Source organism: Aotus nancymaae, unplaced genomic scaffold, assembly GCF_030222135.1.
Source record: "Aotus nancymaae isolate 86718 unplaced genomic scaffold, 86718_ANA_hifiasm-v0.15.2.pri h1tg000030l, whole genome shotgun sequence".
Taxonomy (NCBI): Eukaryota; Metazoa; Chordata; class Mammalia; order Primates; family Aotidae; genus Aotus; species Aotus nancymaae.
In genome coordinates this window covers 35,292,813-35,436,991 of record NW_026988443.1, presented here as the reverse complement: position 1 = coordinate 35,436,991, position 144,179 = coordinate 35,292,813, and the positions used below count along the sequence as shown (strand labels likewise).

General features: G+C 41.7%; 2 long non-coding RNA genes across 7 annotated transcripts; both read left to right on the top strand.

Annotated features, from left to right (window-relative positions):
• Positions 1-31,591: 31,591 nt before the first annotated feature.
• Positions 31,592-135,599, top strand: LOC105726631 (uncharacterized). Of its 6 annotated transcripts, none has more exons than XR_010344909.1 (6): positions 43,780-43,926; positions 84,184-84,295; positions 129,716-129,813; positions 130,041-132,025; positions 133,591-133,622; positions 134,669-135,599. It is a non-coding gene; the product is annotated as an uncharacterized LOC105726631 (long non-coding RNA). The 6 variants fall into 6 exon arrangements; XR_010344908.1 differs by having other exon boundaries at positions 134,665-135,599; XR_010344907.1 differs by lacking the exons at positions 133,591-133,622; positions 134,669-135,599 and having other exon boundaries at positions 43,768-43,926; positions 130,041-132,526.
• Positions 135,600-136,101: 502 nt separating this feature from the next.
• On the top strand, positions 136,102-142,731 carry LOC105726632 (uncharacterized). The gene is made up of 2 exons (XR_001109597.3): positions 136,102-140,860; positions 140,982-142,731. It is a non-coding gene; the product is annotated as an uncharacterized LOC105726632 (long non-coding RNA).
• The last annotated feature ends 1,448 nt before the right edge of the window (positions 142,732-144,179 follow it).

Here is a 144,179-nt window from a genome sequence, read left to right as displayed (position 1 = left end):
GGAGTCATGTCAGTATGACTCAAGCTACCTTGAAGAACTGTCCAGTGGCCACAGATGAAGCTGCACACATCAAAAACAATAGTGAATGCAGTAGATGTATACATATTGAATATGTAAATATCCATGAGTTCGTAAAAATGCTTTGAATGACATTAATGTCATTGAAGGTTGTTTGTTAGGGCATCTAATTCATTACTCTGAAAGGAAAGTGAAATATTTATCCAGACTTTCCCATATAAATTGTATTCAAAATAACCAAATGGATGACTAAGAGGAAGTTTGTTTATTTATTTATTTTTTAAGACAGAGTCTCTCCCTCTTTTGCCCAGACTCGAATGCAGTGGTGCGATCTCAGCTCACTGGGCAACTTCTGCTTCCCAAGCTTAAGTGATTCTCCTGCATCAGCCTCCCGAGTAGCTCGGATTACAGGTGCATGCCACTATTGGCTGGCTATTTTTTTTTTTATATTTAGTAGAGACAGGGTTTCATCATGTTGGCCAGGCTGGTCTTGAACGCCTGACCTCAAATGATCCACCTGCCTCAGCCTCCCAAAGTGCTGGGATTACAGGCGTGAGCCACTACACCTGGCCAGGAAAGTTCTTTTAAACATATTTCTTGAGATAGAATTCATATACCACAAAACCCAACCATTTAATAAATGTTTTTTTTATTATATTCACAAAATTGTCCAAACCTTACCACAACCCAAGTTTAAAATATTTTCATTAACTCCGAAAGAAGCCCTGCACTCCTTAGTCACACCGCATTCTCTTTCACCTTCATAGCCCTAGGCAAGTACTAATATTTTTTCTATCTCTATGAATTTGCCTATCTTCTGGATATTTATATAAATGGAAACTTTAGTTAAATATGTACTCTTTTATGATTGGCTTCTTTCACCAAGCATGATATTTGCAAGGTTCATCCACATTATAGAATCATCAGCACTTTATACCTTTTTATTGCTGAAAAATAAGAGTTCTCAGCCTGGCCAACATGGTGAAACCCCGTCTCTACTAAAAATACAAAAATTAGCTGAGCGTGGTGGTGAGCACCTGTAATCCTAGCTACTGGGCACACTGAGGTGTGCAAATCACTTGAACCTGGGAGGCGGAGGTTACAGTGAGCTGAGATCACTGCGCTGCACTCCAGCCTGGGTGACAGAGAGACCCTGTTTAAAAAAAAAGAGTTACAAAGCACCATTTTGCAGCTCCTAATGCAATAATGGGTCAGTGATGTTTGAAATTATCAGTAGGTGTTTGAAACCATTAGGTGAAAGAGAAAGGTGGATGGGAAGGTATAAAATTGGATGAATCACACCAGTGAACCCTGAACTCAGTGATAAATCTTAAAATTATTAAACCATTCAGAGTGAGACTACCACATATTGCATGCCTCTTATTTTAAAAAATGAAATGACTACCATATTATTTTTGAAACTAATCGAACTTCTAGAGTTAACTTTCAGTTTATCGGAATCTGAAGCCTAGAGAAACGTGTTACCACAGAAACCCGAAATGTGTGTGACATTCTATAGGACAAATGACTCGTTTGTCTTAGCAAAGAAATAGCATAAAAAACAAGAGGGAGAGGGAATCAATTTATGTTTTAGATTAAGAGATTTAAGAAGTCTAACCAAACGTAATGTTTGAATCTTGTTTGGATTTTGATGGAAACAAACCGAGAAAAGACATCTTTGAGACAGTTGCAGAAACTTGAGTAAGATTAGGTTTCAGATGATGTTAATAAATTACTGTCATTTTTTTAAGCGTAATAATGGCATTGTAATTATGTTTTTAAAAATGTTCTTAACAGTTAAAGATGCCTTGAAGTATTTACAAGGAAAATGATAGATGTGTGGGATTTACTTTAAATTACCAGCAAACAGAGTGGGTATAGGGGGATTAGATATAACAGGATTGGCTGTGTGTCATTAACTGTTGAAACTGGGTGATAAGATTTGTCAAGTTTATTTTACGTTTCTCTCGTCTTTAATGAATGTTTGAAAATTTTTAAGAATTTTTTTTAAAATGAGTCATAGATGCTTAGAGTCAAGAAGTAATTTTATCTAGAATATAACTTGTCAAAATATGTGCTTTTCTGAGAAAAAGACTCAGAACTTCTGTTTTTTCTTAAATGCCTAACATTTATTTTGGTCTTTTTGATTCTGAAGAGTTCTAGGTTTTTCTGTTTAAACAAAGGGCAGCTTTTCAAAAGAAAGACAAATGTTGGCAATGGAGATGCCAAGAGTAGAATAGGAATATGGTCAAACCAAGAAATATATAGGCCCACATGGAAACTTACTCATGACTGTTTTGAAGTCTTCTCCCCAGGGCCGCATTTTCTATGGCAAATTTCTATGAATCTCAACTGTCTATTTTAATCTTTCTTGGGAGGCATAATATTGCCGTGGTTAGAAGTTTGAAATCAGACAGACCTATATTCAAATTCCAACTCTTGCCACCTAGGAGTTGTGATGGAGGACAAATTTACCTAAACTCCTCAAACCTCAGTTTCTTCAACTGTAAAATGGGAATAATGATAGTATTTACTTCATAGAGTTGAAATGAGGATTAAATTATCCCTTTTGACATATGGTGTGTTTTAAGTTATCATGTGTTTGGAATACTGTGAGTGTTCGTGGAATCCTAGCTGGTGTGTGTGTGAGAAAAATAGAAACTAAAGCACATGGCCACATGGACACAAACGCCTTTTGTCTGCCTTTAAAGCCCTTTCTCAGCTGAGATACACAGCCTTGTGTTTCAGCATAAGGAATCACTCAATGAAGTAAATTAACACAAAATTCCTATATTTCTGGAGTTAAGTACTCAGAAGTGCAATTCCAAATGTTTATCTCGTTTCTCTTTGGACTCTGTTAATCTTCTCAGTCTCTCCCAAGGAAAGAGAGGGAGATTTGAAAACCTGTCTAAGGACTGGTTGACACAGACACTGATAGATGCCACCTGACTACAAAGATGAGCCTGCAAGAAGGGTTGGGACCTGTCTGTATACGTTTAAGGGGAGACGGAAGAACAAGTGGTGGTATAAAAGGCAAATTTTACTTTTTGATTTAAGTTTTATTTTTAATTGACAATTATCTATATTTATGAGGTGTATAATATTTTGACACATATATACATTATGGAATGATCACATCAAGGTAATTAGCATGTGTAACCTCAAATATTTACCATATTGTAGTGACATTTACTTATTTTTATTTTATTTATTTTAATTGTACTTTAAGCTCTGGGGTACATTTGCAGATCTTGCAGGATTGTTGCATAGATACACCCATGCCATGGTGGTTTGCTGTCTCTATCCTCCTGTCACCTACATCAGGCATTTCTCCCAGTGTTATCCCTCCCCAACCTTTCCATCCCCTGCTGTCCCTCCCCTAACCCCCCAGCCCCCAACAGACCCCAGTGTGTGATGCTCCCTTCCCTGTGCCCATGTGTTCTCATTGTTCAACACCCACCTATGAGTGAGAACATGCGGTGTTTGGTTTTCTGTTCTTTTGTCAGTTTGCTGAGAATGATGGTTTCCAGATCCATTCATGTTCCTACAAAGGACACGACCTAATTCTTTTTTATGGCTGTATAGTATTCCATGGTGTATATGTGCCACATATTCTTTGTTCAGTGTATCATTGATGGACATTTGGGTTGGTTCCAGGTGTTTGCTATTGTGAAAAGGCTCTCTGTCTGTTATTGGTGTATAGGAATGCTTGTGATTTCTGCACATTGATTTTGTATACTGAGACTTTGCTGAAGTTGCTTATTTGAGGTCTTATGTTTAAATCTATAAAGACATATCTGTGCATGTGTCTTTATAATAGAATGCTTTATAATCCTTTGGGTATATACCCAGTAATGGGATTGCTGGGTCAAATGGAATTTCTATTTCTAGATCCTTGAGGAATTGCCACACTGTATTCTACAATGGTTGAACTAATTTACACTCCCAGCAACAGTGTAAAAGTGTTCCTGTTCCTCCACATCCTCTCCAGCATCTGTTGTCTCCAGATTTTTCAATGATCACCATTCTAACTAACATGAGATGGTATCTCAATGTGGTTTTGATTTGCATTTCTCTAATGACCTGTGATGATGAGCGTTTTTTATGTTTTTGGCCTCATATCTGTCTTCTTTTGAAAAGTGTTCATATCCTTTGCCCACTTTTCAATGGGTTTGTTTGTTTTTTTCTTCTAAATCTGCTTTAGTTCTTTGTAGATTCTGGATATTAGCCGTTTGTCAGATGGGTAGATTGCAAAAAATTTTCCCCATTCTGTTGGTTGCTGATTCACTCTAATTATTGTTTCTTTTGCTGTGCAGAAACTCTTAAGTTTAATTAGGTCCCATTTGTCTATTTTGGCTTTTGTTGCCATTGCTTTTGGTGTTTTAGTCATGAAGTCCTTGCCTATGCCTATGTCCTGAATGATACTGCCTAAGTTTTTTTCTAGGGTTTTTGTGGCGTTAGGTCTTATGTTTAAATCTTTAATCCATCTGGATTTAATTTTAGTGTAAAGTGTAAGGAAGGGGTCCAGTTTCAGCTTTCTGCACATGGCTAGCCAGTTTTCCCAGCGCCATTTATTAAACAGGGAATCCTTTCCTCATTGCTTGTTTTTGTCAGTTATGTCAAAGATCAGATGGTTGTAGATATGTGGCGTTGCCTCTGAGGCCTCTCTTCTGTTCCACTGGTTTATGTCTCTCTTTTGGTACCAGTATCATGTTGTTTTGATTACGGTAGCCTTGTAGTATAGTTTGAAGTCAGATAGTGTGATACCTCCAGCTTTGTTCTTTTTGCTTAGGATTGTCTTGGGTATTTGGGCTCTTTTTTGGTTCCATATGAATTTTAAAATTGACTTTTCTAGTTCTGTAATGAATGTCACTGGTAGTTTAATAAGAATAGCATTGAATCTATAAATTACTTTGAGCAGTATGGCCATTTTAATGATATTGATTCTTCCTAGTCATCAGCATGGAGTGTTTTCCTGTTTGTTTGTGTCATCTCTGATTTCTTTGAGCAATGTTTTGTAGCTCTCCTTGTAGAGATCTTTCACTTTCCTGGTTAGCTGTATTTCTAGGTATTTTATTCTTTTTGTGGCAGTTGTGAATGGGATTGTATTCCTGATTTAGCTCTTGGCCTGTTGTTGGTTTATAGGAATGCTCTACACTAACAACTTCCCTTTTGTACATTGATTTTGTATCCCGAGACTTTGCTGCACTTGTTTATTGGCTTATGGAGCTTTTGTGCTGAGACCGTTGGGGTTTTCTGGATATAGGATCTTGTCATCTGCAAACAGGGATAATTTGACTTCCTTTCTTCCTATATGGATGCCCTTTCTTTCTTTTTTTTTTTTTTTTTTTGCCTGATTGCTCTGGCCAGGACTTCCAATACTATGTTGAATAGGAGTGGTAAGAGAGGGCATCCTTGTCTCATGCTGGTTTTTAAGGGGAATGCTTCCAGCTTTTGCCCATTTAGTTTGATGTTGGCAGTGAGTTTGTCATAGATGGCTCTTATTATTTTGAGGTATGTTCCTTCATTAAGTATTTATTCAGAGTTTTTAACATGAATGGATGTTGAATTTTATTGAAAGCGTTTTTTTACATCTATTGAGATAATCATGTGGTTTTTGTCTTTATTGCTGTTTATGCAATAAATCACATTTATTGATTTGTTTGTGTTGAACCAACCTTGCATTCCAGAGGTAAAGCATACTCGGTTGTGGTAGATAAGCTTTTTGATATACTGCTGAGTTTGGTTTGCCACTATTTTGTTGAAGATTTTTGCATCAATCTTCATCAAGGATATTGGCTTGAAGTTTTCTTTTTTTTGTTATGTCTTTGCCAGGTTTTGATATCAGGTTGATGGTGGCCTCATAGAATAAGTTAAGGAGGAGTCCTCTTCCTCAATTTTTAAGAATCATTTCAGTAGGATTGGTACTAGCTCTGCTTTGTACATCTGGTAGAATTCAGCTGTGAATCCATCTGGTCCTGAGTTTTTTTTGGTTGGTAGGCTATTTATTACTGGTTCAGTTTCAGAGGTTGTTATTGGTGTGTTCAGGGATTCAGTTTTTTTTTCTGGCTCAGTCTTGGGAGGATGTATGTGTTCAGGAGTTTATCCATTTCTTCTAGATTTTTCTAGTTTGTATGCATGGAGGTATTCATAATATTCTCTAATGGTTTTTCATATTTCTGTGGAGTCAGTGGTAATTTTACTCTGTTGTTTCTAATTGTTGTTACTTGAGTCTTCTCTCTTTCCTTCTTTATTAGTCTAATAGTGGTCTTTTTGTTTTTTTCAAAAAAAAAAAAAGCAAAACAAAAAACTCCTGGTCTTGTTGATCTTTTGAACTTTTTTTTATGTCTCAGTGTCATTCACTTCAGCTCTGATTTTGGTTATTTCTTGTCTAGCAGCTTTGGGGTTGGTTTTCTCTATGTTCTCTAGTTCTTTTAGTTGTGATATTAGGTGGTTAAATTGAGGTCTTTCTAACTTTTTGATGTGGGCGTTTAGTGCCCTGCATTTCCCTCTTAACACTGCCTTAACTGTGTTCCAAAGATTCTAGTATGTTGTATCTTTGTTCTCATTAGTTTCAAAGAACTTCTTGATTTCTGGCTTGATTTTATTATTTATGCCTAAGTGATTCATGAGCAGGTAATTAAATTTTCATATAATTTTATGTTTTTGGGTGAATTTTTAAATCTTGATTTCTAATTCGATTAAAAATTAGAAATCTATGGTCCAAGAGATTGGTTGTTATGATTTCAGTTCTCTTGTATTTGCTGAGGAGTGTTTTATGGGCAGTTATGTAATTGATTTTAAAGTATGTGCCACATGGCAAGGAGAAGAATATATATTCTGTTGTTTTTGGATGGAGAGTTGTATAGATGTCTATTAGGTCCATTTGATCCAGTACCAAGTTCAGGTCCTGAATATTTTTGTTAATTTTTTGCCTCAATGATCTATTACTGTCCGTGGGGTGTTAAAGTCTCCCAGTATGATTGTATGGGAGCCTATGTCTCTTTGAAGGTCTCTAAGAACTTGCTTTATGAATATGGGTGCTCCTGTGCTGAGTGCATATATATCTAGGATAGTTAGGTCCTCTTGTTGAATTGAATCCCTTTTCATTGTGCAATAGCCTTGTCTTTTTAAATTTTTGTTAGTGTCTGTTTTGTCTGAAATTCAGATTGCAACCTCTGCTTTTTTCTGTTTTCCATTTCTTTAGGACATTTTTCTTCATCCCTTTATTTTGAGCCTATGGGTGTCATTGCCCATAAGTCTCTTGAAGACAGCATACGAGTGGGTCTTTGTTCTTTATCCACTCTGTGCCTTTTAAATGGGACATTTAGCCCATTTAAATTCAAGGTTAATGTTGATATGTATGGATTTGATCCTGTCATCACGTTGTTAGCTGTTTTTATGCAGACTTGTTTATGTGGTTGCTTTATAGTGTCACTGGTGTGTGTACTTAAGTGTGTTTTTGTACTGGTTGTTGATGTTCTCTCCTTTTCATATTTAGTGCTTTCTTCAGGAGTTCTTGTAAGGCAGGTCTGGTGGTAATGAATTCCCTGCTTGTCTGAAAAGAATCTTATTTCTTCTTTGCCTATAAAGCTTAGTTTGGCCAGATATGAAATTTGGGGTTAGAATTTTTTTTAAAAAAGTGTTGAATATTGGCCTCCAATTTCTTCTGGCTTGTGGGATTCCTACTGGAAGGTCTGCTATTAGTATGATGGGCTTCCCTTTGTAGGTGACCTGGCCTTTCTATCTGCCTTAACATTTTTTCTTTTATTTTGGCCTTGGAGAATCTGATGATTATATGATGATCTTCTTGTGAAGTATCTCACTGGAGTTTTCTGTATTTCCTTAATTTGAATGTTGGGCTCTCCAGCTAGATTGGAGACGTTCTCATGGATGACATCCCAAAATATGTTTTCCAAGTTGCTTACACTCTCCCCATCTCTTTCAGGGACACCAATGAGTCATATATTTTGTCTCTTTACATAATCCCACATTTTTTGGAGGTTTTGTTTTTTCTTTTTCATTCTTTTTTCTCTATTCTTATCTGACTGCCTTGTTTCAGAAATCCAGTCTTCAAGCTCTGAGATTCTTTCTTCCACTTGGTTTATTCTGCTATTATACTTGTGATTGTATTATTAAATAATTGTAGTGTGTTTTTCAGTTCTGTTGCGTCAGTTACCTTCTTTTCGCTACTGACTATTTTGTCTGTCAGCTCCTTCATTGTTTTATTGTGATTCTTAGCTTCCTTGGATTGAGTTTCAGTGTACTCCAGTATCTCAGTGATCTTTGTTTCTATATTCTGAATTATGTTTTTTTCATTTCAGCTATCTCAGCCTGGTTCAGAACCCTTGCTGGAGAGGTGGTGTGGTTGTTTGGAGGAAGGAAGGCACTCTGGCTTTTTGTCAGGGTCCTTGTGCTGGTTCTTTCTTACCATTTTGTAATCCTTCAATATTTGAAGTTGTTGACCTTTGGTTGTTTTTTTTTTTTTTTTTCTCTTTTATCCTATTTGATGACCTTGATGGTTTGATTGTGGTATAAGGTGGGTTCAGTAGACTTTGTTTTTAGAAGATTTTAGGTAGTCAGTGCTCAGCTCCCAGCTTCTAGACTGTATGTTCTAATTCTGGGGAACTTGTATTGGCCTTGACTTTGTTTTCTGTCTCTTCAAGGTTAGAAATCCACTGTGCTGGGGGTTGGGGGGTAGGGGGGGCTGAGGTGCTCCTGGACCACTGGTCACTGTACTTTGATGTTTGGTGTCAGCCAAAGCATTTTATAGTGCAGTGACAGGGGGATCCATCCTTGTGTGTATGTGCCAGCAGCAGCAGCAGTAGCAACTTAGTTGAGTGCTCACTAGTTGGCTTGGCAGGATGCTAGAGGGTACCAGCATACCTGCCTCTGTGCAGATATTCTCCTCAGTGGCAGAGGCAACATGACTGGTGGTGTTGAGGGGTTCTTGCTGGCGACTATGCTTGTGGTCATGCTGGTGGTGATGTTTGCTCAGGGGCAGGGTGCTAGCAGGCTCAGGCCTTTGTGGGTTCTTCATAGGAAGGAGTGGTTGCTCAGAGTGTGGGAGGATTTGCTGTTCTTCATGCCTAGTTTTTCTTCTATGACAGTGTTGGATCAAGTCGCGGGGGGGCACTGGTGAGGACAGGGCTGGCTGGGCTTCCACTGCAATGGCAGTTCACAGTGGGGAGGGGTGGACATACCACACTGTCAGTGTAGCAGTGGCAGGGCGAGTTACATACACACATGTACATTGGTTGAGCAAGAAAAGAAAAACCACTCACACACATGCACAGGTAAAGCAATGTCAAGGGTTGCCATGGGGGGAAGCTGCCATGTAGGGAGGGAGTGGCAGGCTGGTGTGTGGCTGTGGGGACTACTGCACTGGAGCTCTCTACAGGTCAGGCAGGGTTCATCAGCACTAAAGCTATGATGCAGGACCCCAGGGCACCTGAGGCTGCCCTGCAAGCAGGGACTGTGAGGCTAGAGCCCTGGGAGAGACCAGCAGACCAAGGGGTGCTCAGGTCAGACTGGTCCCATCTGATGGTCAAGACTACCTTGTAGCATTCAGGTCTGACAGTACCCCTGGGGCTAAAGGCTCCTATGGGAGCAAGTCGGCCAGGGATGGCCATCCCTGGCTGTACTCTCCTACAGATGCTCCTGTACCACACCCTCTGGGCTCCATGTCAGCTGGCTTGCTGCCCCTGCCACTTCTCCAGGCAGCTCTCCCTTTCCGCCAACTCCAGTGTCAGTGGTGGACCACGGGTCACCTCCTGCTGGGATTCCAGAGGCCCATAGTGAGAGTGGTTTGTTCCTGGCCAGGTCAACTCACCTGTTCCCCCAGAGTCACTCGGGGCCAGGAAAGAGTCCCGGTGCACAGTAGTCCTGTGCAACGTTCCCAGTTTCCTTCCCCTTCAGCCCAGCTTTCCTCTGTCCTTTCAAAGGACTCCTGGCACCTTCCCTTTGAAAGTCTGTTAGGAGTGCACCAGTCCTCTTGGTCCCTTGGTGACAGCTGTTCCTCCTGACTGTGTCTAGTTGGCCATCTTCTCTCTCTCTTTTTTAGTCCAGCTAAGGTTTGTCTTTCAAAAAACTAATTCAGTTTTGTTGATCTTTTCTATTGTTTTTCTAGTCTCTATTTCATTTATTTCTGCTCCGATTTTTATTATTTTCTCTCTCTCTCTTTTTTTTTTTTTTTTGCTAACTTTGAGCTTATTTCTTGTTTTGGTGCCTTGAGGTATAACATTAGCTTGTTTATTTGAGATCTTTCCCTTTTTTTTTGATGTAGGAATTTATTGGTGTAAAATCTCTCTTAGCACTGCTTTTGCTGCATCCCAAGACAAAGTAAATGTGTTTTCATTTTTCTTTGTCTGAATATATTTTTATATTTCCTTCTTTAATTTTTTCTTGGATCCAATAATCATTCAGGAACATATTATTTAGCTTTCTTCATATATTTGTTCATTGTCTGTGATTTTTCCTGTTACTGATTTTTAGTTTCATCTCATTGTGATCAGAAAGAATACTAGATATGATTTCGGTCTTCCCTGATTAAGACTTGTTTTGTGGCCTAACATGTTATCTATCCTGGGTAATGTTCCATATGCACTTGAGAAAAATGTATATAAAGGTAAATTTCAGATTCAGAATTTTTCATTGGATCTTGGCTTCCCCATATACCTTTGGTAACTCACCTTACCTCTTCATACCTCCATTTTCTCATCTGTAAAATGGAGATCTCTGCTTCACCAGTTTTTGTATGCATCAGAGGAGACCATAGCATTGCTTTTGAAGTATAAAAGGCCATACAAATATTAACTGATATTTTCTAGAGGGAGTGTAGCTAGAGTGTAGCAGACTTCTCTTGGGATCCCATGAGGACATCCCATCAGAACAGGCCTCTGATGGGTGCTCTGAATGCTAGGTGGCTTTGGGAGCTCCTTGAACTCTCCTGAGGCATGATCTGGGTCTAGGGAGGGTCTAAAAAGGGTGTTAGTCTCCTTTATCTTGTTCTCAGCCTCCCAGTGGTGCTCCTGGGCTCAGCCAAGGAAGCTGCACTGGCTGTGGTCCTTGGCCCGTACTGCAGTGACCTTCAGAGCATGCAGGAAAGCTGTGCACAGTCCCTGGTGCCTTCATGTATGTCTTTACTGGATTCCCAAGGCATCCTGGCCAGTGTACTAGGTGTTGGTATATATTATAAAGAAAGTAGACATGGAGTTTATAAGTCTAGGGAGAAGTCTTCTGGGTTTTCCATGTGTCTTGTCCAGCATTGTCCAGTAGCACTTCCTACAATGATGATAATGTTTATATATCTGTGCTGTGCAATGTTGTGGTCATATGCCATGCATGGGAGTTGGGCTATTAAAATGTAGTTTGTGCAAATGAGGGACTAAATTTCTAATTTAACTCAATTTTAATTAATTTAAAGGTCACATGTGGCTAGTGGCCATTATATTGGACAGTATTGGACCATGCCAGAAACATCCTGAGAAGGCTAGAAGGGCACCCAAGCTGGCCAAAGGCTTGACTTCTCTTCCTGAGAAAGGGCTGTGAGACCCAGAAGTGTCCTGAGTCCAGACCTTTGCTCTGTCTCCCTCTGTGTGTATGGATTTTTCATGCCACTTAGCTGCTTCTCTGTTTAGTTTTTTGATCTGTAAAACAGGAACAAAGGGCAAATTGGATTGATTTTTTAATTGCTAAACCCTTGACTCTATTGTGATTTGTCTTTTAATCCATCTGTAAGAGATTACTGCAAATGTGGTTGGCTTGAAATGACAGAATTTTATTCTCTTTCGGTTCTGGAGGCCAGAAGTCTGAAACTGGTTTCATTAGGCTGAAACCAGGGTGTTAACAGAGCCACCTTCCACTGGAGGCTCAAGAGAAGAATCACTTCCTTCTCTTCAGCTGCTGGTGGCTGCTGGCATTCCTTGGCTCGTAGCTACATCACTGTGATCTCTCCCTCAGTGGTCATGTGGTATTCTCCTCTTCTGTGTTTAATCTCCCTCTGCCTCTTTCTTATAAGGACATTTGTGTTGGCATTTAGGACCCCTGCTGGGTAATTCAAGATTATCTCTTCATCTCAAGATCCTAATTTAGACTGGGCATGGTAGCCAATTCCTGTAATCCCAGCTACTTGGGAGGCTGAGGTGGGAAGATTGCTTGAAGTTAGGAGTTTGAGACCAGCCTGGGGAACATAGTGAGACCCCATCTCTTAAAAATGCCAAAATTAGCCAGGTGTGGTGACATGTACCTTTCGTCCCCGCTACTCAGGAGGCTGAGGCAGGAGCATCACTTTAGACCAGGAGTTAAAGGCTGCAGTGAGCTATAATCACCACTGTACTCCAGCTTGGGCAACAAAGCAAGACCTCAACCCCTCAAAAAAAAATCCTTAATTTAATTAGATCTTCTAAGATTCGTTTTTCACATAAGGTAGCATGTATGAATTCCAGGTATTTGGACCTGATATTTTGGGGTGCCATTATTCAGCCAACTATTCCTAGGCTGAATACTTATTAATAGTGGACTTACTTTAGAGGAAATACTGTGGCTATGTCATAGGATGTGTTGAAGTTACTGGCTGTCTGCCAGGATCTCCAGGGGGAATTTTCTCAGTGTTCTGAATGGAGAGCCAAGTTTGATAAAAATTTTGAGATTGCTGCCTTCCCTGCTTCTACCGTGAATTACTTTGACTTGTTTATGTAAGGTCATCTTACTACAAGGTTGGTCAACTCACAAATGTGCCCCGCTGTGCACTCTACCAATATTTGAATTATTCCCCATATCACCTCCAATTCCCAAAATGCGTGGAAGGGACTTTGGGATTTGAGCTAGGAAAACGCAAACGATTGCATCCGAGTGAGAGGAGGCAGCATGTGTTCTATCAGCTGGGTGAGCGATGTTTCTCTAGTAGTGTGCTCACCAACTAGAAAATACAGAGGCTTGGCCCTGACACAGCCCAGGAACAGCTTGTGACTCTGCTTTGGAATGTCATGTTTTACTGTCGTTTAATCAAATCAGAGAGCTGTGGTTGGGAAGTGGGTTTTGTAAATATTGCTCTGAAGCATTCGCATTTCAGCAGAAAACAGATGCCAAGTGTTTTCATTAGTATCAATAGTCAGAGTTATTAGAACAAAACAAAAATCTACTTATTGGTAAAGCAAAGCACCTGCAAAGGCCCAGAGTTGGATGGGGCGGGGAGAAGGTGAGGGGAATATGTATTTGTAAAGTTTGAATGAGGAATAAAGTTCACTGAAAGACCTTCATTTTTGCAAAAGAAGCCTAAAAATGAAATATTTGTAACTAGAGGGCTATAGGAACACAATTATAATTTAAAGTGTGAGTCACAACAGTGTCTTGTTCAACCAGGGAACAAAATGACTTAGAGGCAGAATAAAATTACTTCATTTATGTGTCTTAAGAACACGACATTCTTTCAGTCTGCTCATATCCTTGGGTTAAAGGATTTGTTCCCTGAGGTGGTCAGTGGCCTTATCACTGGTCATTCACCTGGGGTTGCTTTTCCAAGATTAATAATGATAATAATAACAGTTCACAAAGTGCCAAGCACTATGCTTTTTCCAAGATTATGGCAATAATAGTTCAGTAAGTGCCAAGCATTGCGCTTTACTTATGTCATCTCATTTAATCATGTTGCCTTGTTGGGTAAGTATCATTATCCCCGTTTTATAGATAAGGAAACGGAGGCTTGGAGAAACTTGGCCACTTATCCAAACCCACTCAGTTACTAGCTGTCAGAGCTAAGGTTTGAACCAGTGCCCTTGATCTAGAGCCCAGCTCTCAGTTACTTGCCCTGCCCTCCCTAATGAGATGGGCTTGGATACTCCCCTCACTTTCTTTTGAAAGCCCGTATAACTAACTTCCTGGCAAAGTTTGCTCTGCTGTGTTTGGTCACAGTCCCCATCAATAGAGAGGGATTAACTTGCATAGTAAGGTTTTGACTGTTTTGCAGCATCTGGGCATTTATATGTATGTGTGTATATATATATATACACACACACGCACATACACACACATATGGAGTGCAGTGGTATGATCTCGGCTCACTGCACTCCTATATATATATATGTAAAAAACATATATACATATATAAAATATCTATATATACATATATAAACATACATATATAAACATACATATATATGTATATTTTAAATGTGTGTGTATATATATATAAAATATATATATATATATATATATATTTTTTTTTTTTAAGATGGAGTCTTGCTCTGTCACCCAGGCTGGAGTGCAGTGTTGTGAGCTCACTACAACCTCCACCTTCTGGATCAAGCTATTCTCCTGCCTCAGCCTCCTCAGTAGCTGGGATTACAGGCATGCACCACCACACCTGGCTAGCTTTCTTACTTTTAGTAGAGACGGGGTTTCATCATGTTGGCCAGGCTTGTCTCAAACTCCTAATCTCCAGTGATCCACCTGCCTTGGCCTCCCAGAGTGCTGGCTGGTATTACAAGCATGAGCCACCGCACCTGGCAGGTCTTTCTTTCTTTTCTTTCTCTTTCTTTCTTTCTCTTTCTTTCTTTCTCTTTCTTCCTTTCTTTTTTCTTTCTTTTCTTTCTTTCCTCTCTCTCTTTCTTTCTCTCTTTCTCTTTCTCTCTCTCCCTTTCTCTTTCTCTCTCTTTCCTTCCTTCCTTCTTTCTTTCTTTCAACTGTGACTGTATCAAACCCCCTCATATTTCTAAATGAGAGATAAGATGAGATTTGATAACTTCCCAGGAACAGAGAAAATCTCTTCCCCACATCTAAAGAAAATTTCATTTACTTCCTCACAAGGGGATATTTGTCCTTCAGATTCCTACTCTGCTTTTTACTACCGATGAGTTAACACCCTCAGTGTGCTCATGCAGGTCCTTGAGTTCTGTGAGCTTGTGCCATGAAGTGCTGTCTTCACTCACGCACTCTTTCCCTCAAGAAGTTTTCCTTGAGCTCCGTCTGTGCTGGGCCCTGGGCAATGTTGGGGAAACACTTTGTGAACATATCAGGCCTCGCCCCTGGCCTCCCAGAAGCCTCAGCATTTGCAGTGAGGGCACTGCCAGCCTGTTAGCCTAGATAGTTCCTTGTTGTGCGGGTGCATCCTGCCTGTTGCAGGCTGTTCATCGAACCGGGCCCTGACGCAGTAACTTCCCAAGCAAGGGACCATAACGATGTCACCATACCTTTCCAGGTGCCTCTAGGGGGCGCTGCTGCCCCTGCTTGAGAACCACTGCTTTCTGGGAAGACTTACTCGCAACCGGCAAGTTTGGATAGAGTCCCCAACCAATTCTGTCTTGGGTGTGGTGCGCACTTTTCTTCATTTCTAGGAATTTGGACTGTATTAAGTTAGGATGGCAGAAGTAGATATTTGAAAAAGGAGAGGGAAAACCAAATCCATTTATCAGGGTCCTGCACTGAGAAGTGACTGATCTCAGCAGTAGAAAGTTGGTGCGTTTAGCTGCTCCTCACTGAGGCTGCCTTCCACAATCCCTTCCTTCACTCCCCTCCCTGCTCACCCCTACCCCAGCTCCATCGAAAGGTAAACCACATGGACGTTAACCACTGCCAGCCTGAGGCAGAGAGACTGAGGAAGATCTTGATCGGGGGGAGAATGGAAGGGTTGAAATGGCCCAGAGCACTGTGGCTGATGAAGGAGAGGACAGGTCTCTCCACTAGGACTGATAGGGAACTTAAGGGCAAAAGCAAGGACATCTTTTTCCCATCCTCTAGAATCTGTGTGTGTGCTGATTAGCTAATAGCAAGATTGTCCCAGTGAGTAGACTATACCCTCCCTCCATTCTTATGGTTAACAGCATAGCAAAGGAGTGACACAGGCAAGAGCAGAGAGGCCGGGGCCCTGCCCTTGAAAATCTCACTGGTTGACTGTCTCTCCCTCGTGAAACCCGCCAAGTGTTAAGCATTGGCTAGGGTCTGGGAGTGAATGAAATAAACAAAATCCTTGCCCATGTGGAGTTTAGAGACTAGCAAGATTGACAGATGGTTGAAGGAAAATGTACAAGATTAACAAATTTTAAAGTTGGACCCAGTGTGCACTGGCAAGGATATAGACCGGCGGGACTCTCATACGTGGTTCATGGAGCTAGAAACTGTGAGAACAACAAAATCTATGACTCAATCATGCCATTCCTATGTACCTACCCAAAGAAACTCCTACAGATACACAATCAAAAGTGTCTACAACAGTTTTCTTTCTAGTATTAAAGGAAAAAAAAGAGTCAATGAAAATGTTTATGAACAGGAGAGTGAATAAATACATTGTAGTACATTCATACTTGGAATGCATCAGTGACAATGTGTGACATGGAACTCCACATATTCTTGTGGGTATGTTTAACAAATCTGATGAAAATAATGAAGTGTAGAATAGTATATATAGTATTATTTATATTAAGTTTGAAAACATTAAAGAATATAGCATGTTGCTTAGGCATACAAACATACGTGGTAGAAATAAAGTACATGGGAATGATGATATGGTTTGGCTGTGTCCCCACTCGAATCTCCAACTGTAGCTCTCATAATTCCCGCATGTTGTGGGAGAGACTCAGTGGGAGGTAACTGGACCATGGGGGTGGGTCTTTCCTGTGCTGTTCTCATGAAAGTGAATAAGTCTCACACGAGCTGATGGTTTTATAAAGGGGAGTTCCAGCCAGGTGTGGTGGCTTATGCCTGTAATCTCAGCAGTTTGGGAGGCTGAGGCTGGTGGATCACCTGAGGTCAGGAGTTCGAGACCAGCCTGGCCAACACAGTGAAGCCCCATCTCTACTAAAAATACAAAAATTAGGAGTGTTGGCAGATGCCTGTAATCCCAGCTACTCAGGAAGCTGAGGCAAGAAAATTGCTTGAATCTGGGAGGCAGAGGTTGTGGTGAGCTGAGATCATGCCACTGCACTCCAGCCTAGATGGCAGAGCAAGACTCTGTCTAAAAAAAAAAAGGGGGGGGGAGTTTCCCTACACAAGCTCTCTTGCCTGCCACCATGTAAGACATGACTTTGGTCTTCCTTTGTCTTCTGCCGTGATTTTGAGGCCTCTCCAGCAATGTAGAACTATGAGTCCATTAAACCTCTTTCCTTTATAAATTACCTAGTCTTGGATATATCTTTGTTAGCAGTGTGAGAACAGACTAATACAATGATAAATCCTAAATTTCAAATGAGCAGATAATTGATGAGGAAGAAGGGGATATAATTGTCAGGGGAATACAAGGATCTTCAACTATGGCTATATTTTATATTTTAAGGCAGATGGAATGCAGGACACATTGGTAACATTGCATTATCGTTTGTCTACAGTACCTACCATCCATCCATCATTATCTTTGTCCTTACTGACAGCAAATCCATTTTGTTTAGTTAGCTACCCATCCCTTTATGCATCTTACAGGGGTTTCAGGGAAGCTGATTTACCCTCAGGTTCAAGGTGCAAGGCCTTATTAGAAAGAAGGATGACCCTTCCATGGGAATCATTGTGCAGAAGACAAAAAAAAAAAAAAAGGATGACCCGTCATTCTTGCCTGTGATTGTTTCCCACCATACTCCCTCCCTCTCTGTCTTCTTGCTGAATATAAGAGGAAGCATGTTGCCCTGCTTGCCCATGGCTGCCCTCCTCCAATAGAGGAAAAGCCTTAAAAAGTAACTGACACTGTAAATGGCAGAGTAGAGGGATGATTAAATCCGTGTCAACTCTATCACCCTGGTTCTGAAGCCATTGCTCTTTCAGAACGTGAGCCAGGCATTGTTCTTGAGGCTAAAGCTATCTTAGTTTGGGTTTTCCATTGTCTGCAAGACATGCATCACATAGGTTGCTATGGAAGCATACAGCAGTCATTTCCTAATCAGGAAAATTCTTTCTTAATTCACCCAATTTTATATTTTTCTCTATTTTTACTTAAACTTTTCACCTGCTTGGTTGGCTGGTTCTGTCAGTACTAGCAAGAGTTAGCCTTTGAGGAAACCCATGAACACAAAGAAACCAACCTTAATGGAAAAAATCATGAAGAATCCAACGTGGTTAGTGTGTCAGCTTATCTTTTTCTGAGAACACGTGTATTATTTTCCATTGTATTAACTTGTGTCTGCTGTATCAAAGTACCACAAACTTGGTTAAACCAACAGAAATGTACTTTCTCAAAGTTGTAGACGCCAGAAGTCTGAAATCAAGGGATTGGTAGGACATGCTCCCTCCAAAGGTTCTAGGGGGAATTCCATTCGTTCCTTGACTTTTCTGTCTTCTGGAAGCTGCTGTCATCACTTGGATCTCTGCCTCCATCTTTATGCTCTTCTTGTGTCTTTGTGTCTCTCCACTGCTATCTCTTATAAGGACACTTATCATTAGATGTAAGCCCACCTGGGTAATCCAGGATGATCTTACCTCAAAATCCTTAAACTAATTACGTTTGTAAAGGCCAGTTTCCCAAATAAAGTCACATTCACAGGTTCTGGGGATTAGGATACAGACATGTCTGTATAGGGCATCATCATTCAACCAACTATAATGCAGTTGTTTTTTGTTTTGATTTTATTTATTTATTTATTGAGACAAAGTTTTGTTCTTGTTGCCCAGACTGGAGTTCAGTGGCGCGATCTTGGCTCACCGCAACCTCTGCCTACTGGGTTCAAGCGATTCTCCTGCCTCAGCCTCCCAAGTAGCTGGGATTACAAGCATGTGCCACCACGCCTGGCTAATTTTTATATTTATTTACTATACACAGGGTTTCACTATGTTGGCCAAGCTGGTCTCGAACTCCTGACCTCAGGTGATCCACCCATCTCAGCCTCCCAAAGTGCTGGGATTACAGGCATAAGCCACCATGCCCAGCTTTTTGTTTTGATTTTATAGTGCAAAGAGATAGCATGGTCTTATTTTTCAACTTGAAAAATGGTTCCTGATTCATACAAATAGGAAAAAATAGATTGGTATTTACTGGTGCTCCATAGAAAACACTGTCTTCTTTTAGCCGAGTTGGATAACAGCTTAGTTAACACTTGAGAGACAAAAAAAAATTTTTTTAGATAATAATAGAGGAAATATGATAGTGCAGTATAAGTTTTGGACAACATGTTCTTGACAGTGTGAGTTCCTGGCTCCCTGGGAGAGAGGCCATGTTCAGCCTCAGATACGTCCCAGGACAAGGGGTTCCGTAAAAGGAAAATACGAATAAAATTAGCAGAGAGCAGATGGATGTGAGAAGGGAAAAAGTAGTCATGTTTTGAGGCCATTTAACCTCCTCTGAGAGGTGGTAGAGAGATCCCAGAAGGACAGCTGTGGACATTGGAAAAGAAGTTAAAAACAGTGGATTTGGAATCACATAGACCCAATTCAGGCTTTTGACATATTTCCATATGATCTTGGGGGAAGTAATGTGTTCGTCCTGGATCAATTTTATTTCCTCTACATTGTAGAAATTTTATTTTATAAAATGGAGATGACAATGTATACCTCTCAGGGTTGTTATGAGGATAAACTGATTTATCCTCTGTGAGAGTACTTTCCCCATGGTACAGACTTAGGACATTTCTGTCAAGTTAGAATCTGATCTAGAAATGTTGTCAGTGAGTGACAGGTTGGAAACACCTACAGTATGAGTGTGTTATCACAATTCTTCCAGATTCACCAGTTTCTACAAGGTTTTGACTTGAAATGGAAAGGTCAAAATAGACAAACTGGAGTTCGGTTTCTGGCTGTGGTGGAGTCACTGCTATGGATTATCCTTCCCATGAAAACAACTTGGCCTGGCCAAAATAGGTAGGGCAGCTTTTTATTTCCCCACTCCCTGACAGTGGATAATAGATATAGCAAGACTTTGGTCCTTGAGAGAAGAGAAACTCATGATGTGATTCCCATAATCGTCCAGCAACCTGACTGGGGATATTATTCCAACTGTAGAATAAAGAACTGGAATTTGAGCAAAGGACAGTGATTCTACTGTATGAAGGAGGAAGAGATCAGAGTTCAGGGGAACAGAAGAAGTTAGAATCTGTGAGGCAAGAGATTCGAGAGGAGGGAGATATCCAGAGGGAGCTGTGTGTGGAGAATCTCTGAATCTGTGCCTGAGAGATACATGTGCACACAAGACCACCTGAGGCTCATCAGAAAGTGCCTCCTTCACTGGTGAGAGTGGACTATAGGTGCCAGAAGGTGGGCAGTGCTAAGGACGAGCAGTGCTGGGGCACAGTGGATTTTCAGCTCTGCCAGAGTAGAGAGAGATCATAATGGCTGATTAATTCCCCTGGTACCCAGCTGAGGTGCCAGAAAGGTCACATCTAAGGAGCAGGGTTTTCTCTAGAGCAGGGTTTCTCCCAGCTAGTATTGACATTTTGGACAAGAGAGTTCTTTGAGGAGTGGGGGCATCCTTTGCATCTTAGGATATTTAGCAGCATTCCTGGCTCCACTCATTACATGCAGTACACTCCATCACCAACGTGTGACAACTAAAAACTGTCTCTAGACATTGCCACACGTCCTCTAGGTGCAGAATTGCCTCCAGATGAGAACCACTGCCCTAAAGTAAGACCTACTTTGTACTTTACCTAACAAAACCCTGAATAAACTCCTGATAAGATTTGCAGTGAGGGCAGAGTTTAGGAGTTGAATCCTCAACTTAGAGGGGCTTGGAAAACACTTTGGGCTTTCCAGAGATCCATACTAACCACTCGTAAACCTATGTTAAGTTCAAGATGATTAGCCAGTAACTGAACTGCACAATCAATACCTTCCAGGAGAAAATAAGAAAATTCAGACATGTGTACAGTAATACATATAATACATAGTCCACTATGTGTTAATCGCAATGCCTATTTTTCAGTCAAGAAATACTAGACATGCAAAGAAACAAAAAAGTTTCATTTTTAGGGAAGAAAACAGGCAATAAAAATGAAGCCCAAGATGGCCCAGGCATTGCACTCACAGTATAAAGGCTTAAATGCAGCTATTATAAGATGTTCAATGAATTTAAAAAGTAAAAAGAGGTAATCTTAGCAAAAGCATGGAGACTCCAAAAAAAAAAAAAAACACAACAACAAAAAAAAAACAAATATAGATGCTAGAAGTGAAAAGTAAAAAATAGAGGCATTTAACATGAAATTCAAGATGGCAGAGGACAAGGTCGGGGAATGTGAAGGGAGACCAGTGCAAATTATCCCATATAAAACACAGAGATTTTTTTTTTTTTAATTTAGATAGAGTCTCACTTGGTTGCCCAGGCTGGATAGGCTGTAGTGCAGTGGCACAATCTCAGCTCACTGCAACCTCCGCCTGGCAGATTCAAGCAATTCTCCTGCCTCAGCATCCCAACTAACTGGGATTACAAATGTGCACCACCACACCCAGCTAATTTTTGTATTTTTAGTAGAGATAGGATTTCATCCTGTTGGTCAGGCTGGTCTTGAACGCCTGACCTCAGGTGATCTTCCTGCCTCGAACTCCCAAAGTGCTGGGATTACAGGTGTGAGCCTCTGCATGCAGCATAAACCCATTTTTATTAGGCCGTTCTTGCATTGTTATAAAGAAATACCTGAGGCTATGTAATTTATATTTAAAAATGTTTAATTGGCTCACAGTTCTACAGGCTGTACAGGAAGTATAGTGGCATCTACTTCTGGGTACCCCTCAGGAAGCTTCTGATCATGGTGGAAGGCAAAAGGGGAGCAGGCACATCACATGGCGAAAGCAGGAGCAAAGGGAGAGAGGGAGGTGCCACACACTTTTAAACAGCCAGATCTTGCGAGACCTCACTATCATGAAGACAGCACCAAGCCATGAGGGATCCTCCCCCATGATCCAGACACCTCCCACCAAGCCTCACCTCCAGCGTTGGGGATTACAATTCAACATGAGACTTGGGCAGGGACAAATATCCAAAGTATATCACCATTCATATCAGCAGTTAAATGTAAGTAGACTGCACACTCTATAAAAAGAAGAGATTACTGTAAGACTCAACTATATGCTGTCTACAAGAGATTCATTTGAAATATTAAGACACAGGTTGACACTAAAAAGATATAAAGAATGAAAAAAGCGGGCCGGGCACGGTGGCTCACGCCTGTAATCCCAGCACTTTGGGAGGCCGAGGCGGGCAGATCATGAGGTCAAGAGATTGAGACCATCCTGGCCAACACGGTGAAACCCCATCTCTACTAAAAATACAAAAAAATTAGCCGGGCATGGTGGCACGCACCTGTGGTCCCAGCTACTTGGGAGGCTGAGGTGGAAGAATTGCTTGAACCCAGGAGGTGGAGGTTGCAGTCAGCCAAGATTGCGCCATTGCACTCCAGCCTGGAGACAGAGCAAGACTTCCTCTCAAAAAAAAAAAAAAAAGCAAGCATAAATAAACAGGTGTACAATCATTATACAAATGAACTACAATAAATGATGCAATGTGAAAGCACTCAATGAGCCTGCCATTTTTAAAAAAATATTTTATTGTACTTTAGGTTCTGGGGTACATGTGCAGGACGTGCAGGATTGTTGCATAGGTACATACGTGGCAGTGTGGTTTGCTGCCTCCATCCCCGTCACCTATATCTGGCATTTCTCCCCATGTTATACTTCCCCAACTCCCTACCCCCAACTGTCCCTCCCCTTGTACCCCCAACAGACCCAAGTGGGTGATGCTCCCCTCCCTGTGTCCATGTGTTCTCATTGTTCAACACCCACCTATGAGTGAGAACATGTGATGTTTGATTTTCTGTTCTTGTGTCAGTTTGCTGAGAATGATAGTTTCCAGATTCATCCATGTCTGTACAAAGGACATGAACTCATCGTTTTTTATGGCTGCATAGTATTCCATGGTGTATATGTGCCACATTTTCCTTGTCCAGTCTATCATTGATGGACATTTAGGTTGGTTCCAGGTCTTTGCTATTGTAAACATGCCACAATGAAGATACGTGTGCATGTGTCTTTATAATAGAACAGTTTATAATCCTTTGGGTATATACCCAGTAATGGGATTGCTGGGTCAAATGGAATTTCTCTTTCTAGGTCCTTGAGGAATCACCACATTGTCTTCCACAATGGTTGTACTAACTTACACTCTCACCAACAGTGTAAAATTGTTCCTGTTTCTCCACACCCTCTCCAGCATCTGTCTCCAGATTTGTTAATGATCGCCATTCTAACTAACGTGAGATGGTATCTCAATGTGATTTTGATTTGCATTTCTTTAGTGACAATGATAAGCATTTTTTCATGTTTGTTGGCCTCATATATGTCTTCTTTTGAAAAGTGCCTGTTCATATCCTTTGCCCACTTTTGAATGGATTTTTTTTTTCTTGTAAATCTGCTTTAGTTCCTTGTAGATTCTGGATATTAGCCCTTTGTCAGATTGATAGATTGCAAAATTTTTTTCCCATTCTGTTGGTTGCTGGTTCACTCTAATGTTTGTTTCTTTTGCTGTGCAGTAGCTCTGGAGTTTAATTAGGTCTGATTTGTCTATTTTGGCTTTTATTGCCTTTGCTTTTGGTGTTTTAGTCATGAAGTCATGAAGTCCTTGCCTATACCTATGTACTGAATGGTATTGCCTAGGTTTTCTTCTAGGGTTTTTGTGGTGTTAGGTCTTATGTTTAAGTCTTTAATCCATCTGGAGTTAATTTTAGTGTAAGGTGTCAGGAAGGGGTCCAGTTTCTGCTTTCTGCACTTGGGTAGCCAGTTTTCCCAACATCATTTATTAAACAGGTAATCCTTTCCCCATTCCTTGTTTTTGTCAGTTATGTCAAAGATCAGATGGTTGTAGATATGTGGCATTGCCTCTGAGGCCTCTGTTCTGTTCTGTTCTGTTGGTCTATATTTCTGTTTTGGTACAAGTACCATGCTGTTTTGATTATGGTAGCCTTGTAGTATAGTTTGAAGTCAGGTAGTGTGATGCCTCCAGCTTTGTTCTTTTTGCTTAGAATTGACTTGGCTATGTGGCCTCTTTTGGTTCCATATGAAGTTTAAGGTGGTTTTTTCCAGTTCTGTGAAGAGGGTCATAGGTAGCTTGATGGGGATAGCATTGAATCTATAAATTACTTTGTGCAGTATGGCCATTTTCATGATATTGATTCTTCCTAACCATGAGCATGGAATGTTTTTCCATCTGTTTGTGTCCTCTCTTATTTCCTTGAGCAGTGGTTTGTAGTTCTCCTTGAAGAGGTCCTCTACATCCTTTCTTAGTTGTATTCCTAGGTCATAGCTACTGTGAATGGGAGAACACTTAAGATTTGGTTCTCTGTCTGTTATTAGTATGTAGGAATGCTTGTGATTTCTGCATGTTGATTTTGTATCCTGAGACTTTGCTGAAGTTGCTTATCAGCTTAAAGAGATTTTGGACTGAGACGATGGGGTCTTCTGAATATACAATGATGTCGTCTGCAAATAGAGACAATTTGACTTCCTCTTTTTTAAATTGAATATCTTTTATTTCTTTTTCTTGCCTGATTGCTCTGGCTAGAAATTCCATACCGTATTGAGTAGGAATCATGAGAGAGGGCCTCGTTGTCTAGTGCAGATTTTAAAGGGAATGCTTCCAGTTTTTGCCCATTCAGTATGATATTGGCTGTGGGTTTGTCATAAATAGCTTTTATTATTTTGAGATATGTTCTATCAATACCTAGTTTCTTGAGAGTTTTAGTTCATAAAGCACTGTTGAATTTTGTCAAAGGCCTTTTCTGCATCTATTGAGATAATCATGTGGTTTTTGTCTTGGGTTCTGTTTATGTGGTGAATTACGTTTATAGACTTGCGTACTTTGAACTAGCCTTGTATCCCTGGGATGAAGCCTACTTGATCGTGATGGATAAGCTTTTTGATGTGCTGTTGTAATCGGTTTGCCAGTATTTTGTTGAAGATTTTTGCACCTATGTTCATCATGGATATTGGCCTGAAGTTTTCTTTTCTTGTTGAGTCTCTGCTGGGTGTTGGTATCAGGATGTTGTCGGTCTCGTAAAATGATTTGGGAAAGATTTCCTCTTTTTGTATTGTTTGGAATAGTTTCAGAAGGAATGGTACCAGCTCATCTTTGTATGTCTGGTAGAATTCGGCTGTGAACCCATCTGGACCTGGGCTTTTTTTGGTTGGTAGGCTATTAATTGCTGCCTCAACTTCAGCCCTTGTTATTGGTCTATTCAGGGTTTCGACTTCTTTCTGGTTTAGGCTTGGTGGGTTCAAGGATCCAGGAATTTCTCAATTTCTTTCATATTTACTGGTTTATGTACATAGAATTGTTTGTAGTAATCTCTGATGGTAGTTTGTATTTCTGTGGAATCAGTGGTGATATCCCCTTTATCGTTTTTTATTGCATCTATTTGAATCTTCTCTCTTTTCTTTGTTATTAATACAGCTAGTGGTGTATTTTATTGATCTTTTGAAAAAAACAGCTCCTGGATTTATTAATTTTTTGAAGGGTTATTTGTGTCTCTATCTCCTTCCGTTCTGCTCTGATCTTAGTTGTTTCTTGTCTTCTGCTAGCTTTTGAGTTTTTTTGATTTTGCTCCTCTAGCTCTTTCAATTTTGATGATAGGGTGTTGATTTTAGATCTCCCCTGTTTCTCATGTGGGCATTTATTGCTATATATTTTCCTCTAGAGACTGCTTTAAATGTGTCCCAGAGATCCTGGTACGTTGTGTCTTTGTTCTTGCTGGTTTTGAAGAACATCTTTATTTTTGCCTTCATTTCATTGTTTATCCAGTCAACATTTAAGAGCCAGTTGTTCAGTTTCCATGAAGTTGTGCAGTTTTGAGTGAGTTTCTGAATCCTGAGTTGTAATTTTATTGCACTGTGGTCTGAGAGACTGTTTGTTATGATTTCCATTCTTTTGAATTTGCATTTACTCTAAAGCCGACCACGTAATTGGAGTGATTTACTTCCAATTATGTGGTTGGTTTTAGAGTAGGTGTGATGTGGTGCTGAGAAGAATGTATATTCTGTGGATTTTGGGTGGAGAGTTCTGTAAATGTCTATTAGGTTTGCTTGGTCCAGATCTGAGTTCAAGTCCTGGATATCCTTGTTAATTTTCTGTCTCGTTGATCTGTCTAATACTGACAGTGGAGTGTTAAAGTCTCCCACTATTATTGTGTGGGAGTCTAAGTCTCTTTGTAGGTCATTAAGAACTTGCTTTATGTATCTGGGTACTCCTGTATTGGATGTGTATATATTTAGGATCATTAGCTTTTCTTGTTGCATTGATCCTTTTACCATTATGTAATGCCCTTCTTTGTCTCTTTTGATCTTTGTTGGTTTAAAGTCTATTTTATCAGAGACTAGGATTGCAACTCCTGCTTTATTTTGCTCTCCATTTGCTTGGTAAATCTTCCTCTATCCCTTTATTTTGAGCCTATGTGTATCCTTGCACATGAGGTGGGTTTCCTAGATACAGCACACTGATGGGTTTTGAATTTTTATCCAATTTGCCAGTCTGTGTCTTTTGATTGGGGCATTTAGTCCATTTACATTTAAGGTTAATATTGTTATGTTTGAATTTGGTCCTGCCATTTTGATGCTAGCTGGTTGTTTTGCCCATTAGTTTATGCAATTTCTTCATTGTGTCGATGTTCTTTACCATTTGGTATGTTTTGGAGTGGCTGGTACTGGTTGTTCCTTTCTATGTTTAGTGCTTCTTTCAGGAGCTCTTGTAAGGCAGGCCTGGTGGTGATGAAATCTCTGAGCAATTATTTCTTCGTAAAGGATTTTCTCCTTCACTTATGAAGCTTAGTTTGGCTGGATATGAAATTCTAGGTTGAAAGTTCTTTTCTTTAAGGATGTTGAATATTGGCCCCCACTCTCTTCTGGCCTGTAGGGTTTCTGCAGAGAGATCTGCTGTGAGTCTGTTGGGCTTCCCTTTGTGGGTAACCTGACCTTTCTCTCTGGCTGCCCGTAGCATTTTTTCCTTCATTTCAACCCTGGTGAATCTGACAATTATATGCCTTGGGGTTGCTCTTCTTGAGGAATATCTTTGTGGTGTTCTCTGTATTTCCTGGACTTGAATACTGGCCTGCCTTACTAGGTTGGGGAAGTTCTGGATAATATCCTGAAGAATGTTTTCCAGCTTGGCTTCCTCCTTTCCATCACATTCAGGTATACCTGTCAAACACAGATGAGGTCTTTTCACATAATCACACATTTCTTGGAGACATTGTTCATTTCTTTTTACTCTTTTTTCTCTAATCTTGCCTTCTTGTTTTATTTCATTGAGTTGATCTTCAGTCTCTGATATCCTTTCTTCTGCTTGATCGATTCAGCTACTGAAACTTGTGTATGCTCCACGAAGTTTTCGTGTTGTGTTTTTCAGCTCTATCAATTCATTTATATTCTTCTCTAAGCTGTTTATTCTCGTTAGCATTTCGTCAAACCTTTTTTCAAGGTTCTTAGTTTCTTTGCATTGGGTTAGAACATGGGCTTTTAGCTCAGAGAAGTTTGTTATTACTCACTTTCTGAAGTCTGTTTCTGTTGATTTGTTGGACTCATTCTCCATCCGGCCTTGTTGCCTTGCTGTTGAGGAGTTGTGATCCCTTGGAGGAGGAGAGGCATTCTGGTTTTGGGTGTTTTCATCCTTTTTGCACTAGTTTCTTCCCATCTTTGTGTATTTATCTACCTGTGGTCTTTGTAGTTGGTGACTTTGAGATGGGGTCTCTGAGTGGACATCCTTTTTGTTGATGATGAAGTTATTTCTTTCTGTTTTTTAGTTTTCCTTCTAACAGTCAGTCTCCTCTGTTGTAGGGCTGCTGGAGGTCCACTCCAGACCCTGGTTGCCTGGGGATCACCTGTGGCAGCTGCAGAACAGTAAGGGTTGCTGCCAGTTTTTTCTTCTGTTGTCTTTGTCCCAGAAGGATACCCACTAGATGTCAGCCTGAGCTCTCTTTTATGAGGTATCTCTTTGGATATACAAGGGTCAGGAAGCTGCTTGAGGAGACAGTCTGTCCCTTATAGAAGCTCAAGTGCTGAGCTGTGAGCTCTGTTGTTCTGTTCAGAGCTGCTGGGCAGGTACATTTAAGTCTGCTGCAGTGGAATTCATAACCTGCTTTTTTTCCCAGGTACTCTGTTCTGGGAAGGTGGGGCTTTATTTATAAGTTCCTGACATGCTGCTGCCGTTTTTCAGAGATGCCCTGCTCAGCGAGGAGGCAGCGTAGTCACAGTCTGCCAGCAGAGGCGTTGCTGAGCTGTCGTCAGCTCTGCCCAGCTGCTGTGTGAGCTTCCTTGTGGTTTTGTTTATAGAGGTATGGTTAGAACTGCCTCAGTAATGGCGGACTGCTTCTGTAATGACAGACTGCCTCGGTGGCGGACTACCTCAGTAATGGTGGACTGCCTTGGGAATGGCGGACTGCCTCAGTAGTGACGGACTGTCTCAGTAATGGTGGACGCCCTTCCCCTCACAGAGCTGGACCATCCTGGGGCCAGCTGTGCTTGATGTGAAACTCTCAGTCCAGAACATTTCAAATTCTTGGTCTTTGTGGGGGTGGGACGTGCCAAGCCAGATCACCTGGCTCCCTGTTTCAGCCCCCTTTTTCTCAGTTGAATGGGTTGCTCTGTCTCCCAGGCATTCCAGGCGCCAGTTGAAACGGCCACCCAGATTTGTGTGAATTTTTGTGTGGAGACCTGCTGCGCTGGCTGCAACAGCCATGCTGGAGACTTGTGGCACTTTCCCCCCAGGAATGTCCTGTGGGCAGTAAAAACTCATTTGGAAATGTGGTGATCACTCACCCTCTGCATTCTCACTGGGAACTGCACTCCAGAGCTGTTCCTATTCAGCCATCTTGGATTGTCTTAGCCTGTTTTTTTTTTGAAGTGCGTGGTAGTAGGAAGTACTCCCACAATTTTCATTTTACAAACATTTATTCCTTGATTTAACCCACCACCACTGCAATCACTGTCACTCTCTAACTCATCAAAAACTTGCTTGTTTTTATTAATGTTGTTTTAAATGTACATAGAGCTCACACTTATTTTAATATTTAATATTAGAAGTGTTTTGGGTCTTTATTGAGAAATTTGGTGATGTTTTTGTGAGCAGAAATATGCTGTAGGAACTTAAATCTTGTTTATATCAATTAGCCTATGGTGCAACTGGTTTCATTATATGCTGTTTTGCTTAAAGTTGAAGTTATCATGAACCTATTGACAGTATTTATTACATGACAACTTACTGTATGCTAAATGGCAGGCTTTGCTTACAGGATAAAATATTCAATCATTTTCTTCCTTGTTCTATGTTTCCAGTGATCATTAGAGATGATAAATTACCTGAAACTTTTTCCTTCTTTACATCAGTCTACAATAAAACTTATTATTAATGTTACTCAGATGCAACAACAGTAACACAATTGTGTAATCAAAATGAAAAATAATTCCAAGCTTCACATGCAGTCACCCAATAATTCTCCAGGGAATCAAATTAGCAATCCACAGAAACACTCACTATAGTCCCTGTCTTGGTTTCAAATGTCTTAATTCTCTGACACTCCTCCTTTCAAAAGCTGGAAGCTATTTTCCTTCCCTTTGAGTGTAGGATGGGCTTATTGACTCTCTTCTAATGAGCTGAATGTTGTGAAAGTGATGATATGTGATTTCCAAGACTAGGTCATAAAAGGCCTTGCAGCTTCTTCCTTATTCTCTCTTGGATCACTCATTCTGGGGAAGCCATCTGTCATGTCATTGAAGACACTCATGCAGCCCTATGCAGAGCCCTCATGGTGAGAAAGTGAGGCCTCTTGCCAATAAGCTCATGAGTGAGCCAACCTTGAAAGATGGTCTTCCAGTCTTTTGAGCTTTCAGATAACTTCAGGCCTAGTTGACATCTAAACTGCAACCTGATGAGTGACCTTGAGACAGAATAACACAGCTACGCCTCTCCCAAATATCTGACCCATAGCAACAGTGAGATAGCATAATAAATGTCGATTGCTTTTAGCTGCTAAGTTTGGGGTAATGTATCAGACAGCAGTGGATCACTAGTTCAGTCTCCTTCCTGATTTATCTCAGTTACCACCTCTTACAACTATGTGAGGACTCCAAGATCTCTCATCCTGTTTCTTGTTCTTCTCTCTTCAAACCTTCACAAATACTGCTGCTGCTGCTTCCCTTTCGCTCTGTGATTCTCTCTTTCTTGTTCATTATTTGTTTATTCTTGTTTTTCTTCTGTTTAGAGTGTTCTGTTGCAAATCCCCATTCCTGTTCTCTGGTTCTTCTCCTACTCATTCGCCGGATTCCCCAATAAGACCCCAAAGCAGAGGACAGTGTGGGAAAAGGGACTGAAGGAGGATTTGCTGACCAAGTAATACTGGCTTTTAATAGAAGAGAGAGGGGAAAAGCTACGACCACCCATATATTAATTGTTTTAATCCACATTACATTAGTGTTTATAACAAAATTTGTTCTTTGCACACTATATGACAAGTCCTATGTTAGGAGCTTTAGATGTGTTTATTTAATCCTAAAACACATCCCAGTGAGGTAGATACTATCATTATCCCCTTTTTCAAGGAGAAAATTGAGGCACAGAGAAATTAAGTTTCTTGTCCACAGTTGCAGAGCTGTCAAACAGTAGGGCCAAGGTCCAAAGCCAGGGGCCAGCCCACCGTGGTAGCTCATGCCTGTAATCCCAGCACTTTGGGAGGCTGAGGTGGGCAGATCACTTGAGGTAAGGGGTTCAAAACCAGCCTGGCCAACACGGTGAAAACCAGTCTCTACTAAAAATACAAAAACTAGTGTGATGGTGGACACTTGTAATCACAGGTACTCAGGAAGCTGAGACAGGAGAGTCGCTTGAGCCCAGGAAGCGGAGGTTGCTGTGAGCCAAGATCACACCACTGCATTCCAGCCTTGGTGACAGAGCGAGACTCCTTCTCAAAACAAAACAAAAAAACAAAGTCTGGGGCCTAAGTCCCTGTGCATATCACATAGAATTGAGCTTAAATCGGCTCAAACTCATTTTAAACTAGTATTTAACTTAGTATTACCAAAACCATGGGGCTAACTTCTCACAGATTCAATGCCAGGGAAGACATGTTTAAACCTATGTTGCCTAATTTCCCTTCTTGAGTCAGAAATAAATTCAGGACCTTCTGGATACTGAACTCATGGTGGCCTTTCTTTGTCTGCAACCTCAGACAGAATCTGCAAGTGGAAAAATCCAAGGGGCGTTTGGATTTAGTTAAGTCTAATTTGTTCATTGATTACCACTCCCACCCCCCACACACAAAAAAACACCTGAGGAAAAAAAATATTGTGCTCATTATTGCTTTCCCATTTGCCAGTCATTACGGTAGGTGGCAGGACCATTTGCCCCAGGAGATTGAAATTACACACCTTTGGTGCGTCCTCGGACACACAAACCTTTCTCCACAATGTGAGTTTTGGCACGGAAAAGCAGTCGCTTCTGCCGCCCCATGCTGTTTTTGGCTCCAGAGAGGGCACATATAATTTTTTTAAATGCTTCTTTTTCTAATTAAAAAGCACAGTAACTCAATAGAAAACAGAAGAGGATATTACTTATAACCCAGTGCCCGGAGACAAGGATTATTCTTGCTATATAATCCCCCAGGGTCATTGTATTCTGATCTTTTGTTAGGTCTCTGTTTGGGCTGCAGATGTTGGAAGCTCTGACTCTCAGGACATTGTTTTTGCCACTGGAACCCAGCCTGTCTGCAGCTGAGACTCTGTCTTTGTTCAGTTCAAGAGCCTGGGAACTTTATATTTCTCTTCCATCCGCCCCACTGGAGGGCTCCCAGCGGTGAAAGGTAGATTTGTTATGAGTTCCATTGTTCCAGCTCTTGTTTGTTTCTTGGTATGATTGATTATGTTATTGTTTGTGACTGTCTTCTGCCTCTGAGAGTATTACACATCTGACACCCTTTGCCATGTGACTTCCAGGAGCAATCCAGTAAGGGGAATATGTTGGCAGGTTTGGCCTTGTGACTTGCTTCTTCCAATGGAATGTGAGTGGACATGATTTATGGTATGTCTGACCAGAAGCTTTCAATGAGATTGCATAGTTTGACTTGGCCTCGTGCCTTCCTGCTGTCTGCGGTAAGATCCACAGGTCCTGGATGTTGGCGCTTCTTCAGCCTGAGTCCTAGGGTGAGAAGACGTGGAGCAGAGCTGAGCAGAGGCCGCTGAGCTGCAGACCTGATTACAAGAATTAAACCTCTGTTGTAAATCACGGAGAGTTTTGGAGTTTGGGTTACAACAGAATCCTAACACATTGGTTCTTTAGGTAAGCCAGGAGGAGACCCTACATCTCCTGGGGCAAACATGCCTCAGTGGAGGTAACCAAACTGCTTCCAGCTCCCTCTTCAAACTGAGGCATAACCTCACCCTGTTTTCACTGACATGGTCCAGATATTGATGTCCATTCTCTCATGTTGATGGAGATTGAGTTGGAGCCCTGCCTCCCAAATTCTTTGCCACTCACCTCTATGTGACCTTGGACAATTTTCTCTGTTATTTTGTTCCTTACCCTCCTCGTTTTGGCAAAGAATATCTATCTTTTGGCAATGAACACCTACCTCATTTTGTCAAAGCATACCTAAGGTGGTTAGAATAACTCTAAGGTAGTTAGTTATGCAAAACTGCCTTCGAGTTTAGATTTAAAGAATAAATGCAACCAATGGCAGTGATGATGTTACTGTTCGTAACCGCCTCAGCCTCCTGAGTAGCTGGTATTACAGGCTCCCACCACCATGCCCGGCTAATTTTTATATTTTTAGTAGAGACAGGGTTTCACCATGTTGGCCAGGCTGGTCTTGAACTCCTGACCTTAGGTGATCTGCCTGTCTCAGCCCCGCAAAGTGCTAGGATTACAGGGTCAGCCACCACGCATGGCCCTGCCTAAGCCATTTTGAATGTGGACTTTCCATGAGTTATTGTTCTCTCACTCCTACGCATTAATGGACTCTCACTATCCAGGATGTTGTGTGGGAAGTTCACAGAATGGAAGGAGGAACTTCTAGAAAGGAACTGGAGGCCTGGTGCTGCTGGCACTTCTGCTGCCCAGCTCTCACCTCTTCTGGTTTCTCATGGACTTCTCATATTCCCTCCTCATGTAGAGGAGCTTCCTCCAAGGCCACAGAGGCAAAGGGCTTTCTGTGCTGTCTCTGTTCACAGCAACCCAGGGAAGAACTCTGATGGGCCTGACTTGGGTCATATTGCAGCCCTCAGTCAGTCTCCGTTCAGGAGGTATCCTAGCCAGTCGTGACTGGGCTCACACGCCCTGTTGTGAATGGTAGAGGCAGGGTCTATTGCTAGAAACATGTGGAGGGGGTATCAAGACAGCAGCAGAGTGCTCAGGGGTACAGCAAAGACCAGTGCGTGATCACTGTAACTGAGAAGTGGCTTGTGGTAGTTGGTGGCAGCGTGAAAAATGCGTGGGTCTGGAAAGCAGGCAGCTGTGTGACCCTGGGAAAATGTCTTCATCTTAATAAACCTTGATTTCCTCATGTAGAAATGGAGATGATGATTTCTGTCTCTCAGGTTTATGATGATGAGATGAGGTAACATATGAAAACAGCTGGAATGTAGGCTGTTATTCCCCAAGATTAGTTATACTTGTACCTGGGCCTAGCCAGGCAATCACTTTTTTGTTTTTTTTGTTTGTTTGTTTTGAGACAGAGTCTCACTCTGTCACCAGGCTGGAGTGCAGTGGTGGGATCTTGGCTCACTGCAACCTCTGCCTCCAGGGTTCAAGTGACTCTCCTGCCTCAGCCTCCCTGAGTAGCTGGGACTACAGGCGCATGCCACCATGCTCAACTAATTTTTGCATTTTTAGTAGAGACAGGATTTCACCATGTTGACCAGGATGGTCGCAATCTCTTGACTTCATGATCTGCCAGCCTTTGCCTCCCAAAGTGCTGAGAATACAGGCATGAGCCACTGTGCCTGGCTGGCAATCACTTTTTAAGTGTTTGTTATTTTTATTTACACCAGTAATCCACAGCATAGTTCTTTAGTACTAGGCATGGAGTCAGACTATTTGATAGGAAATGCTTCAGAAAGGAGGCAAGTCCCCATGCCTGTCTCACAGCATCTGACTTTGCAGTGAGAGTTACAGCTCTCAGGTGGACCTGAGTGCTCCTGTCAGTAGCTCCCTGGATTCTCTTCCTGGTGGTGAGTTACCTGGGAAGCCAGATTCTCAGAGGTGGCAGTGAGACTGAGACATACGCAAGAATTTGGGTGCTTTTGAGAGACTTTCTTAGATAGTATGCCTGAAACACTTTCACTTGTGACTTTAGCAGTTCTTAACCTACTAGGTGTAATGAACCACTTTGAGAATCTGAATGAAGCTATAGACACTCTCCTCAGAAATATGCTGAGGCAGGGTGCAGTAGCTCACACCTGTAATCCCAGAACTTTGGGAGGCCGAGGCGGGTGGATCACCTGAGGTCAGGAGTTCAAGACCAGCCTGCCCAACAGGGTGAAACCCCATCTCTACTAAAAATACAAAAATTAGCTGCGTGTGGTGGCATGTGACTGTAATCCCAGCTACTCGGGAGGCTCAGGGAGGAGAATCACTTCAATCCAGGAGGCAGAGGTTGCAGTGAGCCAAGATCATGCCAGTGTACTCCAGCCTAGGTAACAGACCAAGACTCCATCTCAAAAAAAAAAAAAAAAAATGCAGAATTAATTGCACATAGAATTTTTAGGAGGTTCATAAAACTCCAGGAAGCCAGCTATGGGACCCCAGATGGAGACTCTAATACCTGTGTCCATTTAACCTGGATGGTGCTTTGATGAGCACTGCCAGCTCTTCCTCCACGACCCTTCTTTGTCCAGGCACTCACATCTGACCAGCCTTCCTTCTGATAGACACATTCTGTGTCAGGTAACTTAGAATCTTGGAATGACATATGCTCTCAATAAGTCTTTGCAATCCAGTGTTAGCTTCCAAAGGGCTATTCTGCCCCTTCAAGTTGACCCCATACTTCTATTTTCATGTAGGACATACAGGTTTTAAAGTTTTTCTCTCAAAAGGATATTATTATTTCAACATTCTTTAGCAGCATGAAGATTCTCTTGCTTGCGATAGATGGAAAGTCCACATTCAAAATGGGTTAGACAGGGCCGGGCGTGGTGGCTCATGCCTATTATCCCAGCACTTTGGGAGGCCAAGGTGGGTAGATCACCTAAGGTCAGGAGTTCGAGACCAGCCTGGCCAACACAGTGAAACCCCGTCTCTACTAAAAATATAAAAATTAGCCAGGCATGGTGGCACGCTCCTGAAATCCCAACTACTTGGGAGGCTGAGGCAGGAGAACTGCTTGAACCTGGGAGGTGGAGGTTGCAGTAAACTGAGATTACACCATTGCCCTCCAGCCTGGGCAACAGAGCAAGACTTTGTCTCAAAAACAAAACAAAACAAAAAACTGAAAAAAAAACCCACACCACAAAACAGAATGGCTTAGGCAGAAAGAGGGAATGGCTTACAACTAAAAAGTTCGAGTCGTGACTGACATGACTGACTTCGGGCACAGCCACTTCCGTGGGCTCAGATGCCGTCGGAACTTGTTCTCATTCAAGCTCCAAACTCCATCTTCCTTTGTTTTGGCAGTGTTTTCCTCGTAGGGGCAGGGAAGCTGCCAGCAGGTCCAGGCTTACACCTTATTCACCCTCAGAAATGTAAAGAAGTTCATTTCAAACCAGTTTCCCATGATCTGCTTGGGCAAAATCAAACCTAAGACAATCTCCCTTCCCCATCTCCAACCAGAATGTACTTAGCCATTCGTCCTTAGCGATCGCTTAATGAGCGCTTACTCTGTTGGAGGTGGTACAGTGGGTGGAGGGGACAGATGGAGATATAAGTCATCGGGTAAAGGCGTTGCAGTGAAGTATGTGCTGCGGCAGAGATGGGGAGCAGGTGCAGTGGGGGACTCAGAAGAAGGTCGGCTACATTCTGCCTGGGGGAGTCAGATAATGCTTCCCTCAACGGGGGACATTTGAGCTTGTTCTTGAAGCATGAGAAGCTTTCTAGGTAGAGATGAGGGTAAGCGTCATTCTAAGCAGAGGAAATAGCACATGTAAAGGCTTAGAGGAGCAAAAAGGCAAGGAGTGTCCAGGAAACAGTGAAAGATTTCACGTAGCTAGAGGAGGGTGGTTGCATAGGAGTGCTGGGAGATGCAAAGAATGGGGGCAGGGTAGGAAGGGATGCAAAACTTTTTGTCATGATGTGGAGTCTGGGCTTTATTCAGGGGCAATTGGCAGGGTACTAAAGAGTTTTAAGCCACTGCCATAACCAGGTAGGCATTTAGAAAGATCACCCTGACTACAAGGAAAATGGGTTTGGAGGAAAAAGTCCTAGAGGCAGGAGGCATCTGAGAAGCTACTGCCATCTTCCAGGAGAAAAGGGATGCGTTGACCTGAGGCAGGCGAAGAAGGAATGGACTTGCGAACTCTTTTGGGGGTAAAATGGACAGACCTGGGGACTAGATGGATGGGGATGACGAAAGAAGGGTCTCGGATGATTCCCAGGTTTCTCCACTGAGAAACTGCATGAACAGTGGTGGTCTGCACTAGCTGGGAGAGGCGCAGGTTTGGAGCTGAGGGGAAGATGATGAGTTCAATCTTAACATATGTTAGTGCCTTTGGAACATTACATTGAAGCTGTCCTGACCTCAGCTGGGTTCCTGAGTCTGGATGATCTGGAGAGCGGTGGGTCTGGAGGGGCCCATGAGGCTTGTAGACTAGGGGTGGTGGTGTGCAAGCAATGATACTCTAGACAGAGTGTCACCACTGGCAAGAAAATGTCCTGTGATTGTTACTATTATCGTTATTGTTTTATTCTGTCCTTGCATGTTCCCCTCAAGATTCCATGTCCTGGAAGGGAAGTGGATCCACTCTTTTTTTTTTTTTTGAGACAGAGTCTCGCTCTGTTGCCCAGGCTGAGTGTAGTGGTGTAATCTTGGCTCACTGCAACCTCCGCCTCCCGGGTTCAAGCGATTCTCCTGCCTCAGACTTCTGGGTAGCTGGGATTACAGGTACATGCCACCATGCCTGGGTAATTTTTGTATTTTTAGTAGAGATGGGGTTTCACAATGTTGGTCAGGCTGGTCTTGAACTCCTGACCTCAGGTGGATCCACCCGTCTCGGCCTTCCAAAGTGCTGGGATTACAGGCGTGAGCCACCTCGCTCGGCCATGGGCCCACTCTTGACTCAAAAGAGAAGAAACTGATTTTCAACTAGCTAAGATGGTATAGTGAGTACAAGGAATTTCTCTAGAAGAAATAAAGATATTCACCCTATGAAGAGGAAGTGCATGCCAAGTGACACCAAAATGACAAATATGCACTTGTTACTTTACTGTTTATTTCAGCCTCAGTTGTCCTAGTGGTGAGCGCACCTGCCCCGGCACTGCCCAGAGGCTGCCTGAGGGACAATTTCACCTAAAGCTCTGGCACTCCCTGTTTGCATCATAGCAGTCGTTTTTGAAGTGTTTATTACTTTTATTTACACCAGTAATCCACTGCATCCTTCTTTAGTGGGTATGGAGCCAGACTATTTCATAGGAAATGTTTCAGAAAAAAAGGCATTTCCCCGAGCCTGTCCCCTGGCGTGAGGCACTACTATGACCAGCGTTCAGTGATGACCGGGACCCGGTCACGATCATAGAGCACGGTTAGCCGCCTCCTGGATCCGTCATGACGCTCCTGCAAAGCAGCTTCCTCCCGACTGGATCAACTAACATTTCTACTGAGCACGCACCATGTGCCGGCTGCTATGCCAGGCACTTTCCAACACGTTGTTTTATTTATAATCCTAACCTTGACCCTGAGATGTGAATGCCATTTTTTCCATCTTAAAAAGGAGGAAAAAATGGGGCTTGGAAGCGTCAAGTGACTTGGCCAAGGACATGAGCGGAAAGTGGCGGAGCCTAAATTATGACAACCTGGGTCTGGCTGTCGCAGGCTCCTTCCACCTCGCCACCAGGAGGGCGCCGGGCGTGTGCCCGCGCACTGCCTCCACGTGCGTCCCCCTCTGGCCTGGAAGGCCCGGGAGCCCGGCTCTGCGCAGGCCGCTGCCACGGTCCAGTCTTCTCCCGGGAGAAGGCAGCCTGTCCTCTGGCCAGAGAGCCCGTGGAGCGACTCGGGTTTAATAGACGAACCAGTCCTCTTCCAAGAAACCTGGAAATCTGCAGAGGGATCCCCCCTTTCCAGGGAAGCCGGGCTGGGTGAAACCGACAGGTCTTGGCGCGCGGAGGAAGGGGTGGCATGGAGCCCGGCCGGCTTCCTCCCAGGCTGCGTCCGCTCGCGGCTTCCCGAGACTTAGGGCTTGGCTCCTCGGTAGCTCTGGCTGCAAACTCATCGGCCCCAGAAAGTAGGTCAGCGTGCGGCGAGCTCTGTCCGAGGCGGCGCTGCCGGCTCCCCCGCGCCCCTAGCCTCCCGTCTCCTGCAGCCTCTCCGGCCTGCGGTCAGCGCCCTCGTCATTCCCCGGGTCTGCAGCGTCCCCGGGTCTGCAGCGTCCTCCTCTCTTCGAGCTCCTCTTTCTCGCCTCCTGCCCTCTCCCTCGCTCTCTCCATCCTTGGAGCCTCCATCTCCTCTCTTGCTCCTCTTCCCTTTCTCGCCTCCTGCCCACCCCCTCCCCCAACTCCGTCCATCTGACACCCTCCCCTCTTTCCTCTCCTCTTAACATCTTGGCACATTCACTTCTGGTAGCAGTAGTTAATAATACAACCAACCAGTCTGTTGTCTTTTTAAAGAGGTCTCCTGCTTGTTTCAAAGACATCAAAAGACATAGAATAGTTAACATGAAAAAAAAGTGAGAGAGAAAAATCCCACTACTGAGAAATAGCTTTAGTTAACACTGAATGCATGCTACTCAGATATATGTTTATGTATATCTGAGAAATTAGAGGATATAAATATTTTATAAAAATGAGACTACAGATAGATGCTTTTTCATTAAAAGTATTCGTTTTAATAATTTAATTTTATTTGAATTCAATACAAAAAAACTACAATATAGTGAAGTGGAAATAATTGTTGAATTTTATTTTATTTTTATTAATTTATTATTATTTCTTTTGGGGATAATATTTCTCTTGCTCTGTCACCCAGGGTGGAGTGCAGTGTTACCATCTCACCTCACTGCAACTTCTAGTGATTCTCCTGCCTCATCCTCCCGAAGAGCTGGAATTACATCGCCCTGCTAATTTTTTTTTGTATTTTTAGTAGAGACGGGGTTTCACCATGTTGTCCAGGCTGGTCTCGAACTCTTGACCTCATCTGCCCACCTTGGCCTCCCAAAGTGCTGGAATTGCAGGAGTGAGCCACTGCACCCGGCCTATACCCCTAGTACTTAGAATGGTGCCTGGCGCACAGTTGACACTTGAATAAATAATTGAACATGACTTGGAATCTTGCCTAAAAAACCCAGTCACTAATTTCAACATGGTGATCCAAGTACCTAACTTTTCCAAATCAGTTAGACAAGGTTTCTAATGAGAAGGACCTGAGCTCTACCACTAGAGGTGTCCTAAGGCAATTAGCAGTTAACAGTGGAGAAGTGTTCCTGCAAACGTGGGGCCGTTTGCAATTCCTGAGATTAGGTGGGATCGCTGGTAGAAAAAGGAGAAGAAGGCAGAATTCAAGTTTTCTTCATCTGAGTTCATTTCCGTGCTGGTTGAATAAAAGACCTCTTTTTGGTTAATATTAGGGATATCAGGCCTCTGCATCTATAAATTGTTAATCTGTGGAAAATCTCAAGAAGGAGCAGGTTCCTCTGGGCTCGCTCTTTATCTTGCACAGAATTTACCTCCGGGGAAAGGAGGTGCCAGCCCACATTACCTGGGTGCTTCTTGGGAGGAAAGAGATGTGTAACTCTGCATCACCTGCCTATGAGGACTGGAGAATCTATTACCTGGCTGCAGCCCTTCAGAGTTGTGGCTTGGCACAGCGGATTCCCTCTGTAGAGGATGATCCCGAATAGGAGATTGGGCTCCAAGGGCGGTCTTAGCTTTCTTCAGTCAGATATTTCTTCAGTAGAACCTTCCCTGATCCCCTGACTTATGTCATGATCTTTTTATTTCCTGCCTCACAGAACAAATTCCACTTCCTGCAAGCACCTATCTCAATTTATAATTATGCATTCATTTGTGTGGGTTTTTTTTTGTTTTGTTTTGTTTTTTGAGATGGAGTTTCACTCTTGTTGCCCAGGCTGGAGTGCAGTGGCACGATCTTGGCTCACTGCAACCTCTGCCTCCCAGGTTCAAGCAGTTCTCCTGTCTCAGCCTGAGTAGGTGAGATTACTGGCATCCACCACCATGCCTGGATAATTCTTTGTATTTTTAGTAGAGATGGGGTTTCACCATATTGGCCAGGCTGGTCTTGAACTCCTGACCTCAAGTGATCCATCTGCCTCGGCCTCCCCAAGTGCTGGGATTATAGGCATGAGCCACTGCGCCCAGCCTTGTGTGGTTTTTAAATTAATGCTTGACATCACTGCTAGACTATAACCTCCATGAGGGCAGGGGCTGTGTCTGTTTTTATTAATACTTTCAGACTGTGTGCTTGATAAATGTTTATTAGATACATGGATGGATAGATGGATGAGTGGATGAATGGATAGATTGACAAACTAAGGAACTGAAAATGTTTTGGTTAATTTTTCTGAACTACAAAGGCATGCATCACATAAATACAATCAGGAAGCAGATCATGCCCCTCTCATAGTGCAGCAGGATTTGAGTTAGGAAAAGAACTTGAGCTGAGGACAATGAGGCCACCCAAAAAGCTTTCGGCTGCAGTATTCAAGATGCCGAAGACCTGAAGGAAAAGTGAACACAAACAACCTCGAGCTGCGGTGGTTCGGAAATTCCAAATACTCGATGTGGAGAGAACCCAGCAAGTGCGGAGCATCTGTGTGTGGTTCACATAGACTGTAAAGGTTTAGAAAAGCTGGGCTCAGCCTGATAGGGGTCCTCTCCTAAGATGGGACTCATGGGAGGGATGGAGAGATTCAGATGAACAGACATAAAACAAGCTCTTGGTACAAGAAGGTGTCCCTAACTGGGCTATTATTTTAATAAAACACTGTCAAATCTCCTGAATGTGTTTTGTGAGCCCTGTGACATGGTTTGGCTGTGCTCCCACCCAAATCTCATCTTGAATTGTGGCTCCCATAATTCCCATGTGTTGTGGGAGGGGCCCAGTGGGAGCTAATTGAATCATGGGGGCTGCTTCCCCCATACTGTTCTCATGGTAGTGAACAAGTCTCCTGAGATCTGATGGTTTTATAAGGGGAAGGCTTATAAGGACAAGGCTTTATAAGGGGAAGGGCAAGGACAATGGCTCTCATTGTCTCTTGCCTGCCGCCATGTAAGACATGCCTTTCACCTTCTGCCATGATTGTGCAGCCTCCCCAGCCACATGGAACTGTGAGTCCATTAAACCTCTTTTTCTTTATATATTACTCAGTCTTGGGTATGTATTTATCAGCTGCATGAAAACGAGCTAATAGACCCTGACAGACTCCTTCCACATCTTCGGCTTTTGTTTCTTCCTTGAAAGATGTCTGGTGGCCTGCATTGGCAGCTCAGTCTTAAGCCAGCTATGGCGTATGAGGTTGTCCTCATGGATTTGGTATTCTCAGCCTAACCTGAGGCCACTAACTGGGCAGTGTGACTTCCTGAGCCCCACTGGAATGCAGAGCTACTGAAGTGGGCCCCTTGATAGATAGTTTGGGTTCCTGGAACAAGGAGTGGAGAGAAGGCCTTTTGTGTTGGCAGATGCTATGGGTGGAGCCAGCCTAAGCCCACACGCCTGTGTGAATCCATGACATAGTTTTAGTTTTGGGTGATTCTTTTCAACTCTTGATACCATGAAGATAAAACAACAAGTTGTTTGTTTAGCTTTTTCTCTTTGTAACCACTTGCTTCAGAATTAGGTAAGGCTCAGAATCCAAATCCCAGTATCCAAGCAGAGAAACAGCTGATTACCGGCATGGAGATGTTGAACAGGGACACACTCTTTGCAGGGAACCTGGAAGCCACTAATGACAGAAGCACAATCTGCATTCACTCCCCACTGATTAGCTCCCGCTGGATGTCCCACAGAAACCTGGACTTCAGCATGTCAAATATTGAACTTATGACATTCCCTGGGGTCCCCTCTCTTAATGGCTAACACCGCCAGTATATCTACTTGTTTGTGTTGGAGAATCGCGCATGGCCTTCGACACTGCCCCTTTCCTCACCTCCACATGCAGTCCATGATTGTGTCCCTCTGGTCCTGCCCCCCGAGTGTCTCTCCGAGGCGTCCCTTCTCTCCTCCTCTCCACCCGACTCTGGCATCTCTAGCCAGGCACAGAGAGTGCAGGGTTCTCCTCATTGGTCTCCCGCCTTCATTGTCACCCCTCCTCAAATCCAATCATTCCACAGCCACTGATGGTCTACATTCTCTTAGGATAAACACTCTTCATGACTTCACCTGGGCAAGTTATCCCAGCTCTATATTTTCCTTCCTGGTGACCCAGGCTCCAGCCAGGATGAACCTCCTTCATTCACCTACTCCAACACATGGGCCACTCTCTGCGCTGCCCCTCCAACCTGTCCCCCACCTTGTTCCCACTGCCTGGCTAATTCTTCCTCATTTTGTTTAAGTCTGGGAAGACAGCACTTCTTGGTCCCCAAAGCTGTCAGGGGGCTGGGCGTGGTGGTTTGTGCCTGTAAACACAGCACTTTGGGAGGTCGAGGCAGGTGGATCACCTGATGTCAGGAGTTCGAGACCAGCCTGGCCAACGTGGCAAAACCCTGTCTCTACTAAAAATACAAAAATTAGCCAGGTGTGTTAGCATGCACCTGTAATCCCAGCTACTTGGGAGCCTGAGGCAGGAGATTCGCTTGAACCCAGGAGGTGGAGGTTGCAGTGAGCCGAGATCACACCATTGTACTCCAGCCTGGGCCATAGAGTGAGACTCCATCGCAAAAAAAAAAAAAAAAAAAAAAATCCGTCAGGGCAGGAGGTTTCCCATGCACCCTCCTGGCAGGTGTCAGTCTGTGTTGGGATTACTTCACTGTTGTAACTTCAGTGCCTAGAGTAGAGTCTAGCACAGAGTAGGTGATGAATAAATGTTTATAAAATGAATGAGTGAACAAAAACGAGAGAGAGAGTTTGGCTTGGCACGAAATGGGCATATGAAGGCTTGATAGGTTACGAGGGTGTATTAATGAGAAATGATGACTTTCTGGCTAATGAGGTAGTGTATAATTCTGATTTTCTCATTTCCTTTCTCTGCCTCATCTTCTCATCCTTCTCCCTTCCTCCTTTTGGCTTATGTATTGTTTCTAAAACTTATACAATCAGGATGTCTTTATTTTATAATAATATAAGAAAAAAATGTATCATTCATTTTATGGCCACAAAGAATGAATTTTGCATTTTGCATCACAAAGATGAGACACTGAACCCTGGGGGCTGTTCCTTGAAGGTCAGAGGCAGCTCTCTCTTCTGGATGTATTTTTCCTTAACTATGTTTCGCGTTTCAAGGATTTTTAGCCAACTGAGATAGATGTATGTGAATGAAATGGCTAAAAAAAAAAGTCTTTCAAAGGCTAAAAGTCGGCAAAATAATAAATGACATTTAAAAGGAAGCAAAAACACTCTGAAGAAACTAAATGCTACATATCATGGAAAAATGAATGCATTTTGACAAATACTTGTTACAAATATGAAATTAAGGTGGACATGCCCTTGGCAGATAAGCCGCAAGTGCTCCAGAGTGGAAGGAGGGAGATGCCTCCCCATGCGGGCTGTGCATGGCCATTCGCATGACTGCTGGCTCCCCTTCATCCCACAGGGTTCATAAACATGAATTTCCACCCAGCCCGCTCCTGCCTGAAGAAGGGAGATGCTCTTTCCTGGCCCAGGCATCTGGCTGTGTGTCGGGTCCTTAGATGGGAACAGCATGCTGGAAGTTTAAGCTCAGGTAGGAAAGAAAGAGCGCCCTGTTTTTTTGTTTGTTTGTTTGTTTTTGTTTTTGTTTTAAATCTCTGGGTCTTGTTCTTTTGGATCTCAACTTCCAGGAAGTGAAATGTCTAGGAAACTGCTTCTGCCTTCAGTCAGTGCATTCTTGACACAGCCGTGTGTTCTAGTTACCCAATGCTGCATGACACATTCCCCAAATTTTCATGGTGTCAAATAAGCATTTTTAAATGATGGCTTCCGGGGGCAGAATTCCCTCTCTCCCTCCCTCCTTTCCCTTTCCTCCTTTCCCTTTTCTCCCTCCCTCCCTTCCTCCCTTCCTTCCTTCCTTCCTTTTTTTGATGGAGTCTTGCTCTGTCACCCGGGCTGGAGTGCAGTGGCATGATCTTGGCTCACTGCAACCTCCTCCTCCTGGGTTCAAGCAATTCTCCTGTCTCAGCCTCCCGAGTAGCTGGTATTACAGGTGCGCACCACCACACCCAGCTAATGTTTGTATTTTTAGTAGAGACGAGGTTTCACCATGTTGACCAAGCTGGTCTCGAACTCCTGACCTCAGGTGATTCAACCACCTTGGCCTCCCAAAGTGCTGGGATTACAGGCATGAGCCACCGCACCCGGCCTGCAGGGCGGAATTCTAACAGGACACAATTAGGATGGCTGTCTCTGTTCCCCAGCGTGTGGGCCCTCAGCTGGGTTGGCCCTACAAGGCTGGGGGCTGGAATCATGGAAGACGCCTTTGCTCATTTGTCCGACAATTGATGTCAGCTGTTGGCTGGGGGATGGGGCCCAGGAGGCTCAGTTCCTCCCCATGTGGTTCTTTCCACGAGTCTCTCTGCCTAGGTTCATTTGAGCTTCCTCACAGAAGGATGGCTGGCTCCCCAGAGCACAGCTCCCAAGAAGAACCTGTATCCTTTTGATGACCTCTCCTTGGGAGTCACACAGCACCACTTCCTTGTGGGGAGTAGTCATGGCCACTATCCTGACCTGAGGGTGTGGGGATATGGACCCCACCTCTCACGTGAGGGAGCGTGCGTGACTGTCAGAGCACGTCAACTGGGAGATCTTGTGGTCGTTTAGGAACTCCCCTGCTCAAAGATCTCTGATGACATTCCATTCTACACTGGGGACAAAACCCAAGCACCATGCCCTACGGCCTGTCCCTCTCTCCCATAACCACTAAGCAGCCCCTCTGGCCGACTTTCTGGGTTTCTGACGCATCAAGGTCTTGGTCTATCCAGGGCCTCCACGCAGGCTCTCCCCACCCCACCCAGTACCATCTTCTTTCCGTCTTTGCAAGGCTGACTCCTCCTCAAGTCTCACCTTACAGGACACCTTTTCAAAGAGGCCCTTCCTGCTCACCTTAATTGGCTCAGATATTCCCTGTTGCCACCTCATGTTCATTTCTTTTATGGGCCTCTTCCACTTTGGGATTATGTATTGATTTCTTTTTTTAAAAAAAGGATTTTTTATTTTTGACACAGAGTCTCGCTCTGTCACCCATGCTGGAGTTCAGTGGCACAATCTTAGCTCCCTGAAGCCTCTGCCTCCTGGGTTCAGGAGGTTCTCCTGCCTCAGCCTCCTGTGTAGCTGGGACCACAGACGTGTGTTACCATGCTTGGCCAATTTTTGTATTTTTAGTAGAAATGGGGTTTCACTATGTTGGCTAGGCTGGTCTTGAACTCCTGACCTCAAGTGATCTGCCCGCCTTGGCCTCCCGAAGTGCTGGGATTACAGGCATGAGCCACTGCACCCAGCCTGATTTCTTTTTTAAGTGTAAGATCTATGCCGATTTTATTCCAAATACATGCCTATTGCAAAGCCCAGTGCCTGGCATGTGATTTTCACCCAGTAGAAATATGTTACATGAACAAAGAAGTGCTCCAAGGTGCCCGCTTCAGAGAGGCCAGCTGAGAGCTGATTCTGAGGCTGGCCTGGAGCCCCAGTTGATCACATCTCCTAAAGGTCCCTGGGCTTCGTTCCCTTCTGCTCTCCCCTAGTATTTGCAACTTTGATCTCATGCTTCAGCCTTGACCCAACTGTGCTAGGGCATTAAAGAGAGGTCGCTGCCGGTCAAGGTTTTAACTGACTTAGGTGGGAAGCAACGCCCCCTTGTGGCCAGAGTGCTGGTGGACACCGCTGGGAACCAGTTTAGAGATCCAGCTGCTCTTTCCCTTGACATTCATTGAGATCATTTCCACCCTCAGGGAATCTGGGTTTTATTGGTATTTGTGAAGGTCTCTTTTTATTACAGCTGGCAACTAGGGAAAGACGCCATCACACAAATATGCTTGCAAAGAGCTGTTGGGTCGAGTAGAAAATGTTGCAGATATTAAGAACGTGACTTTTTGGTGGCTGCCACCAGGTAAATTGACTTAGGGAAACTGTGATTTAGTTTTGGCTTATAACTTCCAACAATAAAACCCGTATAATTATGCTGTGACTCCACTGCTAATTATCTTTCCTTCGCTCACTCTGCTCTGGCCCTGTGGTCTCTGCTGATCTTCAAAGCCATGCAGAAGGCCCCACCCTCAGGGCCTTTACACTTTCTGTCCCCAGGTGCTCTTGCCTTAGGGGTTTTCACTGCTCACTTCCTCCTCTCCTTCAAGTCTTTGCTCAAAGAATATCTTCTCCACAAGGCCTTCTCTGACCAACCTGTTTAATTGCAAGCTCCCTGTCATGGTAGGCTCCAGCCCCCCTCCAAAGAACTTATTCATGCCAGTGATCCTAGCACTTTAGGAGGTCAAGGTGGGTGGATCACTTGAGGTCAGGAGTTCGAGACCAGCCTGGCCAACGTGGTGAAACGTTGTCTCTACTAAAAATACAAAAATTAGCCGGGCGTGGCAGTGCTTGTAATTGCAACTGCTCAGGAAGCCGAGGCCTGGGTGACAGAGTAAGACTCTGTGTCAAAAAATATTTTTTGCTAATTGTCTGACTGTTCCCACCAGATGTCATGCTCTAGGAGGGTAGGAATTTGTGTCTGCTTTCTTTTTCTTTTTTTTTTTTTTTCTTGAGACGGAGTTTCACTCTTGTTACCCAGGCTGGAGTGCAATGGCGTGATCTCGGCTCACTGCAACCTCTGCCTCCTGGGTTCAGGCAATTCTCCTGCCTCAGCCTCCCGAGTAGCTGGGACTACAGGCGCACGCCACCATGCCCAGCTAATTTTTTTTTGGATTTTTGGTAGAGACAGGGTTTCACCATGTTGACCAGGATGGTCTTGATCTCTTGACCTCGTGATCCACCCGCCTCGGCCTCCGAAAGTGCTGGGATTATAGGCGTGAGCCACCGCGCCCGGCTGTGTCTGCTTTCTTTACTGCTGCATCCCCAGCTCCTGAGACAGTTCCTGGGTCATAGTAAGTCCTCAATGAATACTTGTTACATGAATGAATAAACAACTCTGTCAATTATGATTTTTCATTCCAGGCATATAACAGTTTTGATAATCAATACCAACAACCTGTAAGATATTTCTTATTGTCTCTGTTTTATAGAAGAAGAGACAGATACTCAGAGAGGTCAATTAACTTGCCTAGGGGCACACAGCTAGTATGTGGCTCAGTTTGAAATAGAATTAAAATGAAGCTGACAAATCAATGCACTCTTTTTTTTTTTTTTTGAGATGGAGTCTTGCTCTGTCACCCAGGCTGAAGTTCGGTGGCGTGATCTTGGTTCACTGCGACCTCTGCCTCCTGGGTTCAAGCAATTCTCCTGGCTCGGTTGGGAGAATTCCAATTCTCCTCCCTCCTAGTAGCTGGGATTACAGGCATGTGCTACCATGCCAAGCTAATTTTTGTATTTTCAGTAGATATGGGGTTTCTCCATTTTGGCCAGGTTGGTCTCAAACTGCTGACCTCAGGTGATCCACTCAGTTTGGCCTTCCAAAGTGCTGGGATTACAGGGATGAGCCACCATACCAGCCCAACTCACTCTTTAGTTCTGCATTCTTTCCTATTGATGCAAACACCTCAAAGAGACCCAGCCCTCCTCTATGGATGGGCAAGGACAGGCAGGATCAAAGAGGAACATTAATACAATTTCAAGGACGAGACATTTGGAATAGGCAGAAAGTGCAAAGGAATGTGGGCTGTTCAGCTGGAGGGTTCCTTTGTAAGTTTTGGGCGAAGCACTGATTGGTTGTTCCCCATGCCAGGCCACAGAGGCTGCAAACCAGAAGACGTGGGGATGCATTTCAGGAAGTCTTGTCTGTAGCAGCCCAGTCTGTGGGAACTGGGAAGAACAATCTCCCCAGACTCCATGCCGATCACATTTCCCAAAGAAACTGTTTCTGCCGACCACATCTCCTATTTGTAATTATGTTGATAAATAATTAATTATATGTGATATGGTGGCAAATATGGGAGTCACACAAGACATTTTAAACTCAGAGCCTGTTGTCTCCAGTTCACAATTGCAAAAATGTGGAACCAGCCCAAATGCCCATCCATCAATGAGTGGGTAAAGAAACTGGTGAGGCCAGGTGCCATGGCTTACACTGTAATCCCAGCACTTTGGGAGGCCGAGGCGGGCAGATCATGAGGTCAGGAGTTCAAGACCAGCCTGGCTAGCATGGTGAAACCCTGTCTGCCCTAAAAATACAAAAAATTAGCCAGGCATAGCGGCATGTGCTTATAGCCCCAGCAACTTGGGAGGCTGAGGCAGGAGATTTGCTTGAACCTGGCAAGTGGAGGTTGCAGTGAGCTGAGATCAGCCAGTGCATTCCAGCATGGGCAACAGAGCAAGACTCCATCTCAAAAAAAAAAAAGAAAAGAAACTGTGGTACACACACACACACACACACACACACACACGCAATGGAATACTACTCAGCCCTGAAAAGGGATCAATTAATGGCATTCACAACCACCCGGATGGGACTGGAGACCGTTATTCTAAGTGAAGTATCTCAGGAATGGAAAATCAAACATCGTACGTTATCACTCATAAGTGGAAGCTAAACTGTGAGGATGCAAAGGCATGAGAATGATACAATGGACTTTGGAGACTTGTGGGGAAGGGTGGAAAGGTGGTGAGGGATAAAAGACGACAAATTGAGTTCAGTGCATATTGCTCAGGTGATGGGTGCATGAAAAACTCAGAAACTGGCCAGGCACAGTAGTTCACGCCTGTAATCTCAGCACTTTGGGAGGCTGAGGTAGGTGGATCATCTGAGGTCAGGAGTTCGAGACCAGCCTGGTGAAAATCGTGAAACCCCATCTCTACTAAAAATACAAAAAATTAGCTGGACATGGTGGTGCATGCCTGTAATCACGGCTACTTGGGAGGCTGAGGTTAGAGAACTGCTTGAACCTGGTAGGCAGAGGTTACAGTGGGCCAAGATCATGCCCCTGCATTCCAGCCTGGGCAACAAGAGTGAAAACTGCATCTCAAAAAAAAAAAGCTCTCAGAAATCACCATAAAGAACTTTCTCATGTAACCAAATACAACCTGTTCCCCAATAACCTATGGAAATAAAAAATAAATAAACTGTCTGCTGTCTGACTGCCTGGAGTCAGGTCTCAGGAGGGATTCAAAAGAAGAGACCGCAGGATTCTGGTCTGATGCTGCTGGGTTCCCTCTAGTAGCTTGGAAATAAGCTGAACTAGAGAGGTTTGAGTTGTCAGTGGGGTCTTCAGGCACGCTGGGCCTGAGCAAGGGAGAGCAATGTTATAGATGGTCTGTGATTCTCAAAGTGTGGCCCTTGGAACAGCAGCCTCACCTGGACACCTGTGAGAGATGCAGATTCTCTCCCCTCCGGCTCAGTGCTGAATCTGGGGTCCCAGCAACCTGTGTTTTAACAAGCCCTCCGGGTGGTTCTGAAGGTTGAGAACCACTTGTATATATAAATGCAAAAACGGGGCCTCAGTGACCTTCTGATCTCTTCAATATTGGTTGTCCCCAAATAGCTGGGCTGTAGGATCTGGAGTCCGATCTGGGTGTGAACGCAAGTTTGAACACAAAAGGAGTTAATTTCCCTGAGCCGCAGTTTTCTTTTATTTGTAATATGGGGATAAGTAATATCTGCTATCTAGGGTTATGATAGTTAAAATTAAATGAGATAACGTATGTGACGTCCCTGGTACATAGTAGGTACTTCCTTTGCTTCCTGCCTTCCTCCTCTATTAGTCCAGGCTTTTGTTCTTGTTATGAGCAACAGAAAGTCAATGCACAACAACTTAGGAAAAAGTTAAAACTTTATGGGTTCAAGGAACTCCTGGAAGATCAGTCCATCCTTGCTGCCTCAGATTTTTCTCATCTCACTAATTCTTGAATCCACACTCATCAGGTTTTTATACCTCTACTCCACTGAAACTGCACTTCTCCCGATTCCCAGTGACCTCCTCGTGGCTAAATCCAATGGTCCTTTCTTAGTCTCTAACTGGCGTGACCTGTCAGTAGCATTTGGCACAGTTGATCACTTTCTTCTTGACAAGCTTTCTTCTCTTGGCTTCCAGGACACCCTCCTCTCCTGGTCCTTGGATTTTTGAGTCTTCTTGATCTCTGTCATTCTGCAACTCTCTAAAGTTTCGAGTCTCCCAGAGCCCAGGTTGTGGCCCTCTTCTCTTTTATTTTTTTGAGACGGAGTCTCACTCTGTCTCAAGTGCAAGGCACAATCTTGGCTCACTGCAACCTCTGCCTCCCAGGTTCCAGTGATTCTCCTGCCTCAGGCTCCCGAGTAGCTGGGATTATGGGTGCATGCCACCATGCCCAGGTTATTTTTTGTATTTTTAGTACAGATGGGGTTTCACCCTGTTGGCCAGGCTGGTCTCGAACTCCTGACCTCAAGTGATCTGTCCTCCTTGGCCTCCCAAGGTGCTGGGATTACAGGCATGAGCCACCATGCCCGGCCCCTCTTCTCTTTTCTATCCATTCTCTCTTCCTAGATGACCTCATCCAACTTCATGTTTTAATCCCATCCATGTGCTAACAGCTTCCAAATTTACATCCCCAGCTGGGACCTCTGTATTGAATTCTACTCTAGAATATCCAACTGCCTCTGCAGCATCTCCACTTAGATGCCTAATAGCTCTGTCAAATGTAGCGTGTCCCAAACAGAGCTTGCTGTTGCCCTTGTGCATACCAGAACCCGCTCCATCATAATTTTCCCATCTCAGTTAATGGCAGCTCCATCTTCACGTAACTCAGGCCAAAATCCCTGGCTTCCTGCTTGTTGCCTCTTTTTCTCTCATACATCCAATTGGCAGCAACTCTTATTGGTTCTGCTTTCAGGATCTATCTGGAGTCTGATTCATTGGTGGAGGTTAGCATCGTCTCTCACCTAGATTTTTGTAGTGGCCTCCTCAGTGCCTGTGCCCTACAGTAATTTCTATACAGCCTTCAGAGAAATCATGTTAAAATATAAAGCTGGGCCAGGCGCGGTTGCTGATGCCTGTGATCCCAGCACTTTGGGAGGCTGAGGCGGGTGGATCACCTGAGGTTTGGAGTTCGAGACTAGCCTGGCCAACATGGCAAAACCCCGTCTCTACTAAAAATACAAAAAATTAGCCAGGCCTCGTGGCAGGCGCCTGTAATCCCAGCTATTCAGGAGGCTGAGGCAGGAGAATCGCTTGAACTGGGGGGCAGAGGTTGCAGTGAGCCGAGATTGTGCCATTGCACTCCAGCCTGGGCAACAAGAGCAAAACTCCATCTCTCTCTCTCTCTCTCTCTCTCTCTCTCTCTCTCTCTCTGTGTGTGTGTGTGTGTGTGTGTGTGTGTATATATATATATATATATGTTCATAAATCAGGTGATCTGACTCCTGTACCCCAAATCCTTCAGTACATGTTCCCACCACCCACTGCCTCTCTGTGTTAGTTTCTTAGGACCAATGTCACAAATGATGACCAACTCATGGCTTAAAACTGCAGAATTCTACTCTCTTCCAGTTCTGGAGGCCCGATGTCTGGAAACAAGGTGTCATGCTCCCTCTGAAGTCTGAGAGACGATCCCACACCTCTGATGGTGGCCGGCCATCCTTGGCGTTCCTTGGGTTGAGGCATCATCCCTGCAGTCTCTGCCTGCGTTCTCGCATGACCTTCTCCTCTGTGTGTGTCTCCATACAGGGTTCTTATGGGGGTACAGTCATTGGACTTAGTGCCCACCCTACTCCAATGTGAAAGGAAAAAAATCTTGGGGCCCACAAATCGCTAAGCTAAGGGAAAAGTCAAGCCGAGAACTGCTCAGGGCAAAGCTACCTCCCATTCTATTCAAAGTCACCCATCTGCTCACTGAGATAAATGCATATCTGATTGCCTCCTTTGGAGAGGCTCATCAGAGACTCAAAGAAATACAGCCATTTTCCTCTTTTCTACCTATGACCTGGAAGCCGCCTCCCCGCTTTGAGTTGTACCAGCTTTCTGGACTGAGCCAATGTTCATCTTACATATGTTGATTAACGTTTCTTGTCTCCCTGAAATGGTGCCCAGGCTGGTCTCAAACTCCCGGGCTCAAGGGATCCTCCCACCTCAACCTTCCAAACTGCTGGGACAACAGGTGTGAGCCATCGCACCTGGCTGAGCCATCGCACCTGGCTGAGCATTTATTTTTCTAGTTCACAGTTCTGCTGCTTGGCTGAGACAGCTCTGCTCCTGGTAGGGGATTGGCTGGGCTTGGCCCTGGGGCTACAGTTTGGAATCAGGTCTGCTCCATATGTCTCTGTATTCCCCTGGCACAAGGTGGGAACCCGAGTGCCAGTGGAAGCATGGGATGTCTCTCAATGGTTTGACTTGGAATCACATAGTGTCATTTCTGACTACATCCCAATGGCCAAAATAAGTCACTTGGGCAGTGGAAACAAACCTCAGCTACCCTCCTGCACTACAAGGTCACAGGCAGCAGAGTGAAGGATGTAGAACACTCGTCTAATATCCAACAATAAGCTTGGCAGAAAGAAAGAAGTTCTGTCCATTAGTTCCTGAGTAGGTCTTGGGCTGATTCTCATTTGACTGAACTGCTTCACTCAATCACTGGGGTCTGGGGCAGAAAGACAAATGGTTAGACTTGCACCATGCGCTCACTCGCAGAGATGGGCAGTGGGGTGGGTAGGTCGGGAGCTTAGCCTTTCCCAAGCCCCAGGATTGAGAATCAGAAAAAGATATCCTTCCAAAGGAAATCTAGGGTTGGTGTTACCAATTTGGGGTTGTTTGGATGTTGTACTAACAAAATTACATGTTTTTTTTTGTTTTGTTTTGAGACCGAGTCTTGCTCTGTCGCCACGCTGGAGTGCAGTGGCACAATCTCGGCTCACTGCAACCTCCGCCTCCCGGGTTAAAGCAATTTTCCTGCCTCACCCGAGTAGCTGGGACTACAGGTGTGTGTGTGTGACTGTGCCTGGCTACTTTTTTATATTTTTAGTATTTTTCACCGTGTTAGCCAGGATGGTCTCCATGGCCTGACCTTGTGATCTGCCCGCCTCGGCCTCCCAAAGTGCTGGGATTACAGGCGTGAGCCACCGCGCCCAGCTTAAAATCACAAGTTTTTAAATCTGGAGTTACGGCCTCCTGAATATAGATGCCTATCCTAATTCCCTAAACCTGCAAATATGTTATTCTGCATGGCAAAGAGGAATTAAACTTGCAGGTGGAATTAAGGTTGCTACTTAGTAACTTTAAGATAGGGAGAGTAACGTGGATTATCCAGGTGTACCCATTGTAATTACAGATGTTCTAAAAAATGGAAGAGGCGGGCAGTGAGAGTCATGAAGACAGATGCCTGGAGGCATCTGGCGAGGGGCAGGCTTGGGAAGCAGAAAACATTGCATGGCATGGAACAGCCACTGTGGCACTTGGCTTGGGAGTCTGAAAGCAACCTTGCCTAGGAATACCACAAAAGAGAAATCCACAGGCTACCTCAAACTGAAATCTCCCACTCTTTGCATGGGAAGTGGGTTGTCATGGCAGGCTGGAGGCTCTGGGGCTGGAGGCTTGGCTTGCTTTTCCCGGCTTTTGGAGGCTGCCCACATTCCTTGGCTCCTGGCCTCTTTTTACCTTCAATGTCAGCAACAAAGCATCCCTCTAACCCTGCTTCTGTCTTCATGTTTCTCTTTCATTGCCTTCTTCTGTTTTTAAGAACACCTGTGATTACACAGGGTCCACCTACATAACCCAGGATATGCTCCCTCACTTACTGACTAGCAACCTGAATTCCATCTGCAACCTTACCTCCCCCTTACCATGCAAGGTAATATACTTGCAGGTTTTGGGGATTAGGACCTGTGCCTCTTTATGCCTACTGCGGGTACAAAGTGTAATCGGCCCTATGTGGTCCACATAGTACCTTCAGTGGGTACTCTGGACATGGTTCCATGACTGACAAATCCACATAATGGGGTGTGGCTAGAAGAGAGCGCATGTTTCCTTCATGTTCCTTCTGAGAGCTTGGTCGGCTCTAGTTAAGTATTTGCTGATGTTGAATAAGACTCTCATGTCCCATTGAAGCTGCTTTAAATTAACGGACTTCTGATTTCAAACTGGAAGTGGGAAACATGTCTGTCTTTGTTTTCTGTTGCTTACAAGAAAGGACCTGAAACTAGGTAATTGATAAGACAAAAAGAAATTGATTTCTTAGTTGTCTGGAGACTGAGAAGTCTGGGCTGAGGAACTGCATCTGGTGAGGGCTTTCTTGCTGTGGCGATTCTGCAGAGTCCCGAGGTGGGCACAGGGCATCACGTGGTGAGGGGCTGAGCTAGCTCAGGTCTCTCATCTTTTTTTTTTTTTTTTGAGACAGAGTCTTGCTCTGTGGCCCAGGCTGGAGGGCAATGGCATGATCTCAGTTCACTGCAACCTCCACCTCCCAGGTTCAAGTGATTCTCCTGCCTCAGCCTCCAAGTAGCTGGGATTACAGGCACGCACCACTACGCCTGGCTAATTTTTGTATTTTTAGTAGAGATGGGATTTCACCATATTGGCCAGGCTGGTCTTAAACTCCTGACCTCAAATGATCTGCCTGCCTCGGCCTCCCAAAATGCTGGGATTACAGGTGTGAGCCACGGAACCCAGCCTCCTCTTCTTCTTATAAAGCCACCAGTCCCACTGCCATGATAACCCACTAATCCATTAAACAATGAATAGATTAATACATTCCCAATTGCCTCTCTTGAGGGTTCCACCTCTTAATACTGCCACATTGGAAATTAAGTTTCAATGTGAGTTTCGGAAGGGACAAACATTCAAATGATAGCAATATCCTTTCTCCAAGTTAATAAACTTCTGATCCACAGTGGAAGGGGCAGAATGCCCCATTGCGATACCGCATTAAGAGATAAATTTAGGGGCACAAGTGCAGCTTTGTTACATGCCTGGGCTTTTAGTGAACTTGTCAGCTGGATAGTGTACATTGTGCCCGTCACCACCTTCCTACCCTCTCAGCTTTCTAAGTCTCCAGTGTCTGTTATTCCACTTTCTATGGAGCTGTGTATGTAGAAAGTGGAATCTGCCATATTTGGCTTTCTGTTTCTGAGTTACTTCACTTAACGTAATGGCATCCAGTTCCATCTATGTTGATTTAATTCTTTTTTATGGCTGCATAGTATTCCATGGATTGTATATGCGTGGAATATATATATATATATGGATATATATGTGGTATGTGTGTGTGAGTATATATATATATGTATATCTATTAGAAAGAAAATGTGAATTTTAAAATCCAATCATCTGTTGATGGACACTTAGGCTGATTCCATATCTTTGCTATTGTGAATAGTGCTGCGTTAAACACACAAGTGCAGATATCTTTTTGGTGTTAAAATGTCTTTTAAATTTTATGTGAGGAACCTTAAGGCATGGATGGAAAGAGCACTGGACTGAGAGCTGGAGCCCTGGCCCTGCCCCTGCCTCTGCCCCTTACTGGAAATGATTTTCAAGGCTCTGCCTAGTACTAGCATTCCAGAAGTCTCTGGCCTCGCTTGGCTGGTGTTGGAGAGAAATCTTTTAAGAGAGAGGGAAATGTGTGAGAGAAGTGCTTGGTTTTGTTTGTTTGTTTGTTTGTTTTTTTCCGGGGGCAGCTGGTTCTCCAGAGTTGGAGTATATCTTCACCTGTTACAAAGGAGAGAGAGTTCAGAATCCATTAGAGCAGCACCTTTTATATATTATGCAAAAGGCTAACAGAGTGATACGGGAGCCGGCTGGAAGCCCAGCGCCGCTGCCTGAGGCTTTGCAGAGGAGGTGGCTGGTCCCATTTCCCCAGAATCTTTTTCTTGTCTGGTCTGCACTGGGGCAGGGAGGGGCGAGCTCCAGACAGATCTGTGCCCCAAGCTTCCTCTGCCCAGTCTGGTGCCTGAGAGCCTTGGGCTCATGTTCCTGCTTAGATGTGGAGAGGGAGCTGGACAGTGGATTCCAGGCCTTCACAGCTCTGGTAGACAATGCCCCTGATAGTTTTCCAGAGCCCGGTGGCAAGGGAAGGGCTGACCAGCTTAGGACAATATCAGCTCCCATTTCTAAAGTGTGGAGTTGTTGTTGTTGTTGTTGTTTTTGAGACTGTTGCCCAGTCTGGAGTGCAGTGGTGTGATCTCGGCTCACTGCAACCTCCACCTCCTGGGTTCAAGTGATTCTCCTGCCTCAGCCTCCTGAGTAGCTGGGATTACAGGCGCACTCCCACCACACCCCGCTAATTTTTGTATTTTTAGTAGCGACCAGGTTTTACCATGTTGGTCAGGCTGGTCTCGAACTCCTGACCTCGTGATCCGCCCACCTTGGCCTCCCAAAGTGCTGGGATTACAGGCGTGAGCCACGGAGCCCGGCTTGGGCTTCAACTCTTACCCCTATTTCCAGGCCAGGTGTTTGGCTGAGGTCTCGTCTCTCTTCCTCCAATGATGGACATGAGACCTAGACCCACACCAATCAGCATTGCCCTATCCTGGCCAAATGATTGGTTGAAGGACAGCATGTGACCCAAGTTGATCAAATCAGAGTGAAACTCACGACTTGCCCAGGAGCTAAACGGAAGAGAATGTCTTTCTTTTTCTGCAAGACTTGCACCTGGGGAAACATGAGGGGAAAATCTGTCTGAGCTGTAGCCAATACAGCAGAAGACAAAGGCAGAGAAAAGTCAGTGAGACTGTTCAAGTTCCATAATCTGGCCACACCTCTGTCTGCCATTGCTTGTTTTTCTTCTGTTTTATGTCAACGAGTCCCTTTTTTGCTTAACCATTTTGAGTTAAGGCCTTTGTTTGGGACCAACCCAGCCCCTTGCTTGGTCTCTTTTCATCTCTTTGTGCATTGAACATTTGCTCGCCTGTGACTTCAACACCTGTACAATTTATCAAAGAGGACTGTAGACACAGGTGACAGACAGGTCGTTAATGACAGGTTTTCTGAGTGGCAAAAACTGTCTCTAAAATAGGATGCTTTGTGTTCTTCCATTTGAAATGGCTTCACCGTCAAGTCACGCAGGGAGGTTTTGGCCCTTATATTTGTTGGGGCGTAACATCGCAACAAAGACCCAAGAATCAATTTCCCTTTTTTGGAGTGAGTAAATATAGAACTAGCCATTTCCAGAAAGCGATGTGCTAGATAAATGTACTCCCATAATAAGATGATTTTCCTTATAATTATACCAAACTAACTAGCATTTTACAGTCTTTACTCTTTGCAAAGATTTCTACATGATCAAACCAACCGAAGTTAAAACCACCCCAAGAGGTGTGTATCATAATCCCCATTTTATGCATCTGGAAGTGGAAACTCCACTGCATGAGGTTAAAATAGGTCACCCATGTTCTCTAGTTAATGAGGGTAAGAGATAGAATTGGAATTCGGGTCTCTGTGATTCCAAAATTCCATGTAGTTCACATCACAGCACACTGGCAGAATAAGAAAGTTTGTGGCAGTGTTAAGTGGAATTGGCTCAGAGTCTACTTTATATTCTTTGCTGCCAAGCCCATCTCCATGACTTCATTGGACCGTTGGAAAAGGGTCATTGAAACATCAGAGTGTCTCTAATAGAAAGTAGTATCAGAAGTTAAGAGGAAGTTGATCTTCCTCCTCATCTTTCACCACATCATGAGAGGAACATGCCCTGGCTGGACAGATAGTCCTGAGAGGAAGATGAGAGATCTGAAGCAGATGTGCCTCAGTGGAGCCCAGCCTAGATCAGCCACACTCTAGCTGACTTGTAGGCGTATGAAGGATAATGAATGATTGTTATTTTAAGCCACTGAGTTTTGGAGTGTTCAGGTGATTTGTTACACAGCAGTAGCTGACTAATACAATCCTCAATGAAGATGATTCCCACTGGGCATAGCCACTTCTGCTGGTGTGTTGTGGTTTGTGGCCAACTGTGAGTGTGACTGTCCTTTTTCTTGACCATAACTTTTGGTCAGGTGGGACCGCTTATGCTCAAATACTCTTTTTTGAACATGGCTCCTTCAACTTCTGGCCATTACCCATTCTTTCATGGAAGCTAAAAACTGGCTTCTAATGCTAGGCAAGCAGACAGTCACCATGGTAACCCCTCCATCCACCTGCTCTTCCCCCATCTCCAAACTGTAAATCCTACCATTTTCTTTTACTAACAAATCGAACTGAATATAAACAAAAAGATTAAAGCCTGCTTGCATTGATAGGCATGCAAACACCTGACTGTAGGCAGTAGTAGTCTCTCCAGTTTGTCAAACAGCCAGGTTCTGGGTGACAGTTCAGGTCCTGGAGAAGCAGGGAGAAGCAGGAAGAGCCAGGATGAGCCTTCAATACCTATGAAAGGGGAGTAGGAAGGAAGAACCTCAGACCACAGCACAGGTTTGAGAACACTTTTTTCCAGGCTGAGGAGGAGCCAAAGTTACCCTTACAGGAGTTCCACATCCTCAAGGAGGGGTTGTTACTGAGCTGTGCTGTGGTCATTCATTGGGTGGAGTAAGCTTGGCAGAAGCACAGCCTCAGTGTGAACATGAGTCAACTTTATTCCTTTTAGCAGGAGATCTGGGCGATGCATTTCTGTGGCCTCCATACTCTAAATCCCAGATTGGCCCTCAACCGATATGCCTTGAATAGAGAAATGTGTTTAAATAAAGGGTTGAGAGAATGGGTGATCGGGGAGGGGAAGAAACTGACCTCTCCATGGAGAGTTCAGCTTTTTTAAGAACATATTCCTGCGGAGCAGACATGGAGTACCTGTCTTCGAGACAGGGACCCAAGACGAGGTATCTTTCTTTGTCTAAATCAAAAATACTAACTAGGTGGCTTTGGAGTGGGTCACAGGGTTGTTGAACAAAATGATACTGATCGTCGACGGTTACATGGTAGCAGAACAAGAGTATGGGAATCATTTCTGCATGTTCCCCTTTAGAACGAAGGAGGAGGGTGCACAAAGACCTCAAGATCTGCCTCTGTAGCCAGACTCCAGGTGTCGAGAGCAAGTTTAGGATCATTCATTCAACAAATAATAATCGCACACTTGTGCTCAGACTGCACCAGGGGAATGTTCCAGACAGCCCCCATTTGCCTGTTCAGACCCCGCTTTGCTCTCTACCAGTCTCCATCTTGATCTGGCTCCAGAGGCTGACTTGTTTGGAAAGCATCAGGCTCCAGTACCCTCTGGCTTAGGGTTGGTTTTGGCCAATGGTGACCAGTAGTGGGAGGCGAGGTCTCCCAGCAGGAGATGGGAAGGAGGAGGGAGAGTGGGCTCAGGCAGTTTCTTCTTTGGCCCTTTCCCTTTGACTACATAATGGACGGATCAGCTTTTTTCTCAGAGGGCTGATTCTATACAACTCTATCCTTTGTGACTTCCTTAACTGACCCCTCCTAGGGTGGTAAGTACTGGTTATTGCCCCTACACCCACTCCTTTGTGTAAATAAGTTCTCCTCTACTCAACCAATTCAGGTGTGCCATCAGTCTACAGTGAGACCCGGGAGTGATGAAGGAGCAATAATGCAACAGACATGGCCTGTCTGGGGGTGATAGACATTGTCTTAATCTTCTCAGGCTTAAACAACGTACCATAGATTGGGTGGCTTATTTCTTGCAGTTCTGAAGGCTGGGATGTTCAAGCTCAAGGTTCTGGCCAATTTGGTTCCTGGTGAGGGCTCTCTTCCTGGTTGGTAGATGGCCGCCTTCTTGCTGTATCTTTACATAGCAGAGAGAGATTGAGAATGAGCAAATTCTGTGTTGTCTCTTCTTATAAGGGCACTAATTTTATCAGGAGGATACCCTCCACCCCATGACCTCATCCATACCTAATTAACTCCCAAAGGCCTCATCTCCAAATACTGTCACACTGGGGGTTAGAGATTCAGCATATGAATTTTGGTGGTATACAACTTAGCCCATAGCGGACATCAAACACATTGTTTCATAAACATTTTAAATTATGGTACAATAAAGTCTACAATGGAAAAGTATTGGTGCTCCTTGTCTGGGATCAGGTGCGGTCAGAAAAGACTCCCAGAAGGTGCCATGTTTCATGTGCAGTCTGGTGGGCACCAAAGGAAGGCGCCAGGCACAGAAACACCTGAGGTGGGAAGGAGCTTGGGGTGTTCCAGGAACTGATGAAGGCTGTGGGTGGCGGTTGGGGGAGTGGCAGAGAGGAGGCTCAGGAGGCAGATGGTGGCCTTGACGGACCTTATCCCAGGAGATGGTCAAGGTATCTGCATGGGAACAGAATCTCAGCCCTTCAAGTCCCCTCGTCCAGCCCCTTCTGAGATACATCATCTCCATCTGGCCATCCCTTGTCTTCTCTCCTTGAGCCCTGAAATTTGAAGGTCATTGAAGTTATTTTTCAATCCCTATTTGGCCAGTCCATACAAATCCATCTTCTATCTCTCTCTTCTTGAAAGAATAGGTGTCGTGGTGGGAGATGTTGGTTAAAGGGTACAAAGTTCAGTTACGCAGGACAAATCAGTTCTGGAGATCTGATGTACAGCATGGTGAGTATAGTTAATACTGTGCTGTATAACTGAAATTTGCTAAGAAATTAGATCTCACATGTTCTTATCACACACACACAAATGTAATTGTGTGAAGTAATGGATATATAAATTAGCTTGACCATGGTAACCATTTCATAATGCTTATGTATATCAAAATATCATATCATATACCTTTAATACATACAGTTTGTATTTATCATTTATACCTCAAAAAACTGGAAGAAAAGAAAATCAGGGCTGAGCACGATGGCTCATGTCTGTAATCCCAGCACTTTGGGAGGCCAACGTGGGCAGATCACCTGAGGTCAGGAGTTTGAGACCAGCCTGAGCAACACGGTTAAACCCTGTCTCTACTAAAAATACAAAAAATTAGCTGGGTGTGGTGGCACATGCCTGTAATCCCAGCTATTTGGGAGGCTGAGGCATGAAAATCTCTTAAACCAAGGAGGCAGAAGTTTCAGTGAGCCCAGATCGTGCCATTGGAGTACCACAAAAAGGTACTCCAGCCTGGGCAGTAAGAGTGAAACTCTGTCTCAAAAAAAAAAAAAAAAAAAAAAAAAAAAAAAAATCGGGTAAAAAAAGCTAAAAAAGAAAAGAGAGAGAGAAAGAAAGTAAGTTTCAAGGAGGTCTCCAGCCCGCGATCACCTGCTGATCTTAGTAAGGACCTGGTTCAGGGGCCCTCTGGCTTAAAATGCTGAGGAAAGGCTGGGTGACCTTCTGCCCTCCTGTCTTCCTCTGGACTGTAGACAGCTGGGAGGATTAACACTTTGTCAACATGTAGCAAGACCGCCCACATGGCTCACAGGCAGGACCAGCCCAGTACACAGAGGCTTGGTTATGAAAGGCTCCCAGAGGCCGGGGAGCGCAAGACAGACTGCACTTGGCAGGACACTGTGGAATCTCATTTCTTGGCTCCATTATCTGAATTAGGAACAATTTGAAATTATGACCACAGATTGAAATAAAAGATAAGAGCATTTGCAGTCTTCCTTCTCCCTGCTTGTCTGTGTTGTGGGCATTGTGAGGGCCTCGCCTACCTTTCCTCGTCTTTCAGAATCATTTAATTAAATTTAATTTAGTTCTTCTAGATCTCAGAAAAGGAGGAAGGGAGCCAGTATTTGTTATATGCTAGGGTCTGCATTAGTTTTAATCCAGAAGCCACACACAGCAATTCAACGTCTCATTTAATCCTCCCAGTGGCCCTACTCAAAGGTATTCTTATCTGCATCGTGAGTGTTGATATGCTGAAGCTTAGCAAGGCTGGACAACTGACTGTAGTCCCTGAGAGTTCATCTATCCACCTATTTATCTTGCGACCCATCCTTCCTTCCATCTGTCCGTCCATCCATCTCCCACTCATGCAGCAATTATTTATTGTTCATGTTTTTTGTGCTCTGTGCTGGGCCTGGGGTGTCATCAAGGCAGGAAACACTTGGTCTTCAGCCCTCATGGAGTTGTCAGTCTAGTGGGGTGAGTGTTCAGCCCTCCCTGGGCCCCTTAGGTGGGTTGTCCCAAAGAACTTCTTACCTGCCTGGGCGTGGTGGCTAACACCTATAATTCCAGCATTTTGGGAGGTCAGTGTGAGTGAATTGCGTGAGTTCAGGAGTTCGAGACCAGCCAGGGCAACATGATGAAAGCCCATCTCTACTAAAAATACAAAAAAATTAGCCAGGCATGGTGGCAGGTGCCTGTAATCCCAGCTACTTGGGAGGTTGAAGCATGAGAATTGCTTGAACCCGTGAGGCAGAGGTTGCAGTGAGCAGAGATCACACCACTGCACTTCAACCTGGGTGACAGAGTGGTGAGACGCTGCCACAAAAAAAAAAAAAAAAAAAAAAAAAAACAACTTCTTACCCACAGCCCCACATCAAGGTCCCCTGCAGTCTCGATTTGGTACCCACAGGAACCTGGGGCATGTCAGTGGCCCATGAGCCACCCTCAGCCCTCCAAAAGGAATGTGTTTTAGAGTAAGCAACTGTCTGAGATGCCTGAGACTGAGGGGTCCCCCAGGACACAGACATTTAAGCGCTAACACCAGAGAATCTTGGAGAAACTAGGGTGGAGAGTCACCATAGCTCAGTTGTTCTCAGCATGGTGACAATTTTGCTCACCCCCACCCCCAACCCCCTGCCCAGGGATATTTGGCAATGTCTGGAGACATGTTTGATTGACACAACTGGGGTCGAGGGGCTGCTCCTGACCTCTAGTGGGTCGAGGCTGGGAATGCTGCTAAACATCCTCCAGAGCACAGGGCACCTGCCACCCCCACCCCCGCAAAGAATTATCGTCTAAAATGTCACTAGTTCCAGGGATGAGAAACCCTGCCCTAGTTGATAAGGGCAATGGAAGGTGGAAGGAAGAGGGAGTATCTAACTGGTGGGTTTATCTAGATCAAGATGGAAACTCAACAGCTCCGTGAGGCTACCAGGTGATTAGACCCCCAGGTTCCTAGTCCATGGTTCTGCCGAGTCCTTGTTTCTCAATGTTTGGTCTTTTATTTTTGAGACGGGGTCTCGCTCTGTCACCCAGGTTGGAGGGCAATGGCGACTCTGTGCTTGGTCTTAAGAATCGCCTGGAGTGCTTGTTAACAGTCAGGATTCCAAGAATCGCCTGGAGTGCTTGTTAACAGTCAGGATTCCAGGACCCTCTCAGTCCTGCTACATCCGAATCCAGGAGAGGAGACTGGGAATCTGTGGTTTTGTCACATGAGTTTGGGAAATGCTGTGCTGAGTCACCGGTAGAGACATGCAAAGCTGAGGAGGCTGAGGGCTCTGTGGAGACCAAGCCTGGCCACCTGGGTGCTGGTTCCACTGCGGGACAGATAGAAAGCGTGCTTCCGCTGCCGGTCAGGGGCTCGTGGTCTTTCCTGCCCATGAATTACTCAAGCCGTCGGAGGCTAACTGGCCATCTGCTCTGTGAAGTCAACCTGAGCAGATGTGCATGCACCTGGAAGGGCTGTTTGAGGACATATGGGGACCTCCTTACTGTCCGTTTGGGGAAGTGGAGGCCCTGAAGTCAGATCCAGCAACAACTTGTCACAGAGCAAAAGGGCCAGGGCCGGGACTAGGACTTCGAGAATTCCTAGGTCCATGACATTTTTTACTTTGTGACAGAGTCTTTCTCTGTCACCCAGGCTGGAGTGCAGTGGTGCAATCTTGGCTCACTGCAACCTCTGCCTCATGGGTTCAAGTGATTCTCCTGCCACAGCCTCCCGAGTAGCTGGAACTACAGGTATACATCAACGTGACTGGCTAATATTTATTTATTTATTTTTACAGACGGAGTCTTGCTCTGTTGCCCAGGCTGGAGTGCAGTGGCATGATCCTGGCGCACTGCAACCTCCACCTCCTGGGTTTAAGCAATTCTCCTGCCTCAGCCTCTGGAGTAGCTGGGATTACAGGCATGCACCGCCATGCCTGGCTAATTTGTTTTTGTATTTTTGGTAGAGATGGGGTTTCACCATGTTGGCCAGTCTAGTCTCGAACTCCTGGCCTCTAGTGATCTGCCCACTTCGGCCTCCCAAAGTGCTGGGATTATAGGCATGAGCCACTGCGCCTGGCCTGTGACATTTTTTATTACTCTGTGCACCTTCTCTCCAGTGCTGAGAGCTGGGAGCCTGTGGGTGGGGGTAGTAGGCGGCTTCCTCAGGATTGACTATAAAACCCACTTCGGGATTCTGTCTGCCAGCAGAATAGGAAACTGCTCTCTCTTTGTCTTGTTTTGTTTATATTCTGCGGTGGATATATACCAAAGGATTTTGAATCAGCTTACAAAAAAACCCCACATGGAGTAACATGGAAGAATGTACAAAAGAATTATAAAAAATCAAATCCAGCCTGGGCGTGGTGGCTCACGCCTGTAATCTGAGCACTTTAGGAGGCTGGGGCTGGAGAATCTCTTGAGCCCAGAAGTTCAAGTTCGTTCTGGGCAATATAGTGAGACCCTGTCTCCACAAAAACAAAACAAATTAGCCAGGCATGGTGATACATGCCTGTGGTCCCAGCTACTCAGAAGGCTGAGGTGGGAGGGTCATTTAAGCCCAGCAGATCGAGGCTGCAGTGAGTCACGATCATGCTGCTGCACTCCAGCCTAGGTGACAGAACAAGACCCTGTTTCAAAACAAAACAAAATCAAACATGGAGGAATTATCTGTAGTATGGGGAATCATCCTCAGATTTTGCTACAGTGCTATAATCAGTTGCACAAGACCTTTTCTTTTCTTTTCTTTTCTTTTCTTTTGTAATGGAGTCTCACTCTGCCACCCAGGCTGGAGTGCAGTGGTGCGATCTCAGCTCACTGCAACCTCCACTTCCTGGGTTCAAGTGATTCTCCTCCTTCACTTTCCCAAGTAGCTGGGATTATAGGCATCTGCCATCATGCTTGGCTAATTTTTGTATTTTCGTAGAGACAGAGTTTCACCATGTTGACCAGGCTGGTCTTGAACTCCTGACCTCAGGTGATCCATGCATCTCGGTCTCCCAAAGTGCTGGGATTACAGACATGAACCACTGCACCTGGCCACAAGACCATTTCTTTTAACAACCCATTGAAAGTTAAGATCATATACACAGGGGTTAATGATTTTTAGGGATTAAGGAAAGTTTTTATGGCAGCACCAGTTACTTTGGAAGGGTCTAAAGAATATTTCGGTATTGACATAAACAGGATATTGTAATTCTTGGACAGATGACTCAGTAATTTTGCTTCTAGAAATCTATCTTAAAGAAAAAATTGTGGACAAAGATTTATATATCAAGGTATTTACTGAGCAGTAGCCCATTCCTTAAACATGTGTTCCGTATTTCTATAGTGACAGGCGCTATTCTAGGTGTGGGCATGCAGTGGTGATGTGAAAGGTCATAGGGCATATAGTGTAGTGTAGTGGCATTGCTCTAATTAATGGCATTGTCATTGGCATAGATAAACACAGTTGTGTGTGAGAGAAGTAGTAGAAGCCCCAGCATCTGACAATACCTGTATCAGTCTGTTTTGCATTGCTCTAAAAGAATACCTGAGGCTGGGCAATTTGTAAAGAAAAGAGGTTTATTTTGGCTCACGGGTCTGTGGAGGGTACAAGAAGCATAATGTCAGCATTTGCTCCTGGTGAGGGCCTTAGGAAACTTACAGTCATGGCGGAAGGTGAAAAGGAACAGGCCTGTCACATGGCACATGAGAGATGTCAGTCTCTTTTAAACAACCACCTCTTACATAAGCTAGTAGAAGAACTCACTCTTTCATGAGGAATTCACCCTGTGACCAAAATGCTTCCTAATAAGCTCCACCTCCAACACTGGGGATCACACTTTAACATAATATTTGGAGGGGACAATATCCAAACTGTATCAGTATGGAACCAATAGTAGCCTCATTGCAATTACAGTGAAGAACCCCAGTGCAACTTGCTCTTGGCAAGCTGAGATGGAGGTAGAAGTGTGCAGGCATTTCAGGAAGTACCACATTAGATTTAAGGGCCCGGTGGGCATCATCAGGATGATTTACAGAAGGCATAGAGAGTGCTGGTTCATCTGGACCATGATCAGGTGAAGGCGGGTTCAAAGTTCTACAGGGAAGCAAATGCTATTGCTGCCCTGCGCAGATCCTCTGGTCTCTGTTCTAATGTGTGCAAAGAATCTTCTGCAAAGGTTGCATCTGCAGAGGACTCTACAGAGATTGAAATGTGGAGGCAGAGATTGCATCTCTGCAGTATCTGTGCCTCTCCACCAAAGGGCCTGCTGTAGCCCATGCACGGGAGACAAGCTAGAAATGCTGAAGAGTTCCTAGTGCCAGGAGCAGCATTCAGCCAACGACAAGTGGGAGTTGGAGGATACTACCCCCTCAGCCTTGCCTCTTGGGCGGGAAGACTCCAACATATGTTCTGTGTTGTCTCTCGGACTTTCCTGGTAGAACTGAGCCCCAGCTGTCCCGGCAGTTGCCTGCTCAGTAACACAACCCTTTATTGACCACCTTCCATTCCATGATTAGTTTCTCCACTGTCTTTCTGATGCTTCCTTAAAATTACGAGCACTCAAATCCTTGAGATCTGCTTCCCGTGGAACCCAGTGATCTTTATAAACAGAAAAATCAAACATAGTCGATTTCTTTTAATAGATAACAGTGGATTGGCTGCTTGGAAACTCTGTCCCACTGTCACATTTTTGGCACCCAAACTCAGTTCAAGGATCTTACTGGGTACCAAGTGTAGCAGATACGTGAGAGTGGGCCGTCACTGAGCATGGAGAAGGCTCTTCATGCAGAAGCTGCCCCTGCATGGCTGTCTTTGGGAGGCCTCGGGTGTGTATAGACTTGCCAGAGGGACTTAAGAAGGGAGTGATGGTGTTAGGCAGGGCATGGTGGCTCATACCTATAATCCTAGCACTTTGGGAGGCCAAGGTGGACGGATCACAAGGTCAGGAGTTTGAGACCAGCCTGGCCAACATGGTGAAACCCCATCTCTACTAAAAATACAAAAATTAGGCAGGTGTGGTGGCGCACGCCTGTAGTCCCAGCTACTCAGGAGGCTGAGGCAGGAAAATCACTTGAACCCAGGAGACAGAGGCTGCAGTGAGCGGAGATCACACCACTGCGCTCCAGTCTGGGCAACAGAGCAAGACTCTGTCTCAAAAAAAAAAAAAAGGAAGTAATGGTGTTGATGTGAAACATGGGAAGGGAGACTGGAGACAGCCAGGCCAGGCTAGGATTCCTTTGACCATGACTTATTGACAGATGGGAGCCATATCTGTTGGCCTTGTAATTGTACATTGGAGATTTTGGTGGCATCGGTGAGTGTGTGTTTAGCAGTGGAGTGGGTAAGATTCCAGGCCTAGAGTCAGACAGTGGTGGGCCTGACACCTGGAGTTGGCATTTACTGCCTCTTTGTTCTTGGATGCTTTAATGAGTCCCTTGCCTCATGTGATTGTCATGAAAATTAAACAAAATGCGTGTAGAATGGTATGTACCGTACGTGATGTGCCATATGGTGTAAGTGTAAATGTAGCAATTGTAATATTAAAATATAATATATAACTTTGTGAACTGCTTCTTACATTGATCATAATTAAAAGTATCCACATACCACGTGATGTGCAATTCATACAAAAACACTGACTTGCAGATGACTCAAATACAGTTGACATTATATGCACACTTATATGTGCATATGTGTGTGTGTGTGTATAATTCAAAATATAATTTTGCAGTTTGCAGGTTATCAGGCCTAGAAAATGTGTCTGGCTCATGCTCCAAAGTATATATTGGCAGAGAGATAAGACCTATGAGCATGGGGAAAAGACTCATTTTCTTCAAAGAAACTGTTCAGTATTGAAATTTTCAAATATACACAAAGGTAAAAAGAATATCATCATGAACTCCTGAGTATTCATCATCTAGCCTCGGCAGTTATCAGTATCTTACCAATCCTGTTTTGTCAATGTAGCCCTCAGTATTTTTTTTTTTCCTGGAATATTTCGAAGTAACAAGTCACTATCAGTTTGCATGATAATGGATTTAGGCTCATTCTTAATGTGGGACTGAAAACCCTCTCTGCACAGCCTGAGGACTGTAGTCTGCGCCAGGCTGTGGAGTCCTGTTTGCCCCCTCCCACAGCCCTGGTCACCCCCCTGCTTGCCACCCCCGCTTTCTTCCCAGGGCCATTGTTTGTAGTGGAATTCGAGGTCGTATCTCGCTTATATCCAGGTACCTGACACCTGCTTCTTTGGACTTACCTGGCGTAATTCATACTGAGTGCCTGTCGCGTCTCAGGGAAGGCACTGCTGCCTCCACATTTCACAATAAATATCTTTTTAAATGGCCTGGTGTTCAGGCTCGTTTCTCATTTCCAAGGAGGCTTTTGACTGATGACCTTAAGAATTGCTTCCCTGTGACTGACAGGGTAATACAGTATCGCAGCTTTCCCAATTGTTCTCCCTCCAGGAAGCTGGGTAAGAGCTGTGACTTCCAAGTGCCATCGGCTGCTTCCAATAGAGGCTTTTGCCTCCAGCTACTGCCTGCTCTCCTCTGCCCTTGCAGGCTGCTGGTCAGTAAGTCAGCTCCATCCTGGGGTGCTTCAATAGAATGCATTTTCCCAGGCAATAGACGTGAAAAGCCTCCGAGGGGAAGGGGAATTGGGCTTTCTGCCCACTGGAGTCTGTGATTGCTGTCACTGGGGTCTAGAGGCAGCCCTCAAAGGCACAGTTTGGTAAAGAGCTTGGAGTCCACTACAAAACCTGTACAAGAGATTCTGGTTAGAATTCTCTCTGGGCACGGAGGCCTCAAGCTGTCAGGGCTGTTCATAGGCCCTAGGCACTCTTTCTTTGTGAAGCCCCTTCTTACATTGATCATAATTAAAAGCACCCCCATTCCACGTGACATGCAATTCATACAAAAACACTGAGTTGCAGATGACTCAAATGCAATGGTCATTCTGTAGACACTAAAGTCAATGTCTGTTAGGCTTACATTCCAAGTTACATTCTTGATGTACATATGCATCTATTAACTTGCTATTTTAGGGGGTGTTCTTTATTATTATGATGATTTCAGCAGGGTTGTCTTAAGGATGGGCTTATTGCTGAGTTTGGAAGTGAAAACTAAGGCGAGTTCATTATTTTGCAAAATTGAAGGAAGGGAGTTTGAAGTTCTCGAGAGTAATCAAAAAATGAAGGGGAGGAAAGAAAAATAGAAGGAGGCAGGTGGAAGGCAGGAGGTGAGGAGAGCCAGGGGTCTCTCTCCACCTGGGGGACCCTCAGGGAGTCAAGTGACTGGTGAGATCCTGCTGATGCAGAGGCCGGGGAATCTTAAGAACAAGATATCCAACGTTTGACTTCAAGTTCCTCGCTGTGATCCACCCAACCTCAGCTTCTGACGCATCTCCCAAGCGCATGAACTTCTCAGCACAGTTTGTTGGGTTTTGTTTTTAAAAGGAGAGGGTCTGCATGCAGACACTTTCAACACAGCGATAACATCTGGAATGTGACACAACCCACAGTTGCCACATGGTCTTCGCTGGCACGTTCATTGGCTGCTTCAAGCCTGGACTCTATTACGAAGCCTCTTTGTAGACAGCTGCCTGCATGCCAGAGAGGCTCTCAGCAAGCCGTTGTTGACTGACACATTGTCCCAAACAGGCTGTCCCGTCAGAAGTCCTGGAATGACATTCCTTCCAGTTCCATCCAGTGGCCTGGCCTTAAGAATGTTGCTCTGAAGACAGCACAGAGATGTTGCCCGTGGCCACTCTGAGACTATGGCAAAGAATGACTGCACTCAAAGATGAAAGGTCCACTCAGCAGCTTCAAAAACATTTTTTTCTCTCCTAGCCAAGTTTCTGTTCTGCTAGGAGTTCTTGCTTGTGACCTAGAAGCGGCCAATGCCCCAGGGAACGATGCTGTCTAAACTTCCTCCTATTGACGGACCTCTCCAACCCCTCCCACTGCCGCTGGGAGACTTGTGCTTCCCAGGAGCCTTTGAGGCAGCCCTGCCTGCACCCAGCCTCCAGCCACATCACCGCCGAGAACTCCATCCTATCAGATGGAGGCCCAGGGCTGGACGGCAGCCAGTCATAGCCACGAATGTTGGCACTGGTCTTAAATCCACACTGGCCTCCCTCCCGCCCGCAGTGGGTCCAGTCTGGTCTCCCTGCTCTGCTTCTCTCCCTGCTCTGGCATATGTGCAGAGTTTCTTGGTCCAAACCGTACACAAACAGCTGGGATTTGTGTTCCGACATTCATGCTTAGCTTTGTAGATATGTGCTCTGGAAATGTCTGTAAGTTAATTTTTCTTTTGCACATTGATTAGTTTGATCCATTAACATAGGCACCCCCACTTAAGAAATTCCAGAGCCCACTTTTGCTGTGAGTGGAAGTGACTCCTTGTCTGGTTGCCCAGAACTGGCTGGGAGCAGGCCAAGAATCCCCCTTAGATGTACCACTCACTGCCCACAGCCTTCTAAAATTCTCTCAAAGAAAACCTCTGACTCATCCTCTTTCTCACTGTCATTCATTCATTCTAAAAATATTGAAACCTACCGTGTTTCCATGTACACAGTGCTGAAAAAGAGACAATGACCCTGCCAGCCTGGAGCATCCTTGGAGGCTAGTGCAGGGTAGAAATGAGTCAACAGTGTAACTCACTGAAGTGGTAGGAAAAGATATAGGAGCACAGAAGAGGAACACCCAGCCCGGCCTCAGAAATTCAGGGAAAGTTTCAGGAAGAAATGCCATATACATAAGGCATGCAAAATGTTGACATTAGGCAGGGGGGATTGGTTGACGTTGGCTTTAACCATGGCCTTGAGGTGCACCAAGTGCCTATCATGTGGGCAAATGCCGAAATTGCACCAGACATGAGGAAACTCGGAAAGGCATTGACTTGCTGGTTTTTCCATTTCTCGGTACAAAACATCTTCACTGGCAGCCTTTAAAAATGGGGTGGCCGTGTCATGGACACAGGGAGGGAAATGTCACACGCTGGGGCCTGTTGGGGGGTGGAGGGAAGGAGAGGGAGAGCGTTAGGACAAATACCTAATGCATGCGGGGCTTAAAACCTAGATGACAGGTTGATAGGTGCAGCAAATCACCATGGCACATGTATACCTGATGTGACAAACCCGCACGTTCAGCACATGTATCCCAGAACTTAAAGCAAAAAAAAAAAAAAAAAAAAAATGGGGTGGCAGTGAATTGCTTCTCACTCCTTCACATGTAAGAGTCGGCAGTTTGTAGTCAAGACTTTGTTCAGTGTCCTAATGGATGAGTTTATCGCCATGGGGAAGCGCCAACTGAAACCTCCCAAGGTCCACCTCACCCATGCGCCCCACTTAATGGACACCAACCATGACCTTCCTATAGAATGAAGGCCTTAAAAATGTGTGCTAGGCTGAGTGTGGTAGCTGACGCCTGTAATCCCAGCGCTTTGGGAGGCCAGGGAGGGAGGATTGCTTAAGCCCAGGAGTTTGAGACCAGCCTGACAACATGGTGAGACCCCCATCTCTACAAAAAATAAAATTAAAAAGTTAGCTGGGTGAGATGGTGTGCACCTGTGGTCCCAGCTACTCAGGAGGCTGAGGTAGGAGGATTGCTTGAGCCCTGGGAGGCTGAGGCTTCAGTGAGCTGAGATCATGCCACTGCACTGCAGCCTGGGCAATAGAGGGAGATCCTGTCTCAAAAAAGAAAAATATATATATATGTGCTGAGTGAGTGAGGGTGGGCAGACATGGAAGAGGACACGTTTTCTTTTATATACAGGAAAACAAAGCAGCCAGTGAAAAATTTATTTAAATTTGGAGTCATTTCTGGTGAATAACAGTGGATAACATTGAGTCCCTAAGATGTGGCACGTGCTAAGTGCTTGCCGTGTTTGACTGCATTTTGTCTACATTACTGTGAGGTAGGAACTATGCCCTCTTGAGTACAGATGGGTAAGACAAGGACGGGAGCTTGAGTAATTAGCCCAGTGTCCCCAAGATGGCCGGGCGGGGGCTAGAACTCAGGGCGCCGTGCTTTGGAGTCTGGGCTCCTAACCACGCTGCCTCTCCACAGGCCCATTTGATCCTTTTCACACACAGGGAACTGAGGTCGCTGTAAGGCCCCTAGTTTGATTCATGAGGTTGAGAAGGATGTTTGGTCCGGGGAATGAAAACACGAGCAAAGAGCATGGAGAGACAGTTGTGTATGCCCTGGCACTTCACAACCGCACTGGTCGGCAGGGGAAGCTGCCAGCCTGTGCCCTTGCACAGTGGAGCTCAGAAGCCTCAGATATGAGTGGGTGGGTGGGGCTCACATCTAGCACAGCTCCCCTTGTCAACTCCAGAGATGGTGCCCTGTTCTGATTCTGCACAGGCGCCCTCAGGGTGAGCCCCAGCCTGCTCTGCTGTGTCCTGGAGTGGCGGCACCTCCCCTGTCCCTCAGTCTCCCTGCTGGCAGGCCCAGCTCTCCAGAACCCCCTTTGCCTCTGGGCCTGCCCCATTGAGGTTGAGAACTTTGGGGGACCACCATGATTCTCTTTGGCCTACATCCTGCATGCCCACCCCAAGTTCACTCTCAGACGGCAGAATCTAACACCAGGAGTGGTTTCCGGTTTCTGAGCTTCCTGGGAGGGGATTCTAGCAAGAGCAGAACATTAGGGAACAAGGAAAATGGAAAAGAGAAGAGAGAGGAAGAATAGTGTGGGTGCTGGACTGCCCATTTGAGGCCACTCACTGGAGCCTTCTGAGAAAGGGGCCGCATGTCTCAGGCCAGAAGTAATTCCAGCCCTCTCGGCCCTTCTCAGCTCATGTGGGAAATAAGATGGACTAACAAGATAAGCAGGCATCTACAAACAGATACAGAGCATTGGAGACACAGGCACACACCAGCCAACCAGAGCATTGGGTTTTCAATTTCCCCCAAGCTCCTGTAAGAAATATTAAATGACAGATATGAAACTATCTAAATATATCCTTGGAAAGCTAACTTCTCCAGCCAGAATAAGAAATGAGACTTTATTCGCATTTCTAGGAGACTGTATGTTCCTACAAGACAGGAGATCTTGCCTGAGTGTGTGCATGTGTCTTAGGTGTGTCTGCACATATGTGCCTGTGTTAGTGTGTGATTGTGTATGTTTGCATGTGTGTGCCTAGGCATGTTTCTTTGCATGTGTGTGTACGCATGGGACTCTGCCTGCAGTGTTAGCAAGCACGATGTCACAGTTGCTTTGGAAACAGGATTCTTGCCTTGCCACAGCTGGGGACAAGGGGTGTGGCAGGCTGCAACATGACTCTGGATGGCTGTAATTCTCTCAGGGATGCGGAGGCTTTTGTGCACTTGGGTCCTTCTCCTTAGTTGGAGAATATGCACAGGGTCTACGGGATAACAAGGTGTGGAGAGATCTCTTTCAAGGAAGTTATGCAACCCTTGTTTGAAGGCAGATCTGGAAAAGAAAACTAATTGGCTGTGTGACTTGCTCTTGCATCCTTATTTTCTGCCATCCGATTCCTCCCTGTATTGAAATCTTTTCCAGAGGAGGTAGGTGCTAGGGCATGGTGGTGCCTGTTTCTGGCCACTGGGGTATATGACTTAGGGCGTTCTAGGAAGCCTCCTGTATTTGTTTTACATAATGGGATGTTAGCAGCCATACTCTATGCTGGGGTGCAGAGGAGTTTTGTGGTGATTGCTGTTCAAATATAAAAGAGATCAAGGAGGAAACATTTGGTTAGAGGTGACGGCCTTGTGGGAACTCTTACAATGACAAATGTTGATTTATACAGTGTGTGCTGGTGTTTTTTTTTAAAAAGGTGTTTTTATTCTCACATCTGAATAAATAATATCATTAAATCATTTGGGAAATCCAGAAGCTAGACAGTGAAGAGCCAGGGATAAAAGATCCAGTCCATCTTCTGAAGGAATTTACAGGATGGAGAATGCATTGAGTTCAAGAGATAATGGTAATGAAGTCTGAGCAGTTCTAAGAAAGAAGTAGTGGATGTCGTGGGGTACCCATTGGGGGTGGAACCCAGAAGGGGTGGGGGGTATGCTCTCCATCTCGCTTCCAAGCCCTAGGGACTTCTCATTCCTGACCAATAGGTCAGTTGGGAGAATTATCATGAGGAAAGGAAGGTCAATGTCAATGTCATTGTCACTTGGGGGGACCACACCAGAGGGCTATGCTGGGCTGTGATTCAACATATCAAAGCACTCACTGCAATTGGTATGGCTGTTTGTGAATATTAAAGTGACTTTGCAGGTGACCACTGAGTGGGAGTGGACATGGGTACTCATGCCAAGAGTAGCTGTTGTTTCTTTGGTCTGCAGGATGGCGCAAAGAACTCTGCATCCCTCATCCTATGTAGGACCACACGAATCCTTGGCCTCAGAATTTAGTTGAGAAAACCGCCCTTCAACGAGATTACTGGGTGGTGGAACTTCAGGTCTTTTTGTCTCTAAGGCCCATGTCCTTCCCATAGATCTCCCTGCCCACTCCAGACATGCAGTCTATGCACATACATTTGTAATTGAGCCTCATAGAGTGGGATCAAATTAATTTTATTTCATTCTCTCCTCTGCGCACTCTTACCCATGTCGTGGGAGTATTCTTTCGCTTGCCCCTGGCTAGAAGCTTTTCCAGCCACTCTCAGATAATACGAGTACCCAGTTCACTTTATATTCCAAAGAACTCTCATTTCAGTCATTGATGTGTCCCATCCATGTAAGGATCCAAAATCCAGACCTTCCTAAAGCTGCAACTTTTGCCCTGCTCCCCACAATGGGCCTGCTGCTGTATGGTCAATTTGGCCTCTGTTTCTCTGCCTTTGCCTCCCCCAGTTTGGTAAGCAGTTTCTGATCCCTCCAGGGCCCAGGTGGTGGAGGGAGGAAGCAGAAGGATCTTATTCGTCAGGTTCTGTCCCAAACTTCCTGCCGTATCTTGTGGTAGCATAAAGGAAATATAATTTTAGCTTTAAAAAAAAGCACATTTGTTTAGTTTTGGAGGAGAGAGATCACTGGGAAAAATAGTGCGGCCAAAACATATTGCGTTATTTTTCTGTATTTTTAAACACATACACAACCAGAAATGGCTACTATTATTTTTTCCCACTTTATTTTAAGAAAACAGAAGCTCTGAGATGAGTAATTTGTCAAGGTCAAATAGCTTTTTAAGTGGGAGAGCAGGGCTTTGAGCCCAGAGACTTTGACTGCAGAACCTGGCCTCTATACTGCTCTGCTATATGAAGTTGGGAAATACTGCCAGACCAGATTGCATTTCCTTGTAATAGCTGGTATCAAAGCAAATCTAATGAAAATGTGTAACTTGAAAAAAAACTTTCTCTGAAATTTATGATCTTAAAGGGATTTCTTGTGTTTGAAATCAATTGGATGGTATGTAAAGAATTAGGAAAACTAAGGAATTCTCAAGGGAACTGATTTGTATAACTAGGAAGTATCTCAAGAGAAGGACTTCTTGCATTGTCTGATACTTGGGAGCTTATTTCATACAGTCAGATTTGCAACCAGAAATAATTTGTTGTAGGAAATAAGACACCTTCCCTCCAACACTTGGTCTGTAGGGAGAGAAGAACGGATTACTGATAATGGTTTTCACATGTAAGGCTGTTAGTCCAGTAGTTGCAATTTGTTCTTTCTTGGTGCTTCAGTGTAGTTGGTTCACAGGAGCATTAAATATTTTTTACATAATATAATTTTCCAAAGCATTTTTAGCCCAAGAGGTTGGAATATTTTGGGTGGAAGTAGACATTTTGGATTGGGTACGCTGTATCTACCAGTCTTCACCCTGCTGCCAAGTCAGTGTCTCTACTGTTGAACTTCTACTCGTCATTCAAGGCCCACACAGATTGTCACCTCCTCATTGGAAGTCTTCCTAATTGTCAGAACCAAATGGGCTGCCTGCCTCCATTGGACCATAGCCAGTTTTGTAACTCACAACATTTTACCTTCTATTAGATTTTCCCGTCTTTGAGTCATTGCCCCGCTTGAGAGTTTGCATTTACTAGGTAGCATAGTCTTGTTTCAGTGGTTGCCAAACTATGGCCTGAGGGCCAAATCAGCCTGCTGCCTCGTTTGGTGTAGCCCTTGGGATAAAAATGGCTTTTTACATTTTTAAATCATTGGGGGACATAAGCCAAAGAAAAGTAACACTTCGTTGACACGTGAAAATGATATAACATTCAGGTTTCATTGTCCATCATTAAAGCTTTATTGGAACACAGCCATGCTCATTTATTTATGCATTGTTGGTGGCTGCTCTCGTGCAACGGTGACATTGAGTACTTGCAAAACAGACCATCCGGCCTGCAAAGCCTGAAATATTTTCTATCTGGCCCTTTACAGAAAACCTCTGTGGCCCTGTGATACGGCTTGGCTCTGTGTCCCCACCCAGATTTCATCCTGTAGCTCCCATAATTCCCACCTGTTATGGGAGGGACTCAATGGGAGATGATTGAATTATGGGGGCGGGTCTTTCCTGTGCGATAGTGAATGGGTCTCACGAGATCTGACGGTTTTAAAAACGGGAGTTGCTCTGCACAAGCTCTCTTTTTACTTGCTTTCATACACAGAAGTTGTGACTTGCTCCGACTTGCCTTCTGCCATAATTGTGAGGCCTCCCCAGCCATGTGCGAATCTAAGTCCAATAAACGTCTTTCTTTTGTAAATTGTCCAGTCTCCGGCATGTCTTTATCGGCAGCCTGAAAACGAACTAATACAACCTGTGCAGTAGAGCAAGGGGGAAGTTCTCACAGTTTAGTGTTTATCAGAATAACCTGGAGGGCTTGTTAAAACCAACTGTTGGACCCTACCCCTACAGTTTCTGCTTTAGCAGGGCTGGGGTGAGTCCTGAGAATTTGCATTTCTAACAAGTTCCCAGGTGAGGCTGCCTCTGCTGGTTGGGCCCTCCACTTCCGGAGTCACTGGTTCAGAAGAGGTAAAGGATCGTCTCCGAAGACACAGATTCATCTTGAGCTAGTTTGTTGTTAAGCAGTTAACCGCTCTGAATCTCAGTTTTGTCATCTGTTAAACGGGGATAAATGACACCTCTTCGAAGATTCAGTCGATAAAGCCTATGAAAATTCCTGGAAGGTATAGTAAAGATTCAATACCTGTCTTTTTTCCTTTTGGTTCTCTGCCCACACGTTCTATGTGAATAACCTGTAAACACTTCATTTTCTCAGCTACTAAGCAGCCCTCTTCTTCATAAGACTGCTTGGGAACTGTATAGCCGTGGACCAGTCCTGAAGAGTTTCCCTCTAGCTTCATACTTTTCATGTAACCCAAGGTAGCCTGGGAAAACCATTCTGACCTAATTTACTTGTGTACCTACTGTGTACAAGCATCTGTACTAAGGAAGAAAGTTAAGATCCAAGACTAGAAAAGAGATGAGCTCTTTCCCTGTCAGACGATTTCATGATGAAGGCAGAGATCAGGCTTTAAAAAATGAATGATTATGCTTTTGTTAATTATAATCAGCTGATTTTGTCTTTCCTAGGACGAATGATAAAGGGCAAGTGCTTTAGAAACCAAGCCATGCTGAAATGTTTAAGGAACCAGTTATGAGTGCACTCAAAAGAAATACAGGCGATTTGAAAGTAGTGTTTTTCTTGAGCTTGGCTTTAGAACCAGGGTTAAGCACACAAAACCCTAAGTTTTCCCTAAGAATTTTTTCTGCATTTGAAACTTAGCCATTCCTGCTTCATAAAATTGTTGTGAGGATCCAGGGAGATAATATAATTATGTTTGAAAATTATAAAGCACTGTTTACATGCAAGGGAATCAGGTTTACCACATTAAATGGAAATCCAATTGGGGCAAAATAGTGCAATTTATTGGATGAACAGCAGAGAGTTCAGAAAATCTGGGGAATGCTGTAGGAATCCACTTCTTTCTGTGTTAGCCTCTAGGAATGTGTGCACCTTAATCTGCTTGTTAAGTTAATTAGAGAGATGGTCTTTTGACCTTCTTGTTCTCAAATTTCTTACTTTCTCTGCATGTGGCAGAACTTGACACATGAACAATTCACAGCACACAGTTTCCCTCCGCGTAGGGCACAAAACACCAGTTGTTTACTCCCTGTTAGCCCTAGTTGGAAAGAGGTACTGTTCCGCTTTACCTTCATGTTTTTGCATTGTATCTCCGTTTCATTACCTCTTTGATGACTTCAACTTTGGCTAGGTTTGCCGATCACGTTTATTTTGATTTCCTTCTATTGAGAAAAAATTTTTCAGCAGTGGTGTGCCGGTAAATGTTTAACAACCAGTTCCCTGAGAAAATGTATATATGTATATGCATGTTTATTTGATGTTTATTATCAATACTACTGATACAAAGGATGTGTAACACGCAATTTACAAATAACGATAAAATATGCAATACTCTTCATTGTAAATTCCATATAGCCAATTGATATTCACAGGATGCCTTTGTTGATTTGTAACCAATTCTTGTATCTGCAGGCAACCTATGATTGCAGTTGTCCAGCAAGTGTAATTCCAACATAAATGTTGGTTGATATTTACTTTTATGTTAATTAGTAGGATGAAAGCGAAACAACCAAAGGCATATGTATGCCAATAATAGGAGTGACTCCTTTTTCGAATTGGATAATAGTTTTGAATACTAGAAGAATATTTTCTTAATTTTTTTATGCTATCATTACTACAGACACAACACCCACTTAATTTTAATCTGCATGATTAACATTTTTCTTCTTCACTTTTTTAAGCCTAATCAACAAAGCAATAGATTGAGCCCTGATGTGTAGCATTTACCAATTCCCGTGGTATAAATAATCCTACTGCTGATTTCGAGTTACCAATGAGATGTCCCTGAACATAGAGGTGGGAAGAGATGTGCTGGTTCACAGCTTTGTGAACCACATAATTTGTGTTGCAGCTACTCAGTTCTGCCATTGCAACACAGAGGCAACCATAGACAATGTGTAATGAATGAGTGTGAGAGGCTGTGTCCCAATAACAGTTTATTTACAAAAACAGGCTGCAGCCAGGTTTGGCCCACAGGCTATTATTTACCAACCCATGGTCTTTAGTCAACATCCTAATTATAAAACTTTTCAACTCTTTAAAATAGACTTTATTATTTTTAGAGCAGTTTCGGGTGTACTAAGTAGAAGGTACAGGGATTTCTCACATACCCGCTGTCCCCACACATGCATAGCTTCCCTCACTATTAACACCCCCAACCACAGTGATCCATTTGTTACAACTGATAAACCTCCATTGACACATCATCATCACCCAGAGTTCATAGTTTACTTTGGGGTTCACTTTTGGTGGTGTACAAATTACAGGTTTGGACAAACATATAATCATATATATCCACCATTATAGTGTCGCACAGAGTAGTTTCACTGCCCTAAAGATCCTCTGTACTCGACTGGATCAGATCCAAGCAGTAGTTGCCAAGGGTTGCAGGAGGAAGGATGAATGGGTGGAGCTCAACTTTGCTTTTAATCAGGAAAAAAATACCTAAATCTACTGCAAACAGCAGCTATTTATTGAATATCTAATAGCCATATGAGCCAAGCACTGTGCTTAGTTTTAAGAATCTGGGAGCACATCATTCATAGATAGGTTCTTCGTGGATCTTACATTCTAGTCGGGGTGCTCTCTCTCTGTCTCTCACTATATATTTTTTGCTATATGTATAATATATATTTTGCTATAAATATAGGAAAAAATGTGTGTGTGTGTGTGTGGTGTGTGTGTGGTGTGTGTGGTTGTGTGTGTGGTGTGTGTGTGGTGTGTGTGTGTGGTGTGTGTGTGTGGTGTGTGTGTGTGTGGTGTGTGTGTGTGTGGCGTGTGTGTGTGTGGTGTGTGTGTGTATATATATTTGAGGCAGGATCTCGCTCTGTGATAGTGCAGTAGCACAATCACGTCTCACTGCAGCTTCCATCTCCTGGGCTCAAGTGATCTTTCTTCCTCAGTCTCCCAAGTAGCTGGGAACACAGGCAGGTGCCCCTATGGCTGGCTAATTTTTTATTTTATTTTATTTGTTGTCAGTAGAAATAAAGTCTTGGTTTGTTGACCAGGCTGGTCTCAAACTCTCCCACCTCACTCTCCCAAAGTGCTGGGATTACAGGTATGAGCCATCACATGTGGCTTGTACATAAACCCTGATCTCATTATTTTATTACAATAGATTTCTATCAGAAAATTTATGGGGTCAAAAGGGTATGACTATTTTTAAGTCTCTTGTTCTATTTTGTTAAAATGTTTTTCAGTTTATGCTACCGTGAGCACTATTATGTGAGTTGTAGCTCACCTTTGTCAACACCTAGTATTGGCATTTAAAAAGTGTTTGCAAATTTGATAGATGAAAAATATTACCTTGTTTTCATTTGCATTTCTTTGTTTAGTTGAGTGTTGAACATTTCTTCATATTTATCAGTCATTTGCAGTTTTGCCTCTGAATTGATGAGAAAAGGATATTTTAAACATAATTTAAGTAGAGCTTTGAAAAGAGATTAATGAATCAGTTTTTACCCCCAGATACCAGACTTTGAGTTGGAATGAGGTCATGGCCAAGAAAAGCAGAATTCTGTGAATTTTGTAGAACTCTCCAGGGTAGCCAAGTCTGCATTTTATTCTGGACACATTACTTTTCTTAATTTGATAACATTATTTTTTCAAGTATTTAAAAACACTGTCTGAAAACTTACAGGTAAAGATTAACTATGAGGGAGAAACAATGTGATATTCCTCAGCAGAAGAGAAAAAATGAAACTAGATACAATGAAAGTACAAGGTTTGTAGTATGGACTAAATGCTTGTATCCCCCCATATTCTTATGTTGAAACCTAATCCTCAGTGTGTTGGTATTTGGAGGTAGGGCCTTTGGGAGGTAATTAGATCATGAGGATGGAGCCCCTATGAATGGGATTAGTGCTCTTATAAGAAGAGATACAACAGAGATTCTCTCTGCTCTCTGCAAACCAGATCTCTCTTACGAGACAGCCATCTGCACACCAAGTCCCTCTCAACAAACTGGATCTGCCTTGACTTTGGACTTTCCGCCTCTAGAACTGTGAGAAAAAATCTCTGTTGTTGAAGCCAGCTAGTCTGTGGTATTTTGTTACAGCAGCCTGAGCTAAGATGGAAATTTGTGTTAGTGTTCTCTAGATAAACAGAACCAATTATATGAGAAATCCCATCATCTGTCATCTACAAGCTGCAGATCCAGGCAAACTGGAGTATAGTTCAAAGGTCTGAGAGCCAGAGAGAGACAGTGCTAACAGTGTAGATTCCAGTTTAGTCTGGAGGCCTGAGGACCAGGAGTGCTGAGGGCAGGAGAAGACTGACGTCCCAGCTTAGCAGTCAGCAGTGGGAGGGAAAATTCAACCTTCCTCTGCCATTTTGTTCTATTTAGGCCCTCAAAAGATCGAATGATACCCCCTCCACCTTGTGGAATGCCATCTACTTTATTCAGTCTGCCAATTCAGATGCTAATCTTTTCCAGACATACCCTTGTAGACAAACCCAGAAATAATGTTTAACCAGCTCTCTGGGCAGTCCATGTCCTAGTCAAGTATTGACGCGTAAAGCCATCACTGTGTGACACTTGTAGGTGGATGGGAGAGAAAATCTGGGTAGTTTAATTACTTTACTTTTTCATATTCTTCGTCAGCAAAATATGCGCCTGCTGACAGTAATTCCAAAAATATACTTAACCATGTGCCTATTTTGAAACAGGTATGGTTTACTTCCAGTCTTTTTGCATCTAGTGTTTTTCATTTTTATTTTTTTAATTGTAAAGCAACATTTTACTCAAAAGTTGACTTGTCAAAAAAAATTCTTTCCTTTGAATATTTATCAGTTTTTTTTCCTCATCCCAGAGTTTTCTTAGATTTTCTTTTGATTATTATGGGACTTTTCAAAAATACATACAGGTAAATATAATAAGTTGATTATCTAGCTTCAACAATTAGCATGTCTTATCATAAATCTTGCTTTATCTACCCCTTTCTCTCCTCTGCACTTCCATCCCCTGCCACCCTCAGACATGCGCATGCACGTGCACACCCACACCTTTTTTTAAAGTGTTATCGGGATTATTTTAACATAAATATCAAATGTTATTGTATAATATTTTGGCAGTCTTAAACAATTTTGTTTTGAATTACTTATTTGTGATAAAACTTTTATTTCATTAATATGTATTAGAAGAATTTGATTATTTGTTGTGAAAATAAAAGCAGTACCTTTTATTGTAGAAAAGTTTGAAATTACAATAAGCAAAAAGATAAAAAATATGCTACCATTTATATTTTGGTTTATATAATTCTCATTTTTTTTCTAGCATATGTCTTCTATGAAATCGTATTATGGATACTTTATATTCTGCTTTTTTTCTCACTTAGTAAAATATTATGAATATCTTTATATAACATTGACTTTTTTCTATTATTTTGATGGCTGAATAGCATTCCTATTTTAGGGATGAAAAAAGTTTATTTAATCAGTTATTGTTGGAAATTAAAAAAAAATTTTTTTTTACTATTGCCTTGCCAAAATAAATATTGACCAATTTAATTCCTTGTACAAATAATTATTTTCATTAGATAAATTCCCAAAATGAACATGCAATTATTTGTTTTCTTCTTTTGTGGCTTGCCAGTTTATGTCCTTTTCTAGTTTTTTTATTGGTGACTTCAACATTTTTTGTGGATTATTTATATATTATAAAAGATAAATTTACCTATTTGTCTTTTGTTTCAGTTTCTAAATTTTCAAGTTTTTCATTTACCTTATGTGGCAAATTGTATTTTCCAAAGATGGTCTTGACACATCTGCCCTAGAGAGGTGAGTTGCTGTCACCACCCTTTGAATCTGAGCAGGCCTGAGACTCACCTGTAATTTCTAAGCCTAGGTCAGAAAAGGTGAGCAGTGTGGCTTCTCCCTTGTTTGCTGGAGTACTCTCCTTTGGTACCCTAAGCTGCCATACAGGAATTGTGACTGTTCTGAGGTGGCCATGCTGTAAGGAGCCCAAGCTACACGGAGAGGCCATGTGTAGGCTTTCTAATTGACATTCCCAGCTGTGATCCTGGCCACAGGCAGTATCACCAGCAAGACGTGAATAAAGCCACCTTTACATGATTCTAGCCCCTACCTGTCAAGTCATGTGCAGCCTTTGAGTATTCTCACTGGGGATGCAGATGTCATGGAGCAGAAACAAACCAATCCTGTTGTTCCCAATCCAAAATCCTTACCCACAGAATATGTGCTTACAATAAAATTCTTGTAAGCTACTAAGTTTGGGGGATATGTGTTACACAGTAGAACACTAAAGCCAGAACATGCTATGATTCTGTTATGAAGTTATGAAACATAGAAAGTTAACATTTTTATATGGTGAGTGTTTGCCTTTTTTTTTTTTTTTTTTTTTTTTTGAGTCAGGGTTCCACTTTGTTGCCCAGGCTGGACAATCTTGGCTCACTGGCAGCCTCTGCCTCCCAGGTTCAAGTGATTCTCCTGCTTGTCTCCTGAGTAACTGGGACTACAGGCACATGACACCATGCTCAGTTAATTTTTGTATTTTTAGTAAAGACGGGGTTTCACCATGATGGCCAGGCTGGTCTTGAACTCCTGGCCTCAAGTGATCCACCTGCCTCTGCCTCGCAAAGTGCTGAGATTACAGGAGTGAGCCACTGCACTGGGCCTGCTTTGATTTTTACCTTTTATCCACCCCTCATGATTAGAAGGGACTTTTCCATCTGCTATAGACTCAATTGTGTCCCCCTAAAATTCATATATTAAATTCCCAACCTTCAATGTAACTGCATTTGGAGACAGTGCCTATAAGAAGGTAATTAAGGCTAAATCAGATCTTAAGCATGGGGACTTGATCTATAGGATTCGTGCCCTTCCAAGAAGAGCTACCTGAGAACTTGCTCTGTTTCTCTACCCTTGCTAGGGTGAAAGAAAAGGTGGGCACAAAGCAGCCATCTGCAAGTCAGGAAGGGAGCCCTCTCCAGAAACCAAGCCCTGCTGGAGCTTTGATCTTGGACTTCCCAGCCTCCAGAACTGTGAGAAAATAAATTTCTGTTACTTAAGCCATGTAGTATGCAGCATCTTTTATGGCAGCCCTAGCTGACTAATATACCGGCCAAAGATTGAATAATATTCTTCCTTATTTAAAAATGGATCTTTCATTATCTTGGTTTTGTTTTTCGGTCTTCATCTTCCCTGGTCTTTCTGTAGCACTGAGCACAGGTGACCTCCATTGCCTCTTGCCTTGGCTTTCAGACTCCACACCCCGTAGCTATTACTCCTACTCTTTCTGGATTCTCCTTCTTGGTTGTCTTGGCATGATCATCTTTCTCCAACTCAGTCTTTAAATTTTGGAGTTCCTCAAGACTCGGTTCCGGTTTCTTTTATCTTCTCACTCCATTCCGTCTAGGATATCTCATTTACTTGTGTGACTTCAGTGACTAGTTGGAGCTGATGGTGTCCAAATTAAAATTTCCCTTTCCCACCCTTTTTTGAGCTCAGTACCCGACGCTTTCTTTTCAGCTCCCCGTGGCTATCTTACAGACACCTCCAAATAAACCCATGAGTCCAAAACCAAGCTTATGCCCTGTCTCCGTCCTTGCCCTCCCACTGTCAAACCTGGACTTTTCCCACGTTCGTGATGTGGACTCGCACCACCAGATACCTTGAGGTCATCTGTCCTGCTGCCTTCCGCCTCCTCCTCACAGAAGACCCACTCCCAGTTCCTGCTGGTCTACCTTGGAAATATCCTTAACCGTCTGTTCTTCTCTCATTCTTTAATTGCTCTTGCTTTTGTCCCTATACCATCATTTCTTACTTCAGTAGAATATTCACAGGACTCCTTGACTCCAGCCTTTGCCTTCTTCCAATCTACTCTAGAGCCAGTGTGATCTTTTCAAAATGCTAGCATAGTCACATCACCCTCTTACTTTACCTGTCAGCGGGTTCTCATTGCTCTGAGGATAAAGACGAACCTCCTTATCATGACTCATGGGACCCTTCATGGTCACTGCCCCCATCACAGAGCTCTCTCCTCTGACCTCATTCTCCCACCCAGTCTCTGAACTTCAGCCTCGTTGGCCCTTCTTCAATTCCCCAAACCGCATGCCCAGTCGCAAAGTCTTCTCTGCACATGCTAACCCTCTGCCTGAGCCCCTCTGCCTATTTAATTCTTGCCCCACTGCTCAGAGCTCTCAGATGGTCTCAGGAAAGCCTCACCTGATCCCTGCTATGAATTCCTTGACCCTGCGCTTCTCTAGCATTATCACAAAGGTAGTTAAATAACTGGTTGTGCAATTCAACCTTTGATGTCTACTTTACAGTTGCCATGTCAATTAAGGTAAGAACAATTGGAAGGCCGAATTGGAGGCAGTTTTATTGGCCACACACCACACCTGAGAACATACCTGCCCGCTAACAGCCTAGTCCAAGCACAAAGAGGGAGAGAGAGACAGAGAGACTGACTTACGCATTCGTTTATTTTTAGGCTGAATCTCTCCTCTCTCCCCTTACTGATTCTGACCCTGATGGGGGAAATGTTAGCTGGGGTGGCAGGATAAATTACCCGTTACTGCTACCTTTGCCCTTTGTTCTGGAAGATCCCTTTCACCTTGTGAATGTGTGGCTCTCTCTCTTCAGCATCTGCCAATAAATGCTGCAGAAACTGCGTTTTAAACATCCTGGTGCTTGATTACCTCCCCACCCAGTATATTTTAAAGGTGAGCAGGAAACCTAAAGTGTACTATCCCCAAGGGAGAGGGGAAGGGTCAAAGGGTTGTCACCTGCTGGCTCTGTGCACCAGATAAAGCAATCCAAGCTGGAGAGCAAAACCCTACCTAATCCTGGAGGAGCTGTGATGGGAGCCCCGATACTTAACAATAGAACATTTTCCCAATTCTGTGGAAGTCATCAGACCATCCTGTTAGGCCTCAGCTAAGCTGTAACTCTGAGACTGTGGAATAACTGGGGGTTTTCTCCACGGTTATGTCCTCACTGCCCCCACAGTGGTCTTGCTTATATTAATAATATTGTACTTGGTAAATACATATAATAAGATAAATAGAAATAGAATAATTTTGTAGTTGGTAAATATTTGTTAAATGTATGAAGAAATTAAAAGTCTTTTTTTTTTGAGACAAGGTCTTTTTGTGTTGCCTAGTCTGGAGTGCAGTGGTGTGATCATGGCTCACTGCAGCCTCGATCTCCTGGGCTCTGGTGATCCTCCCACCTTAACCTCTTGGGTAGCTGGGACTGCAGATATGCAGCACAATACCCGCTAATTTTTGCATGTTTTGTAGAGATGGGGTATCACCATGTTGCCCAGGCTGAGTCTCAAACTCTTGGGCTCAAGTGATCTGCCCACCTCGGCCTCCCGAAGTGCTGGGATTACAGGCGTGAGCTACCACACCCAGCCAAATTAAACTCTTTAATCCATTTGGAATTCTTTTTTAGTGTATGCTCTGATTTAGAGAATAGTTTTATTTTTCTTCCACAAATGATTAGTCAGTCTCCTCAGTGGCAAATGTTTAATAATTTTTTCTTTTCTAATAATTTAAAACACTACATTTACTATATACTTAAGTCATTTTTACATTAGGTACTAAACTTTCTATTGTTTATTAATCTGTTGGTTTGCTACCATTACCGTCGCCCTTTAAAATATTGTTCTTGATTGATGTGTTTTTCATGTTTATATAAAAATATTTTTTAACACACTCATTCTATGTTTTATTTTGAAAATAGAACGTGACAATTGGAAGTGAAATGAAAAGCTGTGCTTCTCTAAAGTATGAAGTGTGTTAACTCAGTATTTTGATATTCTGTAATTTGGATTCTGAGTTGTTTTTTTTTTAATTGTATTTTAGGTTTTGGGGTACATGTGAAAATCATGCAAGGTTGTTGCATAGGTGCATACGTGGCAGTGTGATTTGCTGCCTTCCTCCCCTTCACCTATATCTGGCATTTCTCCCCATGCTATCCCTCCCCAACTCCCCACCCCCCTCTGTCCCCCCACTCCCCCGCAACAGACCCCAGTGTATAGTGCTCCCCTCCCTGTGTCCATGTGTTCTCATTGTTCAACACCCACCTATGAGTGAGAACATGTGGTGTTTGATTTTGTGTTCTTGTGTCAGTTTGCTGAGAATGATGGTTTCCAGGTTCATCCATGTCCCTACAAAGGACACGAACTCATCGTTTTTGATGGCTGCATAATATTCCATGGTGTATATGTGCCACATTTTTCCTGTCCAGTCTATCATTGAAGGGCATTTGGGTTGGTTCCAGGTCTTTGCTATTGTAAACTGTGCTGCAATGAACATTCGTGTGCATGTGTCCTTATAGTAGAACGATTTATAATCCTTTGGATATATACCCAGTAATGGGATTGCTGGGTCAAATGGAATTTCTATTTCTAGGTCCTTGAGGAATCGCCACACTGTTTTCCACAATGGTTGAACTAATTTACAGTCCCACCAACAGTGTAAAAGTGTTCCTATTTCTCCGCATCCTCTCCAGCATCTGTTGTCTCCAGATTTTTTAATGATCGCCATTCTAACTGGCGTGAGATGGTATCTCAATGTAGTTTTGATTTGCATTTCCTTAATGACCAGTGATGATGAGCATTTTTTCATATGCTTGTTGGCCTCATGTATGTCTTCTTTTGTAAAGTACCTGTTCATATCCTTCGCCCATTTTTGAATGGGCTTGTTTGTTTTTTTCTTGTAAATCTGTTTTAGCTCGTTGTAAATTCTGGATATCAGCCCTTTGTCAGACGGGTAGGCTGCAAAAATTTTTTCCCATTCTGTTGGTTGCTGATTCACACTATTGACTTGGATTCTGAGTTTTAAAGATAGTGATGTATTGTGGCACAATTTGTGAAAGTAAGATATTTCTGGCCAGGTGCAGTGGCTCACGCCTGTAATTCCAGCACTTTGGGAGGCCAAGGTGAGTGGATCACCCGAGGTCTTCAGGAGTTCCAGACCAGCCTGGCCAACATGGTGAAACCCCTCGTCTCTACTAAAAATAAAAAAATTAGCTGGCCGTGGTGGTGCACACCTGTAGTCTCAGCTACTTGTGAGGTTGAGTCAGGAGACTTGCTTGAACCTGGGAGGCAGAGGTTGCAGTGAGCAGAGATCACGCCACTGCACTGCAACCTGGGCGACAAAGCGAAAATGTCTCAAAAACAAAAGTAAGATATTTCTATATAAAAGTAAATTTTCGATTGCCCATTGGAAAACAAATGGGGGCAGCTTTCAGTAATATCCTTTGTTTGCTCTGGACAACTATGTGGGAGGAATCCAAAGCTTCTAGTCTTTTGGAAGGAAGTAAAATAAATTGTATAGCACTTGATGCATTTCTGGTGTGGCTCCTCCTTCCCTGTTACTAATTTTCAAAATCTTCTTGGCAGTTCTCAGTCATTTATTATTCCAGATGAACCTTACAATTATTGCGTCAAATTCTGAAAGCAAAATCCTGCTGATATTTTGACTGGAATTGAATTACATTCACAGATTAATTTGGGGAAATTTTAGTTCTTTGCAATATTGAATGTTTTCATCCAGGAAAATGATATGCCTTAAAAAAAACTCGAGTTGTTTTTGATGTCCCTTAATAAACATTTTCAGCTTCATGTGAGTCGTGCCTCTTTCTCTCATCTCTGTCTTTCCTTCCCTCCCTTCCCCTTTCCTCCCTCTTCTCTTCCTTCCTCCTACTCCCTTTTTTCCCATCCCTTCCTTCCTCCCTCCCTTCCTCCCTTCCTTCTTGCCTTCCTTCCTGCCTTCCTATTATGAATGAATATTTTTTCCTTGTGCACTTTTTAGGATTAGTCATACACTTAAATAATTATTGAACACTTGTATAGCAATGGTCTTATTCCAGGTAATCCAAGTTATTGGTATTCTTTTATTGGTAAAATAATATATTTTAGTGGTAAAATATATTTAACATAAGATTTACCACTTTAACCATTTTGAAATGTACAGTTTAGTGGAATTAGGTACATTCACATTCACATCACCACTATCCATCTGGAAAATGTTTTCATAATCTCAAACCAAAACTCTGTACCCAGCCATTGAATTTTGAGTAACCCATGTGACAAGACATTTTAGAAAACTTTGTTAGTTTCAGTTGTTGGCAGATTTTTGTTTCATAGACGTATACCTGTGTTGTGTGTGTCTGTCTCCTTTCCATTAGGTGCCTCACTTACTTTTCTTGCATTATTGCAAGCGTACACAGAGCTGTCACCATAATCTTAAATAACAGAGTGATTATGGCCATCCTTGTCTTGTGTATTTTAATGTGAATGCCTTTAGTGGCTGGGAGTGGTGGCTCACATCTGTACTACCAGCAGTTTGGGAGGATGAAGTAGGAAGAGTGCTTTAGGCCAAAAGTTCGAGACCAGCCTGGGCAACATAGTGAGATCCTCCGTCTCTCTCTCTATATATTTTTTATTACCAGGGCATGATAGCATGTGCTTGTAGTCCTAGCTAACTGGGAGGCTGAGGCAGGAGAATTGCTTGAGGCTGGGAGTTCAAGGTTATAGTGAACTATAATTGTGCCACTGTACTCCAGCCTGAGTGACAAAGCGAGATCCTGTCTTTAAAGCAAATAAAATGAAGAGAATACCTTTAATATTTAAAAAAATAAGTGTACTATTACTTGCTGGCTTGCTATTTGCTATTAATATTATTTATTAGAGAAGTATACATTTCATTTTTGGGAGATTTTTAATTGGGATAAATGCTGTATTTTGTAAAATGCTTTTCTTTCTCTCTTGCTTTCTCTCTCTCTCTCTCTGTCTCTGTCTCTTTCTTTTCTTTTCTTTTGACAAGGTCTCACTCCATCACCCAGGTTGGAGAGCAGGGACATAATCACCGGTCACTGCAGCCTTGAGCTCCCAGGCTCGGATTTTCCTCCCACCTCAGCCTTCTGCAACTGCCTAGTAAAGGAATTATTTTTGCTGTTTTTGTTTAATAATGAAAGCATGGAAGCATGGATGAATACAGCTTTGACTACATTCTTTGAGATGTAGTATTGTTTTACTAAGTGGTGGAACTTTGAGATCACATGGTCTGTACAAATTCTATTTTTGAAGACTAATAAATGATCCGTATTTATGTCTACATCCTTTACAAAATACAAAGTGTGTTTAATTTTTGGTCAGCTTTTCCTTGAGATTTTTATAGTCATTGCTTTATACGTTTTGATGCTGGTGCATAAGGGATCTTGACTGTTGTTTATTTATTGGTCCACCTTTGCCAGGCAGTTGCATTTTATGTTAGGGAAGTGTTTCTGAAGACTGCAAATCTAAGACTGATTTTCTTTTATATAATTTCTTTTATTTTCATTTTATTTTGTCAAGAGTGACTTTTATATTGGGATAAGTGTGAGTGTATTCTTGGTGTGCATAAATCATCAACCACTATAGTCTAATTTTGCTATAATGATTTTATATTTTTCAGTAGTATTCTGTTACTTTTTTCTAAGGGTCTAATATGCCATGATGGCTTTTGACCCTTCTTATAATGTTGTATCATGTCTAACTTCTGTTTTGAAGTGATCGGTTTAGGGGTACCTTTTCAGCAATAGTCACAGTATTATTATTTAATGAAAATTATTATAATATACAAATAACTTATTTTTTTTTATTTTTAGATGGGGTCTTACTCTGTCACCCAGGTTGGAGTGCAGTGGCACCATCTCGTCTCACTGGAACCTCCACCTCCTGGGTTCAGGCAACTCTCCTGCCTCAGCCTCCCGAGTAGCTGGGATTACAGGAGTGCACCACCACGCCTGCCTAATTTTTTTGTATTTTTAGTAGAGACAGGGTTTCATCATGTTGGTCAGGCTGGTCTCAAACTCGTGACCTGAAATGATTCACTCCCCGTGGTCTCCCAAATCGCTGAGATTACAGTTATGAGCCATTGTACCCGGCCAATACTCAAACAATTTAACAAACTACTTTTTACTATAAGCTACTATTTTTACTATATACTGTAGTAAAAATAACAAATGCTGAACAAAATAATCTGCAGAAGTTCTGGCGTTTAATGGCAATATAAGACTTAGGATAATGACAGAGGATAGTGGGTTGTTTTCGGCTAATGTGATGCCTTCATGTGGCAACATCAACCATCATCATCATCATCTTCATCCTCGCCATAACAAATATTACGTAATATTTGTGTATGCTTGGCTGTGTTCTAAGTACTTAAATATATTAACTCTTTTAATACTTCTGACATCATATGACATGATTATTATTAGTCTCACGTCATAGATTAAGAAACCAAGGCACAGAGAGATAAAGCAGTTTGTCCAAGGTCACACAGCTTATAAATGGTAGAGCTAGAATTTAAACCCAGGCAGCTTAACCCTAGGGTCCAAACTCCTAACTGCCCTGCCATGCTGCTTCTCCTCAGTTAACAACTCACTTGGCTAGAAGGCTCTGTAATTTTGCTATGTTTTAAGTTTTAAAAATACTGGGCTTTCACTCATAGGTGGGTGTTGAACAATGAGAACACATGGACTCAGGGAGAGGAACATCACACACTGGGGGCAGTTGAGGGGGTAGGGGAGAGACAGTAGGGGTGCGGAGGGAGGGGAGGGTAGAGAGGGATAACATGGGGAGAAATGCTAGATATAGTATGCAGCTAAAGTAACATAAATAAATTTTAAAAAATTACTGGGCTTTGCATTATTTCAAATTTTGCATATAAAGGAAAATTTTCTTAATATATTTATCTCACTTTTAAATTTACTTAATTTAAAATCATACAAAATGTAGCTATACTGTTTTGCTAAATTGCATTACAGAGTTTGCATGAATTTTTATCTATATTGCAACTACCATTATTTAAAAGAATTATTTGTCAACAAGGGGAAATGTAAAGTGACCAATTATTTTAATTTGCATCTATTATTAAATTAAAAATGAATTGATTCACCCTTAGTGTCTCTTCTCTGTAGGTTTTCTGCTTATGCCAGTCTTTCTATGGGGTTTTGGTATTTTATTTTCTGATTTCTGAAAAAAAAAATCCTTTTTATTTTATTTTTATTGTTGTTATTTTTTGAGACAAGATCTAGCTCTGTCACCCAAGCGGGAGTGCAGTGGCATAGTCTCAGCTCACTCCAACTTCTGCCAGGCCCACACAATCTATCCACCTCAGCTTCCCAAAGTGCAGGGATTACAGGCGTGTGCCACAGTACACGACCCGCTTTCTGTCTTAAAGATACCAAGTACTGGCCGGGCGCGGTGGCTCAAGCCTGTAATCCCAGCACTTTGGGAGGCCGAGGCGGGTGGATCACGAGGTCAAGAGATCGAGACCATCCTGGTCAACATGGTGAAACCCCGTCTCTACTAATACAAAAAATTAGCTGGGCACGGTGGCGCGTGCCTGTAATCCCAGCTACTCAGGAGGCTGAGGCAGGAGAATTGCCTGAACCCAGGAGGCGGAGATTGCGGTGAGCCGAGATCGCGCCATTGCGCTCCAGTCTGGGTATCAAGAGCGAAACTCCGTCTCAAAAAAAAAAAAAAAAAAAAAAAAGATACCAAGTACTGTTTCAAATGTAAAACAACTTGACAAAATAGGGCACTTGGATTTTATGTTACCTAAAAAGTTACATTTGTTGTGATTTTTTTGTTTGCATTTCTATTTGGCGAATAGAAATTTTACATTTGTATGTTATCAAGTCAGTGGCTGTTTCCCTTTATAATTTATTACACAGTCTTTCCTTCTCAAGAAGTTGAAAAACATTTAATAATATTTGTTCTGTTTTTATGATATAGTTTAATTGTTTAATCCGGCTGGGGTTTCTGTTTGTGGATGGTGAGAAGAAAAATCCATTTCTCTTGCAGTTGTTAGCATGTTCTGCTAATAAAACTTATTAAAGTATCTCTGATTCAGAAACACCTTGAATTGAACAATGGATTCTGTTTCTCAGTGATTGGTTTTGTTCCACCAATGCCCTTGACCTCGTCTCATACAGTATCACACTGTTTTTCGTACCTTGAGATAGAGGTTAGGGCTGGTTTGCTTCCATTAGTGTTATTCTTTGATAGTCTTATTTATTTTTCCAGTTTCATTTTAAAATACAAGTTGCAGAAGAGTTTAGATTATGGACTCTGGAGCTGGACTTACTGAATTCAAATCCTCAGTTGATGCCTTCCAGCCCTGAAACACCTGGGCAGTTGCTTGACCTTCCTCTATGCCTCAGTTTCCTCATCTGCACATAGAAAGTATATTTAGGGAGGTTGTTGTGGGAATTCGTAGAGTTAAAGTACGTACCGCTCACGTATTAATAATTGGCACAGAGTAAGCTTTAAACATGCTAGTTATTCTCACAATTTTATTAAGTTCAAACCTCATCCTATTGGGATATTGATTGCAATTACATTAAACCAAACCTGTGGATAGATTGGGGAAGATTGATCACTCGCTCTTCAGGAGCTTAGTTTGCTTTATTCAAGTTCTATCACACATTTTCTCAATGAACATTTGCAGTTTTACCCAAATGTGGTTGGAGTCTTGATTAACTAGCGCAATTAAGACCTGAGTTGGGAAGAGGGATTCTGATCACCTCAAATCCATCCAGATGGGACCATTGAACTGGATGTTCCCACTAGTGTCTTGAACAGGATGAGACTCTTACTGGGGGTAGTTAATAAACAAGATAGTAGTATCAACCTCTCCTCTCTCTGGTGACCCTATAGCAAGACCCTCCCTGATTTGGATATTCTCATTGGCACGAGAGGTGGCTGGCAGCGGAGGTGATGTAGACTGGGCTTGACCTCTGGGTACCACTACCAGGCTTGTTGCAGAGGAAGGCAAGGTTGAGCACTCCAGCCTTCCCTCCTGGATCAGGCTCCAGACCTTGTTTGAGCTCATCCCTGCACCAGAAAGAAGTAGGAGCCCTCAACTTACCAGCCCTCGCCCTGCTCATTCCATCAGAAACAGGGATTAAATTGCACAGACTCTTTCTTCCTGGCATCTACGTACGAGGAACACTTATTGACTCATATCCTTTCTTTCACTCAGCTAGTCAACATTTCCCACGTTAGGAACTACAGCATTCTTCCAGCTCCCACTTGCAGACCAGCACAACGTGGTTACTTTTGCTTTCTTATCAAGCACATGCTGTCCAGGAATACATCTGGAACTTGTTCTCCTTTCCTTCTCTCTCAAGGCTAAATAACTGCACACAGAACATGTTTAATAAATATAGTTTTCTTCATATGTCACAGTTTTCATTTAAATATTTTACAGATACTGCAATTCCTTTGTATATTTATGAATTGAATTACTTTTTAAAAATGCCTTAAAATTTATTACAAATTTTAAAGAAATGTTACTGATTTTTTGAACTTGTATGTTTCAGCAAGCTCTTACTTTTCTTTCATAACTTCTGTTAAATTAATGAAGTTTTCCTTATTTCCTTTCTCCTCCACTGATTTAAAAACTATGCATTCTTTTTTCTGTTCTTTCAATGTCTTCCTTAAATTTTTAATGCACATATTTGACTGAGGATTGCAAATTAATATTATACTCTTTTCCAAGTGTGTGATATGACCTTAAAATGGTTTAACTCTGATCTCCCCTAACATCATTTATGTTTTTATTATCTAGTGGTTACATCTTGTTATTTGTTCTTTATTCTTTCACGCCAGCAAATTCAGCTTTAATCTCTTATTTTTTTCAATCTTTTATTTAAAAAATAATCACAGACTCACAGGAAACTGCAAAGATAGTACAGAGAGATTCCTGTACCTCCCACCCAGTTTCATCATCCCTAACCCCTGGCAACTTATCTGTTCTCCCTTTTAATCACTGGGTCATCTCAAGACTGTCATACAAATGGGATCATGCAGCATGTGGCCATCTGAGATTGACTCTCTTCCCACATTATAATGCCCTTGACATTCAACCAAGTTGTTGAGTATATCAATAGTTTGTTCCTTTTTATTACTAACTGGTACACCACCATTTCGTTTTTATTCCCTCAACGGCTGTTATTGTCACCTTTATTGATATGTTTACTAGCTTCTCTGCTTACTATTATTTCTGGCATCTACCTCCTTCTGAATTTAATTTCCTACTTGATAAAAGTACTGTAACCTTCAGTAATTCTTTCCATGAGTGTTTGCTAGTGCTAAATTTTTTCAGTCTTTATTTATCCCAAATTATCCTTCCACCCTCTTACTTTGAGTGGTAGTTCAGATGAATAGAAGGTTCTAGATTTAAGGTAGTTTTTTGTTGTTGTTTTGTTTTTTTGATGGAGTCTCACTCTTAGGCTGGAGTGCAGTGGCATGATCTCAGTTCACTGCAACCTTCGCCTTCTGGGTTCAAGTGATTCTTATGCCTCAGTCTCCCAAGTAGCTGGGATTATAGGCACGTGCCACCATGCCTGGCCGATTTAAGATTATTTTTTCACAAAACTTTGAAGATATATACTATTATCTTCGGTCTTCTGTTGTCGTTCATTTACAGGTGACCTTGTTGGCCGTTGCCTTCTGCACCCCTCACTGCTGCTGCCATGGCTTTTAAGATGACCTTGTTGCCTTTTGCCTTCCAGTTTCGCTGCAATGTATTTAATGTGTATTTCTTTTTATTTATCCTATTCTTGTCGCAGAACAAATAATCAAAATGAAGATTCATACTTTCTTTAAAGCATAGAAAATGTTTAGCCAACATGTCTTTAATATTTCTTCTTCCCTTTATTCTTTTTCTAAAGTCAGGATTATTGAAGGCCAGTTTTTATGCAGTAACATTCAGCTCATTTATATATATAGTTCAGTGATTTTTAACATATGTAGTGTTGTAAACACCACTATAACCATAGAACAGAATATTTTCATCACCCCAAAAAGTTCTCCCACCTAGTTGATCCCCTATCTCTGCCCCATCCCCTGACAACTTCATCAGATTGATGTCTCTATAGTTTTGCATTTTGTAGATAATCTTATACATGGAATTAGAGTATGAAATGTTTGTGTCTGGCTTTTTTTTGGTTTCACTCAGCACAGTACACTTGGGGGTTGTTGATATCGTTGCATGTCCTCAGTAATTCCTTCCTTTTCATTTTCATGTAGTATTTCATTGTAAGGCTGTACCATAATTTGTTTATGTGTTCACCAGTTGATGGATATTTGGGCTTTTTCCTGGTTTGAATGATTATGAATAGACTGCTATAAATATTCGTGTTCAGGTCTTTTAGGGGACATGTATTTTATTTCTTTTGGGTAAATAAGGTTGGGATTATTGGTTCATATGGTAAATGCATGGGTAGTTTATTAAGAAACTGTTTTCCAGTCGGGTGCAGTGGCTCACTCCTGTAATTCCAGCACTTTGGGAGGCCAACGCAGTTGATCATAAGGTCGGGAGATCGAGACTATCCTGGCCAACATGGTAAAACCCCATCTCTACTAAAAATACAGAAAAAAAAAATTAGCCGGGCATGGTGGCGCATGCCTGTAGTTCCAGCTGCTTGGAGGCTGAGGGAGCGGAATCTCTTGAACCCAGGAGGTGGAGGTTGCAGTGAACCGAGATCACGCCATTGCACTGCAGCCTGTGTGACAGAGTGAGACTCTGTCTCAAAAAAACAAAAAACAAAACAAAACAAAAAAACCTGTTTTCCAAAGTGGCTGTAGCACTTTGCACTTTGCATTCCCATAAACTCTGCATAGAATTCCATTTGCTCCATGCCCTTACCAGCACTTAGTATTGATAGTTTTTTTTAAATTGTCATTCTAATAGGAGTGTAGTGGCATCTCATAGTGGCCTTATTTTCCTAGCGACCAGTTATGTTGAGCATCTTTCTCATGTGCCTGTTCTGCAATCTACAGACATCCCCAGTTTACACTTGTTTGACTAAAATTTTTCAACTTGATGGTGTGAAAGTCATAGAAATTCAGTAGAAACCATACTTTGAGTACCCATGTGCCCATTCTTTTTTTCATTTTCAACCAATTATTGGATTCTGGTACAGTATTCAATAAATTTCCTGAAATAGTCAACACAGTTTCATAAAATGGGCTTTGTGTTAGATTATTTTGCCCAGCTGTAGGCTAATGTAAGTTTTCTGAGCACATTTAAGGTAGGATAGGCTAAGCTCTGATGTTCCACAGGCTAAGTAAGTGTATTAAATGCATTTTTGGCTTATAATATTTTCAATTTAAGATGGGTTATTTGAGACATGACCCCATCATAAGTTGAGGAGTATATGTATATATCTTTGGTGAAATGTTTGTTCAAATTTTTTGTTGTTTTAAAATTAGTCTTTTAAAAATATTGTATTTTGAGACCTTTAAATATTCTTAATATATGTCTTTTATGAAATATGTGTTTTGCAAATATTTTCTCCTTGTCTGTGGCTTGCCTTTTGCTTTTAATTTCTATTTACTTTTTTTATAGAGATCACAGAGATTTTCTCTTAAGAGTTCTTCTACAAGTTTTATAGTTTAGGTTTTACATTTAGGTCTAGGACCTAATTTGTGTGTGTGTTGTAAGGTAAGAATTGAAGTTCCTCTCCCCAGTTCCCACAAATTTTAATATGCTATCTTTTTATTTTTATTCTGTTAAATAATTTTCCTGATTTCTTCTTTGAGCCATGGATTATTAAAAATGTTTTATTTAGTTTTCACATATGTAGGGGATTTTCCAGACATCTTTCTGTTATTGATGTCTAATGCAATTCATTTGTGGTCAGAGAACGCATTTTATGTAACCTGAATATTTTAAATTTATTGAGCTTTATTTCATGACTCATAATATGATGTGTTTTAGTAAATGTGGTTAAGTGTTCCATGTGCACTTGAAAAGATGTGATCTTTTGTTGACAGAGTGCTCTGTAAATGTCAATTAGATCAAGTTGGTTCGTATTGTTTCTCAAATCTTCTGTGCATTTATTGCTTTTCTTTTTCATCCATAGATTATTAAGATGGACTTTGCAATAAATTCTAATTTTGGATTTGTGTATTTCTTTTTTTGGTTCAACCAGTTTTTGTTTCATGAATTTGAAGACCAGTTATTAGGCTTATAAATGTTTAGGAATTGCCTTGTACTTTTGATTAATTGACCCCTTGTAATTTTTTTTTTTTTTTTTTTTTTGAGATGGAATTTTGCTCTTGTCGCCTAGGCTAAAACGCAGTGGCTCAATCTTGGCTCACTGCAACTTCTGCCTCCTGGGTTCAGGCAATTCTCCTGCCTCAGCCTCCCTAGTAGCTGGGATTATAGGCACGCACCACCATGCCTGGCTAATTTTTGTATTTTAGCATAGACAGCATTTTATCATGTTGGTCAGGCTGGTCTTCAACTTCTGACCTCAGGTGATGTGCCCACCTCAGCCTCCCAAAATGCTGGGATTACAGGCATGAGCCACCACACCCCGCCTTTTGGAAAGCTTTTAATGACTGATTTTATCTCTTTACTTGCTATAGATCTATTCAAGTTTTTATTTCTTCTTGTGTCAATTTTGGTAGTTCTGTGTTTCTAAATATTTTTCCATCTCTTCTAGGTTATCTAACTTGTTGGTGTACAGTTGTTCATAGTATTCTCTTATACGTCTTTAAGTTTTTTTAAGGTTGGTAGTAATGTCCCAATTTTTATTGTGATTTTTTTTTTTAGATAATTGTATCTTCTTTCTTTTTTGTGTAGTCAGCCTAGTTGAAGTTTTGTAAATTGTATTGGCCTTTTTGAATGACTGACTTTGCTTTGTTGATTTTCTCTATTATCTTTCTATCCTCTACTTAATTCATCTCTGCTCCAATCTTCCTTCTGCTAGCTTTTTGTTTAGTTTGCTCTTCTTTTTGTAGTTTCTTACGATGTTGTTAGGTTATACTTTATTTCTTCTTATTTCATATACTTATTTACTGCATGTACAACTTTTTCAAAGTGTCTATTCAGATGTTCCCTCCATTTCAAAAATTGGGTTGCTGTGTTCTTCCTATTAACTTGTATATTTCGGATGCAAATATTTGTTTGGATGAAAACACATGGACATAGGGAGGGGAACAACACACACTGGAGCTGTGAGGGGGATCGGGGAGGAAAAGCATCAGGATAAGTAGCTAATGTATGTGGAGCTTAGAGGGGTGATAGGTACAGCAGACCACCATGGCACATGTTTACCTATGTAACACATCTTCACATTCTGCACATGTATCCCAGAACTTAAAACCAAAAAACAAATATTTGTTTAGATATAGACATTGCAAATATTTTGTTCTAGTCTGTGTCTTTGATTTCAAGTGTTTTTCAAAGAGTAAAAGCTTAAAGTTTTGTTGAAGCCCAATTTATTAACTGTTTTTAATGTTTTATGCCTTCTATATCCTAAGTAACCATTGTCTACTCCACAGTTTGCAAAAACTTCTCCGATCTTTTCTTCAAGAAGTTTAAATCTTTTAGATATAGGTCTAAGATCCATCTTGAGTTAACAACTGTTTGATGTGAGATAAGGGTTAAGGTTAATTTCCAATAGACCTCTAGTTCTTTTAGAAACTTTTGTTCAAAAAACTCTTTCTTTTCATTGAATTAAATTGGAACTTTGGAATCTTAATGGAAAACCAACGATTTTGGCTTGGTAGTGACTTGATACTTGTTAATCTCTTCCTAGAATCTCTGTTCTGTTCCATTTGCTTCTATTCTACTCCGATTACAAAGTTGTTTTTATTAGTGAAGCCATATAGTACATCTTAAAGTCAGGTAGTGTAAATTTTCCAGCTTTGTTCTTTTTTCAAAATAATTTTGACTATTCTAAGTTGTTTGCATTGCCATTTTCCTTTCAGAATCAGCTTGTTAATTTCTTCAAAAAATTCAATGATATTTTGATGATAATTACATTAAATCTGTAGATCAATTTTATGAGAGCTGACATTATTATGACATTGAATCTTTTAATACATGAACATGATGTATATCTCAAACTATTCTTTATGTTTTCTCAGCAGTTTTTCATGTAGCAATGTTGTGAATGTTTTGTTAAATCTGTATTTCATAGTTTTTCACACATAAATATCTTCATAAAAATTTCAGTTTAAATTGTTGTTAGTAGATTGAAATAAAACTGACTTTGTATGTATCCTCTGACACTGATACATTTACCTAATAATTAAATTTATTAAATTAATAAATAAGTTTAAAAATATATTTCTTATGACATTCTATGATATGATCATATCATCTGTGGATAAAAACTGTTTTACTTTATCTCTAAGATTTATGACTTTTATTTCTTTTGCTTTCCTTATTATGCTGGCTAGGAGCACAATTAAAATGTTGATTGGGAGTTGTGAAGTAGACATTCTTTCTTGTTTCCTGATCATAGGGGGAAATTTTATGGTCTTTTGCTATAAAGTATAGTGGTAGGTATTGATTTTTAAATGCTTATTGTCATTATCACGTTGAGAAAATTCTCTTCTATTCCTAGACTTATCGCAGGTTTTGTCATGCATAGGTGTTGAGTTTTGTCAAATGCTTTTCCTGCATCTATTGAGATAATAATGTGGTTTATTTTTTCAGGTGTAAAAATGGCTATTTCTATTTCTTGATTTTTCTATGATAAGACAACACTATATTTCTGGGATATAGCACATACAGCCATAATGTATTACCCTGTTTGTATATTGTTGGACTTGATTTGCTAATATTTGTTGAGGAGCTTTTTTTGTTTATGTTTATGAGGAATACTGGTTTGTACATTTTTTTTGTAATGTCATTTTTGCTATCAGAGTAATATCAGAGTAATGCTGGCCTCAAAATAATGTGGGAGGTATTCCTTTGTTCATTATTTTTCTGAGACAGTTTTGCCTGGTTGGTATTTTTTACCTAAATATTTGCACAAATTCATCAATGAAAATATCTGGACTTGGAATTTCCTCTGTGGAAGTATTTTAAATTATGAATTCAATTTCTTTAATATAAAGGGGCTTTCAGATTTTATATTTCTTCTTGCATCAGTTTTGTTAATTTGCATTCTTCAGGGAATTCGTCTGTTTTATCTAAGTTACCACATATTGGTATAAGCTGTTAATATAGTCTCTTACTGTCTTTTAATGCCTGTAGATCTATAGTGATATCTCATTTTTTTAAAAATTCAACTTTTATTATAGGTTAAAGGGCACACATGCAGGTTTGTTACATGGGTAAATTATGTGAGGCTTGGGGTCCCAATGATCTCATCACCTAGACAGTAAGCATAGTATCCATCAGGTGGTTCTTCATCTTACGCCCCCTCCCTTCCTCCCTCTCACATCTAGTGATCCTAAGCGTTTATTGTTCCTATCTTCATGTTCATGTGTATTCAATGTCTAGCTCCCACTTATAAGTGAGAATATGTGGTATTTGGTTTTCTGTTCTTGTGGTAGGTCACTTAGGATAATGACCTCCAGCTCTATCCATGCTGCTGCAAAGGACATGATTTTATTCTTTTTTGTGGCTGTGTAGTATTCTATGATGTATATATACCACATTTCCTTTATCCAATCCAGTGCGATGGGTACTTAGGTTGATTATGTGACTTTACTATTATAAATAGCAATGCCAATGCAATGAACATATAGATACATGTGTCTTTTTGATAGGATGAGTTACTTTCCTTTGGGTATGTACCCAGTAGTGGGATTGCTGGGTCAAATGGTAGTTGTATTCTTTGGATATCTCCAAACTGTTTTCCACAGTGGTTGAACTGATTTACATTTCTACCAACAGTGTCCGAGCATTTCATTTTTTCTGTAGCCTCGCGAACATATGTTGTTTTTTTGACTTTTCAATAATAACCATTCTGACTGGTGTGAGATGGTATTTCCCTGTGGTTTTGATTTACATTTATCTGATGATTAGTGATGTTGAGCACTTTTTCACGTTTATTAGGCACTTGTATGTCTTCTTTTGAGAAGTATCTGTTCATGTTCTTTGCCTATTTTTTATCTGGATTTTTTTGTTTGTTGCTGGTTGATTTAAGTTCCTTGTAGATTCTGCATATTAGTCATTTGTCAGATACATAGTTTGTAAATATTTTCTCCCTTTCTATAGGTTGTCTGTTTACTCTGTTGTTAATTTCTTTTGCTGTGCTGAAGTGGTTAAGTTTAATTAGGTCCCACTTGGCAATTTTTGTTTTTGTTGTGATTGCTTTTGGGGACTTGGCTAAGTTAAATTCTTTGTCAAAACCTATGTTGAGAAGGGTATTTCTAGGTTTTCTTCTAGGATTTTTATAGTTTGAGGTCTTACATTTAAATATTTAATCAATCTTGAGTTAATTTTTATATATGGTGAGAGGTAGAGGCCCAATTTCGTTCTTCTGCATATGGCTAGCCACTAATCCCAGCACCATTCAATAAATAGGGAGTTCTTTCTCCACTGCTTATTTTTGTTGATTTTGTTGAAGAGCAGATGGCTGTAAGTATGCAGGTTTATTTCTGGGTTCTCTATTCTGTTCCATTGGTCTATGTGCCTGTTTTTGTACCAGTACCATACTGTATAGTTTGAAGTTGGACAATGTGATGCCTCTGGCTTTGTTCTTTTTGCTTAGGATTACTTTGGCTACTAGGGCTGTTTTTTTGGTTTCAAATGTATTTTGGAATAGATTTTTCTAATTCTGTGAAAAATGACATTGGAATTTTGATAGGGATAGCATCGCACAGTATGACCATTTTAACTGTGTTGACTCTTCTAATCCCAGAGCATGGAATATATTTCTATTTATTTTTTGTCATCTCTGATTTCTTTCAGCAGTGTTTTGTAGTTCTCCTTGTAGAGATCTTTCACCTCCTTGTTAGTTAAATTCCTAGGTATTTTGTTTTCTTTGTGGCTAATGTAACAGTGTTTCTGATTTGGTTCTCAGCTAGAATGTTTTTGGTGTATACATATGCTACTGACTTTTGTACATTGATTTTGTATCCTGAGACTTTACCAAATTTGTTTATCGGTTCCAGGAGCTTTTTGGCAGAGTCTTTAGGGTTTTCTATGTGTAGAATTATATTTTTTGGCAAAGAGAGATAGTTTGGCTTCCTTCTTTTACTATTTGGATGCCTTTTGCTTCTTTCCCTTACCTGATTGCCCTGGCTAGAACTTCCAGTATTATGTTGAATAGGAGTGGTGACAGTGGGCGTCCTTGTCTTGTTCTAGTCCAAAAGGGGAATGGTTCCAGCTTTTGCCCATTTAGTGTGATGTTGGCTGTGAGTTTTTCACAAACTCATTATTTTGAGGTACATTCCTTCAATGTCCAATCTGTTGAGGACTTTCTTCATGAAGGAATGTTTTTGAAGGCTTTTTTTTTGTATCTGTTGAGATGATCATATGATTTTTATTTTTGATTCTGTTTATGTGCTGAATCACATTGATTGATTTGTGTATGTTGAACCAGTCTTGCATCCTGGAAATGAAGCCTACTTGATCATGGTTGTTTAACATTTTTGTTGGTTTGTTTGTTTGAGATGTAGTCTCACTCTGTCACCCAAGCTGGAGTACAATGGCATGATCTCGGCTCACTGAAACCTCTGCCTCCCAGGTTTAAGTGATTCTCCTGCCTCAGCCTCCTGTGTAGCTGGGATTACAGGTGTGCACCACCATGGCTGGCTAATTTTTGTATTTTTAGTAGAGATGGGGTTTTACCATGTTGGCCAGGATGGTCTTAGACTCCTAACCTCAAGAGATCCACCTGCCTCAGCCTCTCAAAGGGCTGGGATTACAGGCATGAGCCACTGCACCCAGCCTCATTTAATATTTTGATATGCTGCTGGATTCAGTTTGCTCATATGTTGTTGAGGATTTCTGCATCTATGTTCATGGGGGATATTGGCCTGAAGTTTTCTTTTTTTGTTATATCTCTGCCAGATTTTGGTATCAGGATGATGCTGGCTTCGTAGAATGAGTTAAGGAACCCCACATCCTTGATTTTTTGGAACAGTTTCAGTAGGATTGGTATCACTTCTTTTTTGTACATCTGGTAGAATTTGGCTGTAAATCCATTTGGTCCAGGGCTCTTTGTTTGGTAGGTTTTTGATTACTGATCCAATTCCTGAACTTCCTATTGGTCTGTTCAGGTTTTCACTTTCTTCCTGATTCAATCTTGGGAAGTTGTTTATTTCCAGGAGCATACCTGTTTCCTGTAGATTTTCTAATTTGCATGCACAGAAGTGTTTATAATAGTCTCTAAGGATCTTTTATATTTCTGTGGGATTGGTTGTAATGTCGTCTTTGTCATTTCTGTTTGTACTTATTTGAATCTTTTTCTTTGTTAATCGAGCTAATGGTATATCAATCTTATTTATTCTTTCCAATAACCAAGTCTTGGTTTCATTGGTTTTTTGTATGGACTTCAGGTCTGAATTTTATTCAGTTCTTCTCTAATTTTATTTATTTTCTTCTAATAGTTTTGGAGTTAGATTGTTATTTTTTTCTAGTTCCTCTAAATTGCAATATTAGATTGTTAATTTGAGATCTTTCTTACCTCTTGATGACAATGTTTAGTGGTATGAATTTTCCTCTTAACACTGCTTTAGCTGCATCCTAAAGGTTTTGATGAGTTGTGTCTCTTTTTTTGTTTTTGTTTTTTTTTTTTGAGATGGAGTCTCACACTGTCGCCCAGGCTGTATCGCAGTGATGTGATCTCAGCTCACTGCAAGCTCTGCCTCCTGGTTTCAAGCAATTCTCCTGCCTCAGCCTCCCGAGTAGCTGGAACTACAGGCATGCTCCACCACACCCAGCTAATTTTTTTGCATTTTTAGTAGAGATGGGGTTTCACCATGTTGGCGAGCATGGTCTTGATCATCTGACCTTGTGATCCACCTGCCTTGGCCTCCCAAAGTGATGGGATTACAGGTGTGAGCCATCACGCCCGGCCCCTTTGTCTCTATTTTCATTAATTTAAAGGAATTTTTTAAATTTCTGCCTTGATTTCATTTTACCCAAGAATTATTTAGAAGCAAGTTGTTTAATTTCCAGGTTTTTATGTAATTTTGAGAGCTCTTCTTGGTATTTATTTCTATGTTTATTGCTCTGTAGTCCTGATATCTCATTTTTATTACTGATAGTGGAATTTGCTTCTTCTCTTTTTTTTCTTCATCAGTTAATCTGAAATTTATTATTTTAATTCACGTCTTGAAATAACTAGATTTTAGTTTTATCGATTTCAAGTGTTTGTCTATTTTCTATTTGTTTCTTCTGTTACCTTTATTATTTGCATTCTCCTACCTTGAATGAATTTAATTTTCTTTTCTAACTTCTTAAGGTTAGAGAATTGATTTTAGAAATTTAAATTTTTTTTAAATATAAGCATTTAAAGCTATAAAATTTTCTCTAAGTATTATTTTATTTGCATTCCACAATTTTTATATATTTTTGTTTTCATTACTGTCCAGTTCAAAGTGTTTTCTGATTTCCTATGTGATTATTTCTTTGACTTATTTCTTCTAAGCATGCTGTTTAATTTCCAAATATTTGGAGATTTTCCAGATTTTTTTTTTCTGTTAAGTTCTATTTTAATTCCTTTGTGATTAGATCAGAAATGTACTCTAATGATTTCATTTCTTATAAGTGTATTGAGTTCTTTTGCATGGCCCACCATATGGTCTGTATGGGCTATGTTCCATGTACACTTGAAGAAAATGTGTATCTGACTATAGTTGAGTGTAGTTTTGTGTAAATCTCAATCAGCTCGGGTTGCTTGATAGTGTTTTTCTGGTCATTTACTTCTTTGCTGATATTCTTTTTGCTCTGTCAAGCACTGAGACAAGAATACTATACTTTAAAACTATTGTTATGTACATATTTGTTTATTTTCTCAGTTCTGACAGTTTTTTTCTTCATGTATTTTGAAGCTCTGTAATTGTGCACATTTAAAAAATGGTTATATCTTCCTTGTGAATTGAACTTTTTGACATTATGAAATGTTTCCTTTTATCTGTAGTGATATGCCTTTTCCTAAAGTCTGCTTTACCTATTATTAACATAGTTACTCCAGCATTCTTACAATTAATGTTTGCATGGTATGTGTTTTTCTTTTACTTTTGAACTCTCTGTGTCTTTATGTTTAAAGCTCGTTTATTAGAGACATATAGTTTCTTGTAGCATATAGTTGAAGTTTCTTTTTTTATTAGTCTGTTACTTGTTTCAATTGGAATGCTTGGAGCATTTACATTTAATGTAATTATTGAGATTGTTCTCTTTTAGCTTTCATTTTAGTAGTCATTTTCCAGTTTTGTTCTTGGTTTATTTCTAACTTTTCTAATTTAGATTAATTGGGTTTTATTTTGTATTCTATTTTGTCTGTGCTATTAGCTTATATGCTATGTCTCCTTATTCTTTGTTTAATGAGATTGTTCTCTGAGTTATTATATATATATTTGAAACTTATCTCAGTCTATTTTAGATTAATGTACTACTTGACATATCATATAAGAACCACACAGCAGAATATTTTAATTTCCCCCTCTTTTTGTTTGTGCTTTTCATGTCATACATTAATCCCCAAATATGTTGCTATTATTTTTGTGTTAAATAATTGTAGTTTTAAAGAAATTAAAGAATGATAAACACAAATCTTATATTTTTCTGCATATTTACCATTTCTGGTGCTCTTCATTTCTTTTAGTACATCTGGCTTTCCATCTGGTATCATTTTTCTTCAACTAAAATGACATTTTTACACCTTTTTTGCAGTACAGGTTTCTTGTGGATGAATTCTCTCACATTTTGTATGTCTGAAAAAGTATTTATCTTTAAAGTGTGTGTGTGTATGTGCATAAAGGATATATATCTATCCTCTATAGATGTTCTACAAATATATAGAAGTTCTACAAAGTTTCTCATTCTGGTGATCAGAACTTGAAAATATTCCAATTTGAGGAATATTTGAACTTAGAGTTTCCTAGACCCTACAAAGTATGCAGCTTAATTTTCATCCATGTACACAATGAGACTCTTAGGCAGTTTTTTTTTTTAAAGATACGGTGTCTCACTATGTTGTCTAGGCTGGATTTGCATAGCTGAGGTCAAGTGATTCTCTTGTCTCATCTCAGCCTCCAAAGTAGCTGGGATTCTTATGAAGATGTGTTTAGCTCTTTCACTGTGTAGCTTCCTCTTCTCTGATACAATCTTTCAAGTTGCCTTAGCCTCCCAGATAATCTCTCTCTTCTCAGCTCAGCAGGACCACCTGGCTCTCCCTCTCCCTGTGCTGGAGTCTAGAATTGCCAGGAGATTGTAGGGAACTCCTGTGTTTTTCTTCCCACAGAAATCACAACCTCACACTGCCTGTATCAGCTGTTTCATTTTCTTTTCCAGTTTGCTATTTATTTATGGTAGGAGGGCAAGTCGTCTACCAATGACTTCAACAAGGCGTAAAGGGAAACTGGGTAATACTGTTTAATCTTTCATTACAATACAGTTTAGAAACACTAACTTTGTATTTAAAACAAACAAAGCAAAACTGTTCCTATATTCCCAGATTTTTAGGGGTTTTCATTATTTTTTTTTGGTTGTGTTGATTATTTAAATAAGTTAAATAGATAATAAATATAACACTTTTTCCATTAGTGGTTAACCCCTTTTATATCTTTAGCTGAAGTTATAGCTAAACAACATAGTCATAGTCAATATTTTTTGTTGTTGTTGTTATATATTCTTTTAGTTTACATATATGTATAGAATTTCTGGGAGAAGTTTTCTTGTTTGTTTTTGTTTTTTTTTGAGACAGGATCTGGCTCCATTGCCCAGGCTGGAGTGCAGTGCAGCTATCACAGCTCACGTGCAACCTCTGCCTCCTGGGCTCAAGTGATCCTCTCACCTCAGCCTCCGCAGTAGCTGGGATTACAAACGTGCGCCACCATACCTGGTAATTCTTGTATTTTCTGTAGAGATGGAGTTTTGCCATGTTGCCGAGGCTAGTCTGAATCTCCTGGACTTAAGCAGTCTTCCCGCCTTGACCTCCCAAAGTGCTGGGATTATAGGCACGAACTATTGTGCCCAATCAGGAGGGTATTTTTTTTAAAGCACTATTCTCAAAATAGTATAATTAGATGAAAATGTTTCTTAGATCTTTGAAAATGAGTATATCTTTCTGTTGCTTTTAAACATAAATGATAAGTTTACTTTGGTATAGCATTCCTGTTTTTTACATTTAAAAAAATGTCTCTACCAACTTTTAGAATTTATTATTGAATATGAGACAAACATGATTTTAATTCCTTTGAAGGTAATACATTTTTGTGGTTGTTGTTCTGCTAGTATACTTGTAGAATTTCACCCATTCTTCAAGTCAATATCCTGGTATGTTCTACTTAATAAATTGTCTAAGGATATGGTCAATGCTTCCAGTCTACAAATTTATTTTGTTTTACTTTTTAGGGACTGGATCTTCCTCCTTTTCCCAGGCTGGAGTGCAGTAGCACAAGCCATACCTCATTGCAACCTTGAACTCCCTGACTCAGGTAATCCACCTCAGCCTCCTGAGCAGCTAGAACTATAGGCATGCATCACTATGTCTGGCTAATTTAATTTTTTTTTTTTTTTTTTGCAAAGACAGGGTCATGCTATTTGCCCAGGCTGGTATTGAACTCCTAGCCTCAAACAGTCCTGCCTTCACTTCCCAATGTTCTAGGATTTCAGGTGGGAGCCACTGTGCTTGGCCAAACTACAATATTAAATGGTCTATTAAGTCTATAAAATTTTCTTTTGTAATATTTATTATTATTGCTTTTAGTTCGATTGTCCTTTTTTTTTTCTTGAGATAGTGTCTCACTCTGTCATCCAGGCTGGAGTGCAGTGGTGCATCCTCTGCCTCCTGGGCAGCAATTCTCCTGCCTCAGCCACCCGAATAGCTGAGATTACAGGCACGTGCCACCACACCTGAGTAATTTTTGTACGTTTAGTAGAGACAGGATTTTGCCATGTTGGTCATGCTGGTCTTGAACTCCTGACCTAAGGTGATTCACCCACCTTGGCCTCCCGAAGTCCTGGTCTTACAGGTGTGAGCTTCTGAGCCCAGCCCATTCTCTTATCTTTGTTCTCTACTCATTTGATTCTCTGCAGCATCATAAATACTTTTTAACTTTGCTTCCACTATGATTTTAATTTTTTCTACTATATTCTTAGACATTAAAAAATTAGTTATCTTATTTTAGTTCTCTAGTTGTTAACAATTAAGTAGGCCAACACATCCCTATGTGAGATATATTCCTCAAAATTTCCTCGTATTTTAATGGAATAAGCCTGTATTATGGAAAAGATTTAATTATTTTCTCATCAGAATATCTAGGCCAGAATTTTTTTGGCCACAACGTTTTTCTCATAAGTTCCTCTTTCTTCCACATCCTTATCTTGAGTGATTGAGTAATTGGATTGAAGGAATAATTTTCGAGAACTACCCTTAGCCTTCTGTGTCTGTTCACCTGAGTGTTCATAGATCAGACATGTATGTTCTGAAGCCAGGGGGCGCCTTGGAATTTGACTCCCAACACAGTTCATAGTACAGCCCAACTTCCTTTTCTAAGTGTGTAGTCCCACCACAATCTCCAGACAATACAAAATGGTCTTTAAAATATAGATGAGGCCAAGATGGGTGGATTGCTTGAGGTCAGGAGTTCAAGACCAGCCTCATCAACATGGTGAAACCCTGTCTCTACTAGAACAATACAAAATTAGCCAGGCGTGGTGTGCATGCCTGTAATCCCAGCTATTTAGGAGGCTGAGTGAGCAGCAGAATCACTTGAATTGGAGAGGTAAAAGTTGCAGTGAGCCGAGATTGTGTCATTGCACCCCAGCCTGGGCAACAAGAGTGAAACTCAGTCTCAAAAGAAAAAAAAAGAAAAAGAAAAGGTAATAGCTTAAGACTTTCTAGTACTCTGAGTCAATGACTTTAGTCAGTGGATGACTGATTAATTAAATATTAATTAAGAGTGTGGTCTAGGTGTGGTGGCTCTCACCTGTAATCCCAGTGCTTTGGGAGGCTAAGGCAGGAGAATTGCTTGAGGCTAGGAGTTCAAGAACAGCCTGAGCAACCTAGTGAGTCCCTATCTCTATAAAAATTAATTAGCTGTGTGCAATGTGTATGCCTGTAGTCCCAGCTATTTGAGAGACTGGGGTGGGAGTCTGGGGTGGGAGGATCACTTGAGCCCAGCAGTTGGTAGTTATAGGGAGCTATGATTGCACCACTGCATTTCAGCCTAGGTGACAAGAGCGAGACCATGTCTTTTGAAAAAAAAAAAAGTATGATGAATGTTACCAAGGTTAAGAAGGCTATGGTGGATATACTGTTAGAATAACTTAATCTGCCTAAGAAGGAAAGAGAAGACTTCCTTAGAAAGTGATAACTCAAAAGAGAAAATTTTAATGTTGTATTATCATTGGCTAGGTCAAGAAACAGAAAGTGGGAGAGAAAGAAAAACACACAGACAGAGCAAAAATTACATGCCAATACAGTGAGCTGAGAAGCAGGTGCCACGTCAAGGAATACTGGAGGATGTCAAGTAAAAGGGAGAGTGCTAGAGTATGCAGGAAGGAGGATTCTGTAAGATCCTGTGAGTTTTAAGATTTTCTACAAAAGAAAAGTCAAAGTGAAAAGTTTTAAATAGCTATGGGTAGTGGGCATGGGTAAGTACACGACCAGCTTTCTATTTTAGAAGTATCTTTCTGATTGCAGATTAAATGGATTTGGGGGTGAGACATAAGATTCATGGCTAGGCAGCTAGATTGGAGGCTACTACAGAAGCCCAGATGAAAGACAGTTGTGGGCTGGGGCACAGTGGCTCACGCCTGTAATCCTGGCAATTTGGGAGGCTGAGGCAGGTGGGTCACTTGAGGCCAGGAGTTCAAGACCAGCCTGGCCAACATAGCGAAACCCCATTTCTACTAAAAATACAAAAATTAGCCAGGTGTGGTGGTGCACGCCTATAGGCCTAGCTACTGTGGGAGGCTGAGGCAGGAGAATTGCATGAACCCAGGAGATAGAGGTTGCAGTGAGCCAAGATCATAGCACTGAACTCCAGCCTGGGTGATAGAGTGAGATTCCATCTCCCAAAAAAAAAAAAAAAAAGACAATGGTGGCTTGAAAGACAGTAGTGGGGATACAGAGGAATACACAGATGTGGAAAATCCTTAACATGTTGAATCAACAGGACCAGATTTTGGAGTGTATGCAAGAGAAAGAGTCAAAAATAACTGTTATTTTTAGTTTGAGCAACTAAATAGATAATGCTGCCATTTATTGAGATGGGGATAATGGCACAGGAACAAGTATGGGAGAAGAAGCAGGAGAAGTTTGGAGGTCAGGTCTGGTCATATCAGGAAATACAGCATATGGATCTGGAGTTCATTATTCTCAAGAAAGGAGAATAAGTAAAAATACTTAGAAAAGCTGGGAAGGAAACCAGGAAAATATGGCTGCTCTGACCCTACGGAAAAGTATATTTTTCAAAAAGAATAGTCGATGGTATCACATGTTGCAAATAAACAAGTCACACAGGATCAAAAAGACAGGGATTCAAAGGTGTTCTTTAGATTTAGTTGCAAGAAGGCTCTGATTTTTCTTGGTAAGAGCAGTTTCAGTGGAAAAAGTGTAAGTCACAATGTTAAGGACTAAGGTGGAGGAAAGAAATACAAGTCCTCAGAGTGGACAGCCATTTCAAGAAGTTCAACTTTTACCCTTTCTTCTGGGTTGTCTACTCTGAAGGGCACTTACAAATATTTTATTTTTCTTAGAAAATTTTGAGCATTATATGCTTTGGCATGGATGTTTACTTGTCAATTTTGTCTGAAATATGTTGGTTATCTCATTATAAAAATTAAAAATGCTTAATTTATATAAGTTTTCTCTTATAACACTTTTAATTATTGGTTTGATCTATTTGCTCTTTTTTTCTGCAGAAACATTCATTTGTTCAATCTTTATGATATGTTCAATTTATCTGCCAACTTCTATATTTCTTTTTTATTTTTATTCGGTCTGTTGATATTTCTAAAATTCTCAGTATCATTTAATCAGGTTTTGGCACCGTTAAGTCTTTCTTTTACCTTTTCCTATGTGATCATTTTTTTTAATTTTAGTGTTTTAATGGGTTGACCGTTTATGTCAGATTGTTTAACTTAAGGAAAATTATATCTGTCATATCCTACTGAACATAAGAAGTAGATCTTTTCTGAACTATTATTTCATGAAGTTTAGTAGAAGATCATTTATCTGGGAGTCTGTATTTAAGAGTATATGATGGAATTGTCATATACGTGTTATGTCCTTTTTAAAAACCGTTGTCTAGATTTAAAAATAATTTGTTATAATAATTGAAGAATAATTTTCTGAAATGAATGGTCCATGGTGATGGTGAGCTCCATGGAGCCATATCAGTGATGGTGAGAGTTGTAATAGATGGATAAAGGATGCCTTTACCTGATGCCACTTTACACCGTGAAAAGCTTACACATTTTATGGAACAAAATCATTTAGTACTAATTACTGAACAGAAGATGGGTCAAAGGTAGAAGCTGGAAGAGAAACCTGAAAAAGAAAAGCAGAGCAAAAAAAAAAAAAAAAGCAGTTGACAGCTCTTTTCATCAACACTGTGATGCCGTTTCATTCCTCAATTTCTGTGCTGCTGTTTGTTACATCAGATCCGGTCTCTTCAACTCAACAAAGATTTCCTGGAAAATAAAAACTTCATTTCAAAAAGTAATTTGTCATTTTTATGTATGTATTATTTTTAAAGGAAACAGTGCAAGCAAATTCTCTCTGTATGAGACTTGATAAGTAAAATATGTTTGCTGTGTTTCCATTACTAAATATTTAGTTATGTTTTTCCCATTTTCAAGTTAGTCCAGATTTTTTATGGGTGTAGTTGATGATTTATATTTTCTGCATTCTTCAGTTAGTTTGCGTGATACATTTATGTTAGATAAAACTCTTGTAGGATATACATGCCTTTAAACTAATATATGTTTGGTCAGGTGAAGTGGCTCATGCCTGTAATCCCAGCACTTTGTGAGGCGGAGGTGAGTAGTTCACTTGAGGTCAGAAGTTTGAGACCATCCTGGCCAACATGGCAAAATCTCATCTCTACTAAAAATATAAACATTAGCTGGATATCATGGCGCATGCCTATAGTCCCAGCTACTCAGGAGGCTGAGGCAGGAAAATCGCTTGAACCCAGGAGACAGAGGTTGCAGTGAGCCAAAATTGCACTACTGCATCCAAACTGGACAACAGAGTGAGACTGTCTCAAGGAAAATCAAAAGAAAACACTAATTTATTTTTTTCAATACTGCAGGTCCCCCATAATGTTCTGTGATGTATTTTTTCTTTTTACCATTCTACTTGTTTGAGGTTAACATATGTAAAACTGGAAATATTCTGTAAGAGATCAGATCATGGACATTCTGGCTAAGTCATCCTTTATTGTACTTTACAAGAAAATATTCTTTGAACCTTCCTTAGCACTTTGCTCCTTTCTCTTGAACTCCAGAGACTTCTGTAGTGTCTCTTAATTTCTCATCATGGCATCTTTAGGTAGACTCCATTATCTTTGGTTGTGGCAAGAAACAGGAAGAGCAATTGATGGCTGTCTCAACAATTGACATCAACAGTGAACATATGGGAATTGTCAGACAAATCATTTCATCTTATTATCCAGTATTTTTTTCACACAGCACACAGATTCTAAGTTAGAGAGATGAGTCAACATGGATAGTTTTATACTTGCAGATTCATAAGCATAAAGATGGAAAAAGATGGCGGGCTGGCAGCACACTGAGGTGCTCTCAAGTGTATAGGTTCAATAGATCTCCCTTATCCTTCCGAAAGGGAGTTTATTATCTGCCTGCTGCAGCAGTTCTCCCCAAATGCCACCCTAGTTTCTACTCACCTCTCTTTTTCATTTATGTTTACATTCTTTATCTGATCCACAGGCTCAAATCTTTTTCTGATACATTTTTTTAAAACTGACATTTGTCTAATTTGGATTCAGGAATTGTCTTTCAATCACAACAGTGTTACATTCTAAATAATCCCATACATGCATCATCATATACAGAGCTTCATACAAAGTTCATTTTCCATATGTAGTATTTAATCAGACGCGGTATCTTCCCATCTTAGGAGGATATACTTTTTGGTCTTTTTGTGCCTTTTTTTTTTGGTCTTAATGCATGTGGCCCATCAGACTCCACATTAATTTTTATTTTCTACTTCTTGAATATACAGTGATATAGCAAGATCCAGTGTTGGAGAGCAGTTAGTATTGTTTTTAATTCTCTCTAAGGTATACAGAGGCTGACAGATACCCTTTTCTATGTCTGAAGTTCATAGTGGCTTTGTCTATAATGGCTTGCTGTGAAGTTGTGTAGCAAATGTTTAACAAAATATCTCAGACATCCAAATACACTGGGCAAAATTAAAGGCCTTTGTAAGTACAGTTGCATATTAAGTAATGAGAAACTCTGAGGCCAATGGCTTTTAAAATATGATTGTGAGATTACTGAGGTTATGACTTAGAGAAAGCTGAAGGAAGCGTCAGGCTAGAGAATTTTTTCCCATTGCCTCTTCAAATGTCAAATACAGATATGGCCATGGATTTTATTTATTTTTTTTTTTTTCAGGCAGGGTCTCAGTCTGTTGCCCAGGCTGGAGTGTAGTGGCATGATCTTGGCTCACTGCAATCTCTGCCTCCGCGGTTCAAGCGATTCTCCTGCCTCAGCTTCCCAAGTAGCTGCGATTATAGGCATGCGCCACCATACCTGGCTAATTTTTGTATTTCTAGTAGAAATGGCATTTCACCATGATGGCCGGGCTGGTCTCGAACTTCTGGACTCAAATGATCCATCTGCCTTGCACTCGCAAAGTGCTGGGATTACAGGCATGAGCCACTATGCCTGGCCTGGCCATGGATATTTCTGATGCTGTCAAAGATGGTGGAATGACTGGCTTCATTATTTCACACATATGGAATGTCTCTTATGTGGCAGGCACTGTGGTAGGTCTTGTGCATACCGGGAGGGGGCCCTGCATGCACACGGCCCGAAGCAGCCTTACTGTCTGTTCAATGAGTGTGGAACAGGACAAAGAGCAGACATGTCAACAAGTGATATAACACAGTGTGGGAGGAGCTCTACTCTAGGTCTCTACAAAATGCTGTGGGATACATCAATGTTCAGAGCAGCAATTTCATGATAGTCAAAACGTTGAAACAACCCAAATATCCATCAACTGATGAGTAGAACAAAATATGGTATATCCATACAATGGAAGATACTTGGCAATAAAGAGGATCAAAGTACTAGTACATGGTATGACATGAATGAACCTTGAAAACACTGTTAAGTGGAAGAAGCCAGTTGCAAAGACTGTATGGTGTATGATTCCATTTATATGAGATGATCAGAACAGACAAATCTATAGAAACAAAATAGATTGGTGGTTGCTTAGGGCTGAAAGTAAAGTAGGGGAGAGAGAATGGGACGGTGACAGCTAAGGGAAGTAGGGTTTCTTTTTGGAGTAACGAAATGTTAAATTGATTGTGGTGATAGATGCTCAACTCTGTGAATATTCTAAAAGCCATTAAGATAAGGCACTTTAAATGAGTGAACTGCATGGTATATGAATGACACCTCAATTAAGCTGTTAAAAAATCTATGGGAGCAAAGAAATGTGTGATCATTGCCAATGTCACGGGGATGGGAGCAGTATTTACAGAACGCACAATTCTCTGGACAGCCTGCAGGTGAGTGCTGTCACCCCCATTTTCAGAGAATAGAACTTGTCCCTGGACTCAGAGCAGAGACAGAGCATGGTCCCCCATCTGTAGGAAACAGTCAACACTGTTTCTTACTTACCACACTTCCCCACAGAGGAGGTAATGTTTATGCTCCCCCTCAAAGTATCTGTCAGAGCTAATGAGGGACAGATGATCAGAGAGGGACATTCCGGCAGAGAAGCATAAGGTCAGGGTCCTGGTAGGAAAGAGATGGCACATGTGATTTGCATAATTTGAGTAGAGATCAATGAAGTGACTATCTATAGAGGTATGGTAAGAGTTAAAGGGAACCACAGTGGAGATGGCAGCAACCTGGCATTACCATCCCAGGCCTGAATGGGTGAGGTGAGGAAGCCATTGTAGGAACACAGAGAGGGTGGTTATATACACAGGGCTACCTTCCATGGGGAGACAGCAACAGTGACCCAGCAGGGAGGAGCCCAGGCAATAACTGCCCGGATTCATGTTCCTCTTACCCTCTAATCTCTGCCGGTCACTTTCATTGGCTGTACCAAGAAGCAAGAGGGCAAAGAGAGCCCACTGATGTAATCCACACAGGTCAGCCTCATGGGACAGAGAAAGGCATAGCAGCCGGACCCAAAGGGACAAATGGGAAGTAATCAGCAGAGATGTGGAAGTGTAAAAATAACATATATTGTAGGATTGGTAAAATGAATCATGACTCCATTGTAATGCGGTCTACTCTGATTCTCATTCTTCTCCAGATTCTTGCCCTGAGGCCATGTGTTTTTCCTGGTAAATTAGAGAAGTATCTTCCAGAGGCCTTTCTCAGTGGGTTCCCAATCCCTTAATTCTTAAGGCATTCCAGCCTCCCACTTTCCTGGTTCTTTGTAAACCCCGTGCTTGCTCTCAGTGCAGATCTCAGATAAGCCAGGCCCTCTAAGTCAGGTCAGTCAGGTCATGAAGCCCAAGGCCTTCTTTGGGGAACCAATGCTCATCTTACTAAAATAAATGAACTCCCCATGCTGACGAGGGGAAATAACAATTCCCCTTGCAGAGAAAGCTCAGGCAGGAGGGATTGTAAACCAGTGACTGTGGGGATCCGTTTATGTCTGCCACCAGGGGGCAGGTGGACCCATTTTTAGGACTAGTTATAAGTGTTTTGCTAGTATCTTTGAGAACAGAGGGAGAGAAAAATGGAGACTTGGAAAAGAAACAGGGTTTTTGTTTTGTTTTTTCTTTCTTCTAAAGTTGTTCTCTGATCAAGGAAAGTGTACAGAAACCAAAAAACTCTCCTCCTGGAAATAGACAGCTAGGCACTGAAGTGTTCTTCATTGACCTTGGTAAATTTCTTCAAGGCCCCATAGATCTCTCTTCCATCTTTGTAGACTAAGAAGTGAGAGTTTGTGCCGGAAATAACTTGACCTAGTATCACAGGCCATACGAACAAGGCTGTCAGAGACCAAGGCGTTGAACAGATACTAGTTTATTGGTTTATAATAAGAAACATGTTGGGGAGATAAGGCAGCTGGCAGGACTTGATTAGGACATTCTTTTGTTCAAAAAACCTTCATGGGAAACCAAAGTATAATCAGAAGATGACTGGGAATGAGAATAAAGTGAAGTTGGTTGTATGACTGGAAGTTTACTGCTTTGGTCTGCTGTGTCTAGCCTCACAGCAGGGATGCATCTGACAGATGAATGAGATTTTTGTGATAGTTGAAAGGGCAGCTTGCTCCTTAGATGACACTGAGATGGGAAGCTCCACTACTGCCTTGTAACTGTCTTCTCTCTGTTGCTGGGCACTCTTTGTGTTGAGTGTTAAATATTCTTACTCATCTATCTATCTATCTGTCCATCCTAATCTGATCTATGTATCTATCAATCATCTATCAACTATCTACCAACCACATATCTATCATCAATTGATCTATCATGTATTGATCATAAATTATGTATCTATCATCTGTCATCTATCAACCACATATCAACTATCTATCATCAGTTGATTTATCATCTTTCAATCATCTGTCTGTCAGTCCATCCATCCATCCATCCTGCCAACAAGTCAGGCATATTTTAATGTTAGGGCCTATAAGTCATTGTGGGTCTTTAAGATGAATTCATAGATATTTGCTCCAATTTGTGTATCTTGATTCACAGTTTGACTCTCAGAGGATGACCTTCAGTTCTTCTGGGTAGTTGTTCCTTTGGGTAACTGAGAGGCCAGCACACTCAGATTGAGGATGTGCTGAACATGTGTGGCAGAATGAGCACAAACTGAGCACTCAACCTGTGGGCGACAGGGTGAAGGTATGAGAATTTAACACCCACTGGTGAAGTCTGAGGATAGGAAGATACCCCATCCATCAAGGATCAGGTAAGATAATACTTAAAAGAATGGACTTCAGTGGGATTTTTTTTTATTTCTCTGAGCTGTCTCAAAAGTTAAGCCTTTGTCATTTCATTCTGAAAATTTATGCATACAATGATGACTATTGGGGTGTCCAGAATAATCATTTTCCAAATGTCTTGAGAAATTCTAGAGTTAAATAAAGTGAAAACATGGTATAGATTGGGGTTGACATACTACAACCCAAAGACTGAATCCATCCTGCTGCCAGCTTTTGTAGAGAAAGTTTTACTGGAACACAACCACACCCGTCTGTTCACATACTGTCTATGGCTGCTTTCTCACCACGACAGCATAGTTGAGAGGTTGCCACAATGAATGCATGGCCCACAAAGGCTAAACTTGGAGCTACCTGGCCTCTCACAGCATACCACATTACTTCCACCTGCTGTGGAAGAAAGAATACAAGATTTTAAGCTAGGTATGTTCTAGCTGTATGACATTAGGCAAGTTTTTACCTCTGTATGTCTCAGCTTTACCATCTATAAATGAGAATAATTATATCTACTTTTAAGTTAGGTTTAGATGAAATAATTTATTTAAAACTTCTACCATATAAGGCTCTCAGGAAATTACTATTAATAAATGGGAAAACTTTACTCAAGTCTCTGTGACAGAGTTAACATGAATACGCATACATTTGAAACAATAGCCATGTCAGTAAATTTGAGTGGGAACAACTGTTGAACACACCTCTACAGGAATACACCGATTTTTAATAACTGTGCTGCCCAATATGGTAGCCACATGTGGTTCCTGGGCACTTGAAATGTAGGTAGTCCAAACTGAGATATGCTATAAACGTAAAATACACGTCAGGCTTCAAAGACTTAATATGAAGAAATGTAAACTATATCATTTCATATCGATGATCTTGAATATAGAGGCTGGAAAAAATTATTTCATATTGATTATGTACTGAAAGATAATACTTCAGAGATGCTGGGTTGAATGAACTATATTAGTAAGTTAAATTTCTCCTGTTTCTTTTTACTTTTTTTTTATCATGGCTACTAAAGTTTAAAAATCACATTTGTGGTATGCATTATATTTCTATCAGAGAGGACTCTTTTAGAAGAAAGGAATGTTAGTTACGCAACCACTAAGAAGTTAGTTTTGGGAAATCTTTGCCACCTAATAAATAAGTATAGCTGGAAAATCAGGGTTGCAAATGTAAACTGAGACATTTTATTTAGAGGTTGAAAGAATGATTTCTCATAAAAGGATGTAACTTCCTTTGAAACAGATGTTGGTCGTGCCGTCTCCAGTTTCCCAGGGAAGGGTCAGGCATGTAGTAGGTGCTCAGTGAATGCTGAATTGAATTGACAGAGGTAAGAGAAAGGCAGATTCATCAGAAGAGGAAATGAAGCCAGAAGAAAAGTCAGTGAGCCTCACTCTGTCTTGCTAAAAGAAAGAATGGGTCTGGGGTTTTAACAAATTTAAGTTTAGGAGGAGATGTCTTAAGAGACAGGATCTAAAGCCCTGGCGAGAGAGCCATTCTGTATAGAACTGGAAACTCCCAATAACTCAAATCCGGACTGGGGAGGTAGTTTCCAAAGGCAGGGCCATCCAAGTGAAGTCCGGAGCCTTAATGCCAATCACAGCCTTGGGATAGGCCAAGTAGGCTCATTATTCACTCTCTCAAGAACTTATGAGGTGCCTGTTACATACCAGGCACAATGCTAGGTGATGAGGACATAGAGTTGAAAGGAGCTCTATATTCAAGGAGCTTACAGTTTAAAGGGAGACAGACCTAGTTTTTTACAGTACAAGTGGCCATTACTTACACAGTTACACTAAATGAATACCCATATTCCATTTTAAGACATAATACCCAAGAAGAATCTATAACCATTTTGAAAATTAGTGATATAGGAGGAAGAAACACTCCAACCCAATATGCAGTGTTTCGGCAGCCCTTTTAGCCCTGTTCGCTTAAGCGATTCACAGTCTTTGCAATCTTTCTTTATTCTGTCTGTCCTCAGCATAATAAACATTTGGGGCTAATAAGCTAGGTTTTTTTTTTCTTTTTTTTAATATTAGGGCTTTCAGCAGTTGAGTTTTATATTTATAGCTTCAATTAGTTGAGTTGTAGGCTTATCGTGGTGGTTGGGACCATCACTCAATATACCTGCTCTCACTGTGGGTGGAATACACCTTCCTGCATCATTGAATTTGGCGTGGCCATGTGACTTTCTTTGGCCAAAGGAAGGCTAGCAGACTTGATGTGGAGAGAGGCCTTAAATCTGCTTGTGTGATTTAGCTTGGCTTTTGCACTTCTGTTATTACCATGGGAAGAACAAACCCTGAGAAGTCACTGGTCCAAGAAGAATGAGAGACAACTGATAAAGATGTGATTGAAACCCACAGCAGGAAATTCAGCCCAGCTGACCTACAGCTTAAAGCAAAGCCACTCTCTGGGGCCAGCCTAGACAAGCCAAACTGCAGTAGACCTGTAGACCCACGAGCATGAGAATAAATGTTCGTGGTTACAGACACTTTGATTTTGGGTGATTTGTTGTGCAGCGCTCTTTTGGCATCATTGTATAATATACTCATCGAGAGTCAGTTTTGTTTGTTCCTAATCCTTTTTAAACTGATTGAACTTTTATTGTATTCATACAATTTAATTAAACATTACACACACTAATGGAATATGAGTGCAAAAATAGAGAGGTTTGTTTTTCTAGATAAATCTTGTTCTATGTTTAATTTTTTAAATCTTTGTTGGGGTTTGGTGTTAAAAGTGACGTTGAACTAATACAATGAATGAAGGAGTTTTCTGTCTTTTTCTGCAGGCTGAAATAATTAATATTGGTTTTATATATTTTGGAAAGATAAATCTATATTGTCCTAAACCCTTGTACAAGGGTTGACATTTAATCATTTTATTTCTTCCATCATAATGATTTATTCAACTTTTCCATTTTGGGGGTGGTTAGTTTTGGTAATAAACATTTATTTCTAGAAACTCATTTGTTTCCTAAAAGTTTTAAAAACAATTTGCAGTAATATTTTCTTATAATATTTGTGGCTGGGCGCAGTGGCTTACGCCTGTAATCCCAGCACTCTGGGAGGCTGAGGCTGATGGATCACAAGGTCAGGTGTTCGAGACCAGCCTGGCCAACATAGTGAAACCCCCATCTCTACTAAAAATAAAAAAATAAAAAAAAATTAGCTGAGTGTGATGGCCGGTGACTGTAATCCCAGCTACTTGGGAGGCTGAGTTAGGAGAATCGCCTCAACCTGCGAGGCAGAGATTGCAGTGAGCTGAGATCCCGCCACTGCACTGCAGCCTGGCAACAGTGTGAGACTCCATCTCAAAATGCATATATATACATATTATATGTATATATATGTATTTTATATATATATATATACTTGTTAAGCATTCTGAATCCTGCATATATAATTTCCCTATCCTTTTTTCTTAATCAAACTTGTGAAACATTTTCTAGTTTTCAGAATTTTTACTTTTCCTACTTTTGGTTATTTATGTATTTTCTATAATTTTTGTTACTTTATTCATTAGAGCATGTAATTTTTTGAATTTTAAGATCGAGAGTAAATGTGTAGGATGTGCAGATTTGGTAAATGTGTGCCACAGTGGTTTACTGTATCTATCAACCCATCACCAAGGTATTAAGCCCACCACAAATTAGCTGTTTTTCCTGATGGTCTCCCTCCCCTGATCCCACCCCTTGACAAGTCCCAGGGTGTGGTGTTCCCCTCCCTGTGTCCATGTGTTCTTACATTGTTCAGCTCCCAGTTATCCATGAGAACAGAGCATGTAATTTTAATTCATCTTTTCTAAATTCTATTTCATGATTCAGTCTTAATAGGTTTTATGTTTCTAGGAATTTATTCATTTCTTCTATGTTAGATGATGTGTTGACATATAAATGCTTATAGTAGTCTCTTATAATTTTTTGAAATCTGTGTTATTGGTTGTAATAGTTCCTCTTTCAGTTTTGATTTTATTTGGCTCTTAGTCTAGCTAAAGGTTTGTCCATTTTGTTTATCTTTTCAAAAAACAAACCCATAGCTTTCTTGATCTTTTCTACTGTTTGTCTGCTCTCTATTTGATTTATTTTTGCTCTGATCTTTATTATCTCCTTTTTACTAACTATGGGCTTAGTGTGTTCTTTGTTTACCTTGAGGTGTAAAGTTAGGTGGATTATATGAGATGTTTTTTTCCCCCCATGTAGGCATTTATTGCTAAAAACTTCCCTCCTAGAACTGCTTTTGCTGCATCTCATAAAGTTTGGCATACTGTATTCCCATTTTTGTTTGTCTAAAGATATTTTAAAATTTCTCTTTTGATTTCTTCTTTGACTCATTGGTTGTTTAGGAGCGTGCTGTTTATTCTTTATCAACGTGAGGAAGTTCCGCTCTATTCCTTGTTTACTGAGAGTTTTTATCATGAACTGATGTTGGATTTTATCAAGTGCTTTTTCTGGATCCATTGATGTGGTCAGGTGAGGAGCAGGTTGTTTAATTTCTACCCATTTGTGAAGATTACAGTTTTCCTCCTGTTACTCATTTCTAGTTTTGTATTATTATGGTTGGAAAAGATAGATGATAGATGTCAATCTTCTTAAATTTGTTGAGGCTTGGTTTGTGGCTGCTATAGTCAAAATTCATATGTTGAAACTTAATCCCCATTATGATAGTATGAGGAGGAGGGGCCTTTATAAGGTGATAAGTCATGAGGGATTTGCCCTCACAAATGGGATTAGTGCCATTACGAAAAAAGGTTGAAGGGAGCTGTGTTCTCCTGCTATGTGAGGGTGTGGCAAGAGGAGTCATCTGTGAAGCAAAGCGCACAATTTCATCAGACACTGAATCTCCTGGGGACTTAATCTTGGAATTTCCAGCCTCCAGAACTGTGAGAAGTAAATTTCTATTATTTATAAAGTAACCAGTCTAATGTATTCTGTTATAGCAGCCTGGATAACGGACTAAGACAGATGCCTAACGTATGATCTATCCTAGATAATGCTCTCTGTGCATTTGGGGAAGAATGTGTATTTTACTTCTTAATGGAAAAAACAAAACAAAACAAGGACCATACACGGTGGCTCATAAACCCAGGAGTTTGAGACCAGTCTAGACAACACAGCAAGAATATATGTCTGTAAGATCCATTTAGTCTAAAGTGTAGTTCAAGTCTAATGTTTGCTTATTGACTTTCCGTCTTGATGATCTACTCATTGTTCAAAGTGGGGTACTGAAGCCCCCCGCTATTATTGTATGGCTGCCTGTTTCTCTCTTTGTGTCTGTTAATATTTGCCTTACATATTTTGGTTCTCTGGTGTTGGGCACATATATATTTATAATTGTTAGTCCTCTTCAAGAATTAACCCCTTTATCATTATATAATAATCTACTTTGTCTCTGTCAGTTTTTGACTTAAAGTCTATTTTGTGTGATATAAGTATGGCTACCCTGCTCTCTTTTGTTTTCTTTTTGCATGAAATATCTTTTTCACTTTCCGTCTACATGTGTCCTTAAAGCTGAAGTGAGTCTCTTGTAGGTAGCATATTGTTGAGGGGATGGGGGTCTTGTTTTTTTTTTTTTTTTTTTTTTTTTGTTGTTGTTGTTGTTGTTTGTTTGATAGGGTCTAACTCTGTCACCCAAGCTGGAGTGTAGTGGTATCATCACAGCTTACTGTAACCTTGAACTCCTTGCCTCAGCCTCCCAGATAGCTAGAGCTACAGACACATACCACCATTCCTGGCTAATCATTTTATTTGTATTTTTTTTTGTAGAGAAAGGGTCTTGCTGTGTTACCTAGACTGATCTCAAACTCCTGGCCTCAAGCAGTCCTCCTGCATTGGCCTCCCAAAGTGCTCAGATTACAGACATGAACCACCTGGCCCTGTTTTTTGTTTTGTTTTGTTTTTTACTTTGTCCATTCAGCCACTGTAGATCTTTTGACAGGAGAATTTAATTCATTTACATTCAAGTTAATTAGTGATAGGTAAGGACTTACTATTGTTATTTTGTTAATTGTTTTCTGGCTATTTTTTTAAAAAGATGCTTTATTCCTTTCTCCCTCTCTTGCTGTCTTCTTTTGTGATTTGATTGTTTTCTATAGTGGTGGGCTTTCGTTCCTTTCTCTTTATCTTCTGTGTATCTATTCTAGGTTTTTGCTTTGTGGTTATCATGAGGCCTATATAAAACATTTCGTAGTTATAACAGTTAATTTTAAGCTGATGTCATCTTAACTTTGATTGCATATAAAACTTAGCACTTTTACTCCCTCTCCCTCACATTTTATGTTTTTGATGTCACTATTTACATATTTTAATATTGTGTATCTATTAGCACATTATTTTAGCTATTATTGCTTTAATATTTCTGTCTTTTGGTCTTTATACTAGGGTTATAAGTGATTTACATACCACAATTACAGTATTAAAGTAGTCTGAATTTGACTATATACTCACTTTTACCAGTGAGTTTTATAACTTTCTTTGTTTTCATCTTACTAATTAGTGTTCTTTTGTCTCAGTTGGAAGAACTTCATTTAGCATTCTTTGTAAGGCAGGTCTAGCAGTGATGTACTTCCTCAGCTTTGTTTATCTTGGAAAGTCTTTATCTCTTCATTTCTGAAGGAAAGCTTTGCCAGGTGTAGTATTCTTGGACAGTTATTTTCCTTTAAGCACTGTGACTATGTCATCCCACTGTCTCCTGGACTGCAGTTTCTGCTGAGAAATTTGATGATATCCTTATGAGACTTCCCTTGTATGTGAGGAACCTCTTTTTTCTTGCTGCTTTCCAAATCCTTTCTTTGTCTTTGATTTTCTACAGTTTGATTAAAATATGTTTTGGTAAAGACTTGTTTGAGTTGACCTGATTGGAGACTTTTGAGCTTCATATATCTGGATGTCCATATGTCTCACCAGATATAGGAAGGTTTCAGCCATGATTTCTTTCAATAAGCACTCTGCCCCTTTCTTTATATACCTTCTTCTGAGACTTCTATAATGTGAATGGTAGCTCTTTTGAAGGCGTCAAATGAGTCTCATAGGCTTTCTTCATTCCTTTTCATTCTTTTTTCTTTTTTCTTCTTTGTCTAGATTTTTTTAGTGACCTGTCTTTGAGTTTACAGATTACTTCTTTTGCCTAAACATGTCTGCCATTGCCCTTCTCTACTGCGGTTTTTTCATTTTATTCATTGTTTTCTTCAATTCCAGAATTTTCATTTGGTTGTTTAAAAATGATTTCTGCTTGGCTGGGCGCGGTGGCTCACGCCTGTAATCCCAGCACTTTGGGAGGCCGAGGCGGGTGGATCATGAGGTCAAGAGATAGAGACCATCCCGGTCAACATGGTGAAACCCCGTCTCTACTAAATATACAAAAAAAATAGCTGGGCATGGTGGCGCGTGCCTGTAATCCCAGCTACTCAGGAGGCTGAGGCAGGAGTATTTCCTGAACCCAGGAGGCAGAGGTTGTGGTGAGCTGAGATCGTGCCGTTGCACTCCAGCCTGGGTAACGAGCGAAACTCCGTCTCAAAAAAAAAAAAAAAAGATTTCTGCTTCTTTATTGAACTTCTTGTTTCATTTATTTATTTTTTTGACAATGTTATCAGGGAATTATAGATCTCCTTATCTTTGGGGTCGGTTACTAGAATATTGCTCTGTTCTTTTGGTGGTGTCATGTTTTCTTGATTTCTTTTCTTTCTTTCCACACCCTCTTCTCCTTCTCCTTGATTTTTCATGCTTCTTTACATTTTGTGTTGCTACCTTCACATCTGAAGAAGTGGTCATCTCCTCCAGTCTTTACTGACTGTCCTTGGGAGAGAAATATCTCCACCAAACAGCCCAGCTAGGAATTTTGTGGTGCTCTTAGATCTTTTCTATGGATACATCCACTGTACACCTCTTGTTCCCTCTAAGGGGATTTTTTTTTTTTCATGGAGTCTTGCTCAATCACCCAGGCTGGAGTACAGCAGCATAAACTTGGCTCACTGGAACCTCTGCCTCCCGGGTTCGAGCAACTTTACTGCCTCAGCCTCCCGAATAGCTGAGACTACAGATTTGTGCCTCCACACCCAGCTAATTTTTGTGTTTTTGGTAGGGATGGGGTTTCACATCGTTGGCCAGACTGGTCTCAGACTCCCGATCTCAAGTGATCCATGCACCTCAGCCTTCCAAAGTGCTGGGATTACAGGTGTGAGCCACTGCGCCCAGCTCCTCTAAGGGGATTTCTTTAGGTCATATGTCTACTCTTGACCCTGCAAAGCCAGGCCAGGTGCTCAGAGTCTCCTGTTTGTTTTTCCTAGGATGGTGTCTTGAAACCCTCAAATTGTGTACATTCCTTCAATCCCACAAAATTGAGCTGCCTCTGTGTGTAAGATGCTTGCAGTGCTGTCCACAGGAGCTTGCTTGGGAGTCTGGTCTGGGGAAGATGGGGTTGAGGCATAAGCCGTGTTTGGGATGCCTATGGGTCAGTTGGGAGGGATCCACAAGCAAGGCATCCCAAGTGGCTCATGGACGGGTTTCCTGACGGCATCTGTGGAATGGTTAGTAGGATCTGCAGCCTCTCTTCCTAGAAACATTCTCTCCCCACTACTCAGCCATGGCGATCACCTCAGTATTGTGGCTGGGATGGGAAAGAAGTGGTCTTCATGAACCATGTCCTGCATGACTGGGGAAGCTGGGCATTCACCACCACTATGCTCTCACTTTCCCCATGGGAGAAATTGTGGTTAAAGGGGATCTTTTTTGTCACTGAGCTGTACTGCCTTGGAGGAGGGAAGGCTTGGATAGTGTTAACTGTTATTGTTACCCTCTTCAATGCACCTAGATTCAGAGTTTTTGCACCAATAGTGTGCTGAAACTTTTCCTCTGGACTCCCCAAAGATACTCCTATCTGTTGGTAATTGTTAAAGTTAATGCTTCTGTGGAGTGAGGCGTGATGACAGTAGAAAGCTCTGATTCCACCATTTTGCTGATGTCAGTTTTAATTTCTAACTGTTCACCTTCCTTCTGACATTTTGTCCCTGGACTCTGCTTGTCAGTCTCATTTCCTGAGCTCTGATATGTTCCAAGAGCTTGTCTTTTTCCTTTGCTTCTGCAGTTAGCTTCACACAAACAAGAATCTACATGGATCATTGCATTAGTAATAGATAGAGTCCCTGTTTTAGCGCTTAGTGCTTTTAGCCTTAAATTCCATCTTTTCTGGTATTATTGGTTTCTTTCCTCTTTTGTTTTTTACTGTGTTTTCCTGGTGTCTGTTGGTCCAGCCCTTTATTTTTAACTTTTCTTTAGTATAAAGACTGATATGCTTAATCTTATATTTTACATTACTTCGAAATTTGTATTACTTCATAATTATTAGTTATCAATATCTCTTCCTGTTTTCCTCATTATTTTCTGATTTCATTGGATTGCTATTCTTTCTATTTTCCTTCTGTTTTCTCCTTGTTAATTTAGGTGTTTGATTGAAATTTTTGTTCTATTCTGTTGTTTTCTTGTGCTCATTAGACATCTATGTACTTTCTTTTTTCTTTTTCTTTTTTTTGCAAGTGAGATTCCAGTATTTCCCCCAGAAAGGTACATCATTCGTCCACCATGGTCATCTCCCTGTGTCCCTTGACCCTGTAAGAGATGAAACCTCTAAGATGATTCCTTTCCCTCTTTTCTCCTCATCACCCCTTCCCACTCCCTAAGGTGAGATCTTTGGAACATTTTTACATCTCTTCTCCCTCTCTACCTGTAACTCCTAGATTTTCCTGGAATTCTCTAGGATTTTAGTCCCAGATTATAATTGGAATTTTCCTTGCTGTATGTCCCTCCTATTTCCAAAGGACTTACTTAGCATTTACACTACAAAATCCCCCAGTAGCCATTAACATCCACTTGACCTGTCTATGTTGGGTTCATTTTTCATCGGTGTTTTCTTTCCTCTCATCTCCCTATGTCTTGAGATCTCAATCTAATTCTCTGTTTGGAAGATTTTTGCTTGATTGTTTTCTTCAGGTGGGAATTGCTGGTGGTATACTCTTCACATTCTTGTGTGTTAGCAGTTTCCTTCTTTTGCCCTGGTGGGTGAATACCATCTTGAATAAGTAGAGGGTCATAAGTTGCTTTCGGCTTAGCTATTGGCAAAGGTCATTTCCATTGTCTTGTGGCTTCCAGTGTTGGCAATAAGAAGTCAGATGCTAATTTTTCTTTTTGCAGATAATGTGTACTTTCTGTCGATTAGCTTGTCAGCTTTTTTTTGTTTTAAACTTTTGGGAATCTTACCAAGACGTGCCCAAGTAAGTGTTTTTCTTTATTCATCAAGTCTAGAACTCTGGAGTCCTTTCAGTCTCTAGACTCCAGGGTCTCTTCTGCTTAGGAATAATTTTTTGTATTACACCATTTAAAATTACCCCCTCTCCTTATTCCTCTTTTCCTGAAATCCATGTCATTGTTCATGATAGGTCTCCTGGATCCAGTCCCAAGTCTCATCTTTCCTTTTATTTGTCCACCATGTTGCTTGACCCATGTGGTGAGAATTTTTTCTCAATGTGTTTTCTAGTCACTAGTTCATATCTCTCCAATGACTGTTCTCTCTTTAACTCATCTACCGAATTGTTCAATGGAACAGCTGACAGATAAAGTATAGAACAACTGATTAAATTTGAATCTGAGATAAACAGTGAATAAAACTTTAGTGCAAGTATGTTGACTATAGCATGGGACATAATATACTAAATTTCTTGACTATTTATGTGAAATTCAAATTTAATGGGGTGTCTTGTATTGTTTGTATGTAGTTGCTTTAATTCTGGCAGCCGTATTCAATAGAGAAGTCTTATGTCCTGGTCCAGACATTCTTGTTGGTATGCATTTGATTCTCCTTAAGGGTCCTTCTTTATTTGCTTGGTTCTCTGTTATCTTTAGAAGCTTCTGTTCACTGGCCAGGTGTTTTGTTTGTTTGGGTTGGTCTTTCTTTGGATGCTGAGTTTCCCTTGCTATGTTATTTGAAAACAGTCAGAGGTCTCCTTCTCACAGGACCCCAAGTAGAGGCTGACCTCTGACTGGTAGAAGATAAAGGAATGTTTCCCATAGCAGGAAGGTGGAAAAGGGGAGGGTCTGTGGTAGAAGGTAGACAGCAGTCCCATGCTGAGGACCTAAGAAGAGCCCCTCTGTGCCAGAGTGTCTCTGTGCTCTTCTGGCTTCACAGATGTGAAAAATTAAGTTCATCTGTTCAGTGTGTACGTGGCCTCTAAGAGCCATGGATACTGGGCATACTGAGATAGGACTGATACTGTCTCTCACCTCAGGAGTTCTTGTATCCCCACAGATCACACTGTTTTTGCAAATCTGTCATTAGCAATCTCTATCTCCATGTTTTCAGGTGCTGGTCTCATGACTCTTCCCCAGCTCAAAATAAGAAAACTCTACAGATAGTCCATCCACTAGAACCCATTCCCATCTACCTCCCACTCTGTCCAGGTAAGAAACCAACCATCTCAAGAGAGGAACTAGGCAGGAGTGGGAGGGGAAGATGGGCGCTGAAGGTATCAAAGGACCTAAAAGATGCAAATTGCTAAAGGAAGCAATAATCAGATTAGGTGTGGTGAAAGACCTGGAAAAAAAATTAGAAAAAAAAAATTCAAGTTTAAGAGGATTCTGCTCTCTGAATATGTCGCTGTTTCTTTATGTTCTCATTTCATTTAAAGCAACCAAAACTGAAATCAGAGAGGAGGCATATGGATGTGATCTATGCAGAGAAGATAACAAGGATGCTATGCAGCTATAGCCGCACATGGCTTGGGATGACTGTGTTATGACAGGTATAGCATGTTTCATTATCTTGGAGGGTTCTACTGGACAGTTTTACAGTTAGTTGTCCATACTCACAGAGAATTCCTTGCCTCTCCATTACAAACACTGGCTAACCAATCTACGTGTGTATATCTCGAGGTAAAATGATGTTTTTCATGCATGTATTGTTTTAATGTCGCACTTGAACCTGGAGGACGTTATGCTGAATGAAATAAGCCAGGCACAGAAACGCAAGTATCACATCATCTCACTTATAGGTGGAATTTTGAAATATTAAATTCACAAAAGTAGAGAGTAGAAGGGTGTACCAGAGACTGGTTGGGGAAAGGAGAAGAAGAAATGAAGAGATACTGGTGAAAGTGTGCAAAGTGTCATTTACACAGGAGGAGTAAGTTTTTGAGATTTATTGCACAATATCATGACTATAGTTAATATAAATAAATTGTATATTTCAAATTGCTGAGAGAGTAAATTTAAATGTCTTACCACAAACATGATAATTAATTGAGGTAATAGATATGTTAGTTATCTTGCTTTAATCACTTCATATTGAATAAATGTATCAAAACATTATATTGTACCCCATAAATATTTACAGTTATGAGTTGCCATTTAAAAATATTATTAATTTAGACCAGGCATGGTAGCTTATGCCTGTAATCCAAACAGTTTGGGAGGCTGAAGTGGGAGGATCACTTGAGGTCAGGAGTTTGAGACCAGTCTGGCCAATATGGTGAAACCCTGTGTCTACTAATAATACAAAACTTAGCTAGGTGTGTTGGTGCATGCCTGGAATTCCAGCTACTTAGAAGACTGATGCAGGAGAATCATTTGCACTTGGGAGGTGGAGGTTGCAGCGAGCTGGGAGATTGACCACTGCACTCCAGCCAGGATGATGACCACTGCTCTCCAGCCAGGGGGACAGTGCAACTCCATCTCAAAAAAGTAAAAATAAAATAAAACAAAACTATTATTAACTTAAAAGGATTTTAAGTGATCAACTGTTACTTTACCACAGTCTCAATGGAGAATAAGGTTCTACTGCAGTTCTAAGTCACTATGTGCTGAGTGAAGTGGTTGACTAATGATTTGAAAGAATATATGAGAGAGGATATGAGAGTAAGCAACAGGGGGAGCCCTGTTTTCTTTACAGAAAAAAGTAAACAACTCTTTGTTTAGTTAGCACTGAATTTTAGGATGGACTTCACTGAAGGCTAAATGGCTCAGTACCTGTCTCCATGATTCTGGAGGCGAAGCCACTTGTAGCTCCATCATCAGCCAGCTGGATGTCAGACTCATATTTGTCCTGGCCAAGCCCGTTTTGCTGTCTGGTTGCTCCCACCAAGAAGCCTTCCCAAGAAGCCTTCCCAGAACCATACCCTCCTTCCTTGTGCCTGTGCTTTCTATGTTGTATTTCCTTGTGTTTTCTTTTTACACATAATTTTCTCCCCACACTATAAGCCACATGAGGACAAGGACCATGACTGGTTTTGCTCACTGCTACATCTTCAGTACCTAGTACATAACAGGACATCAGTAAATATTAGTTGAATGGAAGATTAAATCAACAAAAAGGTAAGTTCCTGATGATCATAGGTATGAATCTGGGTTCTATTCCATTAAGGAATGAGAGATTGGCTGCTGGAGGCAAGAACATATTTCATTTACATTTACGCATTTGACCCTGAAAAATGTCACCAGATTTTACAACTTATTTACAATGGTGTCTTGGAATGACTGCAGGCTCATAAATAACCAAGAAAGATAAGGCTGAAGAAAAAACAGTTGAAGAATCGGTTGCTTGTTTTAAAAACTCATTTCACAATGTGCTATTTTCTTACCAAAGAGGCAGGAAGCTCAATGTCTATAAAACTTTAAAGTAAGTATTTCCCTTTAAAATAAAGACACACTCTTAAACCTCTCTGTGAACCAATCTCTCCATAAATTTTTATGATGTATTGTAATTAGAGTGCGCTAATTTAAGTGTGATGCCCAAAAAACACTGCAAAGGAAAAGCAAGCCTTAATTTTGTTTAATCTCAAATAATAACTAGTAATTGCACAAGAAATAATCAGGATCTTTGAAAATAGAAGGAGTCTTTTACATTGCCACTGGTAGCTTAAATGTGTAGCCCAGGAATCAGAACAAGGAGTCAAGGTTTCTTTTCAAGGACCTGAAATAAAAAGGCAAATAGCAAAGCCTGTGCCTAAACAGGCAGCTTGGTGTAACTCCTTATCCCAGGATGCTCAATGGCTTTGTAAAAGAAATATCAATCAGGAACATTCTTCTAACATAAATAAGCTAGAGGAAATATCTTGATTTTTAGAACTGATAGGATTTCAAAACAGGAAAATCTTCAAAGCCATTGCATTTTTTTTTTTTTTTTAAGAACAAGATATTTCTTCCCAAGGCAACATTCATGCCCTGGAACTGGCTGAGCAATCCTCCTGCTGACCTTTTCCCTTGTTCAGAGAGGATTAATGGTGACTAGCGTGCCATGTCTCATGCATTCTGAGTAAATGTGATGTTCTGAGTTTTGTTAGGTTGGTGCAAAAGTAATTGCGGTTTTGCCATGAGAAGTAATGACACGCCGGGTGCGGTGGCTCACGCCTGTACTCCCAGCACTTTGGGAGACTGAGTCAGGTGGATTCATGAGGTCAAGAGATCGAGACCATCCTGGCCAACATGGTGAAACCTCGCCTCTACTAAAAACACAAAAATTAGCCAAGCATGGTAGCATACGCCTGTAGTTCCAGCTAGTCGGGAGGCTGAAGCAGGACAATCACTTAAACCCAGCAAGTGGAGGTTGTGGTGAGCTGAGATCACACCACTGCACTCCAGCCTGGCAACAGAGTGAGACTCCATTTCAAAAAAAAGAAAGTAATGGCAAAAACTGCACCTACTTTTGCACCAACCAAATATTTCCTAATTAAACTCTATATTCTTTACAAATACTCCACCTTGAATGATAGCAGTAGACACTGGGGACTCCTAGAGAAGGAAGGAATGGGGAGCCAGGGTTGAAAAGGGATCTGTTGTATACCATGCTCACTACCCAGGTGACAGGATGTTTCTTATTCCAAACCTCAGCATCGTGCAAGATACTCATGTAATGAACCTGCACATGTACCCCCGAATCTAAAATAAAAGCTGAAATTATTAAAAAAAAAAAAAAGAGGGGGGATGGTGGGGGTTGGAATGAACTTTAGATATGTAATAAGTTTGTTTGAAAACAATTTCTCATGCTTTCATCAAAAATTAATTTTCCTCAAACTCCAAATTCTCCACCTTGAGAATGAAAAGTATATTTGAATTTCAAGAAGGTATCAGCATGAGAACTTCACAGTTTTCTAATTTGTGGAGACAAAATAATTCTTATAACATCAACCATAGATTTCCTCTACAAACCCCTTGTAATTCCTTTCTGATCTCTCTCCCTTCTAGGATCTTGGGGCATCTGAAAGACTCAAAGCTATGTAAGCACAATGTATTAGTTGTTGGAGATGGGATGGCTTCTTGTCTTCTTTCCCTTGTGATACCGTTTGGCTGTGTCCCTATCCAAATCTCAACTTGAATTGCATCTTCCAGAATTCCCACATGTTGTGAGAGGGACCCAGGGGGTAATTGAATCATGGGGCCAGTCTTTCCCATGCTATTCTCCTTATAGTTAATGAGCCTTATGAGCTCTGATGGTTTTATTAGGGGTTTCCACTTTTGCGTCTGCCTCATTTTCTTTTGCCACCACCATGTAAGAAGTGCCTTTCACCTCCTGCCATGATTCTGAGGCCTCCCAGCCATGTGGAACTGTAAGTTCAATTAAATCTCTTTTTCTTCCCAGTCTTGGGTATGTCTTTATCAGCAGCATGAAAACGAACTAACACACCTTGTTTTCTCACTGTGGGGTTGTAAACATTTGTAAATGTGGCCACCTCAGAACAGATGTTAAGTGTTATTAAGAATTGTAGGGTAGCAATGAAGCCCGTGTAGGACCTTGCCTTGTGTAGGACCAAGTTTTCTGTTTTCACACCTTATTTTGTCCTCCCCTTAAAAGATGTCTCCTTCTAGTATTCTACCAGACTGCCTTAGTCTTCTCATTTTCCTTTCTATCAAAGCTTATTTTTATAAAGCCTGGGTTCAATATATTGATGTGATTGTGATATGACCCTCCTTCTAGAGGCAAGGCATTGTAACAGAATATCAAAATTGTAAAGATGACACCCCCAGACCCAAAAAAAACAAACCCTTGGCCTTGAGCAGTCCTGTTAGAACCAAGTCTATAGGGAAGTTTGTGAAAGTAACTTGCAAAGCTATTCAATATGGACATTAAATAGCCTAGTTTTTCCTAATTGTGCCTCATTTCGACTGTGTCCTCTGGACACTACTGGCTCCCCAGTGACTGGGTTGAGTATAAGCCCCTAAATATGAGTAAAAGAAAAAGTTAATTTGATCACTGAGTCTTGCTAGCATATTGAAAATTGGATAAATTAATGTTCAACTGTATGTTTTGTCTTTGGCCAGCCAGATGAGGCCTATTTTTGGATTTAAACTGCTTAGAATTCTTCAGGCAAGTCTTGATGGAGCAATTCTTGGACAGCCAGAGCTTCACCAGGTTCACACGAGAACTCAGATGAAGTCAACACCTCATCCACGCTGGTGTCCTCTGGAGAGCTGAAACCATCGACAGCTGGTTTTCACAGCACCAGAATGATAAGTGCAAGTTCAGTAGATCAGTGTTTATCATCCAGGTGCCATATTGTGCCCCAGGAGACGTTTGACAGTGATGGGGTATTACTGGCATCTAGTGGGCAGAAGTCAGATGCTGCTTAACATCTTACAACAGGACAGTTGCCACAGAAAGCATCCAGACCCAAATGCCAATAGTGCCAAGGTTGAGAAGCCCTGCAGGAGAGAATGCTGAATGTCACAACCAGGGAAGCAAAGTCTGTCAGTGGTGAAAGGGATGTGTACGGGGCTTAGAAAAGAAGCAAAGCCAGAGTCAGGACACAGGTAGATTCTGGAGAACTGGAAGTGAGGACCAAAACCAGGAGGATAGTGAGAGAAACCAAGACCATGGCTACAATCCAGGTTGCGATACTCGAAGCTCCCTTGGCTTGCGTGGTGGAGGACTGGGCTTGCCTAATTTCTAGGCATGGATTTGGGGCTTGTAATAATGGTGGCAGATGGGCAGTGCTTTGGGAACGTAGCTGACCACTGCATGGGTGCTAACTAGCCCGAGGGTCTTAAAGAATTTGTGTGGGCCTTGAGGATCCACTACAGACGTTAAATAGTCATAGAATTGAATCTAGGACATCACTGTCTGCTACCACCAGTTTTACCTGTTCTAAGAATCCTAATGGCCTGATTTAATTTATAGATTTTTGTTTTGTTTATTTTCAGTAAAACATCATGTTAGTGTATTATGGAGGGAAGTGAATTCATGGCTGGTGCTTCTTTTTTTTTTTTTTTTTTGGAGATGGAGTGTCACTCTGTCACCCAGGCTGGAGTGCAGTGGCGTGATCTCGGCTCACTGCGACCTCTGCCTCCCGGGTTCGAGTGATTCACCTGCCTCAGCCTCCCGAGTAGCTGGGACTACAGGCACGTGCCACCATGCCTGGCTAATTTTTTGTATTTTTAGTAGAGACAGGGTTTCACTGTGTTAGCCAGGATGGTCTCGAACTGCTGACCTATTGATCCACCCGCCTCAGCCTCCCAAAGTGCTGGGATTGCAGGCGTGAGCCACCACGCCTAGACATTCATCTTGATATCTCTTAATAGGATCATGAGGCAGTGTGGCAGGAAGAAAAAATTGTATTTGGTTAAAAAAAAAAGTAAAGAAAAGAAAAAAGAGACTCTGCCTTTTAAGGGAGGAAGAGCATGACTATCAGAAGTGAATGGCTCTTTGATGGAGTAAAATGCTTTGATGAGACTATGTGGTTGATGAAGATGCCTCTGTCTTGCCTACTTCTAGGCAAAACCTAGATTTGTAAGGGTAAGTGAGAGAGCTCAACTGCCTCACCTTAGAAAATAAGGATTTTGACTGTTTGTGGGCAGCCCACGAATGAGGGCTTGAGGGGCCCAGTATGTGAGAACTGGAGAAACCGAGCGGGAAACCGAGGCCATGAGAAGTTCTCCAGGAAGGAGACATTATGGGAAGTGTGTGAAAATGACACAGCTTTAAATTAGGCACATTCTGGCTGTGAAGGAGTGGTTGTGAAGAAACCACTTCTGTTATCCCTAAAAGCCTCAGTAAACATTCTCTACACCGTAACAGCTTGGGGATAGTTGTGGGGGAAGAGGGAGGGAGGCTGAGTGGGGTTCAGAAGCAGCAGGAAAGAGAGGTGACCCGCAGGAGGGTAAGCCCTACCCCAGCCACTCCTCTTTCCCATTCCCACTCTCTGAGGCACTGGAAAGGTCACAGGGCATCTTATAGCACATGAGACGGGAGCTTGAGCCATTTTATTTCGATAATAAAAGAAAATGTGCCCTTATCAAACTAGAGGTGTTTGGGACATCTGATTTATAGAACTGAGTCAGGGGGAAGAACTGTCAAGCAATGGTGACATGCACCAGCTCTGCATAGTGGGCCCCGGCTTGTCACATAAGTCTCCTTGGGCAAGTGTTTTCTGCGTAGATAATGCGTAGATTTTAGAAACTTTCCTGTGACTTTCTCAAGGTCTTTTGGTGACACATGCAGCTTGAAGCTTTGTGAGGGGCTAGAGTCTAATCCCTTCTTGCCCAGCTTGGCTGTGGGAGAGGAAGGGAGATATGATAGGAGTTGGCTTTGACTGAGGTGGTGTAGCCTGGGGTTGCAAGGGCTGTTGCCAGGGCTCTCTGGTGGCATCACATGCTTCAGGAGTTGGATGAATTTTCTATCATCTTTTGAAGTCTGTCGCCTGAAGATCTCTTGATTTTGTTGCATTGCACAGATCATGTCAGCTGTGTCTCCTTGCCGTCCTGAGAGTGCCCAGCTGCCAGCCCACAAGCTCTTAAAAGAGGCTGTTTGCCAACAGTGACGAGTTGAAGATGCCAAGGCGTTTGCTGCAGTCATTTTTCTTGCCCAATCTTTATCATCTTACATTAGTCAAGAGTATTAATGGACAGTCCTGGAGTGTCCAAATTTCGGCAATTCATCTTTTTCCCAATCCTACCAAGGGTGTTTCTATGTAGTTGTTGAAATCATAATGTTTGTGCATTATTGCTGTTCTCCAGGTACCATAAACTTCTTCCTCTCCTGGATCTTTGCTCACCAAATCGACCCTAACACTTTCTCTTCAGTCTCTTTCTCTTGACTTTAGATCTTGCCCCTAGACCTTCACTCAGCTGGTTTCTCCTCATTGCCTCCATCTAAGTTCAAATGTTTCCTCTTTGGACAGTCTGGAGTTTTGCTCCCCCTCCTCTTCGCCACTCTATAGTAGTTTTTTTTTTTTCCTTAAAATAGTGCCTGTCACTACCTGTATTGGCTTGTTTAATGGCTTAGTGTCTAAGTCGGTTGTGTTGCTACAAAGGAATACCTGAGGTTGGGTAACTTATAAAGAGAAGACGTTTGTTTGGCTCGTGGTTCTACAGGCTGTACCGGAAGCATGGCCAGCATCTGCTTCTGGTGAGGGCTTCAGGAAGCTTCTACTTTTGGCGGAAGGTGAAGGGGAGCAGCATCACGTGGCAAGAGGAACGAAGGTGAAGGGGAGCAGCCATCACATGGCAGCGTACTGAAGAGAGGAGGTTTTAGGCTTTCTCTTAGCACCCAGATCTTGCCTGAACTAATAGAGTAAGAACTCACTCGTAGGGATGGCACCAAGACATTCATGCAGGATCTGCTCCCGTGGTCCAAATCCTCCACTGGCCTCACCTCCAACACTGGGGCAAATGTCCAAACTGTATCACTTGCTTATTATCTTTCTCCCTCTACTAGAATATGAGCTCAAGAAAGACCAGGATTGCATCCAACATGCTCACCATCGTATCCCCCAACACACAACTGTGCCCTGCACATAATAGGTTCTCAAGAAATAGTCATGTAATAAGTGAATAGCTGAAGGAATGAATGACTAAGTGAAACTTCTCTTTATAACAAATAAATGTAATAGTCCTTTCTAAGCTCTCACCCTCCTCATTGTCCCTGGTGGGTTCCCACCACACTCAGAATTACTGTTCACCTTTCCATGCATATGAGGCCCTGCCTAATCAGGTGCTGGTCTTCTTACCTTCCTATCTCCTACCACTTTTCACCTTGCTCCAGGAACTCCACTGTCTTTTCTGTTATAGGAACATGCCAGGGTTATTCTTCATGGTCTAGAGCACAAGCTCTGAACCTAGCTGCATCTGCTTTTGAACTCCAGTTTCGCTTATTAGCTGTGTGATATTGGGAAATTCTTCATGTTCTCTAACCCTTACCTCCCTCATCTTTAAAATGGAAGTAATGATAGTTCCTATCTCATAGGTAACAACTACATGGGGCAGCACACTCAAGGAATTGAGGAAGTTTCAGTGATTGCCCACTTTATAAAGACAGTGTTAAGGCAGTGCAGTGCAGTGGTTTGGGAGCCAGGAACAGCATGTGGGCTGGAGTGTGGCTGTAGGACAGGAAGTCACAGATATGGATTGAGGGTGGAGTAGGAAGTCCCTGGAACATCATCCTGGGAGCTTGAGATTGTAGTCTACGTTTCTCTTGTTATTAACTATTTAGGGTGATGGATCTCTGACGTGAGTAGAAGAGTTCCCCTCAGCCCCAAAGGTTATATCCATCTAGAACCTCACCATGTGATTTCATTTGAAAATAGTGCCTCTGCAGATATAATTTAGGTAAAACTGGAGATGAGATCATACTGGATCAGGATGGGCTTTAAATTTAATGAAAATGTCTTTATAAAAAACAGGAAAGCCAGGAGCGGTGGTTCACACCTGTAATCCCAGCACTTTGGGAGACCGAGGTGGGCAGATCACCTGAGGTCGGGAGTTCGAGACCATCCTGACCAACAATGGAGAATCCCCATCTCTACTAAAAATACTAAATTAGCCAGGCGTGGTGGTGCACGCCTGTAATCCCAGCTACTCTGGAGGCTTAGGCAGGAGAATCGCTTGAACCCGGGAGGCAGAGTTTGCAGTGAGCCAAGATCATGCCATTGCACTCCAGCCTGGACAACAAGAGTGAAACTCTGTCTCAAAAAAAAAAAAAAAAAAAAAAAGGAAAGAAAAGAAAAGAAAAAACAGGAAAGAATGCACAGAGACACAAGGAAGAAAGTCATGTTAAGATGGATGCAGAGATTGGAGGGATGCAGCCACCAGTGCAGAAATGCCTGCAGCCACCAGTAGCTGGAAGGAAATGAAGGATTCTCTCCTAGAACCTTTAGAGAGAATGCGGTCCTGTCAACACCTTGATTTTGGACTTGCTTATAGCTTGTATACTCTTACTTTGGATACAATTTTATCCAAACTTGGCTAAACAGTTTCTCAGCCTACAGAAAATTTAAAATGGAGAAGGTTCAATTTGATTCTTACAGATACAAAGCAAGAAAATGATGGGAACATTGGAGGAGGCCAAGAAAACCTATAAAGAGCAAAAATATGAAGTCAGCATTGTGGTGGCTTTAAGATGTTTGGTGTGGCTGCAGGCACCCTGCACAGGTGAATCCCTCAGGGGATCCCTATATCACATGTAGTGTGATTATTTGACGTTCATGATCATCTAGAGACATACAGAGCAGGTGAATCTATCTTCTGTATATTCTGCCTAAGGCAGAGAAATGTTCAACTCTCTTTAAAATAGTTCCATAATTTTTTCTAAAAACTTTTGCTTGAAAACTGTAAGCTTCCTATATCTGGAGCATTTCACTTTAAATATCTGGATAAATATGTTATCTTCTTACTTAGACATTTCATGTGTTTAGGGATTGTCATTTAAATTCTTCTTAATCCATATAGCTGCTAACACTTCCTGCAGAGTGAAACCATCATAGATGTGAAATAAAGACCTATTGATTTGAGTTAACTTTACTTGTAAAATCTTCTGAGTGTTTTAACTTCATTCATTTAATCTTTCAGCTTTTACAGTTTCAAGAGTTTGTGTCACCATTAGAAGAATTCAACTGTACCTCCAGGTGACAGCAGTTGCTCTGGTTGGGTGGGTGATCTCAGGAAGCTTTAGAATGATTTGTCTGTGAGGGAAGTAAGACACTTTCAGAGCTTGACTTTAGAAGGTGTGAACTGGCTAGATAATGAACCCTAGGGCTAACAGTGCATAGCAGTGGAAAGGAGGTGATGGTGTTTTCAGTTTGGACCTCAAACATCAATACCCTTCTAGTAGTGGGAGGAACAGAGCCCCTCCTTTACCTGTCCAATAGAAAGAATGAGATGGCAAGACAATGGGACAGGCAAAGTGAATTCAAATGTAAGACAGAGTTCAGGTGAGAGAGCCAGGGCATCACTCAGCCATTCCTGACATATGTAACTGGCAACTAGCAAGTGGCAGAAAGGAAGTGAAATCTCCATAAAGATGTTTTTAAAGTGAGCTTCAAGTATTTGGAGACAATTCAGTGTTACAAAAAATCTGCAGATCTCTGGATAAAGCAGAGGTTCCAGCATGGGACCAATGGAGCCTCAAAGGTGGAAAGAAGACAGACAAGACCAGGGCAGAACACATCTCTTCGTTTCTCTTGGCTTTCCTGGATAAGGACTGCGTCAGTCCTGTGGAAGGACAGGCCATCAGCTCCGGAACACTGTATGTACTTTCCAGTATATACTGCTAGCTGTGTGATGTTGGGAAAATGCCTGACCCTGTCTAACCCCCACTTCCCTCATCTGTAAAATGGAAATAATGATAGTACCTACCTATCTGATAGGTGGCAACTACAAGGGGCAGCATATTGAAGGAATTAAGGAAGTTTCAATGAACATCAGCTTCATGAACGCAGTGTTCATAAAGGCAGCTCAGTGCGGTGGTTTGGGAGCCAGGAGCAGCACGTGGGCTCGCGTGTGCCTGCAGATGAGGTCAGAGATGTTGCTAATGATGGAGAATAAATGATGCGGTTTTCATTACTGACCTTGAAATCATTCATTCATTCACAGAACATGTTTTTGTCTACTTACTAAAACACTAAATTAAATAATCCCAGGTTTTGTTTATTATAGATAGTAAGACTTAGTGGACCCAAAGTTATTGACATCCAGAGTAGACAAACATCAGGTGTGCAGTGCTTCTGTGCCAAGCGTCCTTCATCTAGATGTGCATGGATCATATTTGGGAGGAAGGAGGAGTTCCTGGAGATATATGGAATTCAGTGTGGTTGCACATGTGCACTTTCACGGCCAGCCAAATCAATAGCTTTCACTATGTTTTCCAGGGTCTGTGATCCTAATAGGGATAAACGACGCAGCCTTTTAGAGTACTCTCTTGAAACTTTATTATTGCTATAATACATAAATAATACAATGTTGAAGTTGTCAAAAATGCATATGAACAAAAAGAAAAATTATTAATGCAAAGACTAGTTATCTAGCTATTCCTTCAGATTTTAAATATTAAAAACATTGTATATGTATAAAAATCTGCATACACAACAATTAAAATACACATTAAATATATATACAGTCATGCAGTGCTTAACAAGAGGGATATGTTCTGATAAATGTGTCGTTAGGTGATTTCATCACTGTGCAATTATCAGGGTACACAGCGTTTACACAAACATAGATGGTATATATATAGTTTATGAACATTTATTCACATGGAAAACCAACTGTTTAGCACCATTACTGAATATCAGTCATTTCCCCTGCTTGATCTGCAATGCCAGTATCAAGTACCATATATCAGGTTTCTACATGTGCTCCATAATAATCTTATGAGACCATCATTATACGTGCAGTCTGCTGCTGGTTGAAATGTCATTATGTAGCTCATGACACGTTATATATACTATATATTCTTAGAACAGAATAATGGTATACAACAAAATATTGGTGAATTGTTTTTCTGCTTTGAAAATCATCCATGCCTTTTCTTATAAATAAATACACATTTGCATAATCATCCTAACAGCTGTATAGTAATAAATGTATAATAATTTACTGAAGCATTTAAGATTTTTCTGGATTTGCCCCTATTATAAATGGCACCGAGATGTATAATACTTTTTGCCCACTTACGGAATTATTTTTAAGGACAAATTCCAGGAGTAGCCTTCCTAAGCCACTTTTTAGGTCTTTTGATGTTTTATCCAGTTGCTTTTTAAAACATTTTATGTCAATTTATACCTCAAGGATAGTGTAGGATGGTGCCTCCTGCCTCTTTTCTATCACTTTGCCAAAATTGGGTATGATCATGCTTTTTATCTCTGTTAATAAGATATTTATTTCAATTTCAAGTCTTATTGAGCTATGGGTTGGAATTGCATTATATATGTGAATTAGCCAAATTAAACATATCTTCACATTTTGGTGGCTATTTTTATATTCTGAGAATTGTATGTTATTATTGTCGTTGGCGTCTTAGGGCATTCATCTTTTTTCACTTGTGAGAATTTTTACATATGAGTCCTGCAGCGTATATGCTACAAATAAATTTTTTGGTTTGGTTTGTGGTTGACTGAATATTTGTAGAACGAAAATTGTAACCTTTTACATAGCCAGATCTTTAAACTCTTTCATTTAAGTGTTGCTCCTTCATGTTATATCTAACTGGATATGAGATTATATAAATATTCATCAGTGTTTTCTTCTAGAGACTTCATAGTTTCATTTTGACACTTTATCTTATTTCTATTTTTATATCACTCAACACTCTTTTTTTAGGTTGTGCATGGTAACAAACGGTCCCCACATGTCAGGGGCTTATAATAATAATTAATTACTTCTCACTCACTTTACGTGGTGGCTTTGGTTAGCTTTGGTGCTATTCCAGGTGTGCCTCATTCTGGGACCTAGACGGAAAAGGAAGCCTCTACTCTGGGCTCCTGGAAGAGGGACAAAGAGCAACAGTGGGAGCATGCAATGGCATATGGAACTTTTACTATATTACGGTATTTGTCACTTCTATTCACATTTCATTGGCCAAATCAAGCCACATCGCTAAGCCTGACGTCAGTGAGGCACGGAAATGTAGTCTCATGGGAAAGGCAGCTCATAATGCAGAACTAAGTACAATCTACCTTATTTTTAGAGTAGGGTCTAACTTTATAGTTTTCCAATTACTTAGCTGATTGCTTCAACACTATTTTTTAATAACCCGTATTTTTTACACTACTCTGTGATACTACTTTTATTCCATATCATATTCCAATAGGTCCTTCTTCCTGTTCCTAAACTTTCTGTTGGGTTTCACTGAGCACCAGGATTATGAGTGCTTTTTAAGTCAGATAGGGTAAGGCCCACTTTATTTCCCTTCACTTAAAAAGAGTTTTGGGGCTGTGAACAGTGGCATATGCCTGTAATCCTAGCACTTTGGGAGGCCAAGGCAAGTGGATCACTTGAGGTCAGGAGTTTGAGACCACCCTGGCCAACATGGCAAAAGCCCATCTCTACAAAAAATACAAAAATTAGCTGGGCGCGGTAGTACCTGGTTGAGGCATGAGAATCACTTGAACCTGGGAAGTAGAGGTTGTAGTGAGCCGAGATCATGCCACTGCACTCCAGCCTGGGTGACAGAGTGAGACTCTGTCTCTGAATAAATAAATAAATATATAAAAATGAAAAGAGTTTTGGGTACTCTCTAGTTACTATTCTAGTTGAATTTTTGAAAACCTGTATTCATTCCAAAAAAAAAAGAAGTCCTATTGAGCTATGGGTTGGAATTACGTTATATATGTGGATTAATTTGAAAATAACTGATTTGTTTGCCGTGTTGTCATTTTATCCGTGAAGATAGTATGCCACTTTATTTGTCCTGGCCTGTTTTGTAGATTTTGAAGAGTATGTTTTAAATTTCAAATTTATTTTTTCAAGAAATATTTTAGTTTTTGATACTTTTGCAAAGCTAGTTTCCCCATGATTCTTTATAAGCAGTTGTAACTAGTATGTGGAAAAGCTATTGTCTTGTTTCA